Source organism: Equus asinus, chromosome 28 (genome assembly GCF_041296235.1).
Source record: "Equus asinus isolate D_3611 breed Donkey chromosome 28, EquAss-T2T_v2, whole genome shotgun sequence".
NCBI classification, from domain to species: domain Eukaryota; kingdom Metazoa; phylum Chordata; class Mammalia; order Perissodactyla; family Equidae; genus Equus; species Equus asinus.
Window position 1 is genome coordinate 17,967,699 of NC_091817.1, and position 140,629 is coordinate 18,108,327.

At 51.3% G+C, this 140,629-nt stretch overlaps 2 protein-coding genes across 6 annotated transcripts; one reads left to right on the forward strand and one right to left on the reverse strand.

Moving 5' to 3' along the window:
• The first annotated feature begins 7,684 nt into the window (after positions 1-7,684).
• On the forward strand, positions 7,685-65,262 carry ADCY7 (adenylate cyclase 7). Of its 4 annotated transcripts, none has more exons than XM_070500730.1 (26): positions 7,685-7,782; positions 38,061-38,487; positions 39,838-40,041; positions 40,974-41,135; positions 42,231-42,380; positions 42,714-42,862; positions 43,894-44,005; positions 47,270-47,397; positions 48,811-48,969; positions 49,156-49,288; positions 52,432-52,623; positions 52,915-52,949; positions 53,470-53,553; positions 53,860-53,932; positions 55,024-55,121; positions 56,058-56,142; positions 56,564-56,689; positions 57,547-57,645; positions 58,268-58,461; positions 59,306-59,396; positions 59,775-59,930; positions 60,573-60,719; positions 61,249-61,353; positions 61,650-61,764; positions 62,345-62,469; positions 62,687-65,262. In XM_070500730.1, the coding sequence occupies exons 2-26, from the start codon at positions 38,317-38,319 to the stop codon at positions 62,831-62,833; spliced, it is 3,240 nt and encodes a 1,079-aa protein (XP_070356831.1). In that variant the 5' UTR covers positions 7,685-7,782; positions 38,061-38,316; the 3' UTR covers positions 62,834-65,262. The 4 variants fall into 4 exon arrangements, with proteins under 4 accessions (XP_070356831.1, XP_014685756.2, XP_044617587.1 ...); XM_014830270.3 differs by lacking the exon at positions 7,685-7,782 and adding an exon at positions 26,834-26,942; XM_044761652.2 differs by lacking the exon at positions 7,685-7,782 and adding an exon at positions 28,044-28,181.
• Positions 65,263-66,429: 1,167 nt separating this feature from the next.
• BRD7 (bromodomain containing 7) lies at positions 66,430-101,593 on the reverse strand. 2 transcript variants are annotated; one of them, XM_044761654.2, is made up of 17 exons: positions 101,291-101,593; positions 100,942-101,150; positions 89,099-89,228; positions 88,693-88,750; positions 85,601-85,745; positions 82,311-82,421; positions 77,429-77,613; positions 76,289-76,412; positions 75,569-75,644; positions 73,189-73,296; positions 72,668-72,803; positions 72,099-72,210; positions 70,304-70,360; positions 68,087-68,198; positions 67,324-67,467; positions 66,994-67,137; positions 66,430-66,659 (listed from the first exon to the last, which is right to left on the reverse strand). In XM_044761654.2, the coding sequence occupies exons 1-17, from the start codon at positions 101,337-101,339 to the stop codon at positions 66,604-66,606; spliced, it is 1,956 nt and encodes a 651-aa protein (XP_044617589.1). In that variant the 5' UTR covers positions 101,340-101,593; the 3' UTR covers positions 66,430-66,603. The 2 variants fall into 2 exon arrangements, with proteins under 2 accessions (XP_044617589.1, XP_044617588.1); XM_044761653.2 differs by having other exon boundaries at positions 68,087-68,201; positions 101,291-101,549.
• Positions 101,594-140,629: the final 39,036 nt, after the last annotated feature.

Sequence of the window (140,629 nt, forward strand, 5' to 3'; positions counted from 1 at the left end):
CCACTGGGCCTCCCCACAGCCATCGCAAAACTGGAAACTGCCTAGAATTTGGTTATTTGCAAATTCCAACCCAGTTGTATCCTTTGCTTTAAAGTAACGTGTTATGCTTGCTGTACTAAGAAATCGAGATACTTTACCATAGGTCGGTGGAGCAACAAGTTACACAGACTGATGCAGTAGAGTAATGAAAATGTTTCATTCTCCAAAGAACAGAGAGAAGCAGGATTAATAACCAAGTGCAACCAAAGCATGTATTCAGTATTCTGCCCCCTCAGGGAGCAGAACGGGCAGTCCTTTGGCTTGGACCGATGGTGCCTGCCTGGAACCCAGCTGAGTGGCACTGAAGAAAATCCTGGGTAGTTTCCTTCAAGATAAGCACAAGCTGACGTAGACGAAGAGTAGCTCAGCAGTCTAGACAAGTGGCTGGGAAACCAGACCACCCACACCAGCCCAACTCTCACTGCTTACACATTCACTGACGTCTTCTCTTTCAAAAGCGGAAGAGTGTAATTCTGTTAAATGGAATCCCAGAAGATTCTCAAATGGTAAATTAGAGGATGAACTGAATATACAGGACAGTTTTGTCCGTCTACCCAGACACAGTGAATTTACTCAATTTCTCACTCATACACACAATGTAAGTTCCAGTGTGAAGAAAGATAAATAATATATAAATATCTGAGGGAAAGGATCTAGTAGCCCTTTACTCCTAATCCCACTTAGCTCCCTAGAGCTGGCCACTTTAACATTTGGTGCTGTATCCTTCTAGGCTTTAAAAGTGCACTCGCACAAAGCAATCTGCACATGTGCGACTTCGGGGAGTCTCTTCCCCTTTTACATGAGTGCATCGCCCTGCAGTCGTCGGCACCTCCCCTGCTGGATAGTGAGTGCCTTCCATTCGGTACATAGACGCTCTCCTCCATTCCTTGTTAGGATACTGACTTTTGCTTGCAGGGAGCTTTGATAAATTAACATGGCAGATACCGCAAGGCCCTTATAAACTAATAGACTCTGATGAAATGTGCAGAACTTTTCAGCTTATCTTGAATATGAATTTTATAAAGTTTTGCTATTTGTTGGCACTTTTCTTCTGAGTTTGAGGGAAAAAAATTTCCCCCCGTTTTAATCATCTTTTAGGTGAATTTTCAGGGGTTGCTTTGAGTGTTTCATCCTTTGATATTTTTGCTAGGATTTAAGTGTTAGAAATGCAACAGTCTGTAGCTGCACCCTGCTATTTTGTATTTCTACTTTTTAAAAAAGATTGCCCTTGGCAAAACTGATAAAAAATCATTTATATTGATCATTTTCCACCAGCTGCCCCCTAAAATTTCATCTTTCAATTTTAAGCTCCTTCCGTAACGGCAGCAGCACCAACTAAAACTTTGTCTAAGTTATCTGTCTTAAAATAGAATGAACTGTACAGTGAGCAAAGAGAGGGAACTGGCGAGAAAAAGATTCCAGCCATTTGGGTCAAGAGAGAGCAGAGAGCTGCCTTGGATTTTAGTGGACGAATCTGCTGGAAAAATCTGTCAGGAGAGGATGAAGGGTAGCCGTGGGGAATTCAGACAGTGATCTCTAACCGTTAGGAGCACAGCACTAGCATTTTTTGGGAGGTGTTTTCCTTGGCATCACTTTCTCAGGCTCTCATTACCTGATAGGGGATTTCTGCTGCAGTTTCCTTTCATTGGCATTCAGTAAAGTCTGTTAGGAGATGTTCTCTATTTACCAGGTTAGCTTAGGAATGCAACAACTTCGACTTTTAAATTGGGACCATTTTTCACCTTCTAAGTAAAATGCTTTATATTTGCTTGTCTAAGAAAACCATTAAAAAACCCAAACAAACAAGTCTGTGAAATAATCCATTTGGGAAATAGCATAAATTTGTATATATGGGTGTGTGTTTCTAAAGCAAGTAACTCCTATTTGAAAACATGGGATTAAAATGTTGATGAGAAACCCATCAGAGATAAAAATGTCAATGTTTAATGCCAACATTAAAATGAAGGGAAAGGAGAGGGTTGTTCAAAGTATCAAGTGGCCTGTTTAAATGGAGTATCAGTTTTTAAAGGAGCTTAGTTTGGGTTCAAACCATTTTTGTACTTAAGCTGCTCAGCGCGTACCTTGAGAAATGTGGCTTTGCACAAGCACTCAAAGTAGTTAGGAGGGGAATTCCATCATGCATCTTTGTTTTTTGAAATTCGATTCAAGACAACAGTGCGTTCACATAAGAAGGCAGGACATCTCCACAGGATGACCGAAGGAAAAGGGAAGGCGATGCAGGACAGCCTGTTGGAGGTGTGAGACGCCAGCAGGGCGTGAGGGAGAGGCTGGAGGGCGCTGGGCTGGTAGGCTGGGCCCTGCCACCAAAGTGGAAAGCAGTGGACTGGGCAGAGCAGTGGCTTTGTCACCGTTTACAGCCAGATAGTTGTAAAAGTTTGTCTCCCATCCCGTCCCTCTGCTTTCACCCTTTCCTGAGGCAGCCACTCCCAACTTGCAGCGGTTTTGCGGGGGTGGAGTGTTTACCTCCATGCCTCTAAATAATATATCTAATGCCACTTCTTGATTTTTAGTTCTTGAAACGATGTGTCAGCTTCCCACCACCCCTGAACGCCTGTGCCCCAGCCTCCCGACAGAGTTGTATTGAACTTCGTCTAGCACAGCATTCAGTGTTTACATCCCCGTGGCTGTGTGGATGCTGTTGTTTCATTCGAACAGGATAACAAAATGATTCCTTTTCTTTTTCTTCACACGTTCTTTTATTTTTCCCGGAGTTTTTTGTTTTTAGTTTTCCACGTACTTCACTAATTCGCTCTAAACTTGGCCAGTTTTCCAGGCCTCACCAAATGCTCAGTTGCATCAGCTGTCTGGCCCTTTATCTTCTCAGCGGCGTCTCTCCTGGAGCGTCTACCACCTGCACCTGGTGTGCATGGCATCCTCCACCGGGACGTCTCCTCCCTCCTACGGCTCCCTCCCCCCGAAACTCTCCTTTCCTTAGTGCACATTTCCCCCTGGCTTCCTGGGAAAGCTGTACAGGCAGTGAGCATCTGAAAATGTCTTCTTCATTTATGCTTAATTGATACTTTGGCTGAATATAGAATTCTGGGTTGGAAAACATTTTTCCTTCAAAATTTGAAAGCATTGCTTCATCGCTCCCAGTGTTGTTGTGAGGAAAGCTAGTTGTAACCTCTTTGTTTCTCTTGGAACTTTTAGGATCTTCTCTTTAGTTCCCAGTGTTCTGAGATTTCACTATTATGGAAATGAGGCAGTCTGTTTTCGTCTGTTGTGCTGTGCGCTTGATGGGATGGACCCTTTCCATCTGGCACCGCATGTCCTTTAGTACTGGGACGCCTTCCTGAATTCTTATTTATTTTCCTCCCTGTTTTCTCAGGAACTCCACAGTTATTCAGATCTTGGGTCTTCTGGACTGATCCTCTAGTTTTCTTCTCTCTTCTTCCCTATTTCCCATCTCTGACTTTTTATTCAACTTTATCCTCCAATCCCTCTGTTGGTTTTTCATTTCAGCTATTATGTTTTTCATTTCTGAGTTCTTTTTTTGTCCTCAGACGTTCCTTGTTAAAAAATAGTACTCTACTTGGTTTCATGGTTACAACGCATTTTTTCAGTCTCTGAAGATATTACTGATAGAGTTGAGGATTTGTCTGCCTGCAGTTTCTGTGAACTTTTTCTCTGTTTTGTTGTCGTGGGCTCTCTTTTTGGGGTTAGAGGCTTTCTTCAGACTCCTGGTTTTTTCTGGTCGCCTGCACATGTGTAAGAATGGGCGCTAACAAGCTCTCGGGACACTGTGACTTGGTGTGGCAGTCAGCTGTGTACTCCCCTCAGGGTGACCAGGCCTGACAGTGGTGAGGACAGGAGCTTCAGGGCTCGCTGGTGGGGCTCCTGCAGAATTCCTCCAGCCTGGGCCTAAGGACCTGGCTGCCGACATCCTGGGAGCTGCGTGGAGAAGAGGGCCAGTTTCAGGGGGTAGGGGCATGTCGCAGCTTTCCTATCAACTTGCCTTTTAAATTCCTCTCTTTTCCTGCAGCTGAGCTTAGTGTGGCCCAATCCAGAGACTCTCTCTGTTTTAGCTTTTCCAGAGAAGACTCCTGCAGAGTTCTGCTTGGGCAAGGGAGTGGCGCCTCAGCTGGGCCGTGGTGGTCACAGATGGAGAGATTGGCACTCTTGCCTGCTGCTTAGATATTCAACCCACCTTCCTCCTTTTAGCTCTGCCCTGCTTCCCAAGATCCTAGCACTGCCACTTTCTGAGACTTTGGAGCTGACCCAGCACCATTGGGACTGAGTCTTAGTTTTCCCAGCTGCACATTTAGGATTCAGGTTCTTGCATCGGCCATGTCAGTACCACTGATCCACCTGCTTTCACCTTCCATGCTCATATAGCTGTTACTTCCTCTCTCATTTTCTCCATTCTTAAGGGCCTCAAAAAAAATCCTTCGAGCCAGCCCTGATGGTCTAGTGGTTAAAGTTCAGCACTCCACCTCAGCGGCCCGGGTTCACTTCCTGGTCTTGGAACCACATCACCCGACTGTCAGTTGCCATGCTGTGGCAGCAGCTCACATAGAAGAACTAGAAGGGGCCTGCCCCGTGGCCGAGTGGTTAAGTTCGTGCACTGCGCTTCAGTGGCCCAGGGTTTTGCTGGTTGGGATCCTGGGTGCGGACATGGCATTGCTCGTCAGGTCATGCTGAGGCGGCGTCCCACATGTCACACCAGAAGGACCTGCAACTTGAATATACAACTATGTACTGCGGGGCTTTGGGGAAAAGAAGAAAGGAAAAAAAGATTGGCAACATGTTAGCTTAGGTGCCAGTCTTTAAAAAAAAGGAAAGAATTAGAAGGACTTACAACTAGGATATACAATCTCACTGGGGCTTTGGGGAGAAGAGGAAAAAAGAAGAAGATTGGCAACGGATGTTACGTAAAGGCACATCCTTCCCAGCCAAAAAAAAAAAAAAAAAAATCCTTTTATTGCCATTTTGGTGGATTTAAAGAGGCAGCAAGAGTAGATGACGGGCTGAATCCACCATCTTTTCTGGCCAGTTTTTTTTTTCAGTTTTACTGAGAAATAATTGGCACACAGCACTGTTTAAGTTCAAGGTGTACAGCATGATGATTTGATCAGGCAAGTTTTCTAATGTAAAGTTGGATTGCCAGGGAGAAGGATGTGGAACAAGTATCCCAAGCCTTGAGAACCCGTTACTTCAGGGAGTGGCAGGAAGGAGACGACAGGAGACTTCCAATTCTGTGTATCTTTGGGTTGTTTCGTGCTCTGCTGTGAAGTGCGTATCTTCTTTCTAGTTAAGAATCGTTAGCTGCACAGCCTGTCCACAGGTACTCGCTGAGCATCTATCCGTGGCGAGCACGAGTGGAGGAAGGGAAGGAAAGAAGGAAGCGCCTTCCTCCTCAGGGGTAAGCAGCAAGGACCACCTGCCGGGGAAGGCTCACACCGCTCCCTGTAGAGGTGCGTGAAGACGCTGTGCCAGGACTGACATCCAAGCACCCGCCTCAGGAGCCTGGCAAGCCCTGGTGCTCCGCGTGTCCTATTGCCTGCTGAAGAGAAGCTTGAGTTTGCTGAAATGAGTGAACCGTAGCTTCTGTTGTGACTCATTTTAGGGTTTTGTGTCTTCTTGCACAAGTGAAACAAGGCCCCTGACCTACTGCCTACCACAGAAACTCGTTCAGGCCACAAACGCTGATGGTCCTCTAGTGCGGGCACTGGCCGTCCCTCCCAGGGTGGACACTGCCCTGGGCAGTTAGTGAGGGACTCTCCAGGCAAATGTGCTCTGGATAATTAAACAGCGGATAATCAAAATCACAAGTGCACTAGCTGTGGACATACTGGAGCCCCCTCACCTCGAGAGACATTCAGCTTTTAACTCCAGCCCTTCAGTGTGGATTTGATTTCTTATGCAGACTTCTCCACTCCAAAATTACTAAACTATTTCCTAAGTTTTGTTTTCAAACACAAAAATCTTTACTGATTGATTGTTGTTGTTTTAGTATGGTGTGAGGTGGTATCTGAGAGGTTTTCCTTAAATGGTTGCCAATTCACCCAACACAATGTATTGAAGAAGGCTTTCCTTTTCTTTCCAATTTGAGGTGCTATCCTTGTCACTAACTGAACTTACCTGGGTTTTTTAATATTGCATATTTACAGACCACTCCCCAAGATCAGACTCTCTGGGGGGGGGGACTCCAACCACTTTTGGAAAGCAGTGCCTTAGAGCCTTGCTACCCAGGCTGGCCCGAGGACCAGCAGCATCAGCATCACCTGGGAGCTAGGTCAAAGCTAAAATTCTGGGTAGTCACTCCAGACCTGCTGAACCAGAAACTCAGAGAGGGGCCTGGCAGTGTGTTTTCACTAGGCCTCTGGGGAATTCCAGTGTTGCCTACAGTTTGAGAATCACTGACCGAGGACTGAGCATACAGCTCGATGACTGCCACTGAGATGGCCACAGCACAGCTGGTGGGGCTGTCTTGGCAGTCAGTGTCCACCACTGATGCAAGCACTGTGTTTAACTCACTTTCTCCAGCTCTTTTTTCCTGTCTGCTGTCAGGAGAGTTGGTCGTGGGTTTGCATAAAGATGACACACACGACAAGGTGGGAAGTCATAACGGCCATCCCCACCCCACACACACTGCAAAGTGCTGAAGGCTCCTAGTGCTCTGAAGAGGGGCAGGGAGCATGCTGAGCGTAAGCCCCCCAGGACTGCCCCATGCCCAGGGCTCCACTTCACTCTCCAGGGTTGACCTTGGTGGCAGGACACACCGCCTCTGGCCTGAGGCGCACACTGTTCTTGAGGCCTTGGGGCAACGCAGATGGGATCCCTGGCTTCCTGGGTTCTGTCGACCCGCGTGAGGGGGTGGGGGCTGCAGGGAGTGGGCGGGGCCGGTCAGAAGCTGGCTCCCACGAAGGGTAGGTGTGCCCACCATTTACCCACTGCAGTGATTCCCATTTCCTGCGCAAGGAAGTCCCAGCGGCTCAGATCGTCCCCTGTCAGCCCTCAGGATGTGGCAGTGACCTCGCCAGGGTAGTGGCACAGCTCCAGCCCAGAGGGCCAAGTGCCACCATCCGGACGCCCAGAGGCCGTAGGAACCAGTGTCCAATCAGGAAAGGCTTGCTGCAGACGGATCCAAGTCCCAGCCGGGCCCTTCCCCCTCCGCCGTGTGCAATGGAAATCAGATTTTCACCTTCCAGTATTCCACTGTCTGATTCCTCAGCATGGTTTCAAAGTAGGTGGCCTCTGGGCACGGCTCTAGGCCCATTGCGGGGTCAAGAGCGTGGCACACCAGGCCTCTTCCCTCCAGGGTAAGCTGTGGTGCCTGGCTCCGGGACTCCACCATCGGGTTCCAAGCCGACCCGAGTCTCTCCAGTCTGCTTCTCATAGGATCACCTGGTGCCTGTTAAACTGCGGCTACCAAGGAGTCTGCTGTGAGCTCTGGGTAGGGCCACCGCGGTTGGACCTGAGCAATGAACTTAACAGCTGCCCGCGCGACCCCTCCCAGCAAAGTGGGAACCCCGGATTCCACAATGGGCACAAGGGCACGTTGGACAAGTGGGAGAGACTCATGACGTCCTGTGAGTTAAATGCCCTCCTGGTCTTGATTACCCCTTCAGTTGGTCTCCTTTGTCCCTCCCAGTGGTGACTCAGAGGAGTGTTTTCTTGCTCATCCAGCCTGGGTGCCTCGGAAACAGGACGGACTTTTTTGCTGCCAGCTCCGGGGCCCCACCCTGCGTTGTAGGCAGCAGCGAGTGGGGTCACGACCAGGTTAGCGCCCCTATCTTCGGAGGATACCTGCCTTCGTGGGCAGGCTTCGGCTCCCAAGTGCCGACAGACCGGCTGGTAGAGGCCCGGCTTCCGTGGCTGCCGGGGGGCGGCTCCCCGCTCTGGACCCCCGAGGAGCGTAAGGCCTGAGTGGGACAGAAGGTTTCCGCCTAAGCTTCTGTCATCTCGCCTGGCCTAGGGATCCTTCTAGAAACTGGGGCGTTACTGGAGGGAGGATTTGGAGCACAAACAGCTGAAAGAGTTTGCTAGAAAGTGTTGCCCTGTGGGGTGGGGCAGCACCTGGCGCGTCCAGACACGTGCGTGACTTGGAGGAAAGCCATTTTCGGAGAAGGCTCTGTTTCCTGTTCCCGCGCTGCGGTGCCGGCGCTGCCTTCCGCCCCGACGAGGGAGGCGGGCGCTGGAGGCGCGCTCGTGCCTGCTCGACCTTTCTGGGCAACATCGAGCGGGGCGGGCGCGCGCGGCGCCCGAACGGGGCCGGGGTGTCGGGGGCCCCGCGGCGGGCTGGGCCGGGCCGGGCGGCCAGCGGGGGGCGCCTGCGGCCGCTCCCGCCCCCGCGCGCACAGCCGGGTCCCGCCCGCGGCCGGCGCGGCCACTCGAGCGGCGGCGGCGGCGGCAGGGGCAGGTGAGCGCGGCGACCCCGGGGTGCGCGCCGTCGGGTCCTCGGCCCCGCGTCGGGGGGCGGTCTCCGGGGGGCCTGGTTCCTGCCTCCCGCCGGCTCAGCCCGGCCCACCCACCGGAGGGGGCGTGCGGGCCGCGGCTCGGAGCGGGCGATGGAGGCGGGATGCCGGCCGGCGGCCCCGGGCCCGCGGAGCCGCCCCCCTCCCCCCCAGCCTCGCGCTCCCGCTCCCGCTCCCAGCCGAGGTTGGGGTGGGTCTTCTCAGCTTTGCCCCCGCGCGCTGCGGGAGACGCGCCCAGACAGCGTCCGGCGCGCAGGAACCGGGGCCAACCCCACCTACCCGATGGCCAGACTGAGATCTGACGGAGGGACTGGCTCTGCCCCTGCCTGTCGCCCTCCGACCACTCTGTTGGGAAGCCGGCTGTCTTGTATGGCAGAGAGGGGCTGGTTTGTTAGGTTTCGCAGACTTGGACAAGGCAGGGACCCCTGGGGCGTCAGTATAGTCCGTTTAAAGTAAAAATAGCTCAGGGGAGAAGGTTCGGTGAGGGCGAGACTAGGGGTTGTGGCTGGAAGCAATCCAACGAGAGCCCACAGTGTTCGGGACCCCTCGCCAGTGTAACGGGTTGGGCGGGTGGATGGGAGAGTGAGCAAGGCATTGGCCCTAACTTGGACCCCACTGCGGGAAACCGTAGCTAGCGTTTCCCGTGAAGGAGAGGGGCAAAGGTGGTTCCTGGCCCTAGCTGGGGGGGTGCCGGAGCCTGTCCCGGTGTGACTTGAAGGTGTTCTCTCTCCTGGTTTGTATCTGGGTCTCCTCTCTCAAACGCCAAGACCTGTTCCTTCTGAGTCCTGGAGCCAACGCTGGAAGTGAGAGTTTGCACTCATTACTGGAAGCAGAGCCTTTAAGATAAGGACCAGGGTGCCCTGTGTGGTTGGGCTTTGCCTAGAATGGCCACATCCGGACCAGTCTTAGGTTCAGGGCCCTCACGGCTTCCTGAAGCCCCCTCAGACCTGGTCCAGGGAGATGCTCCACAGAAGAATGAGTGAATGAACGACAGGACTGCAGTGGTCTCAGGGCCTGAGGCTGACGGCTTGGCAGGCTGGGGCTGTGGGCTCTGAGATGAGGGAGCTCTGGCGTTCAGTCACTGCTTTTACGTGTGGAGAGGGGAGCTTGTGCACTGTGGCCCTGGGCCTGAGGGGCCAGACCCCAGGGGTCGTGAGGAGGTCCCGCAGGAGGACCAGCTGGGCCTGGGAAGCAGAGGTGGGCACCTCATGCGTGGCGAGCTGGGTCCACTGGGGCCTTCTGGAGCTGCCTCCCCCAGTGCGGCGAACAGGCGGTTGATGCCCTCGGGCTTCCAAGAGTGGGTGCTCTGGGGCCTTTTATGGAGGAGGGCAGGCAGCGGTGGGGCTTGCCAGGCCCCCCAAGGGAGTCCTCCAACTTCAGAGACCAGCTGGCTTACAGAGCCCTGGCCTGGCCCTTGGACAGTCTGACCCCGTGAGTTAGGCGGGGCTGGAATGACCAGCCCCGTTCACAGGTGGGAAAGCTGATGTCATCGCAGGTCTCACAGCACATCAGGCCTGGAGCTGGGACTAGGGCCTGGGCCCGGTCTTCCTCTCCTGTTCTGATGTGGTTCCTGAGCCCCCGCCCCAGCAGGCAGAGTCTCAAATGGGCCCATTAAATGCCCCCCGAAGGGCGAACATATTGCCTGCACACCCACCTGCCCACCTCTCCCCTCGTCCTGTTCCTACCCCATACCTGGGGACACCCTAAGGCTTTTCTGCTGATCCCTCACCTCTTGGCTCCACTTCCTCTGTAGCTGGACACAAAGAGACGATGAGGGGATGGTAGCTTATGTGACTCTGGCTGAGTCCGGCAGGGGAGCCTCGAGTGGCTTGCCTGTGCCTGGGCAGGAGGCAGAGAGATGGGCTCGGTGTGGTCCCTGCCCCCTCGTAAGCCCAGTGGCCAATAGCGGAGACAGAGTAGTTGTCCCTTGACCCCAAACACCTCTATAGAGAGGCTCACACAGCAGGCAGGCTGGTCTGTGCGCGGGGCGCCAGAGCACTGACAGGAGGGGTCTTCATTGGAGTATCTTTGGGGAGCTTGTTGATGGATAATTTTTTATTTCTTCATGCTTTATGTATTTTTAACATCGTCTATAATGAGGAAGAAAAACACAACTTTATTCCTTTTTTGTTCTGGCAAAGTTTCAAAAGCAGTTCTGCTGCTTCTGAAACTTGGACCTGGGCTTGTAGGTGAGGTCTGGAGGCCACCGTGAACTTCTGAATTTAATAGGGTGCCCAAAGGGAGGGTCCCAGGGTTTTGAAATGTTTCAGCACAAGTTAACCTCAAAACCTGACAGAGCAGCCTGGAACTCAGGCAGAAGATGCCATTGTAACTGGTCCGTTGCAGAGCTTCTCACGGGCAGCGTGACTCTCCCGCTGCGTGTCTGCTGGTATCTGTGGCTCATGACCGCCGGTGGAGAGCCATCTGATGGGGCCTGGCCGGAGGGTGGACGGGAGCCAGGGGTGCTGGTGGCGCCTCTCAGGAGGGACACCAGGCCAGGGGTGATGGTGTCAAGATTGGCAGCAGCCTCTAGGCCCTGAGCTACCCCAATTTGGGAATGGAAGAGAGTGTTTTCTAAGTGCGTGCCGCCTGGGCTGGGTTGGAATTGCAGTGGGTCTCCGGGCCCCTGGAGCAGTGGCGGCTCCGCATCCCCCTGGGTTCTCACTGAGGATGCTGAGTTTGTGGGGTCAGCCCACAGGCCCGTCTCCCTCTTTGCACACGCTGCAGGCGGGGTGAACCCTGGCTTCCTGAGTCCTTCCTGCCCCAGCTGTGAGGACTCCATGCTCACCACCCAGCCCTTGCCCTTGCTGTTCCTTGCTCTTGTAAACCCTTCCGGCCACTGCAGCCCCGTCATGTGTCTTAGAAAGTGCTCAGCCACCTCTTGGACAGCTGACCTCAGGGGGCCCTGTTAGCGCTGGTGGCCTGTGGCTCAGGGCCATGGCCTGGAGCCCTTCTGGCTTCAGGCTCTGTCTTGGGAGCGTCTGCCTTCCTCTGCTTTTTGGACATGGCTGTTTGAGCCTGGACTGTCACGTTAAAGGGGAAAAAGGAAAGCAGGAGCTGTGGTCCCCCAGCCCTCCACTGCGCTCTCTGCCCCCTAGCTTGTACAGAGGGGGCTAAATGGGGCCCCGCAGGGTGAGGTGGTGGGCATCAGGCCAGGGCCACCGCCAGGTGTGGGGAGCTGGCAGCAGAAGGCCCAGCCAACCAGTGTGTCCACATGAGGCCACTCCTTCAGTTAATGACCACCTGCTGAGTGAGGTGGTTGTGAGCAGCCATCCAGCTGTCTGCCACAGGAGCTGCTGTTTTCAGTTGTTAACGACAAAGGCTATTATTTGCAAGCTTTTATGCCTGGAGGACAAGAACACAGAGTCTGGAGGGAAACCCCGGGCTTAAGGCCCAACTCAACATTTCCTAGCTGTGTGACTTTGGGGAGGTGCTTCAGCCTCTCTGAGCTTCAGTTTCTCATCTATACAATGGAGACAATAAGAATACTTATCTCAGAGCCCAAGGAACGGTTCTAGACTAGAGGAGACCAAAGACCCGTGACAACCAAATGTGGTCTGTGACCCTAGGCCGAGAAGCATTGTACAGAGGACACTGTCGGGGCAGTTGGCGAGACTAGATCTGGACGGTAGACGAAAGAATTGTATCAGGATGAAATGACTTGGCCACACTTACATGGGCCCTCGTTCTTAGGAGACACACACTGAAGTAGTTGGGTGGAGGGGTGCAGTATGCACAGTCCACTCTCAAATATTAAAGAGAACAGGCACATAGACAGAATAAAGAAAGTGAGGCAAAATGGTACAAATAGGCAAATCTGGATAAAAAGTATAGGAGAGTTCCTTGTACTTTCCTGAAAGTTTGAAATTATTTCAAAATACAAAGTTGAAAAAAAAATGCCTATCTAATGGTGTGAATGAGATGATATTAATTTCTGTCACTTAGGACAGCGCCTGGCACGCAGTGAACATTAGTGTCATTGTTACCGTTGCTTTTTATTATCATTAGTATGGGCAAAGTGTGTCTTATCTCGTTGTCACAATAACCTGTGTTATTTTTCCACTTTGCAGATGACACAGTTGAAGCCCAGAGAGGTTAACTGGTGTGCTCAGGGCCACCCAGCAGTGAGTCCAGAGCACTGATAGGAGAACTGCTTAAAATGTATTCTGGATTAATTGCCGACATCTGCAAACCATGAGATTTTACATAAAAACCTAGATTTGTAGTTTCCTCTGCTGACTCAGAAGGCTCATACCGCCAGCTGCATTCTTGCCTGGCAGCCCCTGGCTGAAGCTCAGCCACAGTCCCTCTCTACACAGGGCATGGGCCTGCCGGGCGCCCCCGACCCCACCTTGCCAGCCAGCCTCACTTGTTGATGCCCCTCTGGCCTCTGGGGGCTCTGAGTTTGCTGTCCTGGGGAAGGGCCATTGGACACCTGATCCAGGGTGCTGACCCCAAGGCTTGGGTCCTTGCCCTCCCACACGATGCCCTCTGTCTGTCGCCTCCCCCCTGCTCGTCCGTCCAGGGTGCTGCAGTGCAGCTCCCTGACTCAGCCTACACTTGAGCACCTGCCGGGGGGCGGGGGCTGGGGGCTCAGGAGAGGAGGCAGAGGAGCCTGAAGCCTCGAGGCTGCAGCCCGCTGCAGCCTGCCCTGTTCCCAGTCCCCCCTCATTCTGGCCTGCAGCTCTGAGGCGGGCTTGCGCCTGGCTCTTCTGAAGGGGTGAGGAGGGTTGGCTGACCACCCAGGAGGAGGGTGTAGGAGGCACTCACAGAGGGGCCCCAGGCTGCCGTCTCATCCTGCTTGCAGTATGGAGGTGGGCGGTCCTTTCTCCTCTCTGAGCCTCTGGTTCTTCCTCTGTAAGATGGGATGTAGCGCCTTCCTAGGGGGTGGGCACAAGGATTGAGACCCGCGAGTCGGCCTGGAGCAGGGCGGAGGCCTGCTTCATCCCAGGGCTTGGCCTCTGATGCCCCTTGTTCCCCGCCAGCCTCGTGCAGGCTCAGTAGGTGCCCCAGAGGCGAAGGAGTGAGCCAAGGCTGGAAATGGGCATGCCTGTCCACAGGGGCTGGGGGGCGGGGCTGGGCAGGCATTGTTCCTGTGACTTTGAAGGTGTGCCTTATAGCCCCCCTGGCACAGAGGAGGGAACAGGCTCTGTGAGGATGGTGGGAGGAGCTCAACTTGGTGAGTTTGGTGTACAACAGATGGGGAAACTGAGGCTCAGAGAGGCGAGGTGACCCTCAGAGGTCCCACAGTCAGGCAGCTTCTGCCTCCTGAGCCAAGGCTCGGAGCTACATTTTCCTCCCGGGAGGAGGAAAAGTCAGCTCATTCCTTAGTTTTATTTATTTAATTTTAGTTTTTAATTAATTTTTTCAGTGAGGAAGATTGGCCCTGAGCAGTCTTCATCTTTTTTTCTTGAGGAAGATTGTTGCTGAGCTACCATCCGTGCCAGTCTTGCCCTATGTTCTATGTGGGACGCCTGCCACAGCATCTCTTGATGAGCGGGTGTAGGTCTGCGCCTGGGATCCAAACTGGTGAACCTCACGCCACGGAAGCAGAGCCCACGAACTTAACCACTACACCATCCAGCCAGCCCATTCCTTAGTTTTAAATGGCTTTAATTTTGTGTTAATCACAGAAATAATTCACATTTATTATAGAAAAATGTGAAAACATAAGCAATAAAGTGGGGGGAAAAACCAGAATCTGTACTCTCAAAGTAACCCGTTAACATATTCGGTTCCAGTGACTTCCAGATGACTTTTTTCTTTTTTACACGTATGACAAGAAAAAGAAATGGAGCATCACAACTTTCCTTCTTGTCGTCTAGGGAAAGTTGCGCCTGTGCAGCTTGCTCCCTGGCTTTGTGAGTGGAGCTGTTGGGTTCTCAGGCAGACCTCAGGCTCCCCGCGTGTGGCAGGAGCAGCCCTGGTTAATCTTCTCTGTCCCCTGTTGCTGGACGCTTAGGCAGTTGCAGGATTTTTGCGGTGTAGCGCCGCACTGAGCGCGGAGCTGTGTCTTCTGCACACCGGGGGTTCTCTGTGGGGGAACGAAGACAGCCCGGTTCTCACCGGCGCGGCGGCCGCAGCCTGGACGGCATGCACCGGGCCACGTCTGGGCGTGGAGGCCCCGGGCGCCCGCGGAGGCCAGCCGGGCGGCGGCTCCCACGGGAGGGCTTTGCGGGGAGAGGCTCAGATGCCCCCCGGGCTGGTGGTGGGAGCCGTTCCGCTCCGCCGGGGGGGGGGGGGGGGGGCGGGGGGTGGCGGCCCCCGGCTCCCTGCAGCGGGGTGGGGTCGTCGGCCCGTCCACGCGCACGTCCGTGTTCAGGTTGGGAGCGCGCGCGCCCTGCGTGGCGCGGGGATGCCAGTCGGGAGCAGGGCTGAGGCTGGTTCTGTGTTTCCAGCGCTGAGACCCCGGCTGAGTCGCCTTGCTCCTCAGGGCCACACGTTTCCTCATCTGTAGGAAGGGGCTAAAGCCGTCCCTGTCCTGCCGCGAGCCTCGAAAGAGACAGCAGATGCCAGAGCTCTTACAGTGACAATGGCTCAACGTTTCCTATGGAAAAATGAAACACGCACGGGGACAGAGGAGTAGCCCCTCCACCATCCCTCAGCCGCCACAGCTGACAACTCTGTCGTCTCAGTGTTCAAATTTCCACTTGTTTCATTAACATCTCTCTCTATATATATTTAGTTTTTGGAAACCGGCATCCGAATAAGGTCTGCATAATGAGATTGCTTGATGCATTTCTGCAGTCTGCTTTCATCTGTAGGGTTGATATTCATTCGTTTTCTCTCTTGTGCCGTGTTCTTTTTGAAGCTGGGCCCTTTTTCCTGTAGCAGAGCTTCCTATAATGTGTAACGCGTTCCTTATCCGCTCAACCTCTTATAAATTGGTAGTTGTGTCCGGAAGCTTCATCTAATTCACTTTTGATTTTTTTTTTGCACAAGGGCACATTGGAGATGGGCTTGCAAACTTCTCCTGGGGAGCTTGCCCTGTCTGGGTGAATTCCTTTTTGTAATGGTGGCAGCCATTGGTGTTCAGTGCCTTTCAGGTGGTACTGTGGTTGATGTTTTGGTGAGGAAGATGGTCCCTGAGCTAACATCTGTGCCAGTCTTCTATTTTGTATGTGGGACGCCGTCACAGCGTGGCCTGATGAGTGGTGTGTAGGTCGACACCCAGGATCCAAACCCACGAACCCTGGGCTGCCCAAGCAGAGCATGCGAACTTAAACACTATGCTACCAGGCCAGCCCTAGTATTTTTAATTATCATAAAAACCCTCCATTTTCACCTGGTTGTAAGTAGTGCTGAGTCTGGTGCTGGGTGGAGAGCTCCGGTCTCAGGCATTTGGTTTTCCTTATTCCTTCTGTTTCTTCACAGTGGTCGCTTTACTTGTCTGTCGCTGTCTGTTGATTATGTGGGTAGTGTATTCTCATTACTGTAAATTGGAAAACAGACATAAATAAGGAGACAAATATGAAATTAAAACTGTGCTAAATTTGGGGCTGGCTGGGTGTCGTAGTGGTTAAGTTTGTGCACTCTGCTTGGGTAGCCTGGGGTTCGCTGGTTTGGATCCTGGGTGCAGACCTACACACTGCTCATCAAGCCATGCTGAGGCAGCATCCCACATATGAAATAGAGGAAGATGGGCACAGATGTTAGCTCAGGGCCAATCTTCCTCAGCAAAAAGAGGAGGGTTGGTGGCAGATGTTAGCTCAGGGCTAATCTTCTGCAAAATAGCCCCACAAAACTGTGCTAAATTCTATCACCCAGCAATAACTCCTAAGATTTGGAATATATTCTTCTAGATTTTCTTGTGTGCAAAAAAATATGTGCACGTCTGTGATAGTGTTAAATGAACAAGAGGTGGCACCTCACGTGCAGTTTTGTGGGCTGTGATCTTCACATTGGGTATCTCCCTTTGCCAGGATCTGAGTGAGGGGCGTGGGCTTCCTGCCTGCCCCTCCGAAGCTCACACGGGGCAGGGTGTGGGGAAGGACAGGCGGCTGCTGGTGTGGCCCAGCTGCCAAGTTTTTCAAAGGAAATAAGGACTTTTGGTTGGCAGGGCAGTTGCTTTCACATCTGTTCTTTTAGGATTTTCTGCTGTTGCTCAACACACTGTGACCCTGGCTGCCCTTTTCCTTGTCCGAAGCCCTGTTGCCCAGGCCTGGCAGAGGCTGGGGCCCTGTGGGTCAGGGGAGCCAGCCTCCTGCCCTCTGGCAGGCTGTACCACCAACATGACGTAGGGTTGTTCTGGCATTGGAACTGGGATGAGCAGCAGCAATTTCGATTTCTACCCAGGAGGGGCAGTGGCTAAGGGGAGCTGAGTTTGGTAGCAAAGATGCTGTTTACTTAGCACGTGTTTATTTGGTGGGCCTTTGAGGCTCACCCCACGTCACCCCTTAGGCCTAGCACTGATTAGGAGTGAGAGGGTCCTAGTTCTGTCCTGTGGGTTGTAACCCATTGCATGACCTCGGTCAGCCCCTTCTCCTCTGAAAACCCAGTTTCCTGCCTGTTAAGTGAAGGGTGAGCCAGAGCATCTCCATATGTTCCCAGCCTGGGAAAGAAAGGGATTCCAGCACATCCCTGAGCCACAGCCGGGGAGAGATGAAGGCAGAGGGGCCGGAGGTGAGTCGACGCATCGGAATGCAACCACCCCAGTGTGAAAAGTCAGTCTGGGAGGAGGGTGAGTGATGGGACCACAAGGCATGCCTGCCTCAGCGAGCCTTTCTCCATGGGGATCTCACTTCAGCCCTCCTGGCTCAGAGCATGGAGGAGCTGGGGGCCAGGATGGGGGCGGCCAGCAGACCTGAAGCTGGTACTGAGCCAGCCTGCTCTGTCCTCGCAGCTGGGGTGAGTGCAGGGGCACTCAGTGCCGCTGCCCACTCTGTGTGGGTTCTGTGTTTCTGCTGACTTCATATTGGGAGAAGCTGGGTGTGGATCAATTCGGCAGAGGTGTTGTGAGGGCCTCTTGAATGCCTGGTGTTGGGGAGAGGCGGGTCTGCTGAAGAGAAGAGGTGACCCTCGGTCACTCCGGAGCAGGCAGGGACGCTCCAGCAAGAGCCATTGGTCCAGTCTTGAGTGGGGCTGAAGGATCCACTTCCAAGGTGGCTCGGTCACACGGATGGCAAGTTAGTGCTGGCCGTGGGCAGGAGGCCCCAGTTCCACTCCACAGGGGCCTTGCCGCAGGGCTGCGTGAGTGTCCTCACAACACGGTGGCTCGCTTCCTCTGACTGAGTGATCCAAGGGGGAGCACGGTGGAAGCCTCAGTGTCTTTCATGGCCTCACAAGTCATCCACTGTGATTTCTGCAATATTTTGTTGGTTACCCAGGTGGTGTGGGAGGGGGCAGTAAAGGGCAGGAACACCAGCAGGCAGGGGTTGTTGGAGGCCATCTTGGAGACTGATGACCACAGTGGGGAAGGTGGCCCCAGCAGCTCCCAGCTCGTGTCCTACCAGCCTAGTGGAATGAGAGCACCTTTTCCTCCCATACTTCTAACAAAATTCCTAGAATTGAATCTCATTGGACCACTTTGAGTCACAGGCCCGTTCTTCAGTGGACACTGATCACAAGGCCACCCCTGGAGGGCTGGTTCCCCACGCCAACAGGGAGCTGTTACCAGAGTGAAATGGATGCTACAGAAGGGGGATAACTCTATATCCTCTGTAGAGAGGCCTGTGGCACTGTGGCCCAGATGAGGGGATGGTGGGGTATTGGGGAAGGCTTCCTGGAAGAGGTGGCATTTATACTTGTCTTGGCAGGATGGGTAGCAATGGCAGAATGGCCATTCCAGGTGGTGGAGAGGCCTGAGCCAAGGTATGGAAGAGTGAGGCAGCTGGAGAGTGGGGTCGAGGGAGATTAGGATGGAAGGATGAGCAGGACCACGTGTGGGGGGTCAGGAGGAGGACCAGGACTTGACTCAGGAGGCACAGCAAAGCCACGGAAGGCCTTTGACCAGGCCAGGCATGCGGTAGAGCCAGGATCTGGGGTCTGGGACTGAGCACTGTCAGCCTGGCCTCCTGTGCCTACCGGTGTTAGCGGAGCCCTTCCTATGCGCTTTACATGCGCTTCTCACTTAACCCTCCCAGCCTCCCGAGGAGCTGGGGGATGTCGTCCTGACTTTACAGATGGGCTGCCTGAGCTGCCAAGGTCTCGTAACTTGGCCATGGTCACTCAATGGGGCCTCTGACTCCAGAGCTCTGAACCGTCTTTGTCCAGCTGGGACGAGGGCTGGGCTGGGGGAGCTGCCAGCCTGATTGCCCCGGCTCCTCCTGGGGCTCCTGGGGTGTGGTGAGCTGTGGCTGTGGCGTAGGTGGTCCTTTCTCTGCCCACACCCCCTCGCAGAAACCTGCCTGGAGTTGGAAACGCACTGCGTTGCTGTAGGGTTTCTTCCCAAGGGGCACGGGCTCGACATCTTGGCTTGTTGAACGGGGCCACGCTGTCTGCTCAGCACTCGCTGTGATTTGTCCCTGGCTAACTGACAACCCCGTCTGCCGGGTTTTTGCTGCAGCTTTATTCCTTCTCTCCTGCTGTCTCACTGCCTTGTCACCCTGCAGCCTATAGCTCCTGTGCACCAGTCAGGGGTTGGCCAGGCCCTCCTCTCGGCCTGGGGCACCTCGACTTGGGCCCCCTCCTCCAGGGAGGCCCCGGACCTCCCCCAGGTAGATGAGGTCTCTCTGCCCTGAGCTCCGGACCATGGTCTCACCTTCATGGATGCTGCTCCCGGGTCTCTGTGCCATGCCATCAGTGGGCGGGGCTTGGCCCGGGAGCTTTCTCGTGTCCCCAGCCCCTGAGAGGGGTGCTGCGCACAGCGGGGAGGCCGGCTGTTCTGAGTGGGGCAGGAACGGGTCAGGGCCGTGCTGTGTGCCTGGCACCCTGAGTGAGCAGAAACCAGTCTTCCCTGCCTCATGCTGAGGAGGCCTGAGCTGCCCTCCTTTGGGGGAGTTTGTGCAGCAGGTTTGGGAGCACTGAGCACCAAGGCGTGGTGATCTCAGTGAGGGCACCCTGCCGAGGAGGGCAGAGTGGGGTTTGGAGAAGCGTGTCCCTGCAGAAGCCCTTCCTTGCTCCCAGGAGGGTCGTGGCCTGAGTGGTTGACAGCAGACAGACTTGAGTTTGAATCCTAGCTCTGCCTTTTCTTAGCTGTGTGTGCTAGGGCAAGTGAGTGGCATGTGTGAGCCTCAGTTTCCTCTTCTATAGAAGGGTGGTAATAGAAGACCCTCCTTGTGGGGCTGATGGGGAGGTCCGTGAGGCCGTGTGCCAGTGCACAGCGGTGTCGCACGCTGCTCACAGGTGCATTGGCTGTGTGCACAGGCCCTGCCTGCTGGGACTTGGCGGGCGGTGTGGGGTGCAGCGGGTCAGCGGGGAAGAGTCTGTCCACTGCCTCCTCGGAGGAAAGAGCTGGAAGGGAGGCCTGGGGAGGGCAGGAGCGTCTGCTGGGAACGTCAGGCTGTGTACCCCTCTTTGGTACCAAGCCGTTGGGTTCACTGTCAGGATAAAAGGTGGAAAATGGCCCCAGGACCCCATGTCAATGCTCAGAAGGGCTCCCTGAGGGCCAGAGGGCGTCTTCCCCCGCTTTCTCAGAAGGTCTCCACTCCCTGCTCCCCAGCCCTTCCTAGTCTGCTGCCTCAGCATGGAGCACCCCAGGGGCTCAGTGGGGAAACTGAGGCCTGGCAAAGCAGAAGGGAAGCTAGGGTTCGATGCCCAGCCTCCTGGGGCCAAGGGCTGCCAAGCTTCTCTGGGGGCTCAGGTTGTTTCAAATAGAAACTCCGAGCATGTGCCTTGCCCACTGGCCTGGCCGCAGCATGAGGGCAGCTGTGGAATAAAGAGTCCCCAGGTGAGGCTGGAGACCTTTGAGCTCTCAGATCATCCCCTCTCAAAGATGGACGAGGCCACTTCACTGTGTGGGTGGGAAAACTGAGGCCGAGGGGCTGTGTGTGTGACTGTGAGTGTGAGAGGCCCAGCCAGGATGAGGCTCCGCGCCAGGCCGCTCTTGCCTCTAATTCCTCATTAAGGATGCGTTTACGCCCTACATCCAGCAGTCGTTTGGGGCTTGTAATGGAGATTTTTGGTGCTTGTTTCATTTTTACTTTTCAAAAATTGTTCCAGTTTAAAGCTTCCAATTTCCATGAGGTCACTGGAGCCAGGAGCCTGGCCTGAGCTCCCCCCCCTTTGAGGGCTGTGCTGCAGCTCGGAGAGCGGCCCCTGCACCCCAAGTGGCGCAGGGCTGAGGGCTCACCACTGGCCTTTCTGCTGCCGCCGGAGAAGGAAGTGTGGGTCCCAGATGTGACTCATTCTCATTAGGTAGCTGTGGAAGGAGCCTTCCCGTGTGTGAGCCTTGACGTGGGCTGAGGAGGGGACGGCGAGGGCCAGGCGACCTCCAAGCCAGCTCCGACCCTGGCCTGGCTGCCGAGGGACCCTGGAGGAGAGCCAGGTAAAGCAGGGTGTGGGATGTGGTGCTATCTGTCCTGGTGGCCTGGGCCTGAGGGGCCGCTGGGAAGAACCCCCAGGCTGGCCTGGCCTGGGAGTGGATGGATGGGGTCTGGCGAGGCTCTCGGAGCATCCTGGGCAGACAGCCGGGTGGGGCAGCCCCTGGACGGGGGACCAGGGACAGCTTGCCGGCGGCATTTCCCAGCCTGACAAGAGGTGCTGTGGTTACTGTGCTGCTGTTCATCTGGCTTGTTCCACCTGGAATTCTGTGAACCACAGCCTCAAATGTCTACCTTTGTTTTTAAGAATGTAATTTTACAAGTACACTTTAGTTTTCTCAGTGAAAGTAAAAATTAACAAGGGAAGGGCAATTGAACTTATTTTGTTAGAGTAAAACAATGAACAAACAAAAAAACCAAACTCTGAGAGTGATAGGGAAGAGAGAGAGAGTCAAGACGATTCAAGAAAAGGGAATAGGCACCCTTCCCTCTGACCCCCCAACCCACGGCCCGGGCACCAGTGTGGGGCATCAGGAGCAGGTCCTTCTGGATCTTTCTGCACACTCATCCAAACACACGTACATGGACACAGGGCAAAGCAGGTGCCTCTTTTCCACGTCGCCACGTGAGGTTCAGGACAGCTGGCACTGGGGGCTCCCTCCCTGGCCAGCTCTTGGGGCGACGAGGAGCGGGGACAAGGAAAGCAGAGGGCAGGGCTGGGCCTCTGAGTGACAGGGTCTCTGGCCCCAAGGCCTGCCCGGCAGCCGGAGCCCGGCCTGGCTCTGCCTGGAGTGGCCATGTGACATGACTGTCACTAGCTCTCTGGGCTGCAGACGTGCAGGTGGGCGGTGCGAGGGGTAAGGAGACCAGCACTTCTCAGCGTGTGGCCTGCTCCCCTGGGGCCCTCAGATGGTTTTAGCCTGCATGTGGATGAACTTGTCTGAAGTTGTTACATACTGATTTTAATATGTTTTACAAAAAAAAAATCTGAGCGGGACCTTGAGTCTGTGATTGGTGAATGTATTGTTGCCTTGGACAAGGCTGGAGAAGAAGTGGGGCGCAGAGACCGGCCGGCAGGAAGGGCCTTCCCGGCTCCCCCGAGGCCGGGCTCCCGGTGGGCAGGCAGGCGGACGCCAGGCTCTCGGCCCTCAGAAGGGAAGGTGTGAACTTTGTGGAGGACGAGTCTCCTGTGGTCTTTTATTGAAAAGAAGTGGCTGTTCCTGGCGGCCATTTTGGGGGCTGGCGTGGGAGTGGGTCCGGGGAGAGGGTGTCTTCCTGCGGCCCTGTGGGCCTGAGGGCTGGAGCAGCGAGGGGCTGGGCTGTGAGTGCCAGGGTGGGGCACGGGCAGGGCCTCCAGACAGGCCAAAGGCGCTTTTCAAGGGGAGACGAAGGTCTGACTTGATGTTGCTTTGGGGATGCGCACCCCCCTTTACAGTTTGTAACTGTTTGTTTGAACCACTCGCTGCCTCTCCCACTGCCCTGTGTGGTAGGTGTCATCCATCCCCCGTTTACAGAGGAGAACGGAGAGGCCCAGCGGGGCACTGCCTCATCCTGGGTCTCCCAGCGAGTTGGTCCCCAGGGGCTCCTGCGTGCCCTCCCTGTCCTGGAGAGCTGCCTGGCCTGAGGCCTGGAGCGGGAGTGGACACTGTGCCTTGTCTTTGGAGAGGTTGAGTGGGGCAGAGCTGAACAGGGGTTCTGGGTGGCTTTGGGGGGTTGGGAGTGGCCCTCCCTGGAGGAGAGCAATCAGGTTCCTCTGAGGGAGCCCGTGGGCCTCGCCTGACCCCTTGTCTGAATGGCGGCCGGGCGCTGGGGCTGACTCTGCGCTCTTGCCCTGGGGCCGTGTGTTCTTGGACTTGTGCTTGAGTCCTGCCTCAGCTGGGATGTGGACGATCTGGCCCTTTGGGTTTTCCATGTCTTGCCATCCCACCATTACCAGGGATCATCCAGAGGTGACTGGTGGCCCATTCCTCAATGCCATCCCGCTCCTGCCTCCTCTTGTCCTGGAGGGAGCGGGCCTGGGGCACATTCACGCTGAGCTGATGGCAGCTTTCTGTCTCCCGTGCCCAGGTGGAGAGTGGTGCTTGAGCTGGCTGGAAGGTCCTGGGGCCTGCGAGGAAGCAGGCCGAGTGGGCCACATTGCTCGCCGGAATCGGGTGGCGATTCCAGCCCTTCTTGGGGTTGGGTCTCAGGGTGGGAGGGAAGTGCTGGTGGTGGACCTTCTGGATGTTCACTGTGTTTGCAAAGACCTACGTAGCCAAGAGCTGGGAGTTGCTTTGGCTCTGTGAATGAGGCCACCGCATCTGAACACCAGCCCGAGAATCAGGGCCTTCTGGAGGTCGTTGGGTCCAGCCCCCTGCCTCCAGGCAGAGCCGGCTGACGCTCTGGTGATGGCCGGGTCCAGCCCCGCTCTGCCTCCCTGCAGCAGCGTGTGTGTGTTGGGGGCAAGGATTGAGTCAGTTTCTTGCATCTGTAAAATGGGTTGCTCATGGTACTGAATATGTCAGGTGGTCACGGGATTAAAGGAGGGGACAGAGAGCAACACTACAGGCTTAAATGAGGCACAGACTGTGCTTGGCATGGGGGAGACGCTGCCCAAGTGGAGGTGTTTGTCATTTTCACTGTCATGGAGTTGTGTCGGGCTCTCCTCTGCCCCCACCTGCCTTGAGTGGGAGGGTGGACATCCCCGGGTGGTGGGAACCTGGGAGGTGAGGCTGGGCAGGGCGGGCGAGGGGTAGCCCTTGGGCTAATTGCTCTCTGTTCCTTGGTTTCCTCATCTGTAACGTGGCAGTATGCAGTTTGCTGGGAGAGTTAAACGTGTGAAAAACGTTCTCCAGATGTCCGAGACCAGCAGGCTCAGGCGGCAAGGTCCCCACAGTGGCCGGAGTCCTCCAGCCTGTGTATGGGGGTCCCGCTGGCCCTCCAGCTCTGCCCCACAATTCCCAGCCCAGCCTGCCCATGCCTCCTCCCACCCCCACCCCCAAGGAGGGTGGCAGGGTGCCCACCCCACAGCCGTAGGCATCTGGCTCGACCTGCCGCTGCCCACGGGTTTCACAACCAGCCACGTCATGGCTGGGGCATTGCCCAATCCTGGGTGCAGACCTGCTGGGCCGAAGCACCTTCACCCCTGCCTTCCACTTCTCCCCACACCCCCAGCCCCACCTGAAGCCTTTGCAGGAGGGATGGGGTGTCAGCGGAGGGTGGGGGGAGCCTTGGGGCAGAGGTGGGCTCAGCTCCTCTTCGGTGGCGCTTCTCCCTGGGACACCGGGGGTCATTTCTCCTGTGGTCTGCTGATTTCTGGCAGGTCTATTTCGCGGGTGTTCTCAGAGCACCCACCAAGTGCTGTGCTGGGGAGACAGACTTGAGCTCCCTGGTGTCAGGACGGGGGCGGGGGGGGCGGCTGAGCTTGGGCCTGAAAAGAGGCCCCTGGGGGTCCTGGGTCCTCTAACACACACGTCCATTGGTTTCTCCTGTCTGGTGTCATGTTGGAACCCCTTCTCCTGCTTCTTTGGCCTGCTGGTCCTGGCCCCCCGTCTGCTCCTGTCCTGCCTCCGCAGCCTCTCGTGCCCTCTTGGCTGGCCTGCCGATGTGGGCAGCGGACTGGCTCACCCGTCTCCTACCCTTCACCTGCGTAGACCCCCTGCTTAGACAGCTTCCCCACCTTGGCCCCCTTACTTGTGTCACCCAGTGAGGGCTTCCCGTTCAGGCATCCTCAAGCTTGGGAGAAGAGGGGTCAAGTGTGTCTGCTTCCGAGTCATCCACTTGGCAGCCTCCCGGCCCCCTTGTCTCCATATGGAGTCCCCCTCCCTGGTGCTGGTGCTGGGGGACACCTCCTCTCTCCATCCTCCCCGTTATGCCTCGGTCTACCCCCTCCCTGTTGACCACTGGGAAGAATTACCCTGCGACTGTGCCTGAGGGAAAAGAAGCAACTTGAGGTCTTTGTTGCGGGTACCCCAGTTCTCAGCCCTGTGCCTGGCTCCCAAGACCCACCTCCTCTCTCTTCCTCCTGGGCCCGGCTGGAGGTGACCCAGGGAGGGGCTCATGCCCATTTAGGGGTGGCAGCATGGCAGGCCTGGATTTTGGGGAGCATGATGCCCCCAAGGGGTACATGCAGTAGGTGGTGCCGCCACCCACCTCTTGAGACCCGGAGTACTCTGATGGGGCCTCTTTGTCTTCCAGGATCCAAGCCCTTCTCACCCCGTCGGGGGCCTTTCCTGCCCTTTGGAAGTGGCTCGGTCTCACTGCTTCAGGTGCAGCTGACTTGGGTTGATGGTTCCTGGTGTCACTGAGCAGGGAGAGGCCCGGGATCCTGGGGCGCAGCCACTCTCTGCACAGATGGGGAAACTGAGGCCCACAAGGCTCCATGGCCTCAGGGCCAATGTGAGTTTTCCTGGTCCCAGCCGTGTTGGAGGCGCATTTCCTCTGGCTTCACTCAGTGGGGCCATGTGGATTTGGGGCCAGTCATCCCCTCTTCCTGGCCTTGGTCTCCCCATCTCTGCAGTAGGCAGGCTGATGCCACCTCCCTGCTAGTGTGGGTCGGGGACCTCCTAGTCTGCCCCTTGGGGCTCCCGGGCCTCCCACCCCCATCTCCCTCAGGCTCCAGCCGGCTGGGGAGGAGGAACCCTTTGCAGACGGCTAGAGGCCCTCTTGAGTGGGAGACCCACGCAATGGGGAAGCATCTTCTTCTGAAACAGCCAGACTCCCTGGGGCCACTGCTCAGCTCCCCTGGGGAGGGGGGCCTGGGACAGAGGCCAGCACTTCTGCATCCCTTTGTCAGGCTCCGCTTTCTGGGCCAGGAAGCAAGGGAAGAGAAGAGCTGCCTTCTGGGGACTGACAGGAAGTCAGACTGGGACCCTGGGACTTGAAGTGTGTCCCCCAGTGCCTGTTGAAGTCAGAGTTTCTCAGGCTGCCCATTCCTCCTGTTTGGAGCCAGCTGGGGTGTTCCCAGGTGATGGCACTCTCTGAGTGCCAGCCTCTGTGTGAAGCCCCTGAGTATTGGGTACCATTACCAGCTCACTCTTAAGGTCAGGAAACAGAGGCCCAGAGAGGTTAACTAATATGTCCCGGGTCACACACCTCCTCTGATGTGGAGCTGGGGTTCACACCTGTTTGGTCTCAGAGCCTGTATCCTCAACCATTAAGCTTTCCTGCCTTTCCGACTGCCCGGCCTGAGGCTGCACCCCTGCCTACCCTGGCATTTCTTTTCGTCACATAGCTCATTTATCATACGTCTCTCCTCTACCCCCACCATGAGCTCTACAGGGCCCCCACGTCCGCCTTGCTTGCTGTGGTCTGCGCACCTTGCCCGGGGCATGGCGTGGGCAGGAGCTGGGGGGCACTTGTTGGATGGAGCGTGGGGGCCCCAGGCTGGGGCCCGCTTTCCTGTGGTAGAAACCACACAGCAAGATCAGCCCTTTCCAGGGGTGAAGTTTCCGTATTTATGAGGAGTTGTTGTAGCCGTGCGGTCATTTCAGTGCCAGAAGAGGCCAGGGAGCCGGGTACGTTTCCATCCCCATCGCTCAGGCGAGCAACCGAGTCCTGAGGCAGGTGACCCCCAGAGCTCATGTGGATGGAACAAGGGACATCAGGCTTGGGGCCCAGCCCCTGACTGACAATTCAGTGTGAGCTGACTCAGTCCATGGAGTTTGGGGTTTGCATGTCCCTCATGTGCAGGCACCATTGGGTCCTGGAAGCTGGGCAGTATATGGCCAGATATGGCCTTGGGGGAGGTGTCAGTAGCCCGGCGGTGGCAGGCCGGGTGCCCTGTGGAGCAGTGGGAAGCGCAGGCTCCAGGAACCCGAGGCAGGTGCGTGTCCAGATGAGGAGGAGACGGGCAGTCCTCCTGGAGGAGGTGGCCGCAGAGCCTGGCTCTGCAGGCGGGCAGGAGTTGGCCAGGCAGGGGGGGCGGGGGTGGAGAGGGAGGCAGTGCCTTGAGGCTGCCAGAGCCCGGAGGTGAAAGGGTGGGGCTTGTTTGGGGAACCGACAGACGTCAAATCACGCAGCACGAAGCAGGCCTCGCGGAGCCCCAGAGGAGTGCTTTGGCCAGAGGGTGAGCAGGATTGGGCTTGGTGTGCCTGGAGTGGCGGACATGTGCGGGGAGGCTTGGTGGACCTCCCTGAGGGGAGGCTTGGGCCTGGGGCATGTGGCCGCTGTAGACTGGGACCCATCACAGTGGCTTCCCGTGCCCATCTGGGGCCTGGCTCCGGAAGGCCAGAGTCGGGCAGGAGGGCATACGTGCGCGGCTCGGGGCTTGGCCCAGATGGCGGGGAGGCTGAGCCCCTGTGTGGGTGCAGCTCCGGAAGTGGGGCTGGGGGTGGCTGGGCGGTGGGCGGGCTGCTTCCCCTGCAGAAGGCTCTTCCGGGCCGCTGGCCTTCCCCAGGCGGCTGTGCCTCCGTCCCGGCCTGCTCCGGCTCTCAGAAGCCTTGGGCTGTGGGGCTCGGCACCCTGGGTTCCGGTGGGCGCTCTAGCTGCTGGCACTGTGGGAGCCGGACGGGGGGCCTTGCTGGGCTCTGTGCACGGCTGGGGGAGGCTGGCCCCAGGTGGCCCGCTGAGCTCTGGGTGGCGGTGCCTGTCCCTGCACCTCTGTGCCTGGCTTCTCAGCCGATATGAGTGGGATGGGACCTTGCAGACCCTGGAGGCCTTGCCTGCCCTGGGGGCATCGGGCCTAACAAGCGTGAGAAGCAGAGCTGGACTGGACTGTAGGTCTCCTGACATGCAGCCCAGGGCTCTGTCCCCTGCCTGGGGCAGGTGGGCCACTTCCCTGCCTGGCACAAGAGAGGCAGGAGTGCCACACGAGGGGCCTTTCCTGGCTGGTATTTAAAGCTGTTTCTGGCTGCCTCCTCCCCAGGGCAGATTGCTTCCACTGAAAACTGCCTGGGGGCAGGGGCTGTTGGGGGCTCTCCCCGTTCTTCCCCTCACCCCCACCCCAGAGGTCCAGCTCAGGGTGGCCCCTGGCCCACAAGAGGTACAGGGGCCGGGCCACCTGTGAGCCCATCCAGCCCAAGCCAGGGTCAGGTGGACGTGGGGAGCAGGGCCCCAGCCTGGGGGGGGTCCCTGGACTGTCAGGAAAGGGGATGACAGTGTCCTCTCTGGGCCACAACTGCCCAGGGAGGCTGCTTCAGGGAGGAGCTCCAAGCTGGGTCTTGGGGCCTCTAGAGTCAGCGTTTCCCGAAGGGAGTCCGTCAGAGATTAGTGCAGAGGGAGTCCCGTGACCGCCGAGACGGGCCGTGTTGAGCTGTTTGGTTCAGCAGGCTCGTCTCCTGCAGGACTTCTCAGAGCCTCTGACTTGGTAATGTGCGGGGGAATTCGGCAGAGGAGGGCGACCTGGCACTGCCTGTGACCAGAACCTGGTGTTGGGGGTTGCTGTGTGTGTCTCTGCTCGCAGGCCCTGTGGGCAGAGCACGCCTCAGGAAGTGCAGGCCGAGGGTTAAGAGTGGGCCTGGGCCGCCGAGCGGGGTGGGTTTGGGTTCGAGTCCCAGCTCTAATGCTTTCCAGCCAGGGGCCTTTGGACAAGTGGGTTAGGATCCCAGAGTGGGTTCCCTGGTGGAAGTAGAGTGGGAGCGACCCCAGCCCCAGGAGGGTCAGGATGGGGGGCCTGCCCCGGCCCTTTCCCAGCGGGTCTCCCTGCGGTGGAGGTCCTCAGAGGAGGGAGGCCGGAGGCTGATGGAGGGTGGGGATGCTGGCCTGGCTGGCTCTCTGCCCTCTTTATGTGCCCACCTGGGTTTAGAGGTTGCAGAGCATGTCCTGCAGGCTGGGTCTTATGCTTTCTCTCCCATCAGCAGCCCCAGGGGGCCTGGGGTGAGGACCCGATGCTGCCTGGGACCTCTCTCTGCCTCGGGCCAGCCTCCCCGCCTCCCCCTGACCCAGTGGACAGCTGCCCCTCTGGCCCACTAGGCACCGCCTGGGACGTCAGCCTGTGTTGCTGCCCCTGGCCCCAGAAGGCAGTCCTGAGGTGCTCGTTGCTGTTGTAGCCACCCCAGAGGCCAGGCCACTCGCAGAGCAGCCTGGGCCCCGGCTCATGACGGGCTGCCAAGGAGGGTAAGGGGTGGGTTCGGGCCCTCCCCCAGCCTTGCGGCCCGCGGGCCAGCTCCAGACACTTGTTATCTCAAACTGGGCACTTCGTGCCAGGTGCAGCCTCCACACTCTGCCCGTCTAACCCCCGCTGAGTCCTCTCAAAGCCCTGTGTGGTCAGAAGATTGTTCTCCCTTTTTTCAAATGAGGAAACTGAGGCACAGAGAGGGTAAGTAACTTTCTCAAGGTTGTGCAACTTAGACGTGATGGACCTGGGGTTTGTTTTTTCTTTTCTTTTTTACAGGCTTTGTTCATTTTTTGTGTGTTCACATATGTAGTTTCATATGTACACACATGTACCCGCCCCAATACGCATGCCAGGAGCGTCTCTCTCCATGTTAGTATATTCAACGTGTAGCGTTGCTTCACTTATCAACGACTTTGTGTTGCCCTCTGAGTTTTTCTATTAGGGTCTTTATTTTTTAGTTTATTTTTTTTTTTTAAAGATTTTATTTTTTCCTTTTTCTCCCCAAAGCCCCCGGTACGTAGTTGTATATGTTTTGTTGTGGGTCCTTCTAGTTGTGGCATATGGGACGCTGCCTCAGCGTGGTCTGATGAGCAGTGCCATGTCCGCGCCCAGGATTCGAACCAACGAGACACTGGGCCGCCAGCAGCGGAGTGCGCGAACTTAACCACTCGGCCACGGGGCCAGCCCCCTTTTTAGTTTATTTTTAAAACCACTTTACTGAAGTATGAGTGACATACAAAAACTGCATATTTAGTGCATACATCCTGATAAAAGTATACACTGGTGGAACCCTCCGCACAGTCTCTGCCATAGCCCAACCCTCATCTCCAAAAATTTCCTCTTACCCTCTTTATTCTTACTATTTTTGTGATAAGAACACACGAAATCTGCTCTCTTAGAACATTTTTGGGTATACAATATAGTGTTTTACCTGTAGGCACTATGTATACAGTAGATCTTGTTTTTTCTATTAAAAAGTTTTAAAAAAATTGCACAAGCTACATTCTGACAATAGAAATAGAAACTGAAAATGAGAAAGAAGATTCGTTACTCTGTCAAAGCAAGAGTTTTGGTTGTTCTGTGTCCTGGTTCAGTCATTATCTATCTCAGGTATTAGTGTTACTTCGTGGACTTTTCACAGGATACCCTGGGATGGCACATTTCAAGCTGGCGCACCCTTTTTGACAGCTGTATAGTATTCCAGCTTCTCCTGAGAGACGGATTGGTCTCAGTTGTTTACTGTTACAAGTAAAGCGGCAGTGAATGATGTTGTACATATGTCATTTCACACATGTGAGAATGTTTGTGGGATAAATTACTTGAAGAGGATCTGCTGGGTCAAAAGGTGTGTGTGTACGTTAGTGACTTTGTTAGATGTGCCTCAATTGTGCCCCCCGGGGTTTGTGCCAGGGGTGGGTAGGAGTGCTGTCCCCCGCCAGCCTGGCCAGCACCGATTTATGACATGCTATGATGTTTCCCAATCAGATAGGTAAAAAAGGTTTTCCATGTATTTGCAGTTCACATTTCTCTTTACGGGTGAGGCTGGCTTCTTTCCAGATGGTTAAGAGCCGTTTGTATTGCCTTCTGAGAGCTTGCTGTTCATACTCTTCTCCCCTCTTTCTCTTGGGTTGTTAGTGTTTTGCTGGGAGCTCTTTACATAGGAGGGAGACCAGCTCCTCGTGAGGAGAGCTGCAGATGTTTCCCTGCTCTCCTCATTCATCTTTCGCTTTTGCTTCCTGATCGTTTTCAGTCTGTAGGAACACAGACTTCCAGGTAACTTACTTTATCAGTCTCTTCAGTGTGGGTTTTAGGTATTGTGTCAGGTTGGGAAGGACTGCCCACCATGGCAGTGGATGAGGATTCGGTCATGGTTTCTTGCTCTCTGGAGACCATCCTGGGGTAAGGTGTGCATCCAATTTGCTCACTCCGCTCCAGTCTATGCTGCCTGTTTAATCAGGCGACTAGCAGCGCAAGAGTTAAGACTCGAACTCATGTCCTTCTTGCCCCTCCAGGACACTGTTACTCTGGGGTCCATCTGTCTGCAGGTCTGTGAAGTGGATCTCTCCTCCCACCTCCTGACCCCATTCATGCCTCCTTGCTGTCACCATTGGACCCGCTGTCTGGGTGGGGCCCTGGGGAAAGCATGAAGCCACTGTCCTGCCATCCTGGGCAGAACTAGCACCACGTGAGGTCCCCAAAGGCCAGCCTGGCTTCCCTTTTCTACTCTTCCTTATCTCGGGGAACGGGATCAGAAATTTGTCGAACGTGGGCGTGAAAAGTGCTTCCATTCTAAAGGGCGAACCTCACGAGGGTGGCGGTTAAACTAATGGAGTTTCAAGCAAGAGTGGGGGAAAGCACTGCTCTGCTTTGCAAAGGGGAGCCTGATGGATCAGTTAGTCACTTAATAAGCACTGTGGCCTGAGCACCGCTGTGTGTAAGCCCTTGCAGATGCTGGGGGGAGGGGACCCTGAGGTGTCTGCCTTCTGGAAGCCTGTGCCCAGAGCAGAGTTTCCTCTTGGCCCCAGCCTGGTGCCCGGCACACGGAAGGTGCTGGTGTGCGTCTGTTGAAGGAATGAGTGCCTGAGTGGGTGGGCGAATGCTTCCCAGGGGATCACTCACCACCATGGGAGAGCAAATGGCATTTATCATCCTGGCAGCTGGAGCCTTGGGGGTGAGGGGTGAACAGGGTATTTGCGCGTTAAAGGAGAGACTGACTATGGAAACCCCGAGGAAAGTGGACGGGAGGTACAGACATGAAGAACAGCTCCCTGCCCCACCCCTGGGATGAGCCCTCTGCGGCCAGGTGGCAACACCAGGCTGCCCCCTTCACTTTTTCTTCAGTACCATATCCTTTCCATTTTATGGTTCAGCCTCCACTCCCAGCTCAGTGCAGAGCTGGGCCTCAGAGGTCGGATGTAACCACGCCTTTGCAAGAGGGCTAACCGAGGCCCAGAGGGGGCAAGGGACTTCCCAGGGTCACAGAGCAGGTTGGGAGCTGGGATTGGACCACCAGACTCTGCACTCCAGGGCTGAGTGGCAGCCTGTGGTCCCTGGGGTAGAGTCGGCCTGGGGCTTCTGGGGAGCGTGCTGGGGGGGCGGGGATGGCTGGGGGTGCATCACTGGGGGGCTTTGGCTTTTGCCCCTGCCTGGTGGCTTTGCAGGCTGTCACCAGGAAGTGGGGAGATGGCGTAGCGGGTCCTTGGGCGCTCTGCCCTCTTCGCACCTGTCTCTCTGATTGGGCCCCGTGGTCGGGCTCCCTCAGCTCTGGGAACGGAGCCTTCCTCCTCTTCTCTGGGCTCACTGGCCATTTTGTCCCCGTACACCTGGCCTGTTGTCCATGATGACCTGTGCCTACTCTCTCCGCAGCTTGCGCGTCAGCACCGCAGTTTACCGATGAGAAAACTGAGGTCTGGAGTGTTAGGCAACTCTGCCACTCAGGCGGCCAGTGGCAGCAGAGCTGGGCTCTGAACCCAGGCCGCCTCCCTCTCAGGCACAGCCACCCGGCGGGTGAGGCCTCCGCTCTTCTGAGGGAGACCCTTTCCTCATCTCTTCATCACCTGCTGTCCTCATGGCGGCCCCTCCTTCCTCACCAAGGCCCCCCTGCTTGCTTCTCCCACCTTTCCGCTGGTTTGGGATACAGCTGGTTGGTTTGCCTGTCCATCTACCCATCTGTCTGTCCATTCATCCGTCTGTCCGTCTGTCCATCCGTCCATCCGTCCATCCATCCATCCATCCATCCATCCATCCATCCATCATCTGTCCGTCCATCTGTCCATCCATCCATCCATCCATCCATCCATTCCACGTGCATTTGCCGGGGCCCAGCTGCAGGCCACAGACACAGATCCTGCCTCAGCAGTGTGGGGAGGCAGGCGCTGGGACGTCTGACAAAGGGGACGTTGACAGGGGTCGGGGAAGGCCTCCCAGGGGGCGTGCCTGGGAGAGAGGGGAGTGGAGAGGGAGGTCAGGCCCCCTGTGCACAGAGCTGTGGAGAGGCCGAGGGCTGCCGGGCTCTGGGGGATGGAGGGGCCGGTGTGGGGCTGGTGCTGATGGAGGGGAGGGCTTGAATGCCAGCCAGACTGGAATCGCTTGGTCCCCTGAGGTTTCCTGCGTGCCTCTTTGGGCCAGGCCCATGCTGGGCCAGGCAGCCACTGGTTGTCCCTCTCGAAGCCCCGGGGCTGCTGAGGGGATGGCACTGCTGCAAGGTTGCTCTGCAGACGAGGACCGCCTCTGCCCTGGCCTGGGGGAGCCGCGGGCCGGCCCCCCAGGGGAGATAGGGCTGGCAGGGCTGGCGGCAGCAGTGTGGTCCCGGGCTGGGCACAGCTGGCCTTCCCTTCCCAGCAGGCCTGCCCGCCCCGGGGCCCCCACTTCCCCTTTCTGAGGCCTTGGCCCCCTGCAGCCCTGGGGCCTGCAAGCGCTGGGCCAGAGGAAGCCAGGCTGGGGTGCCTGCCAGCCCCGCTTGGGGAGGAAGTGGGTGCCTCGGCGTGTCTGTGAAAGCTGGGGGTGGTCTGTAACTCCCCGGGGGGTGCGGCAGGGCTGAGGGTGCTGCCGGCTCAGCCAGTTCCGCTGGGGAAGGATTTCCTCAGCAGCCCCAAACGCCCAGCCCTACAGTCATAATTTGAGGCCCGAGCCCCTGGTTTCCAGCAGCTCTTCTGGTTGAGAAGCTGGACCTGCCAGACGGTATTTGGCGAGGAGACCACAGTCCTACCTCGGTTGCAGGGAAGGGAAAAGAGGGTGTACAGGGGTAGCTCAGAGGGCTTCCTGGAGGAAGAGGCCCTTCTGGATCTTGCTGGCTGAGAGAGGGCTCCCTGACCTTGCCCTACAAGGCAGAGGGAGGTCCTTGATGGGGTCTACTTTGCCCCCCACCCTCTGTCCTGGGCCTTGATGGCGGGGACAGGAAGGGATTGGCATTTGGAGATGTTATGGGCTCTGTGGATGTCAACACTATGAGGATGGTCAGGACAAGAGGTGGACCTCAGATGGCCTGTGTTCAAATCCCAGCTCTCTTTTACTAGCTGTGTGACCTCAGGCAAATGACTGAACCTCTCTGTTTCTCAGTTCCCACATCCATAAAATGGAGTCCGTGGTCATACTAACCAACAGGGCAGGTATGTGGATTTAAAGAGACCAGAGTGCTGGGTGCACAGTAAGTGCTCAGTAGGTTTTGTTTTGTCCACCCTGCTCTAGCACAGGCTACAGGGAGCTCAGCGCCCGTCTTTTCAGGGAGGAGGCGGTACCCCTGGTGTCCATTTCCACCTACGTATGCCCTGGGCCCCTAATTCCTCCTGCAGGGAAGGAGTCTCCGGAAGCCACTGGAGAGGATGTGATGAGCCCCCACCCAGCCTCCTGCAGCCCTGCTGCCCCAGGTCCTCTGCAGCCTGGCTGGGCCCGGGCCGTGGACTCTGGGCAGAGCTATGGGGGTTCCCTCCTGGCCACGCCCCCTTCCAGAGGAAGTCTCCAGGATGGGCTGTGTCTGCAGGGGCCCAGTTCACCTCTGAGCTAAGTGGGGCCCTCTCTCCTGACTCTGGACGCATCAAGCGGCCATGAGGGCTTCCTGGCCGCAGCACACTGGGGCAGGAGGCTCAGCATGGACCTTGGGACTCTGGTTGCAAGTGATAGAAACTCAGACTGGCTTCAGTTAAAAGGGGCATTGATTGTCCCATGCAGTTATGATATATGGAGGTTGCTTGAGCTTCAGGCAGAGCTGGATCTAGGGCCCCGGGGGGCGGGGATAGTTTTGCGTCTCTGTCTCCCTCCAGTTCTCTGTGTTAGCTTCATTCTCAGGTGGGCTGTCTCCTAGTGGTGGCTCAGGTGGCCGCCAGCAGCTCCAGGCCACCAGCAAAAGAGAGCATCTCTTTCCCATGGGTCAGCAAACGTCCCAAAGAGATGATTTTGGTTACATGTTCGTCCTTAAACTGGTACCTGGGGCTTGTGAGAGACTATGCTGATTAGCCAGACCTGGGTCATGTGGCTCCTGAACCAGGGGCCTGAGAGAGCAGGAAACACCCTCTCCCCAGCTGGACCCTTGGGGTCCCACTCCCCCGGTCCCCAGCCAGAGTGCTAGTGAGGTGTGAATGACAGTGAGGGACCCTGGAGCTCCAGGAAAGGGGCCTGGACGCTCCTGAGTGCGTGTCTCTGCTCTCGGTGTCTTTGGGTTCAGACAGGACCAACAGGTTAGGGTGGGGGAGGGATGGGGAGACAGGGCTTAGCTTGAGGGGAGGTAGGACTTACAGGCAGGAGTGCTCAGGGATGGAGAACACTGCCTTGAAAGGTGCTGAGCTCCCTGTCACCGGGGTGTACAAGCTGGGGCCGCACAGTCATTTGCTGGTGACGTGGCAACAAGGATGGAGTTCCTTCATCAGGGCCTCAGAGGGGCCCTCCGGTCCCAGCTGAGTCAGTGATGGCAAGAGAGCTGGTGATGGGAGAGAGGGGCCTTGGAGCCTTCTTGGGCAGAGGGGGCATCTGGATCTGGATTTGGGGGTGGCTCCTAGAAAGGAGCTGGCCTGTGGAGATGCCTGGTGGGTTCTCGGGCTATCTCTCAGGAGTGGTCGGTGCAGCCTCTCCCAGCCCCAGCCCTGCCTCGCACTGCCCACTTGGCCCAAGAGCTGGTTGAGGTCCCTGGATGGGCCCAAGTCCCCATGCCCAGTGCTGACCATTGTCTGCCTCCTCTCCGGCCTGTCGTTGCCCAGGAAGTGGCTATTTAGATCCCCAAGAGGAGTATTTACTGAGCCGGGGTCCCCACAGGCCCCCGAGAACCTTTCACAAGGCCCCTCTCTCCCAGGCCTGGCTCAGCCCGGCTTCTCACACCTGGGAGGGCAGGCTGGCGTCTGGGGTGCACGGCATCGTGGGGCACGTGTGTGCATGCACATGCACGTCTGCGTGTTCTGGCTGCTCACAGCTCTGGTCTGGGGCATAGAGTGGCTGCCGGGAGTTGCCCCGGCCCCTTGGTGTTCAGGGTTTCTCACCCTGGCACTCCTGGTGCACCAGGCCAGAGGGACAGGCAGTGTCATATGCTTGTGGCAACTGTTTCATTCACCAGGAGCTGCTGCTGCTGGAAGGAGCTCAGTGGAGTCCTGCTGTGGGAGCTGGCAGACCCCGGTTTGAGTCCCAGCCCTTCTACCAACCAGCCCCAGCTGTGTGATCTTAGGCAAGCCGCTCTACCTCTCTGGGCTCAGTTCCACATCTATAAAATGGCCATAACACCTTGGCCTTAGCAGGTTGTGAAGGTGAGAGTGGCGATGTGTGTGCAGGCGTCTGTGTGACTGCACACTGCTGCTTTAGGGGCGCCCTGGACTGGGGGCTTCTCAGGGCAGGGGCTTCGTCTTGTTTTGCAGACCCTACAGGGCTGGGCATGTATGCTTACTACTCAAAAAATGCCTCTTGGGGAATAAAGTCTGGTTAGTTTAGATTTAAAGATTCAAACGAGTTGGCTGCACCACTCACATTTTTAAAATTAGTTGCCAACATTTAAAAAGGAATATTTCCTGTAGAATCAGATTTGCAGCTTCTCTCAGCACTTCAGGCCCTTTGGCAGCCCTGGGCCCCACCCCCCCAGGGTGGCCCAGGTTAAGCAGGTGCCAAGGCTTGTGGACACCTGCCTGGGCCTGGGGGGAGCAGAGGGAGCCAGGAGCCCTGGCAAAGAGGAGCCTTCTCTCCACCCTCAAATCTGTGGTTTCCCCTTTTGTTCCCGGGGCAGTAGTGCCTGAGGTGGCTCCTGGAGCCACAGTGGCCGCAGGGTCCTCATGGCAGGGGGTACTCAAGGGGGCTTCACTCGGACTCTGGGACTCTGGATACCCTGCTCTTCTGCCCTTTGGGGGCTCTGGACCGCCTTTCTCTTGCAGCTTCTGCCGGGAGCCATTTGTGCCATTTCTGCCCCGAGCCTTCCCGTCTTCCAGCCTCCCTGCCCTCTGCCACCTGCCCTGTCCTGGTTCCAATCCCTGAGGCAGGCCTGGAGGACATCAGGGGCCTGGACTCCAGTCCAGGGCTGCCCCCTTGACACAGGGTTCCTGCTGGGAATATGGCAGCTGCCCCCAAGCCCCAGCTGCTGCATCTGGGGATTGCACACTGTTTGGTGACTTTCTCCCTTTGAGGACTGGGAGCCCCAGGGAGAGAGCCAGGCTGCCACACAGGAAGTATAGTGGGCCTGCTGTGCCATCGGCATGATTGACAAGCCTTTTTGGAATAAATGAATGAGCAAATGAATGAATGGTGCTGGGAAAAGAGGGGGCCCATCTAGGCTGAGTGTCGCAAGCCTGGGGTCTGCTCTGAGCTTTGTCATAAAGGATCCACTGTGTTCCCTCTGAGGTTCAGCTTCCTGTTCTATGAACAAGGCTTGCAGACTCCTTAAATTCCTGTCAGTGGGCCCTTTTTAAAAAATGCAGACTTATGTGGAAGCTTATTATAACATGAGTGCAAGGGGGATGCTCTGGGTGAGGCAGGTGTAGGGGTCTGAGACGCAGCCTCACCAGCAGCCCCAGTAGTTGAGTGAGTGGTCTCTGTACAAGGACCATTGGGACAGGAGAAAGCCTGCAAATGGACCTCACAGGCACAGTCACCTGACTCATGACAAAGGTGGGGCCCCTGAAATTCTGGGGGAGGGATGGTGGCTTCACTAAATGCTGCTGGAATAGTGCAACATCCACTCGAAAAAAAGAAATGAACCTTGATCCCTGCCTCACACCGTGCATGCGGGGTCCCTGCGATGGATCAGAGACACACGTGACAGTGAAGCAGTCCCAGCTCTAGAGGAGCGCTGTCAGTAGAAGTTTCTGGATGACAGAAGTGCTCTATATCTGTGCTGCCCAATATAATAGCACCTGCCCCATGTGGCCGTGGAGCATGTGAAATATGTCTGGTGTCACTGAGGGACTGAATTTTTAATCTCATTTTTAATCAACTTAAGTTTCATTTTAAATAGCCACGTGTGGCACAGGGCAGTTCTAGGAAACACTGGGGTCCAGCTTTATGGCCGTGGAGTGGGCAGAGCCCTCAACAGCACCCGGAAGTGAGGTTCAGGTTGAGTGAATCAGACCCCAGGTTCTGTGAATTCTGGCCCCGCTCTCCCCTGACGCGGGTCCTTCCCCGTCTGGCCTGTCCACTCACATCTGGCTCTGCTGTGTGTCTCTGCAGAGCTGAGGACCTGGCCAGCCTGGCCAGGACGCAGAGGAGGATGCGGGTGGCGCACTGAGCAAGGCCTGGTGTCCACAGCGGTACAGACCCAGCATTGCCCATGGAGCTGCAGGCCCCGGGCGCCCCTCCCCACACCCACCGGCCAGGCTGTGAGAGGCCAGAGGCCTAGGCCACCGGGAGGGTGTCGGCAGACAGATGCTCCCCGGGCTGTGGAGTCTCCTGAGTGGGCTGCCGGGCGGGGTGCCAAGGGAGGAGGATGCCGGCCAAGGGGCGCTACTTCCTCAACGAGGGCGAGGAGGACCCAGACGAACACGCGCTCTACGAGAAGTACCGCCTCACCAGCCAGCACGGGCCGCTGCTGCTCACGCTCCTGCTGGTGGCCGTCGCCGCCTGCGTTGCACTCATCGTCATCACCTTCAGCCAGGGGGTGAGTGAGGGCACCCATGGCAGTGGGGGCCTCCCTGGGGTCAGATCTCGGCTCTGACGCTCTGTACTTGCGAGCCCTTGGGCGCATCACTATCTTCTCTATGCCGGGGCTGCATCTGTAAAGTGCTATGGAGCATATTTGGGCTGGTGGGAGACAGGTTTTTTAATCTTGAAGTCTAGGGTGGTTTCAGATATTACATTAATTTGACCAGATGAATTACCCTCGCTTTTCTCCACAATGAGCTTCGATTCTGTCAAAGACCCAGGTCAGGGATGGCCTGTGTACCACTGCTTCCACTTCCAGCACCGGGGCTGACATGAATCCATCCCAGCACCCCTTCCCACGGAGCCTGGCCGTGGCCTCAGAGCCCTGCCCTACACGGCTGTCCAGCAGACACGCTAACGTCGTCCCTGACTTAGGCCTCGCCTTGCAACAGCCACTCCCTGTGTGCAGCTGTCGAGCACTTTGAATGTGGCTAGTGTGACTGAGGAACTGAATTTTTAATTTTATTTTTAATTAATGTGAGTTTAATTTTGAATAGCCACATGCAGCTAGTGGCTACTGTATGGAACAGCAGAGTTCTGGAAGAAAACGGCAGAGACTACAGACTGCTGACAGGGTGCTATGTGTAAAGTGGCTGCACCCAGTAGGTGCTGTCAGTGCTGCCCATGTCTCTGTGGCTACAAACCACAGGACATTTGTTTTGGCATTCAGCAAATAGTTATGGGGTACTTACTATATGTGGCTCCCAGGTCAGCCTCTGGTCATGGGTCTTAGGGACCCCCGGGGAAAACCAGATGCTGTTGCATCTGCAAATGGTCCTTCCTGCAAGCCCCTGGTGTCACCTGTGCACCTTTGCTCCAGCTCTTCCCCTATCTGGGACGCCCTTACTCATCATTTCCTCGGAAACCTCCATTCATTCTTTAAGAGTCAGGAGCAGTGGCCTCTCCGGGAGGCTTTCCAGGCCTTTTCTCCCGTCCTCTTGTGCTTGTCCCCTGCAGGTGTGCACAGAGGGCCTTGGGAACCCAGGGCAGGGGTGGGGAGGGAGAGTAGCGCGGCTGGGCTGTGAAGGATGCTGAGGGCTCCGCAGGTGACTAGGGAAAGGCGGCCATGTAGGCAGTCCTGGCAGAGACAACAGCACAAATCCTGAAGGTGTTTGGTGGTCTGAACACCAGATGCTAAGCACCAGAGAACCTGGTGTTTAGAGGGAGCGTAGACACCGCTCTCGTGGAGGAAGCCACAGGTGACACTGCTCAGGGCTGGCTGGGCAGGCTAACCTGGCAGGCTTTCTGGAGAAAGCAGCTCCTTGCTGGGAAGGCTGTGGCATTTCTGTGTGTTTGCCCCACCCAGGACCCCTCCAGAAACCAGGCTGTCCTGGGGACAGTATTCTTAATGCTCGCCGTGTTTGTGGCTCTCTATGTGCTGGTGTATGTCGAGTGCCTCGTCCGGCAGTGGCTCAGGGCCTCAGCACTGCTCATCTGGGCCTGCCTTGTGACGCTGGGCTACGTGCTGGTGTTTGACTCGTGGAGGAAGGCGGCCTGTGCGTCGCAGCAGGTAAGAGGGCAGGGGACCCCCGCGACCCTGGCAGCTGGATGCCTCCAGCCAGCTGTGCACCTGGCAACTCTTGCCCTTTCTGGGCATTGGGTCCCTTCTGGAGAATGGGCCTGCATTTCGTGTGCTGGCCTTGGGCCCTTTCCAGCCGGGGGCCTCCAGCAGGATGGCCAGGTCCTGCTTTCTCTCGGCTCTGCTTTCCTCTGTGTTGTTTCATTTCCGGGCAGGCCATCCCCATGTTGGGGCAGAGATGGCCACAGCGGCTCTAGGCTGCCAGCCCACCAGCTTACTCCTAGGTGAAAGAGAGAGTCCTTCTCAACCAGCTTGAGGTTCACTATGGCCACGGGGTGGTACCCTCTGACCGGTGGGACTGGTCATCTGATGCTCCTGAGTCTGGGGTAGGGTGAGGCTCATAGGAGCCATGCAGACTGAAATCTCAGGGGAGGGGGCTGTTCCTAGAAGGGGTGCATGCAGGACAGGTTGGATGGCAGTGGTCAGCTTGCGGAGTGGACAGGCCGGGTGGGGCTGTGCTGCTGGGTGGCAGGTGAGGGGGCCCTGCCCAGCCTTCCCATAATTTCTGTTCCTGTGGAGGGAGAGCCACAGGGCCACAGGCACCAAGCTGGAACTCCCTGGGCCACGGGGCCATGGAGCCTTGCTCCTGGGGAGGCTCTGCCTTGGCCCCAGATCGTAAATCAGCTCTTAGGAGACGATGAATAATAGTAATGCTGGGCCCGACCCAGAAGCGGATGTTCCAGTGTGTGTCTATTGCTGGCTCTCACCATGCAGGGGAGGTGCAAGGGGCCGACCTGAGGACAGAGGGCTCAGGATTCAGGTTTCTGGGGCTGTCCCCAGAAGACAAGAGGCTTCGGGGGCCTGATGTCACCTCAGGCTCAGGCCGTGTCCCGGGCCCCAGACTCATGACTGCCTGTCCCCAGGTGCCCTTCTTCCTGTTCGTTGTCTTCGTGGTGTACACACTGCTGCCCTTCAGCATGCAGGGGGCCATAGTGGTGGGGGTCATCTCCAGCACCTCCCACCTCCTGGTGCTTGGCACTGTCATGGAGATCTTCACAAAGCCCAGCGTCAGCGTGGGGCTGCAGGTGAGGGGTCAGGGGCTGCAGTGAGGGGCGTGGGGCTGCAGGTGAGGGGTCAGGGGCTACAGTGAGGGGCGTGGGGCTGCAGGTGAGGGGTCAGGGGCTGCAGTGAGGGGCGTGGGGCTGCAGGTGAGGGGTCAGGGGCTGCAGTGAGGGGTGTGGGGCTGCAGGTGAGGGGTGTGGGGCTGTAGGTGAAGGGCGTGGGGCTGTAGGTGAGGTGCAGGGGGCTGCAGGTGAGAGACGGGGGGCTCTGGGCCTGGGGCTGCAGGTAAGGAGCGGGGGGCTGCAGATGAGGGGCGGGAGGCTGCCGGTGCGGGGGTAGGCCCAGGCCACTCTGGGCCGGGCTGTGGTTGAGTTGGTCCCAGAGGCCTCGGATGGCCTCAGACCAGGCTTCCTCTGAGTCCGCTGGGAAGCGACCCCAGGGAGGTGCCCTGCCTTGAGGCCTTTCCTCTGCTGGCCTGTGAACCCCGGAGGCTCAGCCCCTTGCTGGAGCCCTGACCTCAGCCTCCTTCCCCGCCCAGCGTGTGGTTGTGGGGTGAAGGCCTGTCCTGAGGTCTCGTCTGCAGAGCCCTGTCCTGACAGGGGTGGGGGGTATGCCTGGGCACCCTCTCTTGTGTCTTTGTGTTGAGTGAGTGAAACTCATTTATAAGTCATGGTGACTTAGAGATGTGTTGTCCTCCTGCCCAGGCCTGGTGTCCCCTTCAGGAGGTGGAGGCTGGAGCCCTGGCAGCCAGCAGGGTGCTGCGCCTTCCGTGACTGTGCTTGGCACTCCCCTCGGGCTCTGGGCTCTGCAGTGTGACACGCTCCTGCCTCCCCAGAAGTGACCAGCTTCCCTGTCCTCTGGGCCCAAATCCTCCTGGACTGGGCAATGCCCAGCAGGTGCCAAGATGGGCGTGAGACCTGTCCTGTAGTGACAGCGACTCACCGGGAGACCAGCCCTGTCTGGGCCTGTTTCCTTGCCTGCCTCAGGAAGGGTGCCAGCCTGAATGGGCTGGAGGTCAGAGAATGGGGCAGGGCTGCCATCACCAGCCCACCAAGGGGGCTGCTGCCTCGGGACCTTGGGCTGGTGGAATGCTGAGTCTGCCCTCGGTCCACCCTCAGCTGCTGGCTGTTGCCGTTGTCTTCCTGTGCGTGAACCTCACGGGCGCCTTCCATAAGCACCAGATGCAGGACGCCTCCCGTGACCTCTTCACCTACACTGTGAAGTGCATCCAGATCAGGCGTAAGCTGCGCATTGAGAAGCGCCAGCAGGTGGGCACCCTGCCTCCCGCGAGAGCCACAGCCCGGCCCCTGCCCAGCCCTCCCTGGCTATCTCCCAGGCCCCATGCCCTGTGTCCTTTCTCCCTGGACGTCAGTTGCTTGTTGAGCAGCATGTGCGTAGGGTGCAGGGCTAGACTCTCATGCAGGCCTCACCCGGGGGTGCTGGGGACACGGAGCGTGTGGGCCTGGCTGGGCTGGTGGCAGGGCATCGGCCAGCAGAGATGGAGGGTGCTGCGGGCGGAGCAGGCAGGAGGGTGGAGAAGACAGGGCCGGGTGGGTCAGGCCTGGGGCCTGACTCTGCGCTGCCTGCCCCGCGCTGCCCAGGAGAACTTGCTGCTGTCAGTGCTGCCGGCGCACATCTCCATGGGCATGAAGCTGGCCATCATCGAGAGGCTCAAGGAGCGGGGGGACCGCCGCTGTGTGCCGGACAACAACTTCCACAGCCTCTACGTGAAGCGGCACCAGAACGTTAGGTAGGTGACTGGCGGGCCTGTGCACGGTGTCTCCGGGGCCCTGGGCAGGCGGCCTCCCTGCCCTCCTGTCTAGAGGCCCAGACCCCAACCACACAGAGATGGGGGAGATAAATCCAGGCCCAGCCTTGGGCCTCAGGCTCCCCTTTGTTTGCACAGGGGGTGGGTTCAGATCAGATTGGTGTTGGGGGAGATCCAGTAGCCCTCTAAAATTGCTAAACTCTGTGCACAAACATGACTGTTGGAAAGAAAGGGGTCCTTTCAAATGTTGCTCAAAAGGACACAGGCCCCTCAAAAGGAGGGGAAGCCCCCCAGGGCTTGGTGACTGCCGGAGCCCCCGAGTCCTGACGCCTGTCTTTGGCTGCTTCCAAGGGGCTACAGCATCTTACTTGAACGTGCAGCCCAAGTGAACTGCAGCCCCGCCCCGAGCCTCTGCCCCAGGCTCAGCGCTGTGCCGTAGGCTGGCCTGCTGCCTCCTGTCCGGGCTGCGGACGGTCCCGAACTCCCGGAGTCTGGAGCTGGGAGATCTGGTGCAAGTTGCAGCTCTGACTTCCCAGCAAGTCTCCAGCTCCCTGAGCCTCAGTGTGCTCGTCTGGAGAACGGGCTCTTGCAAGGGCAGTGTGAGGACTGGACGTGCTGGGCACGGAGCTTGGCTCAGGGAGCGTCGCGTCACATCTTCCCAGGGGGTTTAGTTCTGAAGTCTGTGCTAAGGTGGGAACCTGGATGCAGGAAAGGAGCAGGGAGTCTGAGGCGCAGGTGCGCTCCACCTGTGACGGCCCGGGCGGCCTCCGCGGTGATGGGCGCTGGGTGGGTTTGCAGGGCCGCTGCGGGCTCTGCAGTTGGCTCTGTTTTGCTTTAGCGTGAAGGCTCTGCATCTTGAATTCGTCTTTATGGCTGGGAACGGCCCTCCCGTCCCTGTGGAGGCTGAGGAGGAGCAGGGCTGGCGGGTGCTTGGGGGCTCCAGGCGGACGGTCCCTGTGCTCCTGCAGCCCCGCCTCTCAGGGGCCTGGCTCTGACCTCTCGGTGCCCCCCAGCATCCTCTACGCTGACATCGTGGGCTTCACGCAGCTGGCCAGCGACTGTTCCCCTAAGGAGCTGGTGGTGGTGCTGAACGAGCTCTTCGGCAAGTTCGACCAGATCGCCAAGGTGAGCCGGCCGCCCATGCCGCCCCTCCCCTCTGCTGTTGGTAAAGTCAGGAGCCCCTGTCATTGCATCCCAGTGGTGTCCTATGCCCAGCACCTCGGCTGAATTTTAGCATTCAGTCAGCAAACACTCTGAGTGCCCCAGGGTGAAGTGGTGGCCAAGCAGTGGCCGAGGCAGCCAGAATCCTGTCCCAGCATGTGAGGCTGGTGGGGAGACTGACAGTGTTCACCAGGGGTACACAGGGCTCTGGAAGGCTGCCTGGGGGAGGAGGCTCCATCCTTCCTGCACAAGGCCATGGCCTTGGCCTTACCTGGGAGCTTGGGAGGACTGTGGAATGCCAGGCCTCTCCCAGAGTCTGCCTTTCGGCAAGATCCCGGTGAATCGTGTGGACATTAAAGTTTGAGAAACCTGGAAAGAGAACAGTGCTCTAGGCAGAGGGAGCAGCATGTGCAAAAGCCTGGAGTGGAAAGAAGTTCCATGTACCCATGGAGTGAACATGGCTCAGTGTGAATGGAACAGAGCTGAGAGGACAGGGTCACAAGGTCAGCTGCGGCAGGACTTGAGGGCTGAGGCGAGGAGGCCTGAGGACCCTGGGAAGCGTGATGGGTACCAAGCAGGGAGGGCAGTGGGAAAGGAGGGTCTAGGGTACAGCCGAGGGGAGAGAGGCCGGAGAGCGGGAGGGCTGGGCTGGGGTCTCACTGGGAGCCTGGGAGCAGCAGCCAGCTCGGGGCGGGGGTGGGTGTGTGTGTCTGTGTATGTGTGTGTGCATCTGTGTGTGTCTGTGTCTGTGTGTGTGGGTGTGTTCATTTGCCAAAGGGTCCTGAGACCTGCTGGACGGTGGCCCTGCCCTCGCCTTGCTCCCGGCCTACATGCCACGTGCATTGAAGAGGGCTGTGGGGGTGGGGACCTGGGGAACACCTAACCCCGCCCCAAGGGGTCAAGACAGGCTTCCTGAAGTGGTAGCCACTAAGGAGAGACCCGAGTGCAGGTGTGAGGCAGTGGCCCTCTATCCTGGCTGTGTATTTGAATCAGGTTTTTAAGGCAAACGCCAGTGGCCCTGCCACACCCCTGAGTCTGTAAGAGCGAACCGGGTCTCCCTGTGCGCAGGATCGGTGGTCCAGGACGTGGAGGGAGGCAGGTTCTGGCCCCAGCCCAGCAAGAGCTTTTCACGGTCAGAGCCGCTCAGTCCTGGGGGGTTGCCTCACCAGGAGTGGACTCCATCTCAGGGGGTGAGCTTCCCGTCGCAGGGGGTAACCAGCTACAGTAGGCCAGGGGCATTGTGGAGAACTGCTGGGCCCTGCGTATTGCGGGCCGAGTGACTAGGAGGGCCTGCCTAGCCTGGAGCCTTCCTTCAGGAGCTTCCTTCCTTCACGACTTCTCCTGGACCGGCAGGTGGGAGTCCCCAGAGGTTGGGCCATTTGTAGGGCAGGGGGCCTGGGTCTCAGGCCACAGCTGGCCCTTTCCTTGCCACAAAGCCCAAGGACCTGCCCTTGCCCTCTTGGACGCAGCCGGCCCTCTGTGGCAGGCCCGGGAGGCAGCCCCATTGTGCAGAAAGGAAGAGGTAGGCCGTGGCAGGTGCCGGCCTTCCAGCCCGAGCGTCCAGCCCCTGGGCCGAGACGGGCAGGGCTGGTCCCGCCTTTGCTCTCATCAGCAATCAGATTCTGGGACCCTCACCCCTCCCGAGAGCCAGGGCCTGCTCTCTCTGAGGCGTCGGCGTTGCGTCTGGCTTGGGCGCCTTCTGCCCCCAGCACACTCACAGACTTGCCCGTTTGGGAAGCGTCGGAGGCACAGGTGCCTGTCAGCCCCGTGGAGGAGCAGCCTGGGGAAGGCAGTGTTGCGCGGAGAGAAGGCAGCCGGAGGCCTGAGCCTGGGCCTGGGCCTTGGGCCTCTCCAGGCTTCAGCCACTGTGCCCGTGGCCTCTCAGCGTGGGCCAGACAGGGCCCAGCAGGGAGCAGCTGGCACTCACTCAGTGGGGCCTGTCGGGGAGGGTTTAGTAAGGAGGCTGCTCGCAAAGGCGGGGCAGGTGCCGGGACTCGGGAGAGACAGTCCCTGCCTGGTCACTGAGGCTGGGCGGTTACCCCCAGGCCTGATGGGCATGGATGGAGCGGACACTAGATCCGTAGACAGAGGACACCTGGTCCTGGGAGATGGCCAGCCCTTCAGGACCCTGCAGGAGCGAGCGGGCGTGCATGCATCCCTCCCCACAGATGCCAGGGGGTAAGGCTGCCCTGAGGCTGCCTCTCAGAGGGGACGAGCCTGCACGCAGCTCCTCCTTCAGAGCGCGAAAGCCTCAGCCAAGGCTCCGGTGTGTGGCCACCTTTGCCCAGGGCCTACGGAGGGCGGGTGGCCGCAGTGCCTCCTCAGATGAAACCTCAGCCAGCCTGCCTGGGCCTCCCCTTCCCCTCCATGGGCGTTTTCCTATGTGACCCCAGCCTCTCTCCCAACCCCCATCTTTCCTCTCTGCGTTCTCCCTGCTCCCCAAACCCCACATTCCTAGTAGCATAGCTATATCTTGGGTTGCCTTGATACCTGCTGACCCCTTAGCTTGTGGCACCTGCCACCTCTCTGTCCTTATCTCCCCTACTCGCTCCACTTCAGTTAGTCTGGCTGCTTTGCTGTGTCTCAAACAGCCTTCTGGCCTCAGGGCCTTTGCACATGCTGCTTCCTTCTGTCTAGAATGCTTTTCCTCCAGATATTGCCATGGCTTGCTCCCTTGGTTCATTTGGGTCTTTGCTTACATGTCACCCTCTCCAAGAGGCTTTCCCTGTCCCCCTGTGAATGTTCTCCTCCCTCTCATCCCTCATTTTTCTCCTTAGCATTTATCACCATTGGGTGTGTCTAAATTTTATCAATCTAGTTTAGTGTCCAGCCATGCCATCAGCGTGGGAGCTGCATGGCTGCAGGGGTTTGTGTCTATTGTGCTTGTGGCTGTCCCCCAGTGCCTGGGGTGGGACCGGGCACTCAGTAGACACCCAAACATTGCATGAACAAATGAAGCAAAGCCAGCACCTCCCCTGGAAGCAGTCAAGTGGCCCCCTTAGTCACCCTTGCTTTTATCCCTGATGCTTGTTTGGGGGTTCCTCCTGGAGAGCCTGTGTCCCCAGTGCTTTGCCAGGCCCAGAAGCAGCTACTGGTGCCTGGTGCCCCAGAGGAAGCTCTGGCCGGCAGAGAGCCTGGCTCCCCATGGAGGGCATGGGGTGGTGGCTGGCATGTGTGACCCCTGGCCCCCTGGCCTGTTGCTGACCGGGCCTCTCCCTTGTCCTGCAGGCCAATGAGTGCATGCGGATCAAGATCCTGGGCGACTGCTACTACTGCGTGTCGGGCCTGCCCGTGTCCCTGCCCACCCATGCCCGGAACTGTGTGAAGATGGGGCTCGACATGTGCGAGGCCATTAAGTAGGTGCCACAGGCAGGCCTGGGGCGCTGGGGCCTGTCCCCACGACGGACCCCTCCTCCTCTCAAAGCATGGTGGGGAATGCATTGTCCCCATTTTGCAGATGAGGAAACAGGCTCAGGAGTGACGGTGGCTTGCGTGGGTCCCTCAGCCATCTGCCGCCTCCCTCTGGGCCCACTGGGGTTCCAAGTCCCGGAGTCAGGAGCTCAGAGCCGGAGGGCGTGAGGGCGGGGCAGCTGGGCTCCCTGCCTCCAAAGACTGAGTGTTAGCAGCGGCAGGAAGGGTTCAGGACAGACGGCAGGAGGACCTTGCAGACTCAGGGTCTGACTGCAGGGCTCCACTTCTTCCTGCTTCCCCTGTGAAGACCCCGGAGGCAGGGGACCAGCCTCCTGCAGAGCCTTCCCAGCGACATCCAGCCCCCAAGGTTCTCGGGAGCCCCGAGCAGCCGTGGTCTGTGGGAAGACCCCGCTGTGGTGGTCCGGTGCATGGGAGGGCCAGGTGGGCTGGGCCAGAGTGACCAGTGCTGGGGGCAGAGCAGGGCACGGCGGCTGGGCTGCCTGAAGGTGTGTAGCACGCGGGTGTAAACCCAGCCGCCGCTGGTCCTTCCTCCTGCAGTCCCACCAGAAGTGGCTGGTGCTGCTGGGAAAACACTGGACAGGGAATCGGGGCTCCGGTCCTAGCAGGGCTCTGCATCACCACCTGTGTGACCTGGGGCAGGCCCCTGCCGCCGGGTCTCAGTCTCCTCCCCTGGAAGCTGTGGAGGTTGTTCAGGGCCCCCCTGCTTCCTCTGGCTTTGAGCCCTGCAGGCTCTGTCCATCCTCGGCCCTGCTGGTGGACACATGTGCCAGCTGCTCCTTGGGCCCTCACCCACTTGTCAGAGGTATCCTGAAGCTGTGCTCGTGTTTGGGGGTGCCCTGTGTCCCGCGGAAGCTCTAACTTGGGGCTCCTTGTACTGAGTGGTGCCAGCGAGCCCTGGTGCTCTCATTTCCCAGAGTTAGGGCGTGGGGAAGGTCCCCAAAGGCTGGCCCCATGTTCTGTGTCTCCGCTGGGTTTGGGGCAGTGGCTGGGGCCCCTGGGCAGTGGAAACGCCCCGTGATCATATTTTCGGGCCGTCCACCTGAGCCATAGGCACCAGTGACGGTTGGAATTCCTCTTCCTTTTAATAGCTTTTGAGCTTGGGGGAGCAACGTTCATTTGCACACTCCCAGAGGTGGGGTGCTCACGCCCTTTCAAGGAGGCTGTCCCATTAGGCTGAGAACATTCCCTCCCATGAGCTGGGCCTGCCCCTTCCCACACTCCCCCACAACCCTTGCTCTGCCCCCGCCCCATGCCACACCCATACCTGGGCTTGTCCCAGCGTGCGGGGCCCCCAGCAGCCCTGGCTGGGGTGGGCTGACCAGAGCGCTCTGCCTCAGGCAGGTGCGGGAGGCCACGGGCGTGGACATCAGCATGCGTGTGGGTATACATTCAGGAAACGTGCTGTGTGGTGTTATTGGGCTGCGCAAGTGGCAGTACGACGTGTGGTCCCATGACGTGTCCCTGGCCAACCGGATGGAGGCGGCTGGAGTCCCCGGGTGAGGCTTAGCTGGACATGGTGGGGTCAGAGACCAGGGGCCAACTCTGGACTGGGGGATCTCGGGGGGATCAGAGATGGAATCAGTGACCTTGTAGTGAGGGGCCATGGCCTACTCTGCCCTGCCTGCTGTGCACCCTGGAGAGCCCTCTGTGGTCCCTGCTGCTCTGACTTGTGTCTCCCCCAGCCGGGTGCACATCACAGAGGCGACGCTGAACCACCTGGACAAGGCGTACGAGGTGGAAGATGGGCACGGGCAGCAGCGAGACCCCTACCTGAAAGAGATGAACATTCGCACCTACCTGGTCATCGACCCCCGGGTATGAGAGCTCAAGCAGCAGGCTGGGGGTGGGGCTGCCTGAGGAAACCCTGCGGGCCGAGACTGCTGGGGAGCAGGGCCCAGCCCCTGGGAGAAGACCCCCGTGGAGGGAGAATGTTTTTCTCTTCCAGGCTGTGGAGAGGTGGGAGGAGGCCTGCCCGGGGGAGGAGTGAGCTTCCCGTCCCTGGGATGTTCCAGGCCCCAAGTAGCAGCTTCTCTGGGCTCCGTGTTCTTTTCTGTGAAATGGGAATCACAACACTGCCTGCCTAACAGGAGAAAAAGCTAATCTGAATGAAGCATTCACTGCGAACTTGGCTCGTCATAAACATTCTAGAAATAATAGTCACTATTAATTTATTTTTCATGAGGTTGTCACTAATCTCCTGGATTTTCAAAAGACACATTTTAAAAACATGCTTTGGATGAGACCCAGGAAAGCAGGGAATGGCCCGGGGGCTGCTGGCAGGAGCCCCGGGTGTCCTGGGTTCTGACCCACAGTGTCGCCCGGCTGGCCATGCCCCGCCCTCTGAGCTACCCCCTTTCCTCTGGACCCCATGGTGAGGAGGCTGTTGGGCTGCCCCTACCAGGGGGCCCGGGGCCTGCCCCCGGCCTGTCCCACGCCTGTCCAGGCCGTCCCTGCTGCCCCAGGGGGCCGGCTCGTCTGCAGCTCTGCTGAATCATCCTTGGGGCTGGCTCAAGAACGTCCGCCCGGCAGCCCCTTTCCAGCTCCCTCGTGCTCTGGCCTCTGCCATGCTCAGGGCTGGCCCGGCTGCCAGTCTCCACGGGAGCGAGAGCCAGCCTGCGAGCTGCCCACAGGGTCTCCTGCGGTCCCCCAACCCTTTGGGCCTCGTCCTGCTGCTCCTCAGGGCCAGGTCTCCCTGGGTACCCCCTCCGCAGGCCGTTGATGCTGAGTTAGCATCTGGGGACAGTCCTCGTGGGTACCTCAGGGCTGCTCCCCCCATGGTGGAATGAGTCCAGCCCCTCTCCCTGCACCCCGCAGCTCGGCCCCGCCCACTCCTCCCTCCCTCCTGAGTGCACCTCTCCCCCGCCCCATGCCATCCTCGTGTTCCTCCGCTGCCAGGCCCTTCCCACCGCAGGACCCTTGTCGCTGCTGCTCCCTCTGCCCGGAGCCCTCTTCGCCTGTCCCAGATGCTCTTGCTGCTCTGTCCTTTTTGCTTATTCAGTGTGGGCCCCTTGCGGGCAGGCTCGGGGGAGGGGGTCCCCCTTTTCTAGGCTGCGCTGCTTGCGCCTCTAACGGTGCTCGGCGCGGAGCTGGTGCTCAGAGAGCTGGCGAGCACCTGAGGCAGAGCCCCCAGCCCCCAGTGGCAGGGCTGCCAGTCCCGGCAGGCGCCCTCGGATGTGGGTCTCACACTAACGGTAGAGACGCTGGTGTGAGGGTCTCGTGCTGCTTTCACTGGCATCCTACATTTTATCTGGCAGCCTTACCACCCTCCTGTTTAACTTTATTCATCACGTGGCTGAAAATTCAAAAGCACGAAGAGCGAGGGGAGAACATTTCCTGCACAGCCTGTCTGCAGCTAGCACGCCCCCACTGCAGGGGACCAGCACGTGGCTTTCTTGCGCTCCTTCCACAGAGATGTCTGTGCTCAAGTCAGTCGACGCAGCGTCTCACCTGCCCCCCGACAAAGCTGTGGCAGCAGGCCCCCACTGCGTCTGTCCCTCGCTCTTGTCACCTGACGACACACCTTGGGGCCCTCCCGTCTGTGTGCACAGAACACAGCCTCACTTCCCCCACGACTGCACACGGTGCTCAGTGGGCCTCCAGCAGTGCATGGCCTTTCCCAGCTCTGGCTCCTGGCAGCTCTGACTCGTGCCTGTTCTGATGTGTGTGAGGACCCGTCAGGGACGAGTGTCCAGAGGCAGCTGGGGGGCACCTGTGGGCTGGTGCGGGCTGAGGTGCCCCCCCGCGCCTGCTTCCCAACAGGCGTGTTTTTATTCAGAACCCATGGATCTTTAGGACACGTTTATGTCTCCGGGAGCCGGTGTGTCTGGCCTCCTGCCCTAAGAGAGAAGTGCCAGCAACCCTGGACTTGAGTGGCGGGTGCTGCAGGGAGCCGGCCCGGGCGGGTTGTTCACGCAGGGCGCGCCCTGGCCTGCGGCTCACAGAGGCCGGCTTCCCCGTTCCCTCTGGCTGAGCAGACAGATGCGGCCCAGGGTCTAGAATGCTTCTCTCCCTAGAGGAGGCTGCACGTTTCCGGGGAGGTGCCACTTATGGCTTAGTGTTCGTGGCCGGAGGTGCTGGTCCATGGGGGTGTCGGGGAGCCCTGGGGGCAGGAATGTCAGGGGTGAGGGCACTTGGGATGGCCCAGGCTGGTCTGTGGCAGTCTCGGGGGTCGTTCTCGCCCTCCTCCTTTTCCAGTCCTGCCCCGCCTCCCCAGCTGGGTTGATTCTTACTAGGGAGGGGGTGGAGGAGGCAGGGCTGGGCCCCTCATTCAGGGCCTGGCTGAACCACTGTGTCCCTCACTCGGCCATGGCGGGCACATGGCAGATAAGGGACCCCTGCTGTGGTTTGGGGGCCACACGAGTGGACCTGCTTGGACTGCTGCCCGGGGGAGGGGCTGGCTCCTTGGCTGGCTGTCTCTGTCTCTCCGTCTCTCCGGGTTGCTGGCCAGCTCTCCTTTCCTCCTGCTGCTCCCACAGGAAGAGCATGTGCTGGCCACATGTGGGCGGCCAGGGCAGGCTGCCTGTGGCTCCCCTGGGCGCCGTCCCCCAGGGCGCTTCCACGGGGAGGGCCGTGGGCCTTCAGGCCTCAAGGACAGCTTCTGGTTCCTAGGAGCCTCCCGGAGCAAGTGTGGCTTTAGGGTTTAGGACCCTAACCCACTATTTCCCTGGGAAGGCAAAGAAGGACCTAGGGGCTGCACACCGTCTTGTGTGACCTTGTTTCCTCCCTGCCTGGGAAGGACAGGGCCTGGGCTGTGGCCTCCCCGACAGCCCAGCCAGGAGGGCTGGGTTTCAGCCAGGCCCCGCGGGGATGCAGAACCAGCAGCTTTTTGGCCATTTCCCCTTTTTGCCAGATGGGCCAGTGCCCTGGGCAGCACTGTGTTTCAGGGAGAGCAGGATGGGGTGGCAGCCCCATGCTGAGGGGGAGGGGATGGGACAGGCTGTGTCTGTGTCTGCCTGCAGAGCCAGCAGCCACCCCCGCCCAGCCAACACCTCCCCAAGCCCAAGGGGGATGCGGCCCTGAAGATGCGGGCGTCCGTGCGCATGACCCGCTACCTCGAGTCCTGGGGGGCGGCGCGGCCCTTCGCACACCTCAACCACCGCGAGAGCGTGAGCAGCAGCGAGCCTCCTGTCCCCAGCGGGCGGAGGCCCAAGGTGGGCCCCCACGGTCCTGTGAGGCAGTGGGAGAGCACATGCTCAGGAGCCGCCGGTGGTTGTCTCGGCCCTGCCTCGTCCTGGGGAGGGAGGCATTTGGAGAATGCTCCAGGGGTCTGTCCTTGTTCTCCAGCGCGAGTTCTGCTTTGGTTCAGGATGCCTGCAGTTTAGATGGTCCCTGACGCCCCGCCCTGTGTGCGAGTGCACAGAGATAATACACCCAGTCCGTGATGGACCTCAGGGCCCCTCACTCTGGAGAGTAATGGTCCCCTCTCCTCCCTTCCCTTCCAGGCCATTCCCCTGCGGCGGCATCGGACCCCTGACAGGTACGTGCACTCTGTCGTTCCCGCCGCCCTCCCCCTACCTCCGCCCGTCATAAGCTGTGGCCTGCTTTCCTGGCCAAGTCCTGCCCCAGTCACCTCCTCCAGACAGGCTGCCCTGACCAGCCTCTGCTGAGTTTGCTGTGGCTTGGGTCAAAGTGTTTCTAGGAACCAGCACTTCACAATGATTGAGTGCCTGTCATGTAACCACCTGGAAGCAGGATCAGCAGGGTTGGTGTGAGGGAACCTTATGGGTTTAGTGGAAGACACCTTGTACTGAGGGTCTGCCCTCTGCCTCTTGCTGGGCTGTTGGCCAGTTGGGCAACGCTGATCGATGCTGGGCCTTCACTTGCCTTCTCTGGGCCTTGGTGGGACCTGCCTGTCTTCACTGTCCTGCCTGAGGCTCTGGGGCCTCCTGCAGGCACCTGGGAACCCCACTTGGGTGAGTTGTCTTGTCCACACCCCTGCCTCTGGGCAAGTAGCTGTGGGCCCCTGGGGTGGTGCAGCTGTGGGGGTCTGATTCCAGAAGTACATCCCCCAAGGGGCGGTCTGAGGACGACTCCTACGATGATGAGATGCTCTCAGCCATTGAAGGGCTCAGCTCCACCAGGTGAGGCTCCGAGACCGCTGCTCATCCCTGCCCCCTCGAGTGGGCCCCCATATGGCCAGGCCTGCCTTGTGCCTCACACTCGGTGGCCCAGCTCCAGCTGTGTCTGGGCGGCTCCTTCCCCTCCTGGTACTGCCTCCTGAGGGTGGGCCCCTGCCCCCTATTTGCCTCTCCTCCCCTCCCGAGGGTGGGCCCCTGCCTCCGTTCGCCCTCTCAAGTTGCCCTCCACTCCCCTCTCCTCCGGAGGGTGGGGCCCCATCTCCGGCTCCCCAGGCCCCGCATCTCACTGCCTGTGTCTGCCGCCCCCAGGCCCTGCTGCTCCACGTCCGACGACTTCCATGCCTGCGGGTTCATCTTCCAGGAGAAGGGCTCCGAGCGAGAGGTGAGGACCGCGGCTGCAAGAAGAGGGGCTCCAGGGCCTGCGGTGGGATGGGGGCACAGGCTGTGGGTAGCCGCGCTCCAGATCTGTTCCAGGAGGGTTGCAGGGAATCACACCAGCTGGCCATTGGGTGGGGGCTCAGTGAGGCTCTCGTGGCCTGTCTTGCTGCTGGCCTCCCCTGTACCTGGCGGCCCCATCGGGGAGCCTCAGCTGCCGGGGCAGGCCCACCCAGGCTGACAGCATTGGCCTCGCAGTCAGGAAAAAGCCCTGCACAGGGTGCCGGCGTTGAGGGGACCCGATGGACCTCCAGTCTGGCTGCCGCCTCAACATGCTTTTTGTGCCACTAGTGACCTTTTGTCTATTTAATGAGCACCTACTGAGTCCTACAGCGCTCCAGGCGCACGACGCCATTTATGCTCCACAGTCGTCTGTCACACAGGGTCTGAGGTTTCCAGGCCCATCTGGGCCTTGGTGTGGCTTGTCCGAGAGGGTGGCCCAGCCCACGGGGTGCTGGTGCTGGGGCCTCTCTCCCACCTCAGTCTCCAGGGTTGGGGGGTGCCCTCCTCTGGTTGGGGGGCACCCTCCTCTAGTTGGGGCTCCCCAGGGAGAGCTCGGGGTCTGGAGCAGGTGTGGTCGCCGGCGGCTGCAGGCTCTCAGAACCTTGGTTCCTCCTCTGCAGCAGAGCCCTCGTGGGCACGACCCTGAGGGTGCCTGGTATGGAGGTGTGGGCAGCACAGGCTGCCGGCCGTGCCCCTCGGGGTGGAGTCAGGACATCCCCACCGGCAGCCCCAGGCTCAGTAGCCGCAGAGCTCAGACTCGGTTCCATCCTCAGATTGGGGCCACGAGCTTTCCAGGGACCTGGGAAATGAAGCTGGAGACCTGGGGGGGGGGGGCGGGGGGGCGGGGCAGGGTCTTTCCTCTAAACATTAAAGGACAGCTCATGAGGACAATGACGGAGTGCTTCACCTGGAGCTTGGGGGTGCAAGTGGTTTTCATGGTGGTTAACTGGAGCTGGGGTGGGGCCCGAGAAAGGGTCGGAGTAAGTGCCCTGCAGGGAGCTTCAGCCACCCTCTCACAGTCTCCGTTGCCCCCAGTACCGCCTGGCGCCCATCCCCCGGGCCCGTCACTACTTTGCCTGTGCCAGTCTCGTCTTCATCTGCATCCTGCTCGTCCATGTCCTGCTGATGCCCAGGTCAGCCAGGGGGTGGGCAGGATGGTCAAGCCCACTGGGGTCAGGCTGGGAGGGGTGCTGACCTTGCAGGATCCACCAGAAAACCTGCAAGGAGCTGTGTGCCCAGCAGGAAGGGGCCGGCTGCTAGAGCTTAGTACCTTCAGACCTCAGAGTCCCGGGGCTGTGGCCCCCACACGTGGAGTCAGCAGCGCTTATATTTTGTTTTAGTTGAACGTGCTTGCTCTCTCAAGCTGCAGGCTTCCCACTCCCACAGGCCTCTCACCTCCGAAGTCACCTGTTACCTGTGTGGCCCTGTAGGCAGTTCAGTTTATGACCCTTGCCGGAGGCGTCTGGGATCCTGGAAGGGCGGGCTCCTCAAGCTGCAGCTGCCATCATCTCCCTCTTAGAAGGGAAATACAGGCTCAGCGGGCTTTGTGCCGTACCCAGGGCACGTGGCCAGGACATCAGGAGCTGCTGAGACTTGTGCTTCTGCCTCAAGGGCCCTACTGGGGGGCAGGGACAGGGGTGTGAGGTCACAGGGACAGAGGAAGCTCAGCCACTTGGTGCCTTCGGGAAGGGCGGTTAGGCCAGAGGGCCCACTAGCATCGTGGTTTAGGATGTGCTTAAGAAAGGCAAAAGGGGGAGCACTTTCCTAGGGTACCTGTGTGCCAGACGTGAGCCTAAAGGCTCCGGGATCGCTCATTTCTTAAACATGTGGCCCCGAAAGGGGGCTATGCTGTTAATCACGGTCTTCATGTTGTGGCCAGGCCTCGCGTGTTGTTAGTAGGGCAGCTGGGCCACGGTTTTCAAAGATCCGCTTTGCTGAGGGCAGAAGAGCAGTTTGGGAGAGGGCGGAGGTGCCCATGAGCCCAAGAAGTGGGTGCTGGGGGCGGGGCAGGCCTATTGCTGGCCCTGGGCCGGTGAGCCTCCGAACTTGGGCTCCTTCCTCCTCTCCAGGATGGCAGCTCTGGGCGTGTCCTTCGGGCTGGTGGCCTGCGTGCTGGGGTTGGTGCTGGGCCTGTGCTTTGCTGACGAGATCTTGGTGAGTGGGGCAGCCCCTGGCCCGCCTGGCCGGGCCCTGCTTGGTGTAGGGCTGTGGTGGTGCTGCCCACCCCGCCCCTCCCCCGGAGCCCTCCCTTGTGCCTGTGCTGCCAAGCCCTACCCCTCCTGCTGCAGCGCTCTGGACCTTCTCCCAAGAATTCTGCTTTCCCAGGCCTGCTGGTGGCCCCCAAGGGGCCATGGCTGTCCAGGACCTGAGAGTGATAATGTCCCTTGTGTCTGCACACCTCATGGGTGCTGAGCTCTGGGCTGGGCACAGGGCACAGTGTGCCCGCGACTCTCCCTAGAGGAGCTCTCCCGTCTGCTGGGCTCTTGGCCCGCAGGCCCCCGGGCAAGGCCTCAGGCAGGCTCTCCTTCCTTGTCTGAGTGCTGGCGCTGGGTGACTTGACCCCGTGACTCCACAGAGGTGCTGCCCAGCCTGGGGGACACTCCGGGCCATCTCTGAGAGGGTGGAGACGCATCCCCTGCTGCGGCTGTCCCTGGCTGTGCTGACCATCGGCAGCCTGCTCACCATTGCCATCGTCAACCTGGTAGGTTCCGGGGGTGGGAGGTGGGCCCTGGCAGCGAGGCCTCTCGCCCAGGTGTGTTTCCTGGGTGGAGCACCAGTCCTTGACCCTGGGAACCTCCAGATTCTAGAATCCTACTGTCTTGTTGCCTAACAGCTGCATCTGGTGTCACCCTGTCCAGGGCCCTGTGGGTGGCGCTGTGGGTCCCACGGACGCTCAGAGCTTCTTACCTCCTTCAAATCAGGACGCGGGGCCCCGAGAGCTTACGTGGCCCGCCCCACAAGGACGAGACGTCTTGAACCACCACAGCGTCCTTGCCGTCCTCCTCCTCCTTCTCGGCCCCCTAGGGAGCCGCATCTCACCTCTCTGAGACTCAGTTTCCACACTAGGGCTGCGTCGCCCTGGGCACAGGCTGGGAGCACACTTGAGCTCCTGCTTCTTGGGCCGTGTTCACATGCTCGCCGCTGCAGGCAGTCCTGCCAGCTCCAACACCTAGAGCCAGGGTCTCCCCACCTCCATGTCCCCGACACTCGAGACTCTGTGACCACCTCCCTCAGCGTCACCTGGGGACAAGGGGCTCCTTGAAAACGCTGACAGCAGCTTCTCCCCCACCCACCCGACTCAGCCTCTGATGCTCTGGGCGTGGTGTCCGCAGCTCTTCATTTTACACCCTTCTCTCCCCCGCGCCTGCCCACGCCCCGCCATGGAGCGGACGGCTGCTGTGAGAAGCCGGGGCGCGGCGGCTCTGGGCCGTGCTCAGAGCTGGGCCTGGCAGGGGATGCCTGCGATGCTCACAGAGCCCGCGGCCCAGCCCTTCCGGCCCCCGAGCCCCCCACCCCGCTCGGCCCTGGCCCACCTCTCACAGATACCTGTCTCCATAGCCGCTGACTCCGTTCCCAGCCGTGGAGCTGCCTGCTGGCAATGAGACAAACCTGAGGTCTGTGAGCAGCAGGGAGAAGGCCCTGTGCGAGCTCCTCCTGGTGAGTGTGGCCTGGCCTGGCCTGGCCCCTTGGTGCTGCTCGTCCTCACTAGGCATGTAGAGAGAGCCGGGTTTTAGGTGGTTGTGTCATGGGGAGGGAGTGGGGGAGAATTTTGAGATGAAGCCAGAGGTAGATTTGATCCAGATCAGGGTGGTGCCTGAGTGCTAGGATGAAGAGCTTGATCTTCACTCTGGGGGCAATCAGGAGCCACAGCATGATCTTGAGCAGGAGAGTAACGTGGGCAGAGATGCACTCTGGGAAGGGCAAGCTCATGGCAGGACTTGAGGCAGGGGGCTGTTCAGGTGTGTGCATACCACTGCCCTGACCTTTGTCATGTCCACACACCACCTGCAGTTTCAGTTACTACCTTTTTTCCTTTGAATGAGTTCACTTGCCATACATGGAAGTAAACACGCAACACGAGAAAGCTTTAGGTTCTGCTGGCTGCTCTTTGTTAAGAAGGGCGGTCAGCAAGGCAATAGAGCGATGCTGAAGACACATGGCCCCTCATGGAGTTCCCCAAGGGGGAAGGGGCTCCGTGCGTCAGTGCTAACGGCGGCCCTCCATCTGGTGACCACTGGTCCAGGAGGGGCCTCTTGGTGACCCACATGCCCTCTCCCAGTATTACACCTGCAGCTGCATCCTGGCCTTTGTGGCTTGCTCTATTTTCCTGCGGATGAGCCTGGAGCTGAAGGTCATGCTTTTGACAGTGGCCTTGGTGGCCTACCTGGTGCTTCTCAACATCGCCCCATGCTGGCAGTGGGGCTGCTGTGGCCACAGCCTGGGCAACGTCACCAAGACCAACAGCACCCTCAGGTGAGGCCCAGAGCACTCACTGCCGGGACCCCAGTCCCTCTGCCTGTCTCGACTCTGGCCCATGGCGGCACCTTTTGTTTTATTTCGAGGTCCTTTCAAACTCAGGTGTTTGCGTTCGTGGCATTTGAAGGGAAGTGATGGGCCCAGTCCGCAGTCCACAGTGCTGAGAGCTAGGGAGGGTGGCTCGTTTGCAGGTCCTCTAGGGGACGTTCCTGGTCCCATGGAGGCCACCTGGGTTATCCTGGCTCTAGGCCAGGCTGGGGGTCGGGGAGGGGGCTTCGGCTCTAACCGGGTCCCTGCTTTGAGCCGTGTCCTGGATCTCCACAGCTGTCTGGTCCGTCCCTGGACAGGTGGGTGACACCTGTGGCAAGGGAAGGGCCGATGTGGGCGTAATTCTGGGGGCTCTGGGTCGCGGGGGGGGCTGGCTCCCCTTGAACTAAAAGGCTGGACTTTGGGGACCCAGAGTAAAACCTGCCCCTGCAGACTCCTGTCAGCCTGCGCGCCGACTCCCCCAGGGGCTCGCGGCCCCTTCCCGTGGCTCCTTGCCTGCCTCGGGTGCCCTTGCTCCTTCCGCCGTGGCCATTCCTTGTCGTCCAGGTGTGAGTGCGATGTCACCTAAGCAGGGCCACCCTGCTCGCCCAGTCCGCCTCTGCCCCGGACCCTCTTCTTTGCAGCCTGCAGCCGTCTCGTTCCCGGTCTCCGCCGTGAGAACGTGGGCTCGGGCGGCGGTGTCCTTGGTCCGGTCCCCTCTTCCCTGAGGGTGTGGGCCCCACGCCGCCTCCCGTGTTCGGGGGGCTGGACGGGACCGGAGACGACGGCCGCCTTTCCCCTCCGTGCCCGGCAGCTCCCCTTCCTGCTCGTGGAGGGACCTGCAGACGACGATCAACTTCGCCCTGGTTCTGTTTTACGTCACCCTCGCCTTGCTGTCCCGACAGGTGAGGCGGGAGCCCCGCACACACGCTCCTCCCGGGGGCGCGCACATGTGCAGTGGCGCAGGGGCCAGCAGCCGTCCTGGAGGGGAGCTGCCGGGGGGCCCCAGTCAGGGTCCTCACTCAGTGTCCTTCTCTCCCTGCATCCCCTCCCTTCAGGACACGGGGGACAGGCAGTCTCGTGGCTCACTTGCGAACCGTGAATCACTGACTGGGATTTCACGGGGAGGCGGCTGTGGGGCAGGAGACAGTCGCCAGGGTGCAGGGTGGGAGCGCTGATGAGCTGGCTCAGTGGCCCCCAGGGCTACAGGCGTGCCCGCCAGCCACTTGGTGCGTGTTCTGCCCTCGCTCACTGGCCACCACACTGACGTCCCGCTGTTGCAGATTGACTATTACTGCCGCTTGGATTGTTTGTGGAAGAAGAAGTTCAAGAAGGAGCACGAGGAGTTTGAAACCATGGAGAACGTGAACCGCCTGCTTCTGGAGAATGTGCTGCCAGCCCACGTGGCCGCCCACTTCATTGGTGACAAGTTAAATGAGGTGTGGGGCGACGAAGGGCTCGTTCCTGGGTGGGAGGCCTGGGACACAGTGCAGTCTGGCTGGGGTCGGGAGCTGCAGGTGCTTGCTCAGTGCGCCCGAGGGTCTGGGGCTCCTGCTGCGCCCGGGAAACAGCGGGTGCTGTCAGCTGGAAGGACACAGGCTTTGGCGTCAGAGGCCTGGGTTTGGGTGTGGCCATGGACGAGGTATCTCACTTCCCTGGGCCTTGATTTCTGCGTCTGTAAAACGGGGCTGACAGTACCTAGCTAGCAGCACCGTTGTGAGGACCAGACCAGGTATCTGTAATCTGGACAGTCTGGGTTGATGAAGATGTGTTTCCACCAACTCTGTGTCGCAGTGAGAGTTACAGGGAAGGAAACTGAGGCCCAGTGGGTATAGAACCCAGGTCTCCTGATTGTTCCCAACCCCTGCGGGACAGACCCAGGCACTTAGAGCCAAACCAACCTGAGCCTGCTCCGCCCCGGCCAGTCAGACTCTCCCACTCCTGACAGTCCCCGGCCGCGGCTCAGGGACCGGCAGGCTGAGGCGCGCTGGCCCGGCCTCTCGAGAGCTCAGCGCACAGCTGAGGAACATCCGCTCCTGCAGCACGAGGGCTGGTCCCCATGTCTTCCTGCCCCCATCCAGGACTGGTACCATCAGTCGTACGACTGCGTCTGTGTCATGTTTGCGTCCGTGCCAGACTTCAAAGTGTTCTACACTGAGTGTGACGTCAACAAGGAAGGCCTGGAGTGCCTGCGCCTGCTGAACGAGATTGTCGCTGACTTTGACGAGGTATGGCCTGTGACCCGGCCCAGCAGGGGGCGGCGCCAGGAGGCAGGGGCATTCTAAGCCCCGACTGCGGTTCCCTCGGGGGAACGGACAGTACACAAATTATAAAGGGTACAAATCTGCCTTTTTCTTTGTTTTATTCAGTGAGGATTTATTTTGTTATTTTCTCTGTGGGGGCGACTTGCTAAGATTAGGTCCTTGTGGAACAGCCTGATTTCCAGCTGGGCTGATGCTGACACCCTTTCAGAGGCAGGCAGTTTCGGCTGAGCTCTGAGCTGCGGAGAATCGATGTTCCTGTGTAGATACTGTTGGCTGAGTTTGCTCCTCAGAGAGGGGGGACCAGATGGGAATGTCGAGGAAGACTGACAGCGGGAGGGGCAGGCAGAGAACCCAGGGGCCGTGTCCCCACTGGTCCTTAGGTGTGAGAAGTCTCTGTGTTAGAAGTGGGGGCGTGGGAACCCCACCCCCTCCTCGGAATCTGGGCGGCCTGGGCTGCGGCCGTGTCGGATGGTCCTGCTTCCTTGTCCTGCAGCTCCTGCTAAAGCCCAAGTTCAGTGGTGTGGAGAAGATCAAGACCATCGGCAGCACGTACATGGCAGCTGCAGGGCTCAGTGTCCCCTCAGGGCACGACAACCAGGTACTCAGCGACTCTGGTGGCCTCATGTCCCAGACCCACATGAGGGGAAATCCAACAGTCAGTCCCCAGCCCTGCCCCGTGAGAGGCAAGGGCAAAGGAGCTCCCGGCTCCGCCTGAGGGGGGTGTTTGGGGGCAGACGGCTCCTCCCCCGGAGGGGGGCAGGTCCTGGGCCCTCTGGAGGAGCCCTCCCTGTGGGCTCCATGCCCATGCTGGTGCGCAGTGCTGGCCGGCCCGGTGCTCTCGAGGTGGGGGGAGGGAGGGTGCCCGCGGCCCACATGCAGGGCTCTGTCCCGCAGGACCTGGAGCGCCAGCACGCCCACATTGGCATCATGGTGGAGTTCAGCATCGCCCTGATGAGCAAGCTGGACGGCATCAACAGGCACTCCTTCAACTCCTTCCGCCTCCGAGTCGGTGAGGCCCCGGGGAGGTGGGCCAGGCCGGGCTCCGGGTGGGCAAGCTGCAGCCCCTGCCTCCTGGCAAACCCACCCGGGTCTGTCCAGCAGACCGTACCATCTGCTAGGAAAAGCTTTAGCAATCCCTCTTGTCTCACAACCCCAGGGATTCAGTAATTACTCTTTCTTTGTATAGTATTTATAAAGTTACTTTTGAAACTTTTAAGGAATATATCACTACAGAAAATGAAGAATCACAAATCACTGGCTGTGAACAGGTGACCTTAAAATACACTGAGAACAAAGCAAAGTTATTAACCTCACTGGTCTCTGTTAGCTGAGAGGGTCGTGCTCAGGGAGCAAATTCTTGTTAGGAGGAGATTAGCAGGTACTAGAGTATCCTCAGACCCAGACATCTTGAGCAAGGCCAAGGCTGGGCCAGGACTCCCAGGGAGTGCCTTCCGCACAGCCGAGTCTGATCTCTGGCACAGATGTGCAGCTTCCTTCCAGCTGTGCTGTCAGTGCTCTGTGGCCTCCCTGAAGGGCAGTTGCCAGAGGCTTTGCCTCTCTGAACTACCCACTGCAAATGTCATCTTCAGGCATAAACCACGGGCCTGTGATTGCTGGAGTGATCGGGGCGCGAAAACCTCAGTATGACATCTGGGGAAACACGGTTAACGTTGCCAGCCGAATGGAGAGCACTGGGGAACTTGGGAAAATCCAGGTACGAGCCCCTCTGGGGAGACCCGTGACCGAAGGGGAAAGAACTCCCCAGAAGTGCGGGGACCTGGGCGTCCATCAGCCACGTGATGCTACCGTGAAGTTCTTGAGGGAAGCCAGACATGAGTGCTGCGTGCTGCCTGCTGGCTGATTTCCATCTGTCCTGCCCACAGCAGGTTTTCCTCTTGCTTCTCAAGACTTGGGTTTCTTTTCCTTTTCAGGTTACCGAAGAGACAAGTGCCATCCTCCAGGGACTAGGTTATTCTTGTGAATGCCGTGGACTGATCAACGTCAAAGGCAAAGGCGAGCTGAGGACTTACTTTGTCTGTACAGACACTGCCAAGTTTCAAGGGCTGGGGCCCAACTGAAGGCTTTCGGTCGGTGCAGAACATGCTGGAAGCCAACTTCCTTCCCTGAAGCAAGGCGAGGGGAAGACTCGGACCTACACCAGTCACAGAGGCATTCCAAGGGTTTGGCCACCAGCACCCTGACAGCCGCGCACGGCTTCCTTGGACTGGCACTAGAGGATTTCTTGGAATGTGCGCCAGACCCCAGTTTGAGGCGACCACTGCGCCTTATCATGCACAGGCAGCGGACCCTCTGGGCTGTCGGAGTCTGCAACGCAGCCTCCAGCACAGCAGGAAAAGGCTTGTTTGTGAGTTTTAGATCCTTAGTCCCCTAGGTGCTGCGGAGAAGCTCTGAGGGCCTGACTCGAACACACATCCCCCTCATGGCCTGGGAGCTATACAAGGGTACGAGACCAAGACAAGCTGTCCAGGATGGGTCGGGGACTCCCTTCTCCCAGTGGACCAACTACAGGATTCTGCATTTCTCATACAGGCATTCTTGGAAAGAGAATTGAAAAGGGTGGTTTAAACCTATAAATGGTTTCCAACAGTAAGGAGAAAAACCACAATGGACACGTGTTATTTCTTGTCATCTCTGGCATGTGTTTGTTTTAAATGGATACATTGTTAGGAGGTTTTATCCTTTTTAGTGACTTCTTAGATGCTAGACAAAATATCTTCCCTTCAGTGTACTCTTTGCTTTTTTAACCACTGACACATAAGTAGGACTGCTGTCCAGTGTGAGCTTATGGGATTAGCCCAGCTGTGGGGACGGAGTGCTGAGGAATGTGGCTCGTGGCAAGAGGCGCGTAGCCTTGGCTTGGAATCATACAGCCCTGATGCCAGCATTCTGAGGCTAGGCTCAGAAAGTGAAGAGCCTAGGAAAGAAGGCACGGCCTCCGAGCCCCTCCCTGCCTGCCCAGGTGGTTTTGAGTGCTCCCCTGCAGTCTTCAGCTATGTCTTAGTCTCGATGTCGGAAAGGACTGGAGTCTGTGTAGAGAGAATTTGGACAACCTGTAGTACGTCTTCCCTTTTCTTTTGTCCTCATAGCTAAGTCTGAAGCCCTTCAAAACTAGGAGCTACTCAGCATACACACGTGTAACGGTTCCCGTCCCGGGAAGCCAGCCTGTCACGGGTGCTGTGTTCTGGTTCGGAACTGCACGGACGAAGGCAGGTGCACAGGGCCAGGTCTGGGAGATGGTGTCTTACAGTGCTCCACCTCAGTCAGAGAGGGCAACCTGTTTCAAGGTGAGACAGACAGTGCCATTCCTTCTGAACTGACTTCACTGCTTCATGCCCAGAGCACCCCAGGATTGCTGAGACAGCTGATTTCACTATGACAGGGCTTCTTAGCTAGACGTCATCCGTGAACCCCTGAAATTATACTGAAAGTCTTGCAGACAGGAGACTTCAAAAGATCAGACAGGGCTGAGACAGGTGACTAAGCAGCCAGGTCTGCCTGGGATGGGGGGGTCCGGGACGAGGCGCCACCCTAGCTGCAGAGTAGTTGTGTGCAGCCAGGGGCGGGGAGGGGCTGACACTGAGCCTGCTGTCTGCGGGGGCCGTGTCCTGCAGGGCTTATGAGCCCGAGAAGGGGGCTGCTTCTAATGTGCACAGGTGCTGGGTGGGCTGGTGGCAGCTTTGAGGCGCTGCGTGTAACTGGAGTAGGTATGAGTAAATTGTAAGAACCTGCTGTATAAAGGAACTTCATGTCAAAAAGCTGGCAAGGGAAACGTCCTCTCAGAAGCCATGGGACCAGGGCGGCTCCGCGGGGCTCTCCTGGGAGCCAGAGGCTCTGCTGCTGGTGTGGGCAGACGCGCGTCAGCGTGCGGGGCCTCTCTGCGGGGCTGTGCGGCAGTCAAGCTCGCCAGCAGCAGAAATCCCAATTGGGAGTTTAAAAAACTGGTTACCACTCAAGTATTTTTCTTTATTTCCAATTGAAGCACTGTGCTCAGAAAAGAATACTCTGTAAGTTTTTCATTTTGATGTTCAGATCATGGTGTCTAACTGACCATACAAATCACTGCAGTTATTTTTATAAATCTGTTCTCTGACTACCAAGCCAGTTCCTCATTGGTGTCGTTTTGTTTTATGAAAGGACATGTGCCTTTTCTAACACTGACCTTCTCTATGGGCCGAGGACTTGCTCAAAGTCTCTATGCAGGCAGCCTCACTGACTCTCGTGAAAATCAGAAGTTTTCTGGTTCACTTATTAGGAAACTTTCCTCACAGAAAAGATCATCATTAACACCCTGTGTGCATTGTGTATATAACAGGCGAATGTGCAGAAATATGCTTTGAGAAGGTGCATGCAAACACCTAGCGGTTATTCTGTATACTGAATATTTATACAGCTGTAACGTTTGTTTCAAAATGTATTTCATTTTTATAAAGTGCCAGTGTTTCTACTTTGTTCAGATTTTCATACATTAAATGAGCAATCTGGAAAACCTGAGTGTCCTCAAGTGTTTTGCATTGTTTTCGTGGTCTTCAGGAACTTAGCTGAGTAGATCTACAGTTTAAGAACTGATTACTGCCTGAATTGTATTTGAGAAATTAAACTCTAAAAACTCTTGAAAAATACACATTTGAAGTGATGTTTTAGTTCTTTTGGCATACGATTTTAAGTAGGTTTTTAAAAGATTAGGTCATCTTTAACTCTCTTGAGAGAATCAATTAATTGTCTTTCACCCTGCTTGTTCTTGCTACATGTTAGTTTTCAAAGTCAAGATTATAAAAAGGAAATGGCTTCCTGCCTGGGTGTTTTACCGAATGTGTTCAGTGAACTAGGCTACAGTGTGGGGCCTGGTCACAGAAGAGGATTAGGTCTCATGGTCTCCTACTCAAATAATTCAACTGCTCGGCACCGGACCTTTGTTTCACAGACAGCAGGACATGAGTAGTGTTCAGGGCGCATGGCTGAGGCACAGGTGGCCTGTGAGAGACAGTAAATAGAAACGCACATGTCCCTTTAAGCTTGGTGCTTCCCTTATGTATCAAGGATGATTTAGTCTGTTATCTTATTTGGCTCATCCTTTTATTACAGTTCCAAATAACTCTCTCAAAAATGGAAAAAATAAACCGAAAAGGAACACCAGACAAGTCAGTGCTGTGAAGCCCCTGGTATGCTTTTCTTCCGGGGGAGGGGAGGGGGGAGGGGGACACCTCATCACCTAATCCTTCTCCATAAGGACATTGTCCCCCAGCAGGTATGTAGGGGACACACAGTAAACTCTAAATGAAGTGTATTTGTTTTCATGGTATAACAATGAAAAATCTCACTGGATGGGGATTTTTAAAAAAGTTTCTTCGTTTTAGCCCTGTCTGTGAAGGAAGGAAGCAGTGTCATCACTGTTCTGAAAGAACTCTGCCCAGGTCCACTCCAGCTTTCTGCTCAGTATGGCAAAGGGCAAGGTGATATGCTGTCCTCACAAGGCCACTTTTTGAATAAATCATCAAGATGAAATCTGGTCAGTTAGGAACAAGTTGGTTATAATTTAACTAGGAGTGTGGCAAATGTGGAAAAATGAGGTAAGTCAATTATCTGGGGGACGTGTTTCTTTTAACGGCTGGTCCTGAAAGGCTGAGGGGTAGCTCAGCTGAGACACGAGACGGCGCGCGGTCGCAGGCTCAGCTTTATTACCGAATAGAAGCCCAGTCTCTGGAACATTAAAATCATTCCAAAGTTTAATTAAAAACACAATTTACAAATATTTTATATCTTCTGAAAAGCATTTCCAAGTTAAGAATGAAAAATATATACATAATATATAATCAAATACCGGTTCCTTTCAAATCCCATCAGGTCCACACTCAGCAGCATCCATCTTTTTAGGTTCTTCAAAATCTGAAAGAAAAAAATACCATTTCCTTCATCAGTTTTTTCCTTTAAATTAAGAAAGGATGTGAAGGTAAAGGTAACATCCAGAATAAGAAATGCCGACAGCCCTCTATCACGGCAAGGGTCAAGGCTAAAGTGCATTATTAGGTTATCACTGCAGTTTTTTTGCAAATGTGTGAAATCTTCATTAATTCTTTAGATAAAATGGGAAGAAAACTAAAAGTAGTTTCTACATTCACAACACAGACACAGAAGCTTTCAAAGGCTGCTCGAAGGGAGAGGACTGATGTTCCCTCACTCACAACAGGCTTGTGCTCTCCCAGAGACCCGGGGCGCATACCTTCTGTTAAATCGACCAAGTTGTCTTCCACGGCGGGGGAGGGGATGGAAATCCCCATTGCTTTCCGAACTCCATACATGCTTACAATATCACCTGGAGTTACTTGCTGTGCAAGTTCTTTAAGATTATTGGTCACTTGTTCAGCTAGGAAGAAAAAAATCAAAATAAAAACAGTTCTAGGCATTGAAATGTTCCTTTAGATAATTAAAAAAAAATCAGAATAGATAAATGCAAAAAATCAACTGTCCGTGGTGTTCACTTCAGCGTTCCTTTATAGTGGTGTCGATACTCAAATCAGCCCAACTCTCATCTTGCCGGAGGTGAACATACCGAGATGCATTTCTCTGTACGAGGGACCCAAGAGACAGATCGTGTTGGGAGGGGGTCTGGTGCTCAGACGCTCATTCTGGGCTTCTTGGAGCTCCCTGAGCAATCTGGTGGTCTCATCAAGTTTCTTCTGGAACACTTCAGCTTCTGTGTGGTAAGAAAAATAACACACTAAAGAAAACATGGACACACTTGTGTTTGATCTCTTTTATTTTCCATTTTTACTCTCACGTTTTATTTCACTCATGATATAAGCCCATACCAAGAGAACGTGATCCTTACGATGTGACGCCCATGCTCTTGTCCCTGGCATTTTTGTATTCTCTGCCTCTCCTACTATATTTGGGTACAACCCTGGTAATTTAAAGGCTTCCTGTAATCCACGGGAAGTTACAATATCTAATAAATTTTAGACAAAGTATAGAGAGAGAAGATGAAATCAAGGTATAGAAGTTGCTTAAAATATGCAGGCCTGGAAATCAAGACGAGTCTATCTGTTAGGTTTGCTTCCTCATTCCTCCTTGTGTCTGACCGTGTGCAGTAAACTGAGTCCTCTGCTCTGGGGTTCTGCTGTTGGTTAGCCTTCTCTCCTCATAAGACTATCCCCCCTCAAATGAAAAACCAGACATGCTCTCCTGCCCACTGAAGCACGGCCAGCCAAGACTTTCCTGTGGTGAATGGGTCTGTGAATCTGTACTAAGGTGACATTAAATCCTGACTGCCTGTGTCATGAAGTGTTTCCATCAAACCCTCTGGAGACACTCACCTTCAGAGTCAAAAACTTCCACTGCAGCACCAAAGTTTGTCACTGCTTTCAGGGCTGTGAGCCTGTCCTGCGTACTGGAGTCTAAACGCCCCACTGGTTCTATTTCTGTAATCTGCTTAAAAAAAAAAGGAATTATTTGAGCTTGCTAAGCTCCGACAGTGCTAGACTGAGAAACGAGTAAAATGGCTGTGTTCACAGGCCAAGTTATTCCACCTATTTACTTTGGAATTAAAATTTTGATGCCTATAAAAAATGTCTTCCCAGAATCCTTTTAAAATACCATTCCCAAATCCTGGCAAAATGGTGCCCACAAATCCACACTTCTCTGTAACACAGTGACGTGTCTTATACAACCTGCATCGCTGTTCCACATGGCAGCCACTCTAAAAGTGACCAGGGCCTCGTGACTGCCTACGCCGTGAAGACCTTTGGGTGTTTATGACACTGCCCCGTGTTTCCGAGGCTCACAGGCAGTGTTTCGGCCCCCAGTCCATCCACCTGTGCTCCTTATCGCACATCTCGAACAGAAAGCTACTTCCTGGGTCTCCTCCAGGTCCCTCAGCCAGGCTGTCAGTATTGCAAGGGAGAAACAAAATCCTGGAAAGCGGGGAGTTTTATTTTTGGAATCACAAGACTCAGTTTTCCTAACTTCAACACTGTTCTTTAGGAATAGACCAACACAGATAATAAGTAATCAAAGTTAACAGTTCCATTCACACTTCCGTATTGCATGCTGAGCTCAAACCATCTGAATGCCTCATTTTTCTATCTACATGTGGGCTAAAAGTGTGTGGGAGAGAAAAACTCTATCAGCATCTATGGTTTGCCATTTCAGCTGGACCCTCACAACCCTACTCAAGAGGCTTTTCACTTCTTATCCAGTTTCCTTTCCCATTCTCAAGATTTCCTTCATTCTTGCCCCCTCACTAAGCACGTGACCTCGGCTGACTCCTCTTTCTTTGAAAACAACATGGTTTTGTAAACACCATCTACATCTGCATCTAATCCACCTTTACTTGATCTCACATCTTCAAGTTTTCTTTCCCCTTAGTTAACGGGCTTCTGTCCCCTGGATCTTAAATGTCTCAGTTTTCCTCTACTCATTTAACTCACTGAGGTCTTACTTTTGTCCCCACCATTTTACAGGTTATGAAGGACACTTGCCAGTCTCCTCTTCCTGGGCTTCCAGGCAGCATCTGGTACTGCGGAGCACATTCCTCATGCCATTCTTTCATGGTTTTCCTGCGGTAACTACTGGTCTTCTCCAAGGTTCCGTCTTTTGACCTGGACCCAGTCTACATGTGCTCCCTGGAGAGTCTTGTTCACTTTAACGACTACAATAAAATTCTACCTTGAAGTCAACAACTTCCAGATGCACATACCCACAGCCCAGATCTCGGAGTTCCAGGCCTACGCCTCCAACGATGTCCCAAATCACATTCACCACAGCTGACACTGAATGTAAGTTCTTTCCCTGCCAAAGGCGTGCTCCTCTTCCTGCACTTCCAACATGAGCTAACAACACTATTGTCCACCTCATGCACAGGGCCCTGTCAATTTTAATTTCACTGTATTCCTCGTTACTGCCTATCTTTACTCTCTTCCTTTGTATTGTGCTAGTCGTGCTTTGGCTTAGACAAGTCCCATAGCTGCTCACTGGTCCCCTCCCTCCAGCCCCTCTCCTCCACATTTCATCATAGCATCCCATCTTCTGGGATAAGGTTTCAGCTTCTCAGCACTGCACACGATTCTTCGTCATCTGGTCCTCACCACCTTTCCTCCGCTCCCCAGGTCACCCACTTCCTGAGTGCTCTGCACGTGTGCCCTGCTCTCTCCGATATATTTATGTCATCAAACATGCAGTTCTGCCCACTTCAGATGCCGGACCTGCCTGCTGGGAGAATGCCTGTCAATCCTTCAAGACCCAGTTCATCTGGAATCCCCTCTGTGAAGGTCTCCTCAGCTACCCGAAGCAGGTGGTTTCTCCCACCTGTGTCCCCGCATCACGCACAGGTACACTGTACGGTCACTGGTGTTGCTTCCTTGTTCACACGTGTGTCTATTGTATTGGCTCCTACGCTCGCCACAGGCAAAAAAATTCTTTTATCTCAGGAGATAGTCAATAAATATTTTTCTTTTAAAATAAAGGTTTATCATTTAAGCCTTTTAGCTTATTCCTCATTTAAATATTTTATATAAAGAATAAAATATAATCACCTCTATTTCTTTTGCTGTGTCGAGAGTCCTAGTCTGGCCTTCATCCTCAGGTGATGACTATGAGGATAAAGAAAACAACTTTTTACTAAAAGATATATAAAAAGGTAAATATCAAGGAAAATAGAAAAATATCAAGAGTTCATGGCAAGAGAAAAAGAATAAGAATATGAATTATTGAAATATAATTTTCTAAACCAAAAATGAACTAGATATGATTATTAGCATTCTGAGAGTATTTTGTGAGTGAAGAGTACCTCTTACTGGTGACTTCAAGATTGGCATCTTAATGCCTGATCCAAAAGCTATACACGTTTAAGAAGGTATTTGGTAAATAGCACATAAGTACCTAAATAAATGGAGTGTGTTTTCAAACAAGAGGTAAATCTCTAGCAAGGAGAAAATAGGAGGAGCTCTGGAGACTATTTTGCATTAACAGAGGGAATATTCTTAGATAGCAGAGGATTACTGTAAAATATTCAAATGCCGCAGAGAATGCGAAAGCTTCCCATAATCCTAGTCTTCAGAGATAACGCATATAAATAACAGACAAATGTATCATGCACAAAAATCTTTTTTTTTTTTTTTGGTGAGGAAATTGTCACTGAGCTAACATCTGTTGCCAATCTTCCTCTATTTTGTATGTGGGATGCTGTCACAGTGTGGCTTGATGAGTGGTGTGTAGGTCTGTGCCCGGGATCCAAACCAGCAAACCTTGGGCTGCCGAAGCGGAGCATGTGAACTCAACCACTATGCCACTGGGCTGGCCCAAAATTACCTTTTTTTCTGAAAGGTTGCATTGTGATTTATTTAACCAATTCCCAATTTTTCAAAATTACAAACAATGTATCCTTACATACAAGTTTTTCCTTAGTTTCTAAGATAAATTCTGAGAAGAACTACTGCTGGATCAAAGAGCACAGAAACTTTAAATTTGAAATATATTGCCAAATCGGCCAAACGAAAGATAGTCAATTTTAAAGACTTAATTAATTCAGATTAATTGATGGGAAGGGTACAGGAAAACTACTTTTGAATTGATACAAAGTTGAATGTTTGAGGTCAAGTGAAGCAAGCAGTCATGTGTGAAGGTCGTGCAGCAGTTCTCACTGAACCCTGGGTGCTGACAGGTCACCCAAGGACCAGCGGCCACAGGCACAGTGAGGGCAGAGGAGACGGAGACTACAGCCACAGCTGCCAGGAAGCGCTATGACCGCCAAGGGACACAGGGCTCGTCTAAGTCCGGTGACAAGGGAGATCAGCTCTCCTCTACATCAGAAGGAACAGTGTTTGGTAATCTTTGTGTCAAATCTCTGAATTATTCCAGATTATGAACTACGTCCAACTGAACTAGAGATAGTTTACAAGTGTTAATAAAAGACAGCAATGAGGAAGCTTTTTTTTACTCGAGGCCCCACCACTGTGTTATTACTGCAAAATAAAGAAAAGGACATTATCATTTTCGTCAACTTGGTTTCAAGCCAGTGAGCAAGACTGCCCCTTGCTGTTACGGTACATAGCCTCAGCTTACTTCTGGGTTGTAAACCCCATTTTTGATTCCTCCGTTCCCAAGATTAGGAGTTAATGACAATCCTCTGGCCTCGCAGATCCTGGCAGCTGAGCCACTCATTTCCACTCATTGTCCTCCACCCATGGTCTACACCCGGGCTCGGCTGTCTTTTCAGGGGAATGGAGCTCAGCTGTCACACTGGTTAATCCCATGGTTTCACATACCACTGAATGACTAATGCTTGAGAGCCAACAATAAATTACCCTGTTTCTTTAGCAGCATTCTTACCATCTCCAACTCTTGCAGGGTTCTAGAATGCCCTCCTTTTGTTAAAACATCCAGTAAACTATCTGCCATAACATATGGATAATCTTGGCATGTGGCCAAAAACTCATGGATGCTGAAAGAGAGAGTGTTCGGAAAGTCACTTCCATATAAATCATCTCCATTGGCTTAATCTTCCCATCATAGCCAACTGTTTCCATTAGATGCCCTTAATTTATACACCATGATGTAAAACTTTCTGTCTAGGTCCAACACTGTATCTACATATTGGCCAGTGATAAATTTACCATCATTAGAGAATTAAATAATATCAAGAACACAGTGAAAACCTCCCAGGAAAACCTTCAAAGAAAAGTAAGACCTTAGTGATGAAGGGGTCCAGGGCTCAGTCGGTGGAGCTCCTTGCTTCTCCCATTCACTTCCTCCCTAAGGGGATCTTATTCACTTTCATATGTACTAAAAGACTCTCAAAGTTACTCCTCCAGTTTGGACCACACCTTTTGGATATACATACGTATACCAGTATTTCAGAAAAATGTTGCACTCAAAATATTGATGAATTGGTGACTTACCTGAAATCGCTCGGAAGATCAGAGTCTTCCCCATAGGTTGAATAGATTAAATCAGAATCGCCCTTGCTGATATTTGCAAACGTGGAGTCATAGTGCGGTGCATAAGAACTATAGGGTCCATAATTCAAGTATAACACTGTTGATAAAAATGAAATACTACAATGCTATTCTTTAACTTGTATGTCAACGTAATTTTTTAATTAAAGATTATTCCCTTCTAACTTTACTACTTCATTGACTGGTATACAAATCTAAGGTACACGTCTTCCCTCAAACAGAAGACTTGTGAAGTCACAACTCGGGTGAATATTTTCTCACAAAAGGGAGAGAGAAAAAGAAAAAAACTCATTTTGAAAACGAATACTTGATTTTTCAGTTTCTCCTGAGGTTAATACAATAGCTAATTAATGCTGCAAAAATACCACGAAGAAAGTTAGTGAATAAAGCAATAAATGGTAATGATGCTTCTTATCCCTGACTCCTTGAAAGAGAAAACAGGATTGCCACATGGGGAGCCTCACCTGGAGTCACTCTGTTCCTCTTATCCTCTTTGAACCCCTGCAGCGTGTTCACTCCCGACTGAAGCCTTCCAGTCGTCATCCCCAGTCGCACAGGGCAGTAGCCTGGTTCTAAAACACAAGACCAAGCACCGTGGAGGCGGCTCACGTGGTCACCAGCCAAAGGGCGCCCTGCGAGTGTCTACACGGACACTGCTTCACGCCCTTGACATGACTCTGTGAAGGAGGCGGGGCGGCCCTTACTATGCCCATGTTCAACTTAAAATCTGAGCGTAGAAAGGCAGGAATGGAGCCAGGACCAAAACCTGGTCCTTTTCATTACACTTTACTGCTTCCCAGAATTCTTTATAATCATGTTGCATTTCACTTAAAAAAATAAAGATTTAAAATGAAAAGTTGGACCTTTCAATGTTAAGATGAAAGTAAACCGGCAGAGAAGGTTAATAAAAGACTGAGTTAAGGGCAAATGCCTGACGGAAGACAACCGGGTTAAGTGAGCATCTACGCAGTGAGGAACAGCCTCTAAAGATGGGAGCTCTGTAACCAGGAACAACCCGAAAATGACACTGCAGGCTGAAAGCAGCACGAGAGCCGAGGAGGAGGGCATCAGAAGGAAACACGGTCTCTGGGACTATCCAGCAGGAGGGTGTTTCCTCTTTGAGAAGAGTCCTGGCGTTGGACTACAATCCCTGGAATAGAGGCTACTGCCGCCCAGTGACCACGTGACAAGACAAAAGCACTTGTGAGAAACCTCCAACACCCACATCAAACCTCCCCTCTCAGGGAGCAGGCTGGAATTTGGTGTCCCAAGGCATACTGGTACCTCCACCAGGAAATCAAAACTGACAAGTGGACAGGGGCATCTTCTACCTTAAACCAGTGACTGGCCTCTTGGGGGAGCTGCTGTGAGAGGAGCCAGGTCAGCTCTGGCCACATCTGGTTGTGCCCAGAGGAGCTGGAACCCCAGGAACTCACACTAAGAGTGGACCGGACTCTAGGGTACAAAGAAAGGGGAAAACCTTAAGGCGTCCTCTAAATCAAGTTAACTGCATCTCCTATCACCAAATTTTCACCACAGCTATACTAGAAAGAGCAATGTTCTCAATCCTGTGGCATTTGATCCCAAACCACATAAATTTCTACTACGAAAAGTTCTCATAAAAGCCAAAGAGTTTTGATTTGAAAATACAGCACCAGTTACTTTTCTTCTAAGTAAAGGAACTCTGCGCTCACCACTTCAAGAATGGAATGCAATGCTGAAAGGCAACATTAACAGGCCTGTCCTTTCAGTTTTCACATGCATCAAGCTCTTCCCTGCTCCGAGGTGTTCACCTGCGACTCCCCCACCCCTCACTCACCTTTTTGGGATCGACCCAGACAGCACCGTGTGAAGGAGACCTTCTCTGACCACAGACTCTAGACACGTGCCTGTGCTACGTGGTCACAGCTGCTCTTCTCCTTGGTCGCGTGATACACGGCAGACAAGCTCATCTCTGTACCTGATTCTGTTTGTTTGTGGCCTCCTCCTCCCACCCGACAGAACGTGGTGGGGGACACTTGTCTGTTTTGTTCCCTGCTACACACCTAGCTCCACCTTCAGCTCCGGAGACAGGGCCTTGCCCATAGCAAACAATAAATACTGGAGACTATTTCTGAAGTGTAGGAATTCTGTCCTTATTAATTTTTGTATCCCCAATTATCTCTCATAATGGCAGTATGAAAATGGATATTTATAAAATAAATTAACATTCTCACATTTGCTTATCACAACACATGATTTTCCCCTCCGGATAAATGACAGAAAGTCCCAATTCTCACACTGAATTTCAAAATATTCCCTAAACTATTTCCATTAAAATATCATCAGAGAAAACAAAAACAGGACTGAAGTTCTAAAACAGTGATAGCCAACCTTTACAAACTTTCTACCGAGCACAGTGAAAGACATAATGTCATTAGGTACATATTATTCCATTACTATTCCGGTACTATGTTGCATATTCACTCTATTCACTGAAATAAAAAAGTCAGTTAAATTTGTTGTCATAATCTGAGGGTTTTGATATATGTCTAGAAATAACTCAGCATACATACCACAGTCTCTTAAAACCAGGGCTAAAAACTACTGCCTAATTTTTCGTCTTTGTTAATGATTCCAGGGACTTTGTATTTTAAAAACTTGATCTATGTAGCACCCATTTTAGGACGAAGTAAAGTTAGGCTGGCTGTCAGCATGAAATACATGATGTCGAGCCAAGTTCTTTGTGGAGAACAACACAATTGGATTTTTCACCATTCAGGCTTGTTGCTTTAAAATGTTAAACCAGGTCACTGCTCTTCGCCAAACAGCAAGTCCAGGCACAGTCTAATTCTGTGAACCTACCTCCCACAATGGGATCCACAGGATGGAGAAGTCCCAACGTTGTGGTTCCATCTGGTTTTCTTCTTTCAAACTCACACTGCAATGACCCAAAGTATTCAAATGGCATTAATGGTTTTATATATAGTATATAATATATATAGCATACCAGAAAGCCTTACTTTAATTTAATCAAATTAGTATTGTAAGTGGCTAGCATCTTTACACTCAGATATCGATTTTCACACCTGTCTCCATATACACAGGTGCTGATGGGCTAAAGAAATGAAGGTTAGGAAAACCTCAGAATTTTCAAGAACTGTGTGGGTCCTTAAGGTCACCTAGTTCTGCCTACTCTTAAAAAAGACGGCTACTGAAGACCAGGGCAGGGGAGTGACCTCTCCAAAGTCATGTATTAACCCATTTGGTTTTAAAACCAATGTGTTAAATAGAATGATTTTAAAAGATCAGAGTATACATGCTTACTTGTAAGCTTAAAGGATGTGGCTAATTTTCCAATTTTAGAACATATTAACTTCACTAAAAAAGAAAAAATCCAGTGATAGAGGAAAAGATTAATCATGTACTTTACAAACAAATATATTATTAATATTTCTTCTGCAAATATTGTACTGAAGAGCTCTATGGCAGATATGGATCAAAAGTACACAAGAAATTTAAAAACTAAAAGTTTCAGACCACCCGAACCAGCAGGTCGTGAGAAGAAAGGAAAAGCTCAGTTACCTGACTGTGAGCAAGCCGTCTGGTCAGCTTTCCTCCAGATTCTTTAACAATGCGGTCAATCTGCTCCTGCTCTCTTTCTAAATTATTGCTTTTAAATTTATCTTCAAGCATATCTTTGTCTTTCCTGAAAACACACATTAATACTAAGTAAAAAAAAAAAGGTAAGATGAAAACATTACAATGAATTCCAGATACGAATACAACTGAAGTGGGGCTGTTTGCTCTACTATCACCAATTAAAGCTTTCTTCCTTAACAGCCTGGAAAGGGGCCAGTGAGAATGCACAAACAGTAAGGCAAACCCAACATGTTCGTCAGTTCCCTACCTTTTTGGGTCCAGTGTTACTTGCCTTAAACATTTTTCTCAGTATACTCACAAAAATTAATTAGACCTTAAATACTTTTTGAGAGGGGAGGGCACAAATTTGTTTTATTTTTAAGGTTTGATTTTTAAAATTTAAATTTAAAAAACCCATACATTTAAAATGTATAACTCTTAGAGAACAAAAACTTGCCACGAGTGTACTTTCTTCTCATGACGACAGCAAAAATCTCAAACTGCTAACTAAAGTCCTCTCTCAGAGCTGACAGTGAGGTGGGGGCATCAGGGTTGGCAGTCAGGGGTGGAGCAGGGTTCAAAACTATGTCCAGCCATGCTGGCAGCTGCCTGGCAGGACCAGTGGTTTGTCACTGCTCCTACCAGCTGACATCTAGTGGAAAACATGCAGACATCTCAGTGACAGCCCATCTGCTCAGGAAGAAGCCTTGACTGTGCTCAGGCCTAAGTGCTGTCTCAACTCCCTGATGGAATGAGGTAATGAATACGCATTTTTTCTTAAACAAATAGTTCTATTTAAATAAACTCACTGACAATATGAGTCCCCGAAGATAATCTATTGGTTTTAAAACCACTTTCCCAAGAACACACATTCAGATCTGTTTTCTGAAATCTGTCTGGACAATTCCAACCAGAGCTTTCTACGAGAGGGCTGTGACATCATCAAAAAGGACTTTTATGCCCAAACCAACCAACCCCAAGCTGACAGGACTTGTCTTCCCAAGGCAGGCCCCGAATCAGTATTCATCCCCCTTACTAGCTTGAAAAAGACAGCTTAACCTCAACACTCCAAAGACTCTTTACTTTTTGTTCTCCTTGCTGGGACTCTTGAAGGCTTGTGCTTCCGTGTCTCCAGAGTCTTCCCTCTCTCTTGGCCAGCAGCCGCTGTCCTCCCCACTCTGCGAGGCGTCTGTTCTGTCTTTCTGTTTTCGGCTCTTCTGCAAGTCGGCCATGAAGTCTATGCTCTGCTTCAGGCTCTGAATTCTTTCCTAAAAATATTTAAGAAATTCTTATTGTATGTGTGTCATTGATTTTTAAAGTAATGCTTTTTTTCCTCAAAAGAATTTGCACTTATCCTGTCATCAACTAGGGAAGAAAAACAATTAAATATAGTTATACCAAGAGAGTATTATATTTAGGAACTGGGAATAAAGCCTATTCCTTCAATCTAGATAATTTATTTCCCAACATAAGAGAATGCTTTATAACTTTATCATCAGAAAGTTCATGGAAGAGAAAGTCTGAACAAAGAAAGACCAAATATTCTTTGTAGTACTAAGTTTAAAAAGTAAGATTTAGTTTAATAGCATGTTAAAATTTTATACTTATCAGAATGGCTTATCTTTTGAAATTTAAGAATTATTAGGTACTTGAAAGCCTGGAGCATGTGAACAAGCACCCTTATATTCTGGTAGCCCTGGGTGATCACTGACGACTTTGGCATTTTTCTCTGTGTGAAAACAGCTTGCCACAAGGAGGATAAAAGGTTGCTAGCTCAGTTTCTTTCGCAAAGTGCACAGTGTTCTTCTAACCAAAGAAGTCTTGTTTCTGGTTTGTGAAACGTGCTTAATTTTCCTTGCATTGACACGCTGTGAGATTTTCATTGTGGTCGAGGGCTTGAGGTTTCTGGAGGCGGATTTCTTCCCAGCGACTACTCTGCCCTTAACTCTGTGTTGTCACCGGATAAAATATGGACTGCAGTCTCCTTGGGGCTACATAGCAACAGGAGGGAAGACTTCTGCAGAGTAACAGAAACTAAGAACTAGAAAGGACCAGCGGTCATTCAAATAAGAACAATGTAGCCCAGCAATGCTGACTGACTCACCTAAGGTCACAGAACCAGTGACTAGGAGGAGGCCTCCTGCGCCTCCTGACAGGCCTGTCCTCATCATGCTCTGCTGGATCAGCAGCGCGGACTGTGAGAGCCTCAAAAACATGGATCCTCCTAATTTTACTGGACTTCTATTTTAAAGTAATCTTAAAACTATCAAAGTAATATATTTTATTGTAGACAAAGACATGAGTAGAGGAAAAAATAAAAACCTTCTTAATTTATTATCCAGAGAGGAACAGTGTAAACAGGTTTATCATTCCAGTATTTTTCTAAGCATTACACATATTTAGCAAATTGGAATTTTACTGAATATTTGGTAATAAGGGCTTTTTTCCGTTAATACATTACAAGAATTTCCCCTCCATGTCACTAAATATTCTTTAAAATGTTTTTAATAACTGCATAGTATTTCATGTTATGTATGTACCAAAATTTATTTAACAACTTACTATTAGACATTTAGATTATTTCCAAATTTCCACTATTACAAATGAAAGTCTCATCAACATCACTGTAAATAAACTCCCCTGGGAATCTCTATCTCTTTAGGATAAATTCCTAGAAGTGGAAACACTAGGTCAAAGGAAATGAGCATTTTTAAGGCTTTTGATATTTACTGCCAAACTGCCTTCCAGAAAAGTTATATCAATTTCTACATTAGTGTTTGAAAGTTTCTCTGAATCCTTGCCAAACTAAATAGCATTAAAAAAATTTGCCAATTATTAAAAGTGTCTTATTTTAATACATACTTAAAAACATTAGCGAGTGTAATTATTTCTGTAACTGTCTATTGGCTGTTTGCGTTCTCCCTTGTCTATGGCACTGAGGTGCTTTCTCACTCATCCCTCTATCTCTAGTCCCTGCAGCAGAGACTGACATACAGTAGGTACTCAATAACTGCTCATTAAATGACTGGGCTTAGACCACAAAGTTCTCAGTAATCTTTTTATTTCCACTCTCAAATTTTATAACACAGAAGCCACATGAAGAACATTTTGGGAATTTTTTTTAAAATAACAAGCACAAAATTAGAATAATTCAACTAGAGAAATTTTCTAAATTTTGACACAACTCACGGGAAAAAGTTGAGTTTAATTTTACTTTGAAAGCAATGTCTTTTTCTTTTTCGGTAATTAAAATGTCTCCAGGGGCTGGCCCAGTGGCGCAGCGGTTAAGTGCGCACGTTCCACTTTGGCGGCCAGGGGTTCGCTGGTTCGGATCCCGGGTGCGGACATGACACAGCTTGACAAGCCATGCTGTGGTAGGTGTCCCACATATAAAGTAGAGGAAGATGAGCACGGATGTTAGCTCAGGGCCAGCCTTCCTCAGCAAAAAAAGACAAGGATTGGCAGATATTAGCTCAGGGCTAATATTCCTCAAAAAAATACCAAAAAAACAAAAAAAGGGCTCCAAATCAGCATATAGCTTATCAATCTTTGATTTTACAATATGAAATGGCTAAAAGGGTTTAATTCTTTGCCATTAATAATAGTTAACATTTATTGAGTGCTTACCCACGTACCAGGGATAATTCTGTGAGGTAAGTACTATCATTATCCCATTTACGTGTCTGGAAAAAGGCTACACAGCCTGCCTAAGGCCACACAGTGTCCCAGTGGCAGAGCTAGGGCTTGAATCTTGATTAGTCTCATTCCTAAGCCACTATGCTACAAATTGTACCCTTTGTACTATAATGCAGCATTCCAGTATTTATTCAGGAGACCAAAAGTTATTCTAGATATGTCTATTCTTTATAAAAATAACATGTCTACTAATAGTCACCCTTGGTTTGTAACTGAAAAAAATGATGACTGACTGCTCTACAATCTACAGTGAACATTCAAAAACAGCTATCTTTTAAAAGACACCATTCATGGAAGGGTGTGCTGGGCTCTCTTGGGAGCACTGCTGTTAGACGAGTTAACTCAGGAGGTCTAAATTTAAATGTTAAAAATCACTGTTGCAAGGATCCCTCCCATCTAGGGTGGAGAGAACAGTCAACAGGAAGCTATAACACAGGATGGGTAGGGCTTCTCAACAGGAAGAGATCTGAAAAAAAAAGGAAAGACAACAGAGAAAGAAAAGGGAAAGTGGAGAAGAAAGTTTATTTTCTGTGCCTCCAACCATCCCACCCCCAGTAAAACTAAAGAGATACTGAAATGTTGCATGTTAATTAACTATATTATTTAAAGAAGAGAAAATAGTGGTAAAACAAAGTTGATAGATTTACTTGGGATATTATCTCCGCAAATGAAACTTTCTCCTAAAAATTCAACGTGCGTATTTGGAGTGACTGAAGACTGCACTTGCTGGATGCGCTTCTACTGCACGTGCAACACAGACAAGCACTTACAGGGTTTTAAACCTGGAATACGGCTTGCTTGTGGATTCTGAGACTTTCCGCAAAGAGTGGGATAAACATCTTATATTGCTCTCCTCTGCAAATTTTGCCAAAGATGGGCAACTGGCTTACATTACAGTTTCCCAAGTCTTTAGGAAAGGGTGGGAACTGATGTTGTCTAAATATTAGGAGTGCAAGAATACTCATCAATCCAAATGCTTTTCTTTCCCCAGTTAAGTGGATCCACGACTCTTCGGAGCCAAGGCTAGACACTCAGACACCTGCACACCAAGGCAATTCTTCAAATGTAAAACTCACACAGATGATCACCATTAAAATTGGAAAACCATGTGCATCCACACGTGACTAATGTCTGTTATCGTACAACTCCCCGAGGCTGAGACCAAGCTCTTCATTCTGATTTCTTTCTCCTTCTTCCTATGTCTTATACTCACTCATTTCTTCTTCGCAAAATCCCTCTCCTATCTTGCTCTTCTTTTTCAGAGCTTCCTCCCTACTCTAGCTCTTATCTAGATTCAGCACATAAATGCTGGCAATTATCTTAGAGATCACAGATTAAATCTTCTTCTCTGTAGACGAAAACACTGAGGCCTAGAGTGGTTAACGTCTTGCCCAAGGTCTGCAAGTTAGTGGAAAAGAGCTCAGTCTTCTGACTTCCTGGGGTGGTAAGGTGCCAGGATTATCTCAGTCAATTTCCCATTCTACTCAGGGTTGTGAGTAAAACCTCAAAAGATGTGACTTCTCTTGCGAGCTTTCCTCTTCCCCTAGCAAATGCAGAGAGATCACCCCAATTTTCTCTTCAAGGTCTTTCCTCAGCCATCAGTCACTCTGAGACAACACGCACATAATTTTATGCCACTATTTACAGTATCTGTTTGGAATAAGTTACCACGTTTACTCTTTCTCATGCAGCTGGACAATGATGTGTCTGTGCCTCTGCACACGTTTCTCCCACTTCACATACCCTACTACGCACCAGTTCTTGTCTTTCAAGGGACAGTCTGCTCCTGTGGTAAAGTGGCTTTGAGACAGGTTCCCAGTTAGTGCTGATTTTATATTTTGTTTCTTTCTACTAGAAGGAGCCCCTGTGCTTCACCCGAACAGTAGACTCCATCACTATAAAGGGAAATAAAAAGCTTTCCTTCTAAAAGGTCCCATAATCCACCTCATCAATCTTCTCCTGGAATTCATTCAAGCTGACGTTTCTTCCATAGCGAATGTAAGTCCTTCTGGTGAACATCAATTCAAGAGCCTCTAAACAAATAATTACAACTGAATACCAATATTTATTTGCATCAATTCCAAATGAGAATCTTCCTGCTTTAATTTTCTTCTCTATATTAAAATTTTTCTCATTTATTATTTCATACTTCAGTATAATCTGCCTATAAAATAAAACCAGTACTATACTGGATCTGTATCACTACGACCAAAAAACAGAGATATAGATTTTATAATAACCATTATTTATGACAAAGAATTTCCTTTACCTGGCTAAGAATTTTCATGCCTGAGTGCAATAGCTTCTTTGCAGCTTTATAATAAATGGTCTCTGGTTTATTGTAAATCATAGCATTAGTACACATGAGTTTGAAGTTATCCTGCAGAGAGAATATTAAGAGGGAAAATGCATTAAAACAAAACAAAGTACCCTTCTACCCCAGTTTGAAATCATACAGGTCCTTGAAAAATTAAACAACAACAAACAAAAGTCCCTACCCTTTTCTTTCACTGTTTACTAAACAACATTAACAACAATTTATTAAGTTTTAAGACTCACTAATAAGATATGTACTGTTAAATTAATTTAAATATCCTACTACATTCTTTTCCAAATTCCTAAACATTTTATAGTAACTATAAATGGGTTTCTTCAGTATAATCTTATTGCACACAAAAAGAATTAGAAGAAAATACTTCTATCTTATATTTAATAGAATAATCTTAACTGAGTGGTTCTTGTAATTAAAAGATATTACTCTTAGTTTTAAAATAAACATCTTAAGTTTCCATTTATGAGTTAAATATTTTATTTCAGATCCTGACTGAAAACTGGGAACAGCGCTAAATTACCACAACATTTCCTACCAAATCCAAATTAACTGAACAAAACGTTAAAATATTTACACCAATTTTCTTTGAAGTGTTTGGATACTATTGCAAGCTAAACATAATCTACAGAATGTTGCAAAATCACACCAATGTGAAATAAACCATACAACCTCGAAGAGTTAAAACATATAACTGGAGTAGCCAAATGATCAAAACTGTACCTTTGGTTTAAATTTCAAAGACTGCACATGCGCTGGAGAACTCAATCCCACTGGACGTTTTCATGGTTAAGTAATTCTCACATTGTGTAAATGTGACAGTGATTATGCCAAGGCCTTACTACGTCAAACTGATAAAAACCCAACAAAAAAGAGTCCGATCCCTCAAACTCCAAGTTAAAACATTCAGACTCCACTATTTAGTAATTAGTGATGACAGCTTAGAATACAAACGAAAATAGGTAGACCGAGCAATTCTTTAAAAGTGCATAACACTGATTCAACGGTCACAGTAAATTTGGTATTATATTTAAAGTGGATGGTACATGTGGATCCTTAGTTCCTGGCCTCGTTAGGATTTCGCTAGGTCCTGGATCTCTAAGAATCTGATGAAAGCTTTGGATCCACTTCTCAAGCAAATATACACAGAGTTGAGCACGAAATTTTTCACGTAATTTTATCAGGTCCCCAGTCCTCCTAAAGGCTCACTGACGGCTACCCAAAGGACTCCAGGTTATGAACCCTTGTTACAGATATTCCGGAAAGTTTCTGTCTTGTTAAGAATTATTAAATATATATTTGGGGGGAGGAGAGGCAAGTGAGGGGAGACACAAGATGGCTATTACACTAAATGACCACTGGGCCTGTAACTGGCAAGAGTACTGGATTATTCTACTAACACAGGTCTGATCTGTTAAGGCAACTTTATCAATTCCACGAGTCTTAAGGGTCATGTGCCAGGCTATATTCAACTTCTGGATAATGGTACTTGGTCATTCAAAAAGCTGAAGGACCTTTCTGCATACTTTTCATGTAATTGGAAAAAAAAACACCAACCTGAACAGCCAAATGAGCTGGATGAGCTAATAAATATTACTTCAGGCTAGTGAATTTTCCCTATAAAAAAACGTAGTAATGTAGAAAACTCCAAAGAGTTCAAAAAACACTTGTTCATTCAGTTATGATAAACCAAAACCATTTCAAAAACACTTAGGGGCTCGCTTCTACCCTCTCTTATCATCATAGAGAAAGATCAGAGGACAACTGTTCACAAAAAGAAAAAAACTGTGAAAGTTTTTTCCATTAAGCTACAGTAAGGTCAGAAATATGCTGAAATAAACAGCTCTAGCCTAATTTTGAACACATGAAAAGGTGGGAAAGTTTCCATTTCTCTGAATACAAGAGAATGTAATTCAGGTTTTTCACAGCAGGTGTAATATTATCTATACATTCACATTTAGCAAAGATGGAATTAAATGCTGGTGTTATTCATAAATCTCTGCTGACTGACATGTGGATGAAAAAAGAAAGACCAAGTAAAGACAATGTTCACTGTCTTATTTTCCTTCTGTAATGGATTAGGGTCTAGCCCCTAGGTCAGGTGAAAACTACAATGCTCATGCAGAAAAAATAAAGGTAAAATAGATATTATCCAAACCAGTTAAGTTTGTGGTGGTTTGGTACAAAGCAAATTTTAAAAATACACGGTTTCTTGGGCTGGCCCGGTGGCATGGCAGTTAAGTTCACAGGTTCCGCTTCAGTGGCCCGGGGTTCACCGGTTCGGATCCCAGGTGCGCACATGGCACCGCTTGCCAAGCCATGCTGTGGTAGGCGTCCCACATGTAAACTAGAGGAAGATGGGCATGGATGTGAGCTCAGGGCCAGTCTTCCTCAGCAAAAAGAGGAGGATTGGCAGCAGTCAGCTCAGGGCTAATCTTCCTCAAAGAAAACCCCCCAAATAACATGGTTTCTTTTATCTGGAAGATTAAAATGAAAAGTATACCTCTGAAATCAACATATACCAAGACTATGTAAAGCTGGGAAAAACTTCAACTATAACATCAGGCATATGCATCATCTTGGTGGCTTGTAGGTTCTTTACTCATAAGTTTTTAATTTCCTTCTTAAAGTTGAAAAAAATATACTCAACAAACATAGCTGAAATGAACTCAGGGAACAACTGACTTTCATCACATTAGAAAACGTAATTAAACTTCTGTTTAGTCTTTCTGGACAAGCCAATTAATTCTCTATTTTAGAAGATACGCACACCTTAGAAGCTAGAAATAGAGAAAGAAACTACTCTAATTAAATTTCATTAAAATATCGATTTTACCTGTCTTGACCTGAAATGAAAAATCAAGTACCTTTTCATCTTAAAGGTTGAGAGAATGTACTGTAGAACATATGAAATTTAAAACTTAGCTAAACCCCTCGCCCCCAAATAATAAAAGATAGCAGACGGCTTATTTCATCTGGTTTTCTATCATCAAGCTCAAAAATGTTCTCTAAGACAGAAAAAGACAAAGATTTTGGATACTAAAATAAACTTAATTCTTTGTGAAAGAAAAGGTCAACTAGAAAGATTCTGAATACCAGACATGCAGATTTCTATGAAGATTCTGTATATATAGGATCTAAGAGTTTGACTCTCAATTGAATCAAGATATGTTACTTTGTATCATAGCTCAGTCTATTTGTCCAATCACAACAAAAATAACTATAGTTACCTTTAGTTCTTCTATGGACTGGTAGTCATTGTTCTTGATCTTTTCTTTCATGGTACTAAAATCCATTGGGTGTTTAATGATCATGGAGTAGCCAGGAGCAATAAAATCAGTCACAGGAAATGAAAAGAAAGCACTTGGGTCTTTTCTGTGAAGATATGAAAAAGATAATCTTATTTCTACTACAAACAAATTTATTGGTCTAGGAGCAGAAGTCAGAAGAAATCCTTCAGATGCAGAAAGAATTTGTAGTATGCTAACATGTTTTTCACTGAAAATTGAAGGAATGATTTTCTTTTTGAGGAAGATTAGCCCTGAACTAACATCTGCCACCAATCCTCCTCTTCCTCTGAGGAAGACTGGCCCTGAGCTAACATCTGTGCCCATCTTCTTCTACTTTTTATGTGGGACGCCTGCCACAGCATGGCTTGACAAGTGGTGCCATGTCCACACCTGGGATCTGAACCAGCAAACCCCGGCCTGCTGAAGTGGAACGTATGAACATAACTGCTCCGCCACCAGGCCAGCCCGAAGGAATGATTTAAAAGACTAATAACTATTTAATAACAAGGTTAAGACGTTTTACATACTAGTGGTACCCTTAAGACAGAGAATCTTTTAAAATATGCAGCCTAATTAATTAGTAGCAGCTCCTATATAGAGAAAAATGAAAAAAAAACTTAGACTAACTGCCCAGTGTCTCGGCCTTTGGGAGACTAGTACTACGTGTTTTTATCAACCACAGGGGAAAAGGCAGAAATGATACCTATGACTGCACATCTGCAATCTTCCCTACTGGCTTCTAACTATAGGCTTGGACTCTTGGTAGGCCACAGAGTTAGTGCACCCAGTGAGTAGGTATATTTCCCTAGTCCATGGATATCACTTCCACTGAGTCTGCGTAAGGAGTGTGCTCAAAACACTGACATTAAAAAGATCTTCATAATACCCCCAAACTTGAGAACCAGTGCTTTCTATCATAGGTTCTCAACTCTTGCTGTGCATGAGAATCATTAGAGGAGATTTAAAAAAATCCCAGTGGGATGGGGAGGCTTTACTCCAGACCCACTACATTAGAATCTCTTAGGGAAGAAAGTGGGTCCAGGCATTGGTATTTCCAGTATTTCCAGGGTTGAGAACCACTACTCTATATAATTAGGTAATCAGACTGATTTTTTCCTCCGGAAAACTGGCACACCAAAGTTTCCTACTTCAAATAATTATAACAATAAAAATGGCTTAAAAAATAGTAATAGCAGCAACTTTTAAAATGTATTTACCACATGCCAGGCCCAGTAGTAGGGACATGATGTATTTTATATCTAATCCTCACCAAAGCCATCCAGTGGGTAGTATCCTCACTTAGAGATGAGGATACTGAGGCTTGAGGTCAAATCATTTGTTCTACACCATAAACCTGATAAAAGATAGAGTTGGAATCTGAACTCAGGTCTATGTGAATTTGTCTTTGTTCTTCTCAGCAAGATGCCTCAGAAGTGAGACTAAAAAGTAATGAGAATAAACAAAAAGATCCAGTTTGGAACTTATATATCCAAACGCATGCTGTATAGCAGTTACTGCAAATAACAACACTCATCATCTCTAGAGGACCTCTTCAGAGCAAATTATCTATACCCCTAAAATTAATCATTTTAATGAAGAGTCCCCCTTGGTTGAAACAAAAATGTTATTACTAAACTTGATCAATTACCTTCTTTACCAGCATTAGCACTGAGCCTCAAGGATGAACAATCATCCAATCACTAAGGCTACTCAAAAAACTGTGGCTCTAGGTTCTACTTCCCAAAATATTCTCAGCAACGTGAACATCCTTGGACTAAGGGAGACTTTGTTAAGTAGATTTCTTCTAAGGTGACATCATTAACCTATATTCTGGTCTTATGTTACAAGAAATAAAATTAGAAGGCAGCTAAAACACTTTATAGTCATATATTCTAATTGAGATGGAATGCCCAAAACTTACCTGCTCACTCCTTTGGGACAAGAATGATTTATTTAAGTGTAAAGACCTGAGATGTAATTTTCTCAACTATTTTGTAAAACCAAAAAGGGAGAGAGGACACTAACTTCTAATCTTAACTGCAAAGCTGAATACAAATAGCATTAGAGGTTTTATCTTAAAAAATTATGTGTTCTGGGGTTGACATATAGGCACAACACACTGAGAAGAAAGTTCACTGTTAGAATGCATACCCTAAACCCATGACTCTTCTGCAAATAACGTAAATGTTTTTGAGCTGAAAATTCAAATTTTGAGTAGAGAGGTAACAAAATAAATATTTTAGTAAAGACTGAGTTATTCTTTTCCTTTTCAAGAATTTAACATTGGTTTAATTTAGATATTGAAATTTTCAGAGTAAATTTCTGCATTTATTTTATCTTTTTATTTTTTGCTGAGGAAGATTTGCCCTGAACTAATATCTGTTGCCAATCTTCCTCTTTCTGCTTGAGGAAGGTTCGCCCTGAGCTAAAATCTGTGCCAATCTTCCTCTATTTTGGATGTGGGTTGCCACCCCAGCACGGCTTGATGAGTGGTGCGGGTCTGCACCTGGGAACCAAACCCGGGCCCTCGAAGCAGAGTGCACTGAACTTAACCACTAGGCCACAGGGCCAGGGGCCCCTCTGCATATAAGAAAGGTCACAAGTCCTATTTATGGTATTTGGTGTCTTCTCCCAGACTTAGTCATTGTTGAATATTCACAGCATGATAAGCATTGCACAGATATAAAGAAGGTATTTTCATTTATGAGCAAAGTGGAAATATCTGTATTGTCTACTCCTGATTTAAAGCTTTAACATCAGAAGTTACTTTAGATTAAAGAGAAATTTGCCATTAAGAGTATTATGTAACACTCTTCAAGATGCCAATTAAAACAAACCCAAGAGAACATCTAAAAGCCTCTTGGAGTACTTCTATTGCCAGGCAAAATATTTATCATTCACTTTAAAATCAAGTACATTTTGATTTAGCCCACAAACTGTGGCTTTAAATAATCACAGGCAGAGAAGTGGTTTGGATCTTATATTTCCCATTTCAATTTCCATGTTATAAAAATGTTGAAAAAAACATTTACCTCTGTAATTGTCTCATCAGTTGATTCAAAGCTTCTTGAAGGGGTGTCTGTTCTACTTCTAAAGTAAAGAAGAAAAGAAGAGTGTTCTAAAAAGGAAGACTCTAGAGAGTATTGCCTAGCTTATTTCCTTTCTATATGACTTATCTAATATCCATCATTAAATATCTCATACAGAAATCCCACTTATATTAGAAATATGTTTAAGTATGAGAGTATCAATTCAAAAATTGAAGCTAATTTAAAGCTCTTATGCAGTGAGAGAAATAAGAAAACTTAAAAAAAATTCCATTAAAAAGCTTTTAAACTTTAACTTAAAAGCTAAAAACCCAGTCACTTTCCCCAGCTACGACCCTCAAAATAATTTCAGCCTTCTCATTCAGGACAGTTAACTCAGAGCTATTCCAACCTTCTTGTTTGGCTAAGGAGCTTGCGAGAGTCTTCTCAGGAGGCACGTCTAATCTTACAGGGGACTGACACTGGAGGTCTTTTTCTGCCTCATTCTCTGCACGGTCCCGATCTCGCTTCTTTTTATCCTCCTACATCGAACAAGGGGAGATAATTTAGAAATACTTCAGAACCAATATCTTTAAAACAAATCATTTTAATTTCAGTGGAAAAAAGACACCAATGAAAAGAAAAAAAGATTCTCAACAATGAAATCTTAATGTATTTTACTGCCATCTTCTGGAAAAGGAGAGAATAACATGTTCATAATGGGGGAAAAAAGTGTCATATGCCAGAATTAGAAAAACCAATTAGAAAAATAACACTATTCATAAAAGCAAGATAACATACCTAGGAATAATCTAATAAAAGATATCTAATATCTTTTGGAAAAAATTATAAAACATTATTGAAAAGCCACTGTGGGAGACCAGGATAAAGGAAATATACTATGTTCATGAATTGAAAGACAGTCAATTCTTTCCAAAGTAATCTATAAATAAAATGTAAAGGCAATCAAAATTGTAAGACATGATTTTGCATGGAATTTAACAAGCCAAAATCGTGTAATTTATCTTGAAGAATGAATCATCAAGAATAGCACAGTTTTGAAAAAGGTCACAATAAGATGTGTCTTATCAGATATTAAATATTTGTATAAAGTGATAATAATTAAGACAATGTGGGTCTGACATAGGGATGGACAAACAGACCAATGGAATAGATTACACAGCCCAGAAACAGACTCATGCAGATGGAAAATTCTTGGTTTATCATGAAGTAGCATTATAGATCAACGGCACAAGAGTAGTGCTGGAACAACTAGTTGTCTACATGGGGGGAAAAAAAGAAATTAGATCTCTACCTCACACCATACACAAAAGTAAATTCCAGATAAATTAAAGCCTTAAATGTACAAAGCAAAGCTTTAAAACTTCACATAAAAGTAAAGAATTTTTATGACCCAGGAGCAGGGAAAGATTTTCTTACCATAAACAAAGCTAAAAGACTAGCTGTTGACTGAGATAAAGTACTTGAAACACAAATAACTGATAAAGTATTAGCCAAGATTACATAAAGAGCAGCTACAAATTCATGTAAAAAGGCAAATAACCCAAAAGAAAATGGGTAAAGGGTATCACAGGTAATTCCCAGAAAAAACGAGAAACGTCAAGAAACAAGAAAACTAGATAGAACTCTGGGAATTATTAACTTAAAAACTACAAGGCACTTCACATCTCTCTGATTGGCAAAAATTAAAATGTCTGAAAATGTCAAGTTCTGATGAAAATGTACAGAAATGGGGCTCATCTAACTTGCAGATGGGTGAGTAAGGAGGTACACCATTAGGAGGACAATTAACAGTATCCAGTACAGCTGAAGACGCCTTCACTCTGCTGAGCTATCTGCTGCTGAGCACGTTCCCTGGAGAAACTTCCTTCCACACAGAACAGTCGTGCGCCGCAGAGCCGCAGAACGACATTTTCGTCAACGACAGACCACATATATGACAGCAGTCCCCTAAGATTAGTACCATTTAGCCTAGATGTGTAGTGGGCTATACCACCTAGGTTTGTGTAAGTATATTCTGTGATGTTCGCACAACGACTAAATTGCACTGTGAAATTATAACATGTTTCTCAGAACACACCCATCGTTCAGTGACATACGACCGCACACATGAACACATGTACAAGAATATTTACTGCAGCATTCTTTGAAATAGTAAGAAATTAGGAACAATCCAAAGCCTACTAAAATGAAAATGGATTGACAAATTATGGCATATTTACATAGAAGGTAAGATTAATAAGCTAAAGATACACTGTATCGACATGTATAGGATTCAGAAACATAATTTCTAGAGAAAAAAGTTGAGAATAACTGTCTGTTACAAGATCAGTACTATAAGTTTGAAAATGTATAAGTGTATATTATTTACAGACGTATGCAGAAGCAGTAAAATTATAAAAACAAGTGTGCATGTGATGCACACCAAACTCATGAAATGGTTCTCTCTAGGGAAAGAGGGACAGGAATGGGATTCTGGAAGGGTACACAGAAGACTTCACCTGTGTCTGTTCTCTAATTTCTCGAAAACAGAGAACAAAACACACAAGCAAAAGGAAAAATGTTGAGATTTGCTAAAGCTGGATGGCTGATATCCAGGTGGTAGTTTTATTATTCTCTGTAGTTTGAATTTTTAAAAATTAAATTCTGAAGTAAAATTGTCCAAAAAGGTCTATTTTACAATCTTGAGAATCAAGGTTATCAACAGCATCTCTCTGACCTAAAAAATTCCCTTGGCCTATGTCCTAACTTCTTGTTCTAGCATCTGGTGCAGTGGTTCTCCAAGTGCGGTGCCCAGGCCAGCAGCATTAGCACCATCTGGACAATTGCTATAAACGCAAATTCTGCGGTCCCATTATGGTTCTCAAGCTTCAGTGCACATTACAATCACCTGAAGGTCTTGTTAAAACACGAATGTCTAGGCCCTGTCCCCAGAGTTTCTGATCCAGCAGGTCTAGGCTAGAGCCTGTGAATCTGCATTGCTAACAAGTTTCCAGGCCATGTGGGTGTTGCTGGTACAGGGATCACACTTTGAGTATCACTGAGAGTGAGAGCTTCACGCTGTTCCCAGGGTCAAAGCATCTAACACAGAATATATGACTGGTTTAAAAGCTCCAGAGATCAACATTATAAACTGCACTCATCGTGCACCTGATCCCAGTTACCATTAAGATGATTGGCGCTTGTTTTCTATGGCCTCATGACATATTCTGGAGCAGTAATATTTTTTTTTTTTTCCAGAGAACAATGAACCCCTTTATTACATGAGCAAAGACAGGAGGGAGGAGGACTTATTTGCCTTTCTGGGCCTCGACTTTCCCCAGACAGAACACAGCTCCTTGCCCTCTAGCACATAGCCATCTGCTCGGCCACACTGGCCTGGTCTCGAAGCGGTGCATGCTGCAAGAGAGTATGTGGTCTTTAGCCAAATGACAATGTGGCCCTACCCAAACCTACGTATCCCCCTACAAGTCCAGGTTGGTTGAGGTATCCTGGGGACAGGAATGAAGTCCATGGGGCAGTAATTTTTCACTTTGGAAAGTTTTGTATCTTCTGCCCAGAAAAACTAGCATGAATCTTTTGTAGGTTGGCAAGTTTAGAACATCTGTTCAATGGAAAAATAGCCCCAGAGACATATATTCCTTCATATTAAATGGAAATTGTGGCGAGCAGACAGACAGAAAGGCAATAAGCCCTCTCCTAGGTGGAAAGAACAAGGGGCGTAGTGCCATGAATCTAGAGCAGAGGCTGGCAAACTTTTCTGTAAATGACCAGACAGTATAGATTTAGGCTTTGCGGTCTGTAAGATCTGTCACAACTACTAAACCCTGCGCTGCAGAGTAAAAGCAGCCACAGACAATACACAAACGAATGGGTGTGGCTGTGCTGCAATAGAACTTTATTTACAAAATCAGGTGGTGCTGGCCATAGTTTGCTGACCTATGGTCTAGAGGCTCAAGTTCTAGCTCCAGCCTCATCCTTAACACACTCTGTGACCTTCCTAGGCAGCTCATTTACTCTCACCAGGCCTCTTTATCACCTGCCAAGACAGAGTTCTAATTATTGATTTTATTTATCTTACAAATTCAATGAGATGGTGAAATGAGGTCATGAAACAGAAATGCTGAAAAAATACCAAAGGAAAGTATAATGTCTCTGAACTACCCCTACATAGCAACTTTACTCAGCCTGGTCCATGGTAACTGCTTTATTACTCAGTATGGCAACAGAATATAGCCTTTTGGGCTAGAGTCCAAAAGAGAAAAAGAATATAAAACATATACTTGGAAACTACCCTAAACTGAACGGAGATATCCTAACAAGTTATTGCCAGACTAGGAATTAGGAGACCAAGCTTCTAGTTTATCAGAATGTGACCTTGAAGAAGTTACTCCACTATTTCAGTCTCAGATTCACCTACAAAACAGAGAGACTTTGATCTCTATAGTTCTCTCTCCACCTAAAATTCTGATTCCAACCTTCTAACTTCCTTTTTATGATTCTGAATATAATATAGAATCCTATTGTGAATGTCACTTAACTAACACAGATATGTAAAATCAAAAATTAACAGTTCTAGTTAACAGTGTATTATGCTAATTAAACAAAGAAAACGAAACAAAAATACTAGAGCCACTCAATGTCAGGTAGCCAAGGAAGAAGGGTTTACAGGTACAGTTTATAAAATGGGTTCAAATTCTGGCTTTGCCACTTATTAGCTATGAGATCATACATAAACTATATAATTTTGGGGGGACTAATTTTCTCATCTTTAAAGCAGATACAACAATACATACCTCAGGAGATCGTTTTGAAGATTAAATAAGATAGTGTATGTGAAATTTTAGCACAGTAACTCTTACGTGGTGAACACTCATTCAGTTACACATTCAACAAATAAATGAGGTTCTACTGTGTGGATACACACTGGTGGATAAAACACACACAGCCCTACCCTTAGGAAGCTGACAGTGTAACAACAGAGTCAGACATTAAACAACTCATTAAGAAAAAGCAAACAGATTTCAAGGAGAGAATAAGTGTTGGGTGAATCTAACTTAGACTGGAGAAGTGTGGGAAGTCTTCTACGAAGTAACAGCTGAGCCGAGATCCGAAGGACAGAGAATTCAGCCATGTTGGGGGTGGAGCTGGGTGGATACTGCAGTTTTGGAGGACACATTTATATAGAGATATCTACATCTATTCAAATAAGGCTTCCAGCGTGCGAAAAATTTCAGAACTTCCCTTTAACAGCTGATTTTAGAATTCAATTGAAAAATCAGTTTTATTACTTTGAAGCTATGCCTCATTTTCAGCCCTAGGTTGAAAACAGCTTTGGCTGCACAATTTAGCTGTCACCTCTATGATACTTTTCCCTAGCTCCCCAAAACAGAATGAGAAACACTTTCCTCTGGGCTCCCAGAACACTTTATTCATTCCTCCATTAGAATTTACCAGGTCATGAAGTTTATTTATCCTTTGATGTCTGATCCCCAGCCAAGCTCTGAGCTCCTGTAGGACAGGAACTGTATTTTACCTTTATCATTTGAGCCTAGTACAGTCTGATATATAGTAGGTATTTGGTAAATATTTGTTGAATAAACAAATAAACAGCCCTTCTATCAGAGGAGCAACATTACTCGTATGCCCTTAGTCAGAGTACTTCCTTCTCCGGGAAGAATGTTTCTGTGACTAAGAGGATGACCTCAGGAGGGAGAGCAGAGTGGGAAAGAAGGAGCAGGATTTTTTGCCAACCCCAATAAGCCACAGCAGCCCTGACATCATGGGGGTGGCAGAAATCACACCAGTCAAGTCAATAAACTGTGCTTTGACAGAACGTCCATTCTGCTTAATGATTAGTCATTCATTTCTCCTCTAGTTATAAGCTACCTCATCCTCTATGCCTCAGTTAACTCAGCAACAAAATGAAATACTAGCAGCACCTACCCCATAGAGCTATTTGTAAGGATTAAAATAAACATAAAGCACTTAGAACAGTGCCCGGCATATAGTAAACACTCATTAGTTTTTTTTAAGATTTTATTTTTCCTTTTTCTCCCCAAAGCTCCCCAGTACATAGTTGGATATCTTTAGTTGTGGGTCCTTCTAGTTGTGGCATGTGGGACGCCCCCTCAGCATGGCTTGATGAGTGATGCCATGTCCGTGCCCAGGATTCGAACCAGCGAAACCCTGGGCCGCCAAAGCAGAGCGTGCAAACTTAACCACTCAGCCACAGGGCCGGCCCCCACAGATATTAGTTTTTAAGAGTATGTATGTCCCTTGGGATCCAGTATAGTGCTTTAACAACATAGGTGCTTATTGAAACTTATTGTGTATGAATAATAGTTTTAAATTTTCTTTAACAGTTTTACTTAACCTCAGCTTTATAAATAATAATATCGTATCTGGGTTAATGCTTGTGATTTCAAAGAACTGAAAAAACAACTTTCATTTTATTCTGATAATCTCCCTAGCAATGGGACCAGCCTAACTTCTTTGAGTATCTAAACCTGAAGCTGATTTGCAAAGCTGTTAAGACAGAATTTGGGTTAGGATCACGCTTTTCAGAAGAACAGGTTTGAGTTTCAACTTAGGAATTTAGACCTCTCAGCTGAGCTATTTCAATGACAAGCTTCTAAGTAGGTCTCCTTACACCCAGCCTGCACTCTCTTCAACATCTGCTGGATACTGTTAACAGATTAACATTACTAAAGCTCAACCGCTATCATTCTTTCACTCAGAAAGTTTTTGACTCCAAATGGCCCACATATTCAAGTTCAAACTTCCCACTCTGACATCTCAACGGCCTTTCAGATCTTTCCTATACTCCCCTTCACGTATTCTGTGTTCAGAGAGAACTACTTTATGTCCCCTGTACACACACTCACATTTGCCCACCTTCATGCTACTCTTCTTAATTCTCTACTTGGTGTGTGAGCTTCCTCACTTCCACATCTCTATGCAGGAGTGTAGTACTCCATTTAGGGATCAAGTTCTCAACCCAGCATACAAATGAAAATTGGGTTGTCAGATTACCTTTGCAAATATCTGAAGTAGCCCACAAAGTACAATACTCATGGCTTTACACATGTGATTCTTTACGTTTAATTGTACAGTGTGAAAATAATTCTACTGCACTACAATAATAGCTCACACTATACACAGTTGACCTCACATTCACTGAATATGCAGTGTAACATCACTATACTTGCATTTCTGAAGACCAGCTCAAATGCTACTTCCTGAGCAAGGTCTCCTGACTCCCCTAGTTCCACGGAATCTCAGGACCCTCAGAAGTAGAAGTGTCTCAGTTAGGGCACTGATTTTATTCTCCCACGTACTGTGAGGGGGGAGGTTGGTGTCCACTTTAACAACTCTTTAGACTAAAGGACTTTTAAGGGCAGGATCTGAGTTCTTGTTCTGGCACTGATTGTATGACCTTAAGCAAGTTACTTCAGCCCTCGGAGCCTTAGTTTTCTCACCTATAAAAGAGAAGATAACATGATCTAGCATTTCTACTTCTCAATATATATCCAAAAGAAGTGAAAGCTGGGTTTTGAGAAGATACGTGCACACTCATGTTCACAGCAGCATTATTTATAATAGCCAAAAGGTGGAAGCAACCCAAATGTCCACTGATGGATGAATGGATAAACAAAATATACCCATACAATGCGGTATTATTCAGCCTTAAAAAGGAAGGAAATTCTAACACATGCCACAACATGGATGAATTCTGAGGGCATTATGCTAGGTGAAACGACAGTCATCAGAAGACAAATACTGCACGATTCCACTTATATGAGGTATCTAGAGTAGTCAAACTCAGAGAGACAGAAACCAGAATGGTGGTTGCCAAGGGTTGGGGGCAGGGGGAAACAGGGAGTTGTTTAATGGGTATGAAAAAGTTCTGGAAATTCGTTGTACAACAATGTGAATACACTTAACACTACTGAACCAGACACTTAAAAATGGTTAAGATGGTACATTTTATGCTATGTGTATTTTACCACAATTAAAAAAAAAGAGAATTAAAGTGAAATAACATACATAAAAAGCATTAAGCACAGAAGCCGGGATGTAATATGTGCTTAATTGAGTACCAGGTGTTATCTGTAAATGTTACACGTAACATTTAACGTAATATTTATATGTAAAGGTGCCATATGTAGATTTTTAGTAATCATAATGGGTGTGTGTGTGCGTGTATATATATATATGGTTGTGTATTTCACTTTAAATGATTTTATAAACACTTCTGTAATTTTTATAAATCACCAGTTTATCAATGTAATGTTCCATACAGAATCTTACTTATTGCACTGTAGGCCAACTGCTCCACATTTAAATGTTTAAGGGAAAAAAACTCAAAAAACACAACACACTTTCACAGGGGTGGTGTCCAGATTACGTTCTGATTAAAACCAAGGAATGCTGTACTCTTCATGTTCTGGGTGGTATTTAATACCATCACTCTACAGGGAGATACACTATGGATCCTATCCATGGGAGCATTTGAAACTAATATAATCAGGGCCTTCCTACTCAGCAGAAAATCACGTCACTAAGACACTTTTGAAAAATCACAGGGTTTCGTGTTCTATGTGTGTTTGCTTCCTCAAAACTTTACCTTCTCCTTACCTTCGGAAGTAACAGACACCTGACTTTTGTTTGGGTACAATGACCCCATCCTCTTCCTAAAAGACATTTCCCAGCCTTCCTAGCAGCTAGGGTGGCCACATGATTAAGTTCTAGCTAATGAAATACAAGCAGAAGTTACCTACGCCTTTCAGAAAAACGCTTGCACCGTTCCTCCTTCCTGGAACTGACAGAAGAGTCACCAGTCCCTCAGAACCACATACACCCTAGCCCCTCCCAGGCCCATGGGTGTCACGTTGACTCTACCCACGAAGAGACTAGGCAATTGCTGTTTCTCAAACTCCCTGGAGATCCAGAACACAGCTCAGAGAGGAGTGTCCTCCTGAAGTCTCCCTGCCTAGACAACAACAGCAGAAGAACCCCCCCGTCCCCCTCCCCGGTCTGGCCTGGAGAAAAGGCATGACCCGAACAGCCTCTACAGAACAAATGCCACCCCAGAGAGTCTGGAAACATCCCATGGTCCCTAACCCTGAGTCCTGGGGAGGTGGGACCTTAGGCAAATTCACTTCACTTCTCTGAGTTTCCACTTTACCTTTTGTACAACAGAACCCATCCACTTACCTGTCTTACTCTGCGGGGTATTATGTCCCAATGAGACTGTAGATGCAAAAGGCTCTTAATTTGCAATGGAATCAAAATATAATGGTGGCTAATGATATTTAGAGCCAGAGTCAAGAAAGGGCAGAGTGGCTGGAACAGAGGGGGAGACTTCCAGGAATCCATCCTAAAGATACCCTTATAAAAGTGTACAAAGACACGTGCGCAATGCTGCAGGCTCACTGCTGCATTACTTGTAACATTTAAAAGTAAGAGTACATAAAATAAAATATGGTGTGCCAGAGGCTGGCTGGTGGCGTAGTGGTTAAGTTCACGTGCTCTGCTTCAGCAGCCCAGGATCACGAACCTACACACGACTTGTCAGGCCACGCTGTGGTGGCATCCCACATACAAAATGGAGAAAGACTGGCAACGGATGTTAGCTCAGGGCCAATGTTCCTCACCAAAAAAAAAAAAAAAAAAAAGGTAGATCAATATAACCAAGTATGATGCAATTAATAAAAAGAATGAGATAACTGATAAAACATGAAATGAAAAATATGAGCTTATCAGCTGGTGTTATGGGAGTAACGGCTAGAAGTAAAGCCAAAAGTAGTTAGAAGGGGTTACACAAAGAATATAGAAGAGACAACAATGGATGAAAGATGTCAACACACTCGGGAGAGGAAAGACAAGTGGGGAGTCTGCAGAATAGAGAAAGCAGGATACCATCCTGCATGCAAAGAGGTGGATGCCTACGAGCAAAATTCAAACCCCAGAAAGCCGGAAGAGCTCAGAACTTGGAGACATAGAAACCAGAGTCTGCAGTCAGCCAGGGGAGAGATGCTGGACTGAAGGCAGAGCACTGAGTAATAAGACTTTCAGCCTCCTTCCCCTGGTTAGCGCCGGAAACACCAGCAGCCAGGTAAAATCCTTCTCCCAGGAGGGATCTTTCTCTGGCAAAACTGAAGAGCCCAGAGAAAATATCTGTAGGGTACACGCATCAGGGGTTCCCCACCAAAATGATCAAGTCTCTGTCTATTGACTCTACAGTGAAAACCATCAACTGGCAAACTCTGTCCAGGCACAAAGCATTTAATCAGCGTTTTTGGCTGCACATTTAAATACAAACAGACTACAAAGGGTCAACAGATAACTATATGATGCCTAGGAGTCCAACATCCAAATGGCAGGGGTTCCAGAAAGAGAAGAGAGAAAATGGAGAGAAGGAAACTGTCACAGAAATACTTGAAGCTAACATCTCAGAACTGAAGGCACGGGTCTTCACTGTGGAACAAAGCACTCAAGGTAAAGGGGAAGACGCTAAAAATGTCAACTTGCAGACATGGGTCCTATCCAAAGGACTACGAATCAGAATAGCAATAGACTTGTCAACAGCAAATCTGGAAGCCAGAAGACCACAGAGCAATACTTTAAAAATGTGGGGGGAAAATAGTTTTCAATCTGGAACTTCGCGCTGAGTCAAATCATCAATCTATAAGAGGAAACTATACAGAGGGAGGAAAAAGATTTTCAAACATGTAAGAATTTACACACATCTACCTGCCATGAATGCTTTCTCAGGAAGTTCCTAGAGTTAAGACTACCAGAACAAGGCATAAATCAAGAGGAAGACATGGGATCCAGGAAGCAGGCAAAGGAGCGTTGCAGGAGGTCTAGAGAAGTCATCCAGGCTGGAGCAGGAGGGGACAGAGGCCTGCAAGATGGATGTCTCAAAGAAAGGGTGCATTCGACCATGTGAAAAACGGAACTCAGAAGGGTTTTACAGTTTTACAAACCTGTCAGAGTTGGGAAGAATTAGTATATGATAACCAAACAAATGAAAGCAATTAATCAGCTGGTCAAGCTCAGATCTGTATTTGTATATCTGTCTCCAGTGAACAATAATTAAAAATAAACATTAAATATTGATTTAACCAACAATCGTGACATACCTACACTGGAAGAACGGAGCAAAGGAAACTGGAGGCATGCAGCAGTATAAGAAAGCTAGTTTAGATGCTCATCTTCTGTCACTTCTCAGTAAAAGATGAAAACTGACAAACCAATCCAATCAATAAACAGCAATATAAACCTCCATTTAGAAATGGCGATAAACATCCAAAGAACAAACTAAAAAGTTTGGGAAGTAAAACTCCAGGATGGAGCAGGGGATGGCTTTTGTGTTGAAGGCCTTGTAGCACTCCAGGCTCTTCAAAACTATGTTCCTGAATTACTTTACTAATAATGAACACTAATTTAAGAAAACAACTGGTCATCTCTGGAAAGGGGGATATATGAGAGCCGGCTGTGAGGAAAACTCTTTTCCCTTCATTTTGTTCACTTCTGTAGACTTGAATGTCTTAAAAAAAAAAAGTCATATCCATATATGACTTTTACAATTTAGGAAAAAGAAACATTAGATAGCTCTATCTGTTGTCACAGTCTAGCCAAAGCAATAAAGACTGGGGCAGAAGTAGATTTATGAAATTCCAAAGAGAGATCGCTAAGATTTAGTGAGTTGCCAATGTCTTTAATCACATGGAATAGAAACTTCTGCTATATGTATAAAATAGGAAACTACAAAACCAACCTGTGGGAATCGACTTCAAATACAGTAATTGATTTAATAAGCCACTGAGTGACAGGTTAAACACACTGACACGCTGAGGCGGGCTAGGATAATCCCAGGTGTGTGTGTGATCATCCCCGGAAGGAAAGTTGATTATTTTTATTTTACCCAGCACGCAAACCAAGACAACAGCTACCTATTTTTTCCTATTAACTGCAAATGGTTAAGAAAATGCTTATTTTTATGATTGGTATAACATCCCTTAAAGGGCTCTGATCCAATGTTCTCATCAACAGACTCAAACTTGGTCCTAAAAGATCAAAGTTGCTCATTGTATGTTTGACAGTGTACGATTTATTTCAGAACAAAATGTGAACCCCGACAGAGGCCCCTCGCTCTGAAATGACTACTCCTGACACGCCTCGAACCCGGAGGCCTTCCCGAGAGCTGGCCGGCGCGCCCCTCACCTTCACCCGCCGGCGCTTCCTCCCCTTCTCGTCCCCCGCAGCCTGCTTCTCCCCCTTCTTTCTCTTCTTGCGCTTCCTGTCCTTGTGCTTGTCGTGGTCGTTTCTGTCTTCGAAGTGGCTGGAGTCGGGCCCCGAGCTGCCCGCGGAGAGCTCGGTGACTTCGCTCCCGCCCACTCTGAGGACCAGCTTCAGCGGCTTCTCCACGTACTCTGCGACGGAGGCAGGGCCGGGCTGGACTGGCCCCCGCCGCCCGCCCGAGCCGCCCGCCCCGGGGCCCCCGCCGCCCGCCCGAGCCCGGCCCGCCGGAGCCGCCCGCCCCGGGACCCCCGCCGCCCCCCGGCCCCCTCACCCTCGTAGAGGTGCTTGTCCGACTTGTGCTTCTTGTGCTTCTTGCCCATGTCCGACCGGGCCCCGGTGCCCGCCCCCCGCGCCAGGCCCAGGCCGTGCGGCGCCGCTTCCGGTCCGGGCCAGGCGAGCGGAGGGCGGGAGCGGGGCCCGCGAGAGCCCGCGCCGCGAGGCAGGGGGGCGGCGTGCGCCGGCGGCGCGACCCCTGGGGGAGGAAGCGCGCGGCCCGGCCGAGGCCCGAGAGCGGCGGCGGCGGGGCGACGAGCGGCCGGCGCTCAGGAGGCGGGAGAGGGGGCCCGCCGCGCGCGCAGGGTGCGGCCGGCTGCGCGCGGCGGCCCCTGGCGGCCGGAGGTGGCGCTGCAGCCCGCGTGAGGGGGCGGAGTCCGGGCCGGGGGCGGGGCCACCTCTGAATCGCCCTTCTTTCCTCTCTCCGGCTTTCTCTCCTCTCTCTTTGCCTCTTCTCCCCTCTCTTCCCTCTCTCTGTCTGTCTTCCTTCCTTTCCTGCCTTCTCCTCTCCTTCCTCTCTGTCTCTTTCTTTGTCTCTCTCTGTCTCTCTCTCCTCCATCTCATTCTTTCTTTGTCTCTCTTTTCTCTTTCCTCCTTCTCTTTCCTCCTTCCTTCCCTCCCTCTCTCCTCTCTTTCTCCTTCTCTCTTCTCCCCTCGCTTCTTCCCTCTCTCCCTTCCTTCCCTCCTTCCTTCTCCCGCCCTTCTTTCTTTTTCTTTCCTTTTTATCTCCCTTCCTCCTTCCTTGACTCCTCCCTTCCATCCCGGTTTCCCTTGCTTCTGTCTTCCCTTTCACAATATTATTGGACCCTGTACTGGATGCCAGATCCAGCAAACCCAGCACGTCAATAACTGAAGGATTCTAATCTTAAAAAAAGTCTTATGTGCTGATAGGTAAAGGCCTCCAAGACCAACATCAACAGAGTATGGAGCAGAGTGTATATGATGAGATCCATTTATGGGAATGAATGTTGACATCTGGATAAAAAGGCTGTGATGGATACAGAAGAACTGTTAATAGTGGTTATCTCAGGTGAATAGGACTGGAGGTGGAGTGGATTGTTTTAGTTTTATGTTTCTCTCTATTGTTTGATTTTTTTTTATGTGTATGTTACATTTTTAAAAAAATGAATAGAAAAAAGATAAAATTTAGAAATTATATTGGAAAAATGATGAAAATATATCTATTAGATCCACACCAAATGGAGGTTCAGACTAACACCGTTGCTCTGTGGACGGACGTCCACTCCTTAACCCTGTTAAGCCCTTCTTCTCATTCTCTCTTACCTTAGGTGCTGAACCCTACTGGAGAGATGAGTTACTCACATTTCCGCTCATTGGCATTTGCCCAAATAATAGTGTTAAGGTGGTTTAATACAGTACATCTAGGGATGGTGACTGCAGAGAAGCAAAATAAGGTTGATACTTTTCTACAGAACAACCTTGTAAGATAAGAAGGGCAGAAATATTCTTATTCCCATTGTACAGATGAGGAAATGGATGCCTAGAGAAGTGAAGTAGGTTGCCAGTTAGTGAGAGAGGTAGGATTCAAATTCAGGTTTTCTGAATCACAAGCTCTTTTTACTAGTGAACATGGTGAAGGATGGCTTGACTGTCTCTGCTTTTAGCCTTATAATGTGTGTGTACTTTCAGATAAACCTGTAATCACAGCCTGCTCTCAAGAAAGGATCTGGCATTAGTCATTTATACTTTAGTAAGGGTTTGGACCTGGGGATCACGTCTGCCAGGAAGATTGAACTCCAGTGGTGAAATGGGAGACTTGTAGTTCAGGACCCTATGGTTGGTGAGTGACAGAAACCCAGTTTGACTTATTTCAAGTAAATAAAAAGGTTTGTTGGTTCACATGTCCCGGAAGGGCAGGAGTAAAACTAGCCTGAGGGAGGATGGGAACCAGGGATTTGATGCTGTCAGGTTTCTCTGTCTTTCTGTATCTTGTCTCTGTGTATGTTTGGCTCCATCTTTTAATTAATTAATTAATTAATTAAATTTATTTCCTATATGCCTGAAAACACAGTTACCAGCAGCTGCTTCCTGACTGGCTGGGAAAAGGGTCTCTTCCCCGTCAGCCTCACGCAGGAAAAATCCCAGGGAAGGGCTCTGATTGGATTGGCTGGGCCGCTTGTTTTATGGGCAAGGGAATGGGAGGTTGAACCAGCTTGGGTACCACGTCCACCACCATGGCCAAGAGGAGTGGAGTCTGTGACTGGCAGGCCCCACCGGACCCCATGGTTAGCCAGGGAGGATGAGGTTCCTCTAAGGAAGGGAGCTGCTTTTGCATGAAGGCTGAAAGTCTGTGTCTATTGCCTCCCTGTAACAAGCTTCTCTGGCATCCAGGAGGCGAGGGGAGAGTGGAGGAAGAGGGCTTGTGTCGGGGAAAGGAACCTCTGCTGCTCTGAAATCAAGCCACCAGTGCCCCCTAAGTATAGGGCCATGCTTGGTTTCTGCTTTTCAGCTTTTGGCTAGAGCCCTTTTTCCTTTCAAGAGAACAGCTATGCCAACTCCTCCTGTGGGTCTGGCCTCCACTGGGGCGTGCCTCACTCCAGGCTGAAGCTATGAGTTTCCCTGTCTGCTCCCCATCACCCAGCGTGCTTTCCCAGGGCAGGGTCTGCTCTTGCTCCCTGGGAACCCACAGCACCCAGCACGGTGACTACTACTCTGCACCTGCCCTCAGAGCCAGCTCCCTCTCCACCTTCTCTTCCCTCTGACCACCCTGGGATGGAGGCAAAGGGTCTGGTTAACAACTCATTCACACTATGGAGTTAGTAATGTCCCTCCTCCCCTCAACAGAGATCCTACATAGGTCCCAAAATGTTCACAGCAGTGAAAAACGAGTAAGAACATGAAGCAGAAGACACCTCACAGAAAAAGTTCCTGGGAGTTACCAACCCCAACTCATCTGCTTCTTTATTCCCAGCTCCAGGACAGTGTCTGGGCCATAAAAGGGAGCAGATAAAGCTGGTTGAACTGAACCATGCTGTGCCGGGCAGACTCTAAAATGACCCCTCAAGATCCCTGCCTCCTAGTGTTCATGTCCTCCAAGTGAGTGTGGACTGTCCTAGAGACTTGCTTCTAACCAATGGAATATGGCAAAGGTGATAAGATGTCACTTCCATGATTAAGTTACATAAGTTTGTGACTTCCATCTTGCTAGCCATCTCCATTGCCTTCTTGGCTTGCATGCTTCTATGAAGCAAGCTGCCATGCTAAACAGGCCCATGTGCAAGAAACTGAGGGCAGCCTTCAGCCAACACCCAAGAAGCTGACGCTGTCAGTCCAGCAGCCCTTGAGCCGTCCATCCTGCCAACAACCACCTCAGCGCCAAAGTCAATCCTTCCTCAGTGGAGCGTTCAGATGAGACCTCAGCCCTGCCCACGCCTTGACTGCAGCCTTTGAGAGACCCTGAAGCAGAAGACCCAGGGAAGCTATGCTTAGACTCCTGACCCACAGAAACTGTGAGATAATAAGTGTGTTTACCTAAACCACTAAGTTTTAGGGTAATTTGTTATGTAGCAATAGATACCTTCTACAAATATCATCCCATCAGGGAAACTCTCTGAGCCTGCTACATATCTCAATAAGAAGGACTGAAGTGGCAGCAAGTGAGCAAGTGCCTGTGCGGGGTACTTAGCTGGAGTGTTGCACACACTCTAAAGGGACACCCTTTTATCCTATTCTAGCCAGGTGATAGGAGAACTGGTATTCTGTCCCACAGGTGAGGAAACTGAGGCCTGGGGAAGTCAAGTGGTTTGTCCAAGGTCACTCAGCTTGCATATCTGGGATCTGAATCCATGTCTGCCTATCTCCAAACCCCACATTCTAACCACTAGGCAACACTGCTCTTCGAAAAGAGGGCCAGATAATCTCCAAAGTCTCTTCCTGCATGTTGGGAATATTGTTTGATGAAAACAAATTCCAGAAGAGGACACATATGCTCGTATAAACATGCAGGAATGGATGTCTGTGCACTAAAAAGGATCAGAATACAAGCTAAAAGATGGAAATAGTTGTTATTTGCTGTTCATGGATTTTTGTGGGTCCTGTGAGTCTAAATGAACAGAGAGAATGTGACCCATAAAAGATGACTGCTCAACTCGATGGGCCAGCTCTCTAATGGTGGGCTTCCGGTGCCGTGCTACCTGGCGGGAGGCTGGTTCTGGCCTGGGCTGTGAGGGGAGGCTTCTTGGCAGCAGCTAGTTGCCACTCTAAGGATATGGAGCCTTCTCTCTCATGCATCCTTATTGGCTGAAGAGAAAGAGGACAATCTTGGGAGAGGACGATGCTGGCTTTGCACCTTCCTTAGTCCTCTCTGGAACCTTCCTACATCTACGGGCCTCTGTCCCTTCCCTTGCAGCTGGTTTGCTGCGGCTCCATTGTGGAGGCAGAATGGGTCCTTTCTCTTCCCAAGGTGGCCTGGCCTGACACATTTCACCAGATCCCTAGAATGCAGCTCCCAAAGCTTTGGGGACGAACAACGGCTGTAACACCTGGTGAGCATCTGTTGTGGACCCCTCAGCAGCCCGGACCCTTGCCCAGTGTCTGCCCTGCAACTCCAGAGGAGGACATAGTATGTCCGTCTTACAGAGGCTGGAGCTGTGGCAGTGTCAGACCCCACAGGAACTGCCTATGTCACTCAGCTAGTGGGTGGGAGTCAGAATTGGAACCCAGGCCTCCCAACTCCAGGACCAGGGTAACACTACAGCTCTGGGGTGGGACAGACTGGCTGAAGTCTTGGGTTCGCACTTACCACATCTGTGACCTTGGGCACGTCGCTTCGCCCCTCTGAACTTCAGTCTCCTCTCCAGAACAAGGGCAAGGGAATCAGGCCTGCTGCTTGGTCCGGCGATTGTAGGGCGAAAGACGATCATGTGGTCAAAACACCGAGTCTAAGACTGGGTGTGGAGTAAGTGCTCAATGAATGTCAGCTGCTACTATCAATTTTTAAATATTTTATGATCTTTTAAAAACATAATTCAGATCATGTCACTTCCCGGCTCAAAACTGTCTCATGGCTCCCCATCTCACTTGGAGTTAAAGCTAAATCCTCCCCTTGGCTTTCAGGGCCTATCTCTCCAGCCCAATGTCCTCCCCCATCACCGTGGCCCAGCCCCACTGGCCTCCTCACTTGCTTCTGACACACCAGGCCTGCTTCTGCCCCGGGACCTCAACCTCTGCTCCTCCCTGTGCCTAGAACGCTCCCTTGTCAGCTCCTGGCCTGGCTCCTGCCCTCATGTCATCCTGGTCTCTAGGGTGACTGCCTCAGGGAAGCTTCCAGACCAGTAATCCACAGTGGCACTTCTCCTGACTCCTCAGTCCCGCATGGCTTTGCCTCTCTTCATGGTACTTGTGGCCACCGAAATCATGCTACATCTCTGTTATCTGTGTGTGTGTGTGTTCGTCGACTGTCTCCCCTGCTGGATCCCCAGCTCCTCGAGGACAGGGACTGGTCCCTTGTCACTCATGGCTGTGTCCCCAGCTCCTCGAGGACAGGGACTGGTCCCTTGTCACTCATGGCTGTGTCCCCCGCACCTAGCACAGAGCCAGGCTCAGCACAGGCCCTCCAGAAATATTTGTTGGATGGATGAATGAATAATTATTACTGTTTTGTGATGAAGATTCCCTCCCACCTCCTCCCCTGAGGGTCTTTTTGGTTGGGGACAGGAGGTGACTAGTGGGCTACGGGAGAGTCTGAGGAGGAGGAGGAGGAGGAGGAGGAGAGAGGCACTGAGGAAGGCTGGCCGAGGAGGGGTGGCATTCCCAGGAGATGGCCTCTGCCCACCTCTCTGAGGCCCAGGCTTCTCTAGAGGATTGTTGTCCGGGGGGCCTGAGGCCAGGGTGGGCGAGGCCCTTAGCAGACTCCTTACCCTGAGGTGCGCCAGCCTCCACCACAGCGGGGCCTTCGGGCCTTGGTGCTTCTGTAGAGACGGAGCTCTGGGACACCTCTGATGTCCTGGACAGCTGACCCTGGGGTAGTGTGGCCTCCCTTGGTTGGGGCCGTTCTGGGTGACCCTGTGGGAATCCTTTGCAGGTCTCCCCTTAGAGCTAACAGATGGAAAAGGAGCACTGGGAGTCAACCCCACGATCCAGACAGACTAAAAGCCTTGAGCATGAGGGGCTTCCGAGACCCTCACCTTTGCCCTGCTGTGCTCCTCAAAGCTCCCTCTTGCAGCAGTGAGACAGGGCGAGGAAGCCCCAGGACCAGTTGTCTGTGGGCTGCTTTCTTCTTGTTTCGTCTTCCTTTGTCTGAGCCTCAGTTTTCTCCTCTGAGGAATGGGCAGAACCAGCCCCGTGCAGCCTGTGTGGTTGGCATGCGGGTCAGAGAAAGTGAGGCGGAAAAAGGCTTCATGCACAGGGAAGGCCTTCCCAACTGTAAAGGGACAGAAGGCCGGGGGGAAAGGGCCTTCTTCTGGGTACTCTGGGCCTGCGCCACCCTCCGTCCTGGGGGAAGGGGAGGGAGGTGGCATTTCCCAAGCCCAGGCCTGCAGCAGCTGCAGCAGGTGCCCCAGTTTGGCGGCATGGACAGGCCTACCTGGCGCCAGCCTGTTAGTGCCGCTGGGAGAGGCCCCGTGGGGTTGAGGCTGGTTTGGTGGGCAGCTCTCTGGGGATGTAGTGGCCTGAGGTGATTTGCTGTGACAGGCTGTCGACAGCGCAGCTTCCAGGGTTGCTCAGGGTCACAGGTGGGGCTGCTGCAGCCGCCTGCCTCTGAGGGAACAAGAGAGAGACAGCAGATGGCAGCTGTCCCTCCATCAAATAGGAAAGAGGCAACGTGACAGCCTTCCCTCCCTCCCCACCCGCCTCCCTGCCTCCCTGCCTCCCTGCCTTCCTGCTTTCATCCAGTTCTGTTGAGTGCCTACTATGTGCCAGGCACTGTGCTAGGTGCTGGAACACAGTGGGAGGAAAATAGACATGGTCCTGGCCACGTGGAGTTATAGTCCAGTGAGGGAGATACACATTAAACAGGCAACTGCACAGATCATTATTTAATTACAGTTGTACTAACTGTTATGGAGGAAAACAACAGGGGGCTGTAATGATAGGGCTGACCCAGCTTGGGGGTTCAGGCAAGGCCCCCTGAGGAGGCCACACTTGACCTGGAGGATGAGTCTTAGGTTGGGTGCCCTAGAAGCAGAACCTTCCAGGTTGATGGGGATCTGTTGGGGCGATAGCAAATACCTGAAAGGGAGTGGGAAGAGCAGGAAGGGGTAGAAGCAAAGCCAGGATGTGGCCTCAACCTCAGCTGGACCCCACAGTGGTGGTACGGTGAGGGGATGTGGGACATGAAGCATGCCACAGAACAGTCTCGGACAGGGGTTGGGGGGTTAGGCGAAGGGCCAGCCTTGGGGAGCCTAGGTCAGGGGATGAGGTTGGCCGGAGGGTTCCATCAGCCCCGCAGAGGTGACTCTGGTTTGTCCAGGACAATTTTCCAGAGAAGGTGGATGTTGCAGGCCCTCAACGGCCAACCCTGACAGCTGCCAGGCTGGGATACCCCCAGGACAGCTGAGCTGAGTGGGGCACCCACAGCATCCACTAAACAGGCAGAGGGGTCAGCATGTGCGATGGCAGGAAAAGTTTAGTACTCAGTTTAGTATTCAGGGAAGACAGGGCCAGGTTTGGTGCAAGAGAAAAGTGGGAGACAGGCCTGGAGATAAGGCTGCCTGGGCGGGGCCTCAGGAGGTGGCCAGAGTTTCTGTCTGGGTGCCTCTGAAGGCAGTGGAAGTGAGCGCATGACCAGGTTTGCATTTTAAGCAGAGTGCTTTGGCTTCTGAATGAAGAAGGAATTGTGGGTTTAGGAAACAAGATCAGGAGAGCAGCTAGGGGTCAATGTGGACTTCAGGGGGAGATGGTGGTGGCTTGGACTAGCGTGGGAGCTGTGGGTGGGTGCAGTGGGATAAGGTGAGAGTTATTTAGGAGAAGAATTTAGGAGGGGTTAGAGATGCCGTGAATGCCCCAGGAGGAGATGCTGAGCAGAAAGGTGGAGGCATGTGTCCAGGGCTCAGAGGAGAGACTGAGTCTGAAAAGAGACTTTTGGTCTAGAGATGTCTTTGGAACCTCAGCAGTGAATGAGACCACCCAGGAAGAGAGAGCAGTGACCAGAGAAGATGGAGACTTGAGGACCTTCAATATCTAGGAGGTCAGTGGAGGACGAGGAAGCAGGAAAGGAGACAGAGAGGAGCGCTGGAGGCAGGAAGGCGGCCAGGAGAGTGGGGCATCCTGGGAGGATGCCCAGTACCAGAGCTGGCTGAGGGCAGCAGCGGGCTGAGGGCATGTGGAGGAGGGAGCTGGGCCAGGCTGCAGGGAATCTCCAAGCCCTGCAAGGGTCTATTCAGGGCTGGGAAAGGGTGGACCAGACAAGCAGAATCATGCAGGCAAGGACACCAAGGTGGGGATGCTGGCAGAGTGGGAGGGTATGATGAGAAAGAGAAGATGAGGCAAGATTGCCAAGGCTTTCAACACCAGGCTATGGAGTGTAAAGTGGGATAAAGCAGATAAAACGTCCTCCTCAGACATGGCTGGGCGTTTCCCAGGAGCCCAGGGCTGCAGTAGACACTCAGCAGCTCACACATGATGCTGTGGGCTTGGGCACATGGTCCTACAGTTTGAGAAGCACCCTTTTAGAACATTAACTTATACCTAGGCTTTATTTTCTTGGACAAGAAAACAGGAAACTTTCTCTAATGTTAGAACAATGAGACACCAAAAGGAGAACTTTGACAAAGCTAGACCCACTCATGTGTTCATGTTTTTACTCAAAATCTCCTTGGAACTCTGCTCTGGGGATGGGGCCCAGGCTCCCATTCCCTTCACGGAAAGTCACTGTGTGCTGTGGCTGTGGGCTTGTACTGTGTCACTCAGAGCTCTAAGGTCCCTTTGTCCTGGCTTCACAAAAACCAGCTGTGAGACCTGGGCCTGTCTCTTCCCGTCTGTTTAGGGCCATGGAAGGAGGACCAGGCTGGTTGCTTTCAGACGCTGTTGGTTGTGGGGAAGTACTTCCAATGTTCTGTCTGTGTCTGATATCTGATAAAAGTTTTATTTAAAATATATGTATGTATTTTAGATTTCTCTTGATTCAGTTATTTAGTTTTAAACTTACTTATTGCCTAAGTAATATGTGTTCATTACTGATAAATTTGAAAATACAGACAGGCATAGGGAAGAAATTTTAAATTGCTTAAAATCCCACCACTTTCTGTAACATTTTGGAATATGTCATTTAGATATTTTCCAATTTATTTTCAGATTAGAGATTGGTAGTGATTTTCATTTCCTTGCCTTATATATCAGAGATATACTGTGTATTCCTTTATTGTGTATTCTAGAGCCCCGCTACTCAAAGTGTGGTTTGTGGGCCGGCTGCAGCAGCAGCGCCTGAGAGCTTGGCAGGAAGGCAGAATCTCAGCCCCATCCCAGACTGTAGGATCAGAACTTTTACCACGCTCCCTGAGCCATGCATATATACGTATTACAGTTTGAGAAGCACCCTTTTAGAACATTAACTTATACCTAGGCTTTATTTTCTTGGACAAGAAAACAGGAAACTTTCTCTAATGTTAGAACAATGAGACACCAAAAGGAGGACTTTGACAAAGCTAGACCCACTCATGTGTTCATGTTTTTACTCAAAATCTCAACAGAAGGATGGAAAAGATCTGAGGGACTTTTTTACTTATCCCAATTATTTAAAAAAATTTAATTATAAAAACCCTGTGATAATCCTCCATAATGCAATTATATATTATTACATATATATTTTGTACAACCAATTTTTTAGGGCAGTTTTCGGTTCACAGAAAAATGACAGGAATGTACAGAGATTTCCCATATACTCCCTGCTCCCACACATGCATAGCCTCTCCGATTATCAGCACCCCCCACCAGAGTGCTACATTTGTTACAGTTGATGAACCAACCTTGACACATCATTATCACCCAAAGTCCACAGTTTATATTAGGATTCACTCTTGGTGTTGCACATTCTATGGGTTTTGACAAGCATATAATGACATGCGTCCACCATCGTGGTATCATACAGAATAGACTTACTGCCCTAAAAACCCTCTGTGCTCTGCCTATTCCGCTCTCCTTCTGCCCCACCCCCAACCTCGGGCAACCGCTGATCTTTTTACTGTCTCCATAGTTCTGCTTTTTCTAGAACGTCACATGATTGGACTCATACAGTATGAAACCTTTTCAGATTGGCTTATTTCACTTAGTAATATGCATTTAAGATTCCTCCATATCTTTTCATGGCTGGGTAGCTCCGTTCTTTTTACCCCTGAATAATATTCCATTGTCTGGATGGACCACAGTTTCTTTATCCATTCACCTACTGAAGGACATCTTGGTTGCTTCCAAGGTTTGGCAATTACGAATAAAGTTGCTATAAACATCTGTGTGCAAGTTTTTGTGTGGACATAAGTTTTCAATTCCTTTGGGTAAATACCAAGGAGCATGATTGCTGGATCAAATGCTACGAGTATGTTTAGCTTTGTAAGAAGCTGCCAAACTGCCTTCCAAAGTGGCTGTCGCATTTTGCATTCCCACCAGCAATGAATGAGCGTTCCCCTTGCTCCATGTTCTCACCAGCATTTGGTGTTTTCAGAGTCCTGGATTTTGGCCATTCTAATAGGTGTGTGGTAGTCTCATTGCAGTTTTAATTTGCATTTCACTGATGTCATATGACATGGAGCATCATTTCATAAGCTTATTTGTATATCTTCTTTGGTGAGGTGTCTGTTAAGGTCTTTGGCCCATTTTTTAATTGAGTTGTTTGTTTTCTTATTGTTGAGTTTTAAGAATTTTGTGAATATTTTGGATAACAGTCCTTTATCAGATTATGTCTTTTGCAAATATTTTCTCCCAGTCTGTAGTTTGTCTTCTCATTCTCTTGACTGTCTTTCAGAGAGCACAAGTTTTTAATTTTAATGAAGTCCAGCTTATCACTTACTTCTTTTATGGCTTTGTGTGCCTTTTGTGTTGCATCTAAAAAGTCATTTCCATACCCAAGGTCAAGTGGGTTTTGTCTTGTGTTATCTTCTTCGAGTTTTATAGTTTTGCATTTTTACATTTGGGTCTGTGAGCCATGTTGACTTAATTTTTGTGAAGGGTGTATAGTCTGCGTCCTGGTTCATTTTTTTAACATGTGGATGTCCAGTTGTTGAAATGACTGTCTTTTCTCCATTATATTGCCTTTGCTCTTTTGTCAAAGAGCAGTTGACTGTATTTCCATGGATGTATTTCTGGGCTGTCTATTCTGCTCCACTGATCTATTTGTTTTTCTTTTGCCAGTACGACACTATCTTGATTACTGTAGCTTTACTGTAAGCCTTGAAGTTGGGTAGTGTCAGTCTTCCAACTTTGTTCTCCTTCAGTATTGTGTTGGCTGTTCTGGGTCTTTTGCCTCTGCATATGAACTTTAGAATTAGTTTGCCAATATCCACAATATGACTTGCTGGGGTTTTGATTGAGACTGCATTGAATCTATAGATTAAGTCAGGAGCAACTGACGTCTTGGCAATGGTGAGTCTTCCTATCCGTGAACATGAAATCTCTCTCCATTTATTTAGTTCTTCTTTGATTCCTTTCATGAGACCTTTACAGTTTTCCTCATATAGGTCTTGTACATATTTTGTTAGAGTTATACTTAAGTATTTCACTTATTTGGGTGCTAATCTAAATGCTACTGTGTTTTTAATTTCAAATTCTACTGGTTCATTGCTTGTATCTATGAAAATGATTAGCTTTTGTATATTAACTTTGTGTCCTGCAACCTTGCTATAATCACTTATTAGTTCCAATTTTTTTGTCCATTCTTTCAGATTTTCTACACAGACAATTATGTAATCTGTGAACAAAGACAATTTCTTCCTTACCAATCTATATTTTCTTTTCTTGTCTTATTGCATCAGCTAGAACTTCCAGTATAATGTTGAAAAGGAGTGGTGAGAAGTGACATTCTTGCCTTCTACTTGATGTCAGAGGGAAAGCTTCGAGTTTCTCACCATTAGGTATGCTGTTAGCTGTAGGGCTTTTTGTATATATTCCTTATCAAGATGAGGAAGTTCCCCTCTATTCCTAGTTTACTGAGAATTTTTATCATGAATGAGTGTTGGATTTTGTCAAATGACTTTTCTGCATTTATTGATATGATCACATTATTTTTCTTCTTTAACTTCTTGATGTGATTGATTATATTAAGTGGTTTTCAAATGTTGAACCAGCCTTGCATACCTGGGATAAATCCCACCTGGTTGTAGAGTATAAGTCTTTTATGCAATATCGGATTCTATTTGTTAATATTTTGTTGAGGATTTTCTATCTATACTTGTGAGAGATACTAGTCTATAGTTTTCTTTTCTTGTAATCTCTTTGTCTGGTTTTGGTATTGGGGTAATGCTGGCCTCATAGAATGGGTTAGGAAGTAATCCCTCTGCTTCTAGCCTCTGAAATAGATTGCAGGGAATTTATACAATTTCTTCCTTAAATATCTGATAGATTTCACCAGTGACTCCATCTGGGCCTGGTGCTTTACATTTTGGAAGGTTATTAATTATTATTATTATTGGTGAGGAAGATTGTCCCTGAGCTAACATCCGTTCTCAATCTTCCTCTTTTTGCTTGAGGCAGATTATCCTTGAGCTAACATCTGTGCCAGTCTTCCTCTGTTTTATATGTGGGACACTGCCACAGCATGGCTTGATGAGCGGTGTACAGGTCTGCGCCCGGGATCTGAACCTGTGAATGCCAGGCTGCCAAAGTGGAGCATGCAAATTTAACTGGGCTGGCCCCTGAAGGTTATTAATTATTGATTCAGTTTCTTTAATAGATATGGACATATTCAGATGGTCACTTTCTTTCTGTGTGAGTTTGGCAAATTGTGTCTTTCGAGGAATTGGTCCATTGCATCTAGGTTATCAAATCTGTGGACATAGAGTCATTCATAATATTCTTTTATTATCCTTTAATGTCCAGAGGGTCTGTAGAGATGTCCCCTTTCATGTCTGATATTAGTAATTTGTGTCCTCTCTCTTTTTTTCTTAGCCTTGCCAGGGGCTTATCAATTTTACTGATCTCTTCAAAGAACCAGCTTTTGGTTTCATTGATTTTCTCTATTAATTTCCTATATAACCAATTTTTATGCCTTGGAAACAAATACATTAAAATTTGGGTCTTCATTGATTATAAAAAGTAAATGTTATAACTTCTAACTTAAAAGGTAAAATACATTTGCACTAGCAAGATACTGCTTTTATTTCTTATACACAGGAGCTCTGCTTAAGACTTCATTTGAAACAAGAAGTTGCTAAAAATCTTTGAAAAGCACTAAATGATGTGATCTCCAGGGGCTCTTCCATGGCTGTGTGATTCAGTGGATAAAACACTATTGTGATCACATGTTTTTATTTTTTAAAATCCATCTTTTAGTAAACCATAAAGCCACACAAATTAGTCAAGTTTGGATGTGCTGTTGGATAAAGTCATCTGGAACACAATACAGGGTGAGAGCACTGGACTAGAAATCAGGATGTCCGGTCTTCATGCTCGTCTTGCTCAGCCTCCATGTGACAGTCCGAATGCTTTTGTTTGGTGGTGTCAGAAACCCACCTCTAATGAGGTTGAGCTTCAGGTGTGGCTACATCCAGGAGCTCAAATGATGTCACAAAATTCATGCTTTCTCTATCTCTTGGCTCTGCTTCCTCAGCACTGGTTCTATTCTCAGACAGGTTGTAACGGCCTCTAGGCTCACATCCTTGTAGATCCCACTTCAGAGAAGAGAGAATGCTCCATTCCCCAGTGGTCCACCAAAAAGTCATGGAGTTATCTGATTGAACCAATTTAGATAGTGTGTCCACTCTGAACCAATGACTATGAAGGGGTGATGGTGGTGGGGTGACCGTGACGGTGGTAGAACTCAATGACAAGTCAAATCCAGATAACAAGGGTACTCCTGGAGCTTAGATGGGAGTCTGGTGCCACCTCAACCATGTGGCCTAAGTTGAGATACCAAAGAAAAATTAGGGTGCTGTTACCACAGGATTGGAGAATGGATGCTGGACAGGCAAAGCAATTCGGTAAAAACAAAAACAAAACAGTTTCTAAGCTCAGTCTCTACGTGCCTTGAGGGGACTACTGCTGTGAGAGCTCGGTGTGAGGAGGGTGTGACCGACAGGGGGACCAGCACCTGTTCTGAGATTGACAGAGCCCGGAGGCACGTTGCTGTGCCAACTTGGCTGGCAGGCAATACCTGGTTGAACAGAAACACGTGGTATTTAACAAACACAACAGGCTTCACAACACATGAACTCTTGCCCTCACGAGGCTGGTCACCAACAAAGGGCTGGCAGAGAGACTCCGACTAATGACATTCTGATGGGCTTGGTTGACGCTTGCCCTGCTTATCCGAGAGGGAAATGTGCCTGTTTCCCTGGGGAAACGCGACCAGGGAGGCACTTCTGCCTCTCTCCCCTGTGATCTTGTCTCTCAGAGGCCAGCAGGGATCAGACTGGAACTGCTGACATCGTCAGCCCCGGGGGAAAATCTGTGAGGCCCAGCCAGATCTATTGATGCCAAATTTGACCACGTCATTGAGTTATTCACACTTGAAACTGCTGATGGTTCACTGTAATTGTTGTTGAAACCTCCATGGAGGTGATTGGGAAGCCACTCTTTGATGAATGGCCATCTCTTTCTAGTTTCTGAGGCAGAAAAAGGAAAAAAAAAAAGTTTCCCTTTATTCAGGAGGAAAAGGCTTGGACTGGGGCGTGCTGCCTTCTCCTTCATTTCTGCCTGTTCAGCTTTCCCTTGGGGTAAAATTGCCTCCTCAGCCTTCCCAGGTGCCCCTCCCAGGAGGAAACAGCCCCCTCGTCCGTGTACCCTTGACCCTGACTTACCAAGAGCCGCCATGCCTCCCAGCTTACACTCTGCCCCGTTCTCAGTCCACTCTCCCTGTAACAGCCTGGGTGACCATCACAGACGTAGATCAACTGGTCTCTACCATTGCCCTGTTCACGCCCCTTCGGTGGCCTCCCGTCACGCTCAGATAAAACCTAAGCTCCTCTGGGCCTAAAAGGCCCTCCTCTCTGACCCCATCTGTGTCTCGATCCACTTTGACTCATTATACCCCAAACATAATTTCCCTGATTTTAGTCCCTTGAACATGCTGCACTCTTCTATCATGCATCGCCTTCACACATGCTGCTCCCTTATTCTGGAATGCTGTTCTCACACTCTTTGTACGGCAGGCTCCTTCTCGTCTTTCACCACCTCAGAAAGGTGACCTCCTGCTTCAATGAGTCCCCTTTTCACTCCTTTCATAGCGCTCCATGCTGCTCCTGCTTCCTTTAAACACATGACATGTGCAGTGGCATGTTTGTTTATTATCTGTCTCCCCCTTAGACTGAGAGCTTCATGAGCGCAGGAGCTGTGTTGGTTTGTGTGTCGTGTTCACTGCTGTACCCCCTGCACCTGGCACTCAGTGCGGACGTCATACCTTTTTGTTGCCGGGAAGAGGAGAGGGTTGACATTCTGTCTCCTGGTGGGCAGGGCTTCCTTCTGTGTTCGTCCTTCTGCCTGTGGCTGATTTCTCCTCCCAAGAGGGGAGTGGGGTGGGGGGCTGCGGCACGCTTATCTCGGTCTCCCTCAAAGCACTTAGTGTGGTGTTTGGCCTGCAGTGGGAGCCCCAGGGGGTTGCTGAATGAACTCACGTTGCATGTGCTCTCCTCTCCCCCCAGCTGCGTGGCCAGCTGCTCCTGGAGGAGGGCAGAGAGCGACCTACAGGGCGGGGCTGCAGAGTTGCCAAGCCGTGGCAAGATCTAAACTCTCTTTCACCGGTGCTATGAGGTTCCTGAGATTCCAGTACAGCAGGGCCGGGGCACGCTCCAAGACTCATCTTCCCAGGGGCGGCACACCTGGATGAGGCACCGCCTGAACTGGGCCTAGGGGGCTCCCTCGGGGGCAGGGAGGGTGGGGGATGCAGGGACAGCCCTGGAGCCCCCAGGCTCTCACTTCAACAGGCATTCATTCAGCAAATAGTTGATTGTGTTAGGGTCTGTGGGGGCCCCTGACCTCAGAAGGCTCAAAGTTTAGTAGACCAGAACCATGACTTGCCCCTTTCTAGCTCTATGATCTTGGATCTATTACTTAACTTCTCCAAAGCCTCGGTTTCATCCTCTGTAAAACGGGGTAATAAGTGTACCAACCTCATTGGTGGTAATTCAGTGAGTTGACGCACAGAAAGTGCTTAGGGCAGGGGAGGCTCAATAGGGGTTGGCAGTATGATCTGCTGTGCTGGGCAGCGACAAGAGTCACCCGTAGCCCCGACCGCCGCCTGCTTCCCCTTGTCTCTAGGCAAGGCTGCCCTCTGGTGGTAATCATGCGGAATGCCACCGGCCTCAGCCCCTGCCTGCTCGGCCCCCATCCCGCACGCAGCATTCCAGTCTCGGTCTTTCCTTGCCGGGTCTACCATATTTCCCGGACCTTCCCATTTTGCTAGGTTCCCAAGGCTGCCCTTCATGGTCAACAGGGTTCTCTTCTCAGTCGTCCCAGAGCTAAGGGACCAGTCAGGAGAGAGGCAGAGGGAAGCCTCGGCGTTCACGGGTTCTCATCCAGCACCAAGCTGCTTCTTTCTCTCAGAACAGCACCCCACTTCCGTCTGGAGACTCCTGTCCCCGCCACGACGCAGGCCCGCCCATGAGTGCATCACAGCTGCCAGGGCCAGTGATTGGCTCAGCCTGGGCATGTGACTGGGGCCTGGCCAATGAGAGCATCACAGCCCCTGGCTTAGTGATTGGTGTAGGGCCGGGCATGTGGCTGAGACTTGAATTTTGGCGGGAGGTTTTGGTTGAAAGGGTCCTCTGTGTCCATAGGTACAGCAGGCCAGAGTGTCAGGGAGTCAGTGGCACCAAGAAGCAGCTGGGCCTGGGACTAGGGTGGGGCCAGTAAGGTGCCCAGGGTACAAGATGTATGGAGTCCTGGTCCCAGCCCTGGAGCAGCCCTCAGCCAATGGCTGATGGGGGCTGGTGGATAAATGCCTCAGTTCCTTTTGGGGTGCACTCTCTCCCCTGTCTCTCCCACCTCCCCCGTGAGATTAGGCTCTGACACCCACAGAGTTATCGGCTTCATTCCCTCCTCCGGCTCACTTCCCATTCCCTGCCAGAGTTTCCTGTGATCACTTCCCAATAAACCGCTCGTACTCAAATCCTTGTCTCAGGGTCTGCTTCTGGGGGAGCCCAAACCAAGACACTGGGACTCCTCCTGCTAGCTGTGGTTAAGGGATGTGGCAGTACTAGGAACTGTCAGCAGCCATCTTACCAGCCGTGACGGGCAAACCCTCCAAGAAAGGAGCTGACACAGAGGAGAGTAGAACTGAGAGACAGCAAGTGATGTGATTTTACGGAAGTTTTGCTATAAGGATCATATACAGCAGTTCAGACACGATGAAATTCTCTGTTAGATCTCTCTGTGCTCCTGTATTTTTTCTCCTTCAGCCAGCCACCTCCCCTCTTCTCCTCTGCCCTCTCCAAAAATCCTGTTGTCTGGAAGTATTCACCTCTGTCTCTCCCAGCTTCTGCACCCACTCAACAAGAGTGGTCTTCTTTGAGATCCACCTTTCTGGAAGTTGTTCAGATGTACTCAGGGAATTGTAAAGAAAAAGTAGAAAGGAGTGAGTGTATGCTGGTATGATGGGATGCGGTGTGCGTGTGTGGTATGTATGCATGTGTGTATGCGTGTCTGTGCTTCATGTTGTATGCTCCGAGTTCAGGAGATACGGTAAAGCCTTGTCTACTGGGAACTCACGTGGGAACCCAAACCCTGGACCGGCGGCCTCCTCCTCCTTGCTCATCTCTTTCTGTCTCTCAGAAACTTTGTGTCTCTCTCATCTCTGATGTTCTCAGTCATCTGTCTCTTTCTCCTCGTCTCTGCCTCCTTCCTCTGCTTTTTGCGGCCCAACGTGATCATCAATCTGCACGTCCTGACAGCCTGACCTCAGTTCGAATTCTCCACAAAGAATCGGACAGGCTCTGTTCAACTGCCAATAGATGAGCTTCCTTTGGGCCAGGCCCTCTTTGTCCAACCAGCTGTGGCCTTGGTGCTGGGGGCGGGGCCTTGGGGAGGTGGGCCAATGACATATCCTCAACAGCTCCACCCCTTACAAGAGCCAACAGCGGCTGAGCACTTTTTCAAATCTGGCACGGGACACACATTACCTCTCTTGCAACGAAATTTTGTCGAAGTATAACAAGTGCACAAACCTTAAGTGTACAACTCTCTGCATGTATTACTTTTTTTAATTCTCACAGCAACCTCGTGAAATGGGTGCGATTATCATCTCCGATGTACAGGTACGAAAACAGGCAAACAGGCTCAGTGAAGTCTGTCCACTCACCTAAGGAGTGGATCTGGGATTTGAACCAGGCAGTAGAACTCTAGAATCTGAGGGCCTCACCACTACTGCATACTGCTCATGTCACCAAGTCACCGTCAGGGAGGGGCATAACCTGTGGTCCTGGGCAGCAACAGGGAGACGAGGCAGGCGACATTAATTTCCAAAGTGCGTAGGGTGCTAGATGGAAGAACTCCAGCCCGGCTCTCCCCACTCGGCCACCCTTCCTCCTCCCCCTCGGGGCCACTTGGTGCCTTCCTCTGCTTTCCCCGGGCAGCACAGCCGCAGCTGGAGGCAGTCTCTGGGAACCACCACACGGCTTTATGATGTGCAGATGGTGTTTCCGCTGAGCCCCTCACTTTTCATGTCGGTGGCCTCTGGGAGCTGGGCCAGCCCAGATGTCCCTGGTCGTGAGAAAGCCTCCCCTGGCAAGGCTGGCACGAGATGCCAGTGACGGGGGCCTCAGGCCAGCCCTGGCTTGGCTTCTCTGGTGAGAGGGCTTGGGGGGATGCTTGTGAGGCGGATGGTTCCATGTCATTTTTGTCTAGCCCTGTGGATTAGGATGGGGCGTCTGCAGAGCCAGGAATATCACTTCTGAGTCCACCCACAAACAGACAGAGACACTGCACAGCTAGCTTTTCAAAGGGCCTCTAGATTGATCTCTTTTTTCCATACATGTTGTTTTATCTGACTCTTGAGCTATCTATGGGCACAGACTGCCTCTCCCATCAGAGGAGGTGCCCTCCTGGGACAGGAACAATCTCACCCCATCAGTGATAGACTGGGCCAAGATCAGGAGCCGCGTGTCTCCTTCATCAGACTGAGAATTCCACAATCAGGGATAAATGTGTCTCCCCCATCACACTAAGCGTCAACAATATCGGAGAAACTGTGTGACTTTGCTATCTGCTATCAGACTGAGAGTTTCCCAAATCAGGACAACGTGACTCTCCCGTCAGACTGGGAGCTCTCAGGGTTGAGAACCATGTGTCCGTCTCTTTCATGAGGCTGAAAACTCCCCAGGGATGAGGTGAGAGCCCAGCAGCTCCCTGAGAGTGGGGTGATGGCACCTCTTCATCTCTCCCTGCCAGGAGTGTTCAGACCAGGCTTTGCCCGCAGAGGGCGACTATGGCAGCAGAGAGGCCTGCTGACAGCCTGGGGGCAGGCAGCCTGCAGCCTGGACTCTGCAGACCTGCCCCGGGCCCAACCATCTGTGAAGGGTGGGGACAGTATCAGCCAAAGTGGGTGCTGGAGATACACGGGTGAGGAAGATGAACTGTGAGATTTGTGGGCACCTGTCTTGTGACCTGCTGTAGAACTCAGCTTCTGGCTTGGGGCTCACTCAACAAGAGCTCAGTGATGATGGCTGAATGAATGAATGAGTGAGTGAGTGAATGAAGGCCTGGTTCCTGCCCTTGAGAAGCTTATACTCTACCAGGGAAGGGAGGAAGCTCACTTCTCTTGAGTGCCTCCTCACGCTGGACATAATTTTAGGCTCTTTCACGTATATTACTTTATTTAACCCTGAAAACAACCCTAGAGAGTAAATTGCATTTTCTCCACTTTACAGATGAGGAAATTGGGACTCAGAGAGGCAAAGCAACCTGTCTGAGGCCTCACAGCTGGGGAGTAAGGGAGCTGGGATTTGAACTGAGGTCCTGTGATCTCCAGACGTGATCCCTTTTCCTGGAGAAATTATTGTTATTTAATTTCAGAGCTACCCAAGACAGATGTGGATGAAGAGGCATGGGAACAGAGGGAGAAGGAAGCTCAGGAAGTCTTGAAAGAAGGAGTGACATTGGGGATGGGTTTTGAAGGATGAGTAGGAGTTCACTAGACAGAAAAGATGGGGAGGCATGGTTAGAAATGGAGGGACAAACTGTCTACCTAGAAGGTCCCCTTCATGGGTTGGTGGGCCGGCTACCTCCTCCCACAGGTGCTCTTCTGCGGCCCTGCCTCTCCGGGAGCGGGAGCTTCCTCCTCTCTTTGGGAGGACATACAGATGGAAGCCTGATCTCATGTTGGCACATCCCTGCTGAGATGGCAGGAGATCTTTGCTGTGAGCCTCCCTCCCTGGCGCCGGGGTCAGCTGTGCTTTTAGGAGACAGGAAGGGTGGTTGGGGGGCTGGCTGTGATGAGAAGTTTTCTCTGTGGGCCCTCTGAAGGGGGCAGGGCAGTGGCAGAGGAGCTGGACCCTGGTTCTGCATCTGGTCGGAAGGAGGAGGCAAAGAAAGATAAGGGTGGGTGAGTTGTTGCCCATGCCTGTGACCAGGGGCCCTCTGTCTCTGATTTAGAAAGCAGGTGACAGTTTACCATGTCCCCTGTGAGTGTGGACATCCCTTAGACGCATTTCCTGGCTCTGGCGTTTGAGGACAGGCAGGTGCTGCCTTCTCCTGGGCGGGAGCGCAGAGTAGGTCTTCAGTAGATTCCTGGTTGCTGCTCGAAGGTCAGACTTTGTGAATTCATCATTTTGCTACAACTGGGTACCGTGAAGTTCTACTCCTAGTGAAGCTCATCCGGGTCCTGTTAGAATGGCAGATTCAAGGAGGTCGGAAGGAAGGAGCAGCTCCTCTGGACCTGTGGATTTTAAATTGTATGTGTGTTGGAATCAGCAGAACCTTGAAAAAAGCTCGGCAATTTTACCTGAAGCCCAGTGTGTGTAATAGAGAAAAGCACGGGGCTCTGCTTGGAAGGACGTGGGGGATGCAGAGCAGTCCCCACTCAGTTCCCTCTCGACCTCGCCTTGGCCCCTCCGGAAGGTTCATGGAACCCCAATTCTTCCCAGCACCTGAATATCTCTGGTGCATTCCAACTCCGGAATTTTAACACTGGGACAGCTGAGACACAGAAAGGGCAATGATTTGTCTGAGGTCGTATGAGTAGTGGGTGTGTGGAGTGGTACCCCCCAAATTCCTAGACTGAAACTCAGTGTGGGGGGTCTGTTCGGTTGTACCACCGGCTCTGATGCCATCTCCTCCAGGCCCTCCATCCAGGCCAGTGCAGCACCTATGACCCATGGCTTTGGGCTCCAGGCCCTGTTCCTCGACAGGACAAGAGAAGCTCTACCCGTGAGAGTAGACCCTGTCCCTTTGGCAGGAGGGCAAGCTGAGGTCAGGAGAGGCCAGGCTCTTGGTGGTGGGGGGTCAGGTGGGGTGTTAACGCAAGACGGGGTCAGAGGTGCCCTTGTTCTCTTCCTTCAGGATCTTCGCCTGTCTCAGGCTCAGTCAGCCAAGGGAGATGCTCCCCCGGGCCCGTCAGACAGCCATCTGCCCAGGCCTCGCCCAGCCAGGAGCCGTGAGAAGCAGGTTCTGATATGGAAGCTGCCAGGGCGTTCCTAACGGGCTGCTGGTTGCAATTAGGGCAGCGGCCTTTCATCTCCCCGCCACTCCCCTCCTGCTTAGGACAGCCGCACGTCAGCTTCCCGTCCCGACTCCTTCTGGCCGGTGCCAAGAGCCCCTCCCGAGGTGGGACACCAGGCAGGGGCCAGGGCCAGCTGGCTTCACTGTAAACCATTGCCAGGGCCAGGTTCTGGATCCAACTGTTGAGTTTTCGGGGCCGCCTCCAGCAGCCTTCTTTCTACCCCTCAGCCCTGCCAGGTGCAGCTAGGCCCCTCTCCCGGCCTCGGTCTGGAAGGCTCCATCCACTCCAGTCAGGCCTGCCTGAGATTACCTAGGTGTTCTGGTGACTTCTGAGGGCCTCGCATGAAAGATAACGCCCAAATCAACAAATCTGCCATTGTGGCTTTGAAGAGACTATTTCAATCACTTTATTCTGTCTTTATGTCAGGTTTGCCAGATGGCTTGGGTCTTTCTGAGGTCCTGTACCGAGGGGGCGCAGAGAACTGGTGCAGCTTCAAAGCTCCTTTTTAATCTTTAGCAACATCACAGCGGCTGGGAAACTGCCTCGGCTCCCTCAAGTCTCTCCCACAAAAGAGGCGCGGCCGAGGCTCTAATGAAAGCCAGATAAAGGGACGGCTGAAATCAGAAACAGAGGGAAAAGAGCAGTCGTTAGTCTTTCTTGTAGCTGTTTCAAAAGAAATTCTAAGACAAATTATGGCTTTGGGTGTTTTTCTAAAAGGACTGAAGCAGGCAGAGGAGCTGGGGGAGGATGCTTTGACCCCTCGGCACCCTTCCCCTTGCATAAAAGGCAGAGGAGACTGAAAAAAGGCCGAAATACAACAATAAACTTTCCGTGCGCGTGTGGGGATGAAAGCCTGGCTGGCATAATTATGGGCGAGGGTGCGCGAGCGGGCGGGCGTCTTTACCTTGCCGCCAGCGCTATTAATGAGGAGGCTCCCTCCTTTTCTTCTCTGGAAGGGGTGCCTCTGGTTTTCGGGGATTGGGGGGCGCTGTGCCACGCGGCTGACATTTGGCGGAGGCTGTGGTTATGGGATGTGTCGCTCCATCACGTAAGGGCCCAAGGGCCCTCACCGGTGGCCAACGCCCCGTCATGGGCAACACCAAATGTGCCCGTGGGCCCCCCTCCCTTCCCACTCACCCTGCTGTAAGATTTCAAGGTCTGTCTCTTGGGGCCTGGGGAGGGGTTTTCTGACATGCAATTCCACCCCCACACACTCTCTATTTTAAGGATCGGCCCTGTTCTAGGGGAGTCAGAGGGGTGGGGAGCCTACAGCTCTCTTTCCGGCGGGCAGTGTCTTAATTCCCCATCATCAGCCAAAAGGCCAGGCGCGTCAGGGCGGCTGTGTTCTTCGCAGGGGTGTGCACCAGGCTGCTCTCACCTCCTGTCTCACCTCCGGACATCGTAGTTTATGTGGATGGTAGGTCAGCTACCTGCAAGGCCTTGAGGGAACGCGACAGCTAAGGTTTGTTGGGAGGAGGCAGAAAACTGGACAGAATGGGGGGCTTCCAGGGGAGGGGCAGGGTGAAGTGTGGGGGGTGCTGGGCAGAATCCTGTGAGAGCACCACTGGCTCTGAAGGTTGGTGAGGACCAACAGAGCCATAGGGCTGCAGAGTGCCAGCCCTACAAGGGCGCCTCACTGCAGAGATGGCAGACTGGGGTCCTGGGAGCGGAAGGTCACACAGCTGGTTAGAGACAAAGCAAGACCTCAAGTCCATGTTCCATGGGAGGAATCAGATGTTCTGAGAGATCGGGGGTCTTGTGTGACGTGGAGTCAGAGGAGAGCTCCGGGCGCGTGGAGAGAGATGGACAGGCTCTGGCATGTTCCCCTCGTGCTGGTCCTCTGCCTCCTTTACAACTTTGCAGGGCTCAGTGGCCATGGGCCTTGGCCTCTGGAGTCTTGGCCAAGAGGTGTTCCCAGGGCTTTCTGAGCATCAGCCCCGCTGCCCAGGGTGGGGTCAGGTGAGGGGCATCCCCCTGGGGGCCTCTGATTCCACTCACTTCACCTCCGGAGGCTCTTGCTCTGTGTATGAATCTTGAGGAGAATTGAAACTAAAGAAATGTGGCCGCCCAACTTCTACCTGCCTGTTTGAAAAAGTCTTCCCCTCTTGTTCTCAGCCCCAGAAAGGAGTTAGATGTGTTGACAGGTGGGTGCTATGGGAAGGGCTGCAGAGCAGCCGGCCCCACCTTTTTCTCCTCCTTTCTGCCTTTGCTCTCTCCCTATGTGTCTCCCACTTTCTCTGTCTATCTGTCTGTCTCCTCCTGGTCCCCCTCCAGTGATGCCCTGGCCCGGGGTTCTGGTTTTTGTTCATGGCACTGGGGCCTCTGTGGCCTCCCGTCTCGTACAGCCTCCCGATGCTTCTGGTGCCTCATGTTCCTGCTGCACCTGTCACTAAGCGAGGAGCTGGAGGTGCCGAGAGGTGGAGAACCCCAGGAAACTGAGGAGTCGAGGCTAGCTGGGGGCAGGGGTGGCGAGGAGGTGAGGGCTGGAATGGAACATCACACTTCCGGCCTTGGGGCAGACCCAGGCGGGAGCTGCCTGCCAGGCCCCTGGGCTGTTTAATGAAGGAGGATTTGGGTAGATTAGAGATTATAACCACGTGGGGGCAGGTTTCCCCTGCTCTTCCGTAGGTACAGTGTGCACCGGACATCATCAGCTCTCCTTATGGGTGGTATTGGATGGTGGGGAGGGCACAGCCTCTGGGACCACACACCTGAGGTGTGAATCCCGACTCCTCAACTAGCTGGGGAACCTTGGGCAAATGACTTGCCCTTTTTGCGCCTCATTTTTCTCATCTGTAAAATGGGACTGATAATTGTACTTAGCTCATAGGATTGTCACAAGGAATAAATGAGTTAATACACATAAGGCGCTTAGAATAGTGCCTGGCACACTGGTACAGGCATATCTTGGAGATACTGAGGATTTGGTTTCAGACCATCACAATAAAGCAGATATCACAATAAAGCAAGTTGCACAAATTTTTTGGTTTCTCAGAGCATATGAAAATTATGTTTATACTCTAGGGCAGTCTATTGAGTGTGCAATAGCATTATGTCTTAAAAAACAATGTACATAGCTTAATTAAAAATACTTTATTGCTAAAAAATGCTAACCATCATCTGAGCCTTCAGTGAGTCATAATCTTTTTGCCGGTGGAGGGTCTTGCCTCGATGTTGATGGTGCTGACTGATCAGGGTGGTGCTTGCTGAAGGCAGAGGCGGCTGTGGCAATTTCTTAAAATAAAACAACAGTGAAGTTTGCTGCATTGATTGACTCTTCCTTTCACTAACGATTTCTCTGTAGCACGCGATGCTGTTTGGCAGCATTTTACTACCGTAGAACTTGTTTCAAGCTGGAGTCAATCCTCTCAAGTAGCTGCTTTATCAACTAAGTTTATGTAGCATTCTAAATCCTTTGTTGTCATTTCAACAGTCTTCACAGCAGCTTCACCAAGAGTAGATTCCATCTCAAGAAACCACTTTGCTCATCCAGAAGGGGAAACTCGTCATCCGTAACAGTTTGATGATGAGAGAGCCGCAGGTCAGGCACATCTTCAGGCTCCATCGCTGATTCTAGTTCTCTTACTGTCTCCACCACGTCTGCGGTTACCTCCTCCACTGGAGTCTGGAACCCCTCAAAGTGACCCATGAAGGTTGGAATCGACTTCCTCCAAACTCCTGTTAATGTTGATATTTTGACCTCTTCCCGTGAATCACGAATGTTCTTAATGGCATCTGGAATGGTGAATCATTTCCAGAAGGTTTTCAATTTACTTTGCTCAGATCCACAGAGGAATCACTGTCTATGGCAGCTATAACTGTACAAAATGTATTTCTTAAACAATAAGACCTGAAGGTCTAAACACTCCTTAATCCGTGGGAGGCAGAATAGATGTTGCATTGACGGGCACAAAGACAACATCAGCCTCATTGTGCATCTCCATCAGATGCTCTGGGGTGCCCAGGTACACTGTCAGTGAGCAGTAATATTTTGAAAGGAATCTTTATTTCTGAGCAGTAGTTCTCAACAGTGAGCTTAAAATACTCAGTAAACCATGTTTTAAACAGATGTGCTGTCATCCAGGCTTTGTTGTTCCATGTATAGCGCATAGGCAGAGTAGATTTAACATAATTCTTAAGGGCCCTAGCATTTTCAGAATGGTAAATGAGCACTGGCTTCAACTTAAAGTCACCAGCTGCATTAGCCCCTAATGAGACAGTCAGGCTGTCCCTTGAAGCTTTGAAGCCAGGCACTGACTTCTCCTCTCTAGCTATGAAAGTCCTAGATGGCATCTTCTTCCGATATAAAGCTGTTTTGTCTACACTGAAAATCTGTTGTTTCGTGTAGCCACCGTCTTGAATTATCTTAGCAGGATCTTCCGGCCAGCTTGCTGCAGCCTCTCCGTCGGCACTTGCTGCTTCCTCTGCACGTTTACGTTACAGGGACGGCTTCCTTCCTTAGACCTCATGAATCAGCCTCTTCTGCCTTCAGACTTTTCTTCTGCAGCTCCCTCGCCTCTCTCAGCCTTCATGGAATTGAAGAGATTTGGGGCCTTGCTCTGGATCAGGCTTTGGCTTAGAGAATGTTGTGGCTGGTTTGATCTTCTATCCAGACCACTGAAACTTTCTCCATGTCAGCAATAAGGCTGTTCTGTTGCTTATCATTCATGTGTTCACTGGAGTAGCACTTCTCATTTTCTTCAAGAACTTTTCCTTTGCTTCCACAACTTGGCTAATTGTTTGGCACAAGTGGCCTCACTTTCAGTCTGTCTTGGCTTTCAACGTGCCTTCTTCACTAAGCTTATCATTTCTAGCTTTTGACTTAGAATGAGAGACGTTGGACTCTTCCTTTCACTTGAACACTTAGAGAACATCGTAGGGTTATTAATTGGCCTAATTTCAATTTTGTTGTGTCTCAGGGGATAGGGAGACCCAAGGAGAGGGAGAGAGATGGGAGAAGGGCCAGTCGGTGGAGAAGTCAGAGCACACACATTTATCGACTAAGTTTGCTGTCTTATATGGACGTGGTTCACGGCACCCCAAAACAATGACAATAGTAACATCGAAGATTGCTGATCACAGATCACCATAACAAATATAATAATAATGAAAAAGTTTGGAATATTGTGAGAATTACCAAACTGTGACAGGAGACAGGAAATGAGCAAATGCTGCTGGGAAACTGGCGCCGACGGAAATGCTCCACTCACCTTGCCGCAAACTTTCAATTTGTAAAGAACTGCAATAAAGGGAAGCACACTAAAATGAGGTGTGCCTGCACTCGACAAATGGGGCTCTTGTTGTGCCCACCTATATCTCTTCAGCCATCATTGTCAGTAACAGCTAAGCTGGTAATCTACTATGTGAACCAGTCCTCATGCCTGGGTGTTGTGGGAGGACTGGGATAAATGACTGTCTTTTTTCTCTTTCTCCTCGTCTTCTGGCAACAGGCCCCTTTCTGTGGGGGGGCCCTTTTCCATGTAGTTCTAAAGATGATACGGAGCCTTCCATGGCCATGTGACACAGGCCTGGCCAATCAGAGAACCCTATTCCTCAGGTCACAGTGATTGATTGACTCAGGGCGTCACAAGACCCAAACCAGGCCAGAGTCCTCCCCAGAATTTTCCTTCAGAACTGTTAGGAAAGAAGGATCCTCTGGGATCCCAAGTTCTAAGGATGAGGTAAGCTGGAATCACTGGAATCCACCTTCTCCAGCTGAATGAAGGAAGGTACAGAAGGAGAAAATGAAATCATTGTGTGAAGAATAGTAGAAATAAGACATGAAGTGGGGGGAAGAGAGAGAGAGAATCGTGCCCTGAATCTAGCTGTTCTGTGTGCTTGTGGCTGAGCCAATCGCCTTTTGCACTTAAAGAAGTTTGAGTTGGGTTTCTTGCAATTGAAAGAGTCCTGATCAGTGGTGAGGTTGGCTTGATTACCAAGGAGGCCCGCTCCCATGCTCGCGGTACTCTCACTCACAGAGCTCATCACCTTTTTAACAGAGAAGCTGCACCATGAGAATGCTGAGGAGGACCAGGTGATGAAGGCCTGACAGGCAGAGGCAGGAGTGGCTGGATTGGAGAATTGGCGTTGGGGTGTGGATTCAGCAGCGTACGAGCCTTCCTGGCCATGGTGGCCATAAAGCTGAGCTCGATGTCAGCGTCTCGGAGAAATGGAGAGGGGAGTGGGCGAACATTCCAGGTGAAGGGCACAGCATGAGCTAAAGGCTCAGAGGAGAGAAAACATAAGGTGTATTAGGAGAACAACAGCTAGTCTGGCTTGGCTGAAATGTCAGGTGAGTGTAGAAAGGAAAACTGGGGGCAATGAGGCTAGAGAATTCTGATGGGGTCGGAGCAGTGACGGTCTGGAGTTTAAGACCTTGGACTCTATGGACTGGACAATAGGGAGCCATTGAATTGTGTGTGTGGTTTTTTTCTTTTTTTTAATTTGAAAGATTCAGAGCTGCGTAGAGGATGGTTAAGATGGGGAGGCCTAAGTCAGGGAGGTGGTTAGAAGAGCAGGTGAGAAATAATGGCAATCTAGAGTTATGTGAGTCTAGCCTAGAATGGAGATGAATGTCATGGGAATTTGTTGTTTTTATGTTTAGCTCCAGTCTTGCTTCTTCGGGTAAGAACTTCCCCATTTTCCTTGGGGAAACCACTTCTCTCTCAAACTCAGCCTATATAGTCTGTGTGGGACTGACCTCACACCCAGACCTAGGGCATAGCATGTGACCCTAAGCTAACCCATATATGCATTCCTGGGCCACAGTAAATGATTCAAGGATGGCCATGTGTTCCCATGTGGGCCCACCAGAGTCAGGCCCAGGATGATAGGGAAAGGGAATTCTATTTTCCAGTAGACTTACGGCCAAGAGGAAGTGAGTCTGGAGCTTCAGGGGCCCCTTGAGGCAAAGTGGAGTCACCCAGAAGAAAGTGGAGTAACAGATGGAGAGAGAGATCAAGTCCTGACACCATCACTGGAGCCCCTGAGTCAGACATACCCCTGGACAAGTCAGGCAACTGAGAGGAGGAATTTGAATTGAGTTTCCCATAACTTGCAAAAAAGAGTCTTGAAGCTAATACAGCTGCAGTGACAAATTTAAGCAATTGACCAGCTCTGTGTGTGCTCATGTGTGCTCAAGGGAAAGGGGAGGAGCAAAGGAGAAAGGGGTGGTCAGGGCCTCAGTACCTGAGAGGCTGGTGACACAAGTAGCAGGGACTGGGCCTATGGGAGAAGAAGCCATTTTCATACAGAGTCTACCAGAATCCAACAGACCAGCATGAACCAAAGGTGGCTACCCATTTCTCCACTGTCAGGAGAAGGAAACAGATTCCAAGAGACCGCGTTGATCCTGAGGACTCGGCTGCCAGCAGAATCCATCCCGGGCCGGAGTTGGTTCCCTCACTTGTTCTGAGGCCCATGGTTTACAGCCTGCTCATCAATGAGCATTTCAGCAGCGTAGACTCAAGCACCATTTTTTTCTGTTTTACTCAGAGTTCTTGGGAAATTACATGAACCAGAAGCTGCATTCTTCAAAAACAATTGGCAAAGTAAAAAAAGCAGGGGATTGGGCAAGCCAAAGGCCAGAGTTCACCCCCAGCCTCTGTTCTGCTCTGTCTCAGTGATCTTGGGCAAATTACTTAGTTGCTTGAAAGGTGAGTCAGAGATCACCAGGAGAAGAGGTGAGAAACATTCTAGGCAGAAGAATTGGCTGGTGGCTGTGGTGAGGGAGGCCCCAGAAGGAGGTGAGGGAGCCACAGGCTCTGGTGTCAGCTGGACCTGTGTTCTCATTCTGGTTCAAGTGGATAACCTTAAGGCAAGTCCCTCAACCTCTCTGTTTGCTGATCTAAAAAGTGGACCTAATGATGTCTGTCTTATAAGGTTGACATGAAAATTATTTGCAGAACTTTTCTATAAAGTGCTGTCACACAGTTGGTGCTCAAAAAGTGGTTGCTTTGCTATTCTTAGTATTTTTAAACGATTTATTATTACTTAAGGCATGGAGGCGTGGAGGAGTGTGGAGTGTGTGTCTATTAGTCGGTCTTCTTTCAGTTGCAAATAAAAGAAACCCAAATCAGACTGGTTAAGAAAAAACAGAAGGAAGTTGTCGGCTCACATGAGAGTAAAGTCCAAGGGACCAATGAATTTCAGGCATGGCTAGAGCTACAGGCTCAAATGATATCACGAGGATGCTGTCTCTCTCTCTCCGTCTTCTGCCTGTGTTTCCCACCTTACACGTTCCATTGCAGGGGTGTGCTGGAGCCAGCTGTAGTGGATTCAGGAATTTGGAGCACCAGTTGTTAAATCATTGGTAGCAGGAATTGGCCGTGGTAGGAGTATTATACTATGGAAATTGGCAAACACTACAAACTGGGGCTTTCATTTGTTTGTTTTTGGTGGGAGGAGAGCTAGTTCACTGGCACATGACTACTCCATTCTCTCCAAAAGTCTCTTTCCTTGTAATGACAAGATGGCTGCCCAGAGTAATGGTTGACAACCCACCATCTGTGCAAGCCCACTAGGAAGTGAATACCTCTTTCCCAGGAGTTCCAGGAAATGTCCCATGGTTGGGTCTCATCGGCCTGGCTCGGATCACATGCCAATATGAAATAGTGACTGAGGGCAGGATGCCAGGGTGCAGAGTATACTGATTGACACATGTCCTTTCTGGAGCTGGAAGGTGGAGTGAGCTCCACCTGACCCATGTGGACGGAGAATGGGTGGGGTTGGTTCTCTTTATCCTAACAAAGAACCACAGAACCTGGTCATCTGCAGCAGGAAGTGTTTGCTTGCATGTCTGCGCCTTGGCTGGAGGCTCTGCTCCAGGTGGAGCTGGTCTGAGGCAGTTCCCTGGGACGGCTCGGCTTCCATCCTCTTTTCTCCTGGGACTGGTTGACCAGCCTGGAATGTGCTCCTCATGCCAACGGCAAAGTCATAAGACAGGAAACCGTGATGCCCTCGCAAGGCCTAGGCCCAGACTGGGCACATTATCACTTCTGCTTCATTTTATTGCCCAAATCAAGTCACAGGACTGAGCCCACATTCAAAGGGTGGGGACATAAACTTTGCTTCTTTAGTGAGATCAGCCGTAAAAATCTGATGCTAAACAATTTAGATGTGGAGAAGGGAGAAGAATTGGGACCATTAAAACAGATTAGCACCTTCCCTAAAGAAAAGCAGGTCTGTCAATAGCAGAAAGGGAGTGGACGCTGGGTGGGTATAAACGATAGATATCCACTGCAGGTGTCGGGGAGGGTTGGGGGCGGCTGTGACCGTGCTAGGCGTGTGTCAAGGAAGGAGGGTTAGCAACAGAGGAGGCTTGAGAACGGGCAAGGACACAGCTGGAAAAGGGCCTCCTGCCTCTGGGATATGACCCACGTGAGCTAGATGACTACTCTTGGTCTCTAGACTTAGGCGAGCTGGCTTTTTTTCCTTCTTCTTCTCCCCAAAGCTCCCCAGTACACAGTTGCATATTCTAGTTGCAGATCCCTCTGGTTGTGCTATGTGGGATGCCGCCTCAGCGTGGCTTGACAAAGGCGCCATGTCCGCGCCCAGGATCCGAACCAGCGAAACCCTGGGCCACTGAAGCAGAGCACGCGAACTTAACCACTCGGCCATGGGGCCGGGCCCTGGAAGCTGTCTTAATTTTTGCTTCCCCAGGAGCAGATCCTGAGAAAGAGTTTGAGTGCAAGTTAGTTTATTTGGGAGGTGATGCCAAGAAACACTGATAAGGGAGTAGGAACACGAGGAGGGCTGGCAAACTGGCTCTCTGAAAAAAAATCCCCGATTTGTAGTGTCTGCCAGTTTTCATGGTGTAAATATTCCTACTGTGATTGATTTCAAGCTACCAGCATGTGCAACTGAACGAGGAGCTGGGAAGAGAAGTGTAGAATGTTCTCTCACGAGCTGGTACACCACTTCGAGTGAGGCAGGGAAGGAAGGCAGCTGGTAGAGGAGGTGTAATCAAGCCACTGCGAGCCACGAGAGCTCAGTACCACGGGGACAGCTAGAAGCGGTGTGGAGCACAGGCCTCTGCGATACCCCTTCAAGGGCGAGGGGCTGGGGCACTCATCCACCAGCTCCCCACCTGTCTGTCTTTGGTTTGGGCTATTCCCCAGGGGATGGTAATTTGCTGGCACTTCTGGCTAGGGCTCTGGTTGCCAGAGGAAGACACACACAGGGGCTGGAGGTTACACGTTGGGCCAGCGTGCGTGGAAATGTTAAGGTTTGCTACCAGGGCTGCTGGAGAGTTGCCAGCAGAGAGTGAGGACTCAGGGTCCCCTCACCAGCTTCCAGGCCCCGCTTTCCCTCAGCGAACTCCTCCTTCATTGACAGAAATGTGACCTGCTTCCCTCAGACAAGGAATGAAGTCAACATCTTCAACATCTTCGGGGACACCATTTGATGTTCTCTGGATGTGGAGGTGTTTCTCTGGAATATTTTCAGTAGTATCGCTTCTCTGGGCTTCTGTCTGACCTTTATTGGGGGGAGGAATGAGGTCATTTTATGTTTATTTCTTGCTTTTTCTCAGGCCCTCTGATGTTTTCTTCTTGGAGTTTGGAATTCTGGAGAAAATGTGCTTTATTTTTTTTAATAGCTAAAATCCATTCATTTACTGAAAACTCACTCCTTATGGTGATTTGCTGCATGGACTAGACACGATGGGTGACAAGCTCAGATAACTTTGTCACTCACAGCTCCCACCTCTGGCTTCTCTCTGCAAGAACTGCGACTCTCTGAGCTCATTCTCTGGATGCATGAGGTGACCAGCCCCATGTGGGACAGGCCTGCAGTGTCCCAGCAGCAGCCCTTAGCAGAGCACCATCAGGAAATGGTGGATGATCCCTCAGCTTTATTGCCCCCTGGATGGGACACCTCTCAGGCATGTCCTAGGGGTCTGGTTGGGACTGAACCCCTTTGTCCACAGCAGTAAGCTGCTCAGCGACCCCTCTGGTATTGGCCACCTTCTCGTCTTGCCTCCCCTCCCTATGCCCCCATGGGTGCTTCCTGGGACCACTTCCCTGATGAGCTGCTTGCACTCACATCCTCGTCTCAGGCTTCAGAGGAACTCAGCCTGGGACACAATGTGTCACCCCTCCTGGCTTCTGAACTAGACTGATCTGATGGACTTGGAGCTGTGTCTGATGGTGCCTTTCGGTTTCCCCCAGGGCTTGGCACAGCATGGGGACCATAGCAGGCTTTCAACGTCTGGTTGATGAATCAAAGAATGTGACAATCCAAATCTAAGGAGGCAGCAGCTAAAGGCTGCAGGGTTTCAAGAAAGGGACTGTGGGGTCTGCAGGTGTCGTGTCCTCCCAAATCTTCATGTCCAGCCCTCTGTCTCCTGGTCAGACCTGCACATCTGACCAGATGTCTCTATGTGGACCCTCAAGCTCAAAATGTCACTATCATCCCTTCCCAATCCTCCACACCCAGCGTGCCTCCTCTCTTATATGGCTGCTCTCAGGCAATGAAGGCAGACACTGGCACCAACCCCTCTTGCCCTCGGCCACGCAGGGTCCTGTTTTGCTACTGTATGCATCTTTCTGCAAGCTCTCCACTTCTCTCCGCCTCCCTGACACTTCTCTGGCCCCGCCAGCATCATCTCTCTCCTCCAGCCTGACCTCACTGCAACCCCTCCTTCTGATGCAGCCTTGGCCACGTTGATCTCTGCTGAACAGCCTCGGCTGTGGCTCCCCATTGCTTTGAAGAGGAAATCCAAACTCCTCGCTGTGCCCTAACAAGGCCCTGCAGGAGCTGGTCTCAGTCCAGCCTCCAATCTCCACACTCTCCACTCTCCTTAACACCCCTGTCGCGGGCGGAGCGGAAGAGCCTTCAGTTCCTTGAACCGGCATTCTCTCACCTGCGGGCCTTAACGCATGCTCTTCTCTCCGACCCAGCTCTCTTCCCCTGGCCAACCCCGACTCATCTTTAAGGTTTAGCTTAAACACCACTTCCATGGAGTGGATGCCTGTGAGCCCCTGGTCTGGGATTCCCAGAGCCTGTTTTCTCACGAACCCCTGTGGTTACATGGCTCCTCTGAATTATAATTGGTTATTTAATCACGTCCCTTTTGTGAAAGGTAAACCCTCCTCCAGCAGGGGCTGTCTCTGATTTGTTCCTGGTTGTATCCCTGGCATTTAGCATCACGCCCGGGGAGCAGCCGTGCAGTGAATGTTTGCTGAGTGAATCAGGGAACGGAACCTGGGGGAGGGCGTCTAGAGGCTTCGGCTTCCAGCTCTCCCAGAGGAGACGGAACTTTTGCTTGGCGGCCTCTGTGTTCCCCACCACATCTTATTCAGGTCCTTAACGAGAAGAGAGGGGAGAGAGAAATGGAGAGGAGGAGGGAGGGAGGGAGAAGAAAGGAAGCCCTTATCCGTGGCCCAGAAGAAATGAACATCTCCAACTTTCCCACATCTCTCATCTAAGTAGGTCACATGGAAGAACTCGGAGTCCCTGTCAAAGTTTCAGGCAAAAACAATAACTTGGTTTTGACCTTGCTCTCTTCAAAAAGCAAGTTGCTGCTGAGCTGCAACATCAAAAAGAATAAATAATTGTTTTTCTTTTTTGTTGTTATGATATGGATCATCTGAGCGGTTAGTGGTAAGCAAGCGGCTTTGATTCGACTCTGGCTCCCCAGCGCTCCAGCCTCTCTTTATGTCAGCAGGCTCCTGTTTCCACCCCAGGATAGCAGAATCCCTTGATTAAATTCATATTTGTTTTAATCTTTCCCTGTGTCTGATCTCAAGCTCAAAGATGGTCAGGAGAAAAAGCCGGCTGCCCGCTGCGGCCACGGGGAGGGCCCGTGTCAGGCCCCACGCTGTTTGTTCTGTCCGGCGCGATAAGGCAGCCAGCCCGCGGTGCCCTGCCATGCCCACTGTGCCAGCCCCGGGTCCCGACTGCCAGCGGCTGCCAGGACAGCCTGCAGAGCCACCTGGCTGCCGGCGAGGGCGAGGAGGGTGGGGGATGGAGCTGCCGGCCACAGCTCTGATTGGACCCCCATGCTGACTTGGAGTGCTAGAATTCTCTTTAAAAATGTTAAAGCTGGAAACCTTATGGATCTCAGGTGCACGGGATGGAGTTTATCACTCTGCTCAGTTGATAGCAGGCTGCTATCATTTGTCTGTTTCACATCCCCCGCCCACGCCGCCCGCATGGAGATGGCCTGCCAACGTTTGGGTAAATATTCTTAAATACATAATGTTGCCTTGTACGTGGGTGTGCGTTTCTTTTTTTCTTGTCTTAAAATACACATAACATAAAATTTGCGTTCTTAACGTATGTGATTTTCATCTACAGAGAGGTGTGGTGTTCCGTCTAGTGTGGTGGTCAAGAGCACATGCCCTGGACTCAGACTACCCGAGTTCAAAACCCCGGCTCTGCCACTCACTAGTGGTCACTTAGCCATTTGGTGGCTCAGCGTCTCCGTCTGTAAAATGGGATGCTACATTTGTTCCAACTTTGTGGAGGCGGCTGGAGGATTAAAAGAGGTGATACTTAAGAGGCGCTCAGAGCATTGCCTGGCATCTGCTACGTGCTCAAAAAATGTTAGCTATTTTGATTATTCTGTTTCTCACTTTTCCTTTTCTCTCTCTCACTCAGGCCAGTGTTTTAAGAACACTCATGCTGCCTGTATGCGTCTGCTTCTTTGCTTTTAACTGTATTCTATCGTCTGCATTGCCTGCTTTTCACTTTTTGGTTCAGCAGAGGTGGATGCCTAATTGGTTGAGCAGCAGTGAGTGACCTTGCGGACCAGTGGGAGGGTTTCTACCCCCAGGAGTGGGGTCACCAGGTCCTAGGTCAGGGGTTGGCAGATGTTCCGTAAAGAGTGAGAGCATAAATATTTTTGGCTTTGTGGGCCGGTTTCTGCTGCAACTACTCACCTCTGCTCTTGTAACACTGAAGCAGCCATAGGCCATATGTAAATGACTGTGCGTGGCTATATTCCAATGAAACTTTATTTACAAAAACAGAAGCCTGCCAGATTTGGCCTGCAAGTTTGCAGACCCCTGTCCTAGGTCATAGGTAGCCTGATGTCACGGAGTACTGCCTGTTGCTCTCAGATTGGTCATACGGTCTATTCTCCTGCCTGCAGTGCCCATCACTTCCGGTCTCCCTGTGTCCTCCTCACAGAATTCTCCAAGTCATTGATTCAGAGGGCAGAGGGGAGTCGAGAGCACCCATCCCTCTGCCTCCTCCCCTGGCCGCCCCTCTTGCCTGGCTCTCTGGTTACCACTTTCTTTCACTGTGAGGTTTGGGCTGTTTACGTGTCTTGGTTGAGAGCTTTCCCTGTGAAATTTAAGTAAATGTACACCTGGGGCATTGGAGGCCTTGCCACTGCCATTTACTGTGTGTCGGGCCCTGTGCTAAGTCCTTATATGTATTAGCCTGCTTTGTCCTCCCAACACCCCTATGAAGTAGGTCCAAGTGGAGTTTCCTTTTCCAGATGAGGAAACTGAGGCTCGGACAGGTGGAGTGACTTGCCCAAAGTCACACAGCTAGGACAAGGTGGAGCCAGCACATGACATCACATCTGTTGAAAGCCGAGTCGAGTTCCATTCTAACCCCTCTCACGGGGGCTCTGTGAGGTGGGCAGGGCCTGGCAGAGGAAGGTCAGGGAAGTTCAAGCAGGGGCGAAGGGTGTAGAGAAAGAAGGGAAGGAGCTGACAGAAAGTCATGGAGTCGGGAGCATCTCTGGCTAACAGTCTGCCCTGGCAGTTCTGATACCCATGCTCAAGATGGAAAAATTCCAGGTGGAATCAGCAGCTTGAGACCCAGGCTTGTGAGGAGAGAAGGACTTGGACCAGAAAGGGCAGAGGGTCAACCACGTGTGCCATGTGGCGACTTTATCTGAGTCTGGCTGGAGAGAGGGCTGTGTCTGGACCACCTTGTCTCCCCTCTAGTTAGTGCTGTGCCTGCCATTGAATGGGGCGAAGTAAATAAGTTGCTTGACCATGAACTAATTAAAAGAGAGATTTTCCAGCCATTTTAAAAAAGTAAATCTTTACTTACATATACATATACAAAAGTATGGAAATCCTAAGAGTGTGATGAATTTTTACAAAGTGAACATATCCATCAGCACCCAGAACAAGAAACACAACTTCACCAGCACCCCAGAAACTCCCGGATACCCTCCACCTCCCAAGGGCACACACTCTCCTGGTTCTAACAGCACGAATTAGTTTTGCCTGGTTGTGAACTTGAACTTTATATAAATGGAATTATCAGTGAGTATTCTTTTGTGTTTGGTTTCTTTTGCTCAACATCGTGTTGGAGATTCACCCATGTTGTTGGTTGGGTGTAGATTTAGATTGGTTATTCTCATTGCTGAAGAGGTATTTCATGATACATTATATATATACACATAGTCACGATATATGTGAGATGTTGTAGAGTCTGTCTGTCTGTCTGTCTCTGTCTCTCACAACTGATTTATCCATCTGCTGTTGCTGGGCATTGAGGTAGATCCTGGTTTGGCTGTCGTGCACAGTGCTGCTGTGACACTCCTGCACACATCTTCTGGTGACCGCACACATGGATTTCTATGGGGTATATATGGAGGAGTAGAATGGTTGGGTCCTAGAGGAGCACGTGTTCAGCTCTAGTTAGATACTGCCATCAATTTCTGTTCCCATCCCAGCGCAGGAGAGTTCTGTTTGCTCTAGAGCCCTGATTGCCTGGGGCCTTGGAACCAGCGGGCGAGTCTTCAGGTGTTCTGAATGTCCTTAAGCTTCACCCGCCTGTGGGCGCTCCCTAATTGGACAGCTCCCCTCTTCCTGCTTTCCTCCACAGAACTATAGATACTAAAACACTGCGTTCGTCGATCACTAATATGACAACACTTATTGAGCACTTGCTGTGCTCGCGGTACAAGTACTGTACAAGAGTTAGTTGAGCTAATCCCCACAACCCTTTGAGGTAGGTACACTTAATATCATCCCACTTTACAGGTGAAGGAACTGAGGCAAGGGAGGGGAAGTTCCTTGTTCAAGGATACACAGCTGGGAACTGGCAGTGCCAACATTAAACTCCAGGAAGTGTGGCTTCAGAGCCTCTCCTTACACCTGTCTCCCACTGCCCAGTACCTCAGTCTTCTCGTGTCACAGCCTTCAGGCCACCACTTCCTCCTCTCCTGGGTCCTCCATGAAAGCCGCACTCTTGCTGCTCTGCTCAGGCGCTGCCCTCAATGTATCATGTGTCTCCAGGCCACTATTTGGCACTGGTCTGGGCTAATGTCCCCTGGCTGCCCTCAGGCCACCATCTGGTGGGCTGCGACTGCTCATCGTCCACAGGAAGTGGTCAGGGAACGGGCTCCAGACTGTGTCAGAGTGGTCCCTCAGCAGAGTTGCTTGAGCCGTGGGTGTCTCAGCTCCTGTCGCCACCGTCACTGGCTGGGGAGGGGCTTGAATAAGAGCCAGCAGGGCAAGGACTGTCATTCCCCTTCCATTCTCAGGCTGGGTTGCCAAGTCGAGCTTATAACATCAGACTTTCCTTTCCTTCAGGAGGCTTTCTATTTTGGGGGTCCCAGTTCAGTCTGGGTTCGGGTTTCATACAGCAGGAATAGGTGATGGCAAAGTTAAGCACAGGAGGAATGGAAGGGAAGAATATCGGGCTCAGAGAATCAGTAGAAGGTTGGAGTCCTCTGAGGTGGAGCCCAGACTGACCCACGCTTCCACAAAGGATATTCTTCCAAAATAGGAAGGGCGTTCGGATTCTGGATAGGGAGAAGAGACAGAGACAGAGAGAGAGAGGGAGAGAGACAGAGAGAGAGTCTCCTTTCTTAGGATTTGGCATCTGCTAGAAGCCCCTCAGCCTGTTAACAGCCTAAATATGCCCAAACCTGGCTCCTGGCCCTCTGAAAGCCTTCAGCTCTTGCTTTGACCCTGTGGAAATGAGCTGGCAGCAACAGGAGGACCAGGAGGGCTGCTGCAGGCCTCCCCACGCGCTGCAGGGGACCCTGAGTAAGCTTGCACCTTGTTATTTTTTTCCTGATAGTGACTTTGCTTCCCGAAACGAAGAACAGCCGAATGAACGCCTTAGCACTTTTCTGACAATAACTTGTCCAACTGAAGCCATAGCATCATCCAGCGGCAAGGAACATCCACAAGGTGAGAGCTACAGCCACGCCTCTGATGAGAGAAATGCTGAGCTTGGAAATGGTTTATGCAACAATTTCTCACCTCCTTATTTCATATTCCAATCTTAAGATAGCATCTAAAATCTTAACGTTGTTTTCGGGGATAGCCAATAAAAGAAATTGTTCATGCCTCTGTCGCTGTTGGAAGTTTTGTTTTTCTTTATGAAAACTACTTAAATTCAAAATCAACATGCAATAAAAATGTGAGAAACATTGCTAAATATAGAAAGTAAGCAGTATTGGATTTAAATGCATTTAAAAGTTTAAATGCAAAAATAGATTGCAGATAGTAGTCCTCGAAATAAGTTTTTTACAAAGTTATATAAAAAAAAATCACCATTGGGTTCAACCAAAGTTCTCAGTGAAAATGTTCATTTTGACCAAATTTGTTTTGGGCCTTTCACTTAGCACCAGAGATAAATTAAAAATTTACAGCAACTTTG

What these genes read in the sequence shown, in the direction of transcription:
- ADCY7 (XM_070500730.1), top strand. Translation starts at nt 38,317, where the DNA reads ATGCCGGCCAAGGGGCGCTACTTCCTCAACGAGGGCGAGGAGGACCCA. An exon ending in GAGGCGGCTGGAGTCCCCGG is followed by an intron (nt 48,970 to 49,155) that starts GTGAGGCTTAGC and finishes TGTCTCCCCCAG; the next exon opens with CCGGGTGCACATCACAGAGG. An exon ending in CCAGCGGGCGGAGGCCCAAG is followed by an intron (nt 52,624 to 52,914) that starts GTGGGCCCCCAC and finishes CTTCCCTTCCAG; the next exon opens with GCCATTCCCCTGCGGCGGCA.
- BRD7 (XM_044761653.2), bottom strand. Translation starts at nt 101,339, where the DNA reads ATGGGCAAGAAGCACAAGAAGCACAAGTCGGACAAGCACCTCTACGAG. An exon ending in GATCTTCCGAGCGATTTCAG is followed by an intron (nt 72,211 to 72,667) that starts GTAAGTCACCAA and finishes TCTCTCTTTCAG; the next exon opens with CATCCATGAGTTTTTGGCCA. An exon ending in CCCTGCAAGAGTTGGAGATG is followed by an intron (nt 70,361 to 72,098) that starts GTAAGAATGCTG and finishes TTATCCTCATAG; the next exon opens with TCATCACCTGAGGATGAAGG.